We start from the raw sequence: 144,179 nt of genomic DNA, 5'->3' as shown, positions 1-144,179 counted from the left end.
CAACAATAAATGTATTCTTGTAACATCTCATAATTTACCAGACATTCCAATGCAACTTCATCAGAAATGTAATTTAGATCAATGTCCTCGTCAGCAGGTTCTGATTTAATTTGTACTAAATTGTCAACATAATTTAAAACTTCCAGAAAATCTCCATCACAGCTTTCGTCTTCAAAATCACAATTCATGTCTGCAGCACTAATTTCTCCTTCTTCACTCTCATTGCCTGTGACAGATACAATTAGTTCTTCAATTATACTCAAAGTAATATCCAAAATCTCCTGAGTATGAGGCTGTTCACTTTCCATAATTTTTCCTTTATGTTCTTGCTCCTTGTATAAAAATATAAACAGTTCATTTTAACACTTTTCGTAGTATATAATACAAAACTACCGTTTTCACCTATTTTGGCGTACCAAAAAAACTGTATAAATACTATTATCTATACCATTCTATTTGTATAGTTTTAGCCCTTTGCAAAATTATTCAACTATAATTACGTAGCATTGATTAACCTAGGCCTCTAAGTTTATTGTCTAATTTTTATGTTATTAATTTGCTTGTGTTCTTCTACTAACTTTTCGTTATGCAGTTCCTCGTTATCTATTGTCTCAATCCTTCAATATGTTATGTTTTTCATTAATGTTCCTTCTTAATAAAAGTCTTCCTACTATTTCTAACTCAATGTGTTCTTTTCCCTTAAGACCTTCCTTACACACATTTTATCGTTTCTTGTTTTAAGTTAGAGAAAATACATCGACTGAGTACATTCAATATTGTCTATAATGTCAGGTAAGTTTACTTACTCACTAACTTGTCAAACAACGTTCTTTAACTCTCAAATAAATATTTCCAATTTCTCTTCAGGAATGTCTAAGGACCGATTGAAAACGGGTCTGAACTCTGGAACGTCTTAGGTGAAATGTGCACTGGTTAGTGAGCGCGCGCCTCACCAATCATTCCCCACAACTCTGTGGTAAATGACTAGATCGCAACCGTGTCTTTCAGCCATGGCCCATGCAGGGACTTGCGATGGGGCAGGCAGGACGGGCGTGAGAGGGGCAGGGTGAGGGGTGATAAACAACGGAATCTGCATAATTGCAGGTAACTAAACAATTACATTATTTAAACAAATTTTGAGCCATATTGTCAACAAAACGCGAAATCAACAAAAGGTAACACATTATCACCGCTTTTATCAGCAGGAAAGTGCCGATAAAGCGGAGATAATCCATCTCGTTTTGTTGATAATATGACCCGAAATGCATGCTAATGGCTTCGTGGTGACGATCTTGCGTGCTTAGGGGGTCGTACATGCATGTTTAGGCTCTACTTTCTTTAAGAAAAATCGCAGCGTACGGTACAGAAATATGTACAAATACGAGTTGGAGCTGCATGGTGATTGGCTGTCAATACTCCAAACCAGGAAGTGTTGCAAGTCATCTTATTTGTCATGAAAGCCGAGTCACAAGGAAACAGTAAAACAAAGTTGACAAATAAGGAAAGGGGGCACAATAGAAACATTCTGAACCTATAGTGTTGTTCAGGGGGTGGTAGATTTATTGTATGCGTACCAACCACGTATGGACGACGTACAGCTGTAATGTTGAAAGTCGTCACGTAAGCGTACGAAAGCAAGAAAACTAAAAATTATTTTAGATATTTATGAAGTGTATTCGTTTATGTGTTGTGTGGCTCTAAAAAGAGCTGTTGTGTTTATTGCAAGGTTTTAGTACCTACAAGTAAGTACCGATGAGGAGTCTTAAGTTTATGTGGAACACTCTGTTCCCCTCATCTGTAAAATGTACACCATCTCTCCTATAGATGCCATGCATATTGAAATGCAAATTATTGTTGTAAATGGACCCCATTTGGTAGTCTCGGAGAAAGGCAGAAGCCGATTTATTCACGTTTCCTAGCTTTTTCAAACTGTGGAAAATAGTGGTTGGACCGCTTCCATCTCTGCCTTTGGCATATATTAGAATATACAAAGACAGTTTTCAGGAACAGTGTCATCAATTGTGCAAAGGTGTCCTCCATGAGCATTTCCAGAGCTACCCCAGTCAAAGTGCCTAGGTCATTACCACCACAGTGCACAATTATGAGGTCAGGGTGTTGGAGATGCATAAAGGATTCCACCAATGGCATCAATTTGTACAACTTTAATCCTCTCTGTCCAATCCATTTAATGTCTACATTTGGTAAACCTAGGTCCTTGTGAATTCTTTTCTGTTGTGCGTACCTTTGACTCCAGAAAATATAGCTGTGTCTCACAATCCACACTGTAAGCATTTTGAAGAGAGGTCTGGATGCACTCTGATGGCGCCTGTAAATAAAATGCTTGTTTCATATGGCTGAGATACCCGCCACCCCCTCTCGACACAAACCCCAAGGATGGGAAACCGGAAACGGTTCTGAACTTTTGGAAGGCGGGAGGGAGTGACCCTCCCGGCCGTATTTATTAAAATATGAAACAAAATTAAAACATTAAAATAACAGTTTCATATTATGTACAATTTCATTTCCACATTACGATGTTTGGCTAACCTTAACAGATCTCTAATACAAAGGTTCTCCTAGCCGAACTAACATCCTACAAAACATTTGACTTGAAATTGTACATCCTAACGTTAAGGGCCAACGGCAAGGTCGTAACCGGTGTCAGATCCCTAAACCAGAAATACCCCCCTCACTTGTGAGGGGAGCGACCGCACAGAGGCGTACCTCAAGTGCATCTACCAATTTCCCTTTGACTTGACGGGGGCCCCAATGAACTCGACGCCATTTAACGGTCGTCCGAGGACTCGTGTGAGGTGTCTAAAAGGTAGCGTAAACCCCCTCCCAAACCCCACACAACTTACCCCATCTGCCGTCGCAGATGTCCTGGCCCCGGGAAATTCCCCAGGAGGGCCCGTAGCCCCTCCTATCCAGGAAGGGGCCTTGACCGCCTTTCCTTTCCTTCCGGCGGCCCATCCTTAGAAGGGACCGCCTCCCCGTTGAGGGGCCAATGGCCACCTCCCCCGAGCACTCCCATCCGTAATGGGTGACGCCCCCCCATAGGGATCTTCCAATTACTGCTCACCGATCATGACCTTACCGCCCGACCAAAATAAATACGACAAATGGCTAAAATTACTAATGAAAAACAAGAAGGCGATCATAACTAGTTACGTATGATTACTGATCAACACTAGTGCAACATTACTTTATTTAAAACAAACATACTGTAAATGAGCATTCTCCTTTATTGCATACTCGAAATAAATAACACAACACTCATCCCAACCTGTAAGAAATACGGTTAACACGTTCAAACTTTATTTAGAAACAACTTGCTGTCTTCAGGGGCTGGTGGGTGGGTCAAAATTGGCTCTTCGTTCCGTCTCGAGCTCACGTGCAGCGGGGAGGTGCAGCTTCAGAGCACAGGAACAAGAGGATGCTTTCTTGACTTGCTGCTCCTTTTATCCGTCTTCGGGCGGGCGTAAACCCGCCTCCGCCTGCCTCCGAGGGCGTGGCCGTGCGCGTCAGTGCCTAGGACAACCCACTCCAGGGCGGGAAAAAGGCGCGCCCCGGCTAAGCCGCTTCGGGCATACCAGCCGAGACTCGTCTCCCGCCCAAGATGGCCTCCCGGAGGGATCGGGGTCCTCCACCATACGTTCGGGGGGACCGAATGGTCGCCCCTTTCCATATGGCTGAGATACCCGCCACCCCCTCTCGACACAAACCCCAAGGATGGGAAACCGGAAACGGTTCTGAACTTTTGGAAGGCGGGAGGGAGTGACCCTCCCGGCCGTATTTATTAAAATATGAAACAAAATTAAAACATTAAAATAACAGTTTCATATTATGTACAATTTCATTTCCACATTACGATGTTTGGCTAACCTTAACAGATCTCTAATACAAAGGTTCTCCTAGCCGAACTAACATCCTACAAAACATTTGACTTGAAATTGTACATCCTAACGTTAAGGGCCAACGGCAAGGTCGTAACCGGTGTCAGATCCCTAAACCAGAAATACCCCCCTCACTTGTGAGGGGAGCGACCGCACAGAGGCGTACCTCAAGTGCATCTACCAATTTCCCTTTGACTTGACGGGGGCCCCAATGAACTCGACGCCATTTAACGGTCGTCCGAGGACTCGTGTGAGGTGTCTAAAAGGTAGCGTAAACCCCCTCCCAAACCCCACACAACTTACCCCATCTGCCGTCGCAGATGTCCTGGCCCCGGGAAATTCCCCAGGAGGGCCCGTAGCCCCTCCTATCCAGGAAGGGGCCTTGACCGCCTTTCCTTTCCTTCCGGCGGCCCATCCTTAGAAGGGACCGCCTCCCCGTTGAGGGGCCAATGGCCACCTCCCCCGAGCGCTCCCATCCGTAATGGGTGACGCCCCCCCATAGGGATCTTCCAATTACTGCTCACCGATCATGACCTTACCGCCACAGGCCGGATAGTTGACCGGCTATCCGGACCCCCCACAACAAATCCTGCCTAAAGGTCATGGTTTAAACTCTTTAGCCAAGCTATGAGGTCACCTATGAGTAACTCATTGCCCACCCGGGACAAATGAACCCCATCCCCCAAATACATACTGTCCCCTTGATACAACCATGCGGAACAGAATGCAGTGTACTTGAACGAAACAATCCACCCAATTTATTATTTACTTTCTTTACTGAGTGATTCAGAGCAGCAACCGAAATAGCCCCCCGCCACACTTTCCGTGGAATCATATGGGACCATGCAATTGTGCACCCTGGAACTCTTCTTGCCAACCAACTTACTGTGGAGAGCACTGCCTCGAGAAGAAGTCGTCTACCAGTGGCCACCAAATCGTTGCCCCCAAGATGGACTATGATTATAGACGGCGGTGACCTTGTCCGCCCTAACAAACCCTCGAAAAAGGATTGAAACTGGTCAATACAGAGCCCGCCCCTTCCGTAGAAGGTCACCCTGTACCCGTATTCCCCAGCCATGTGAATCATGTCACCTGCTTTGAATACGTCCGCGGCCCGCCTCACGTATGAGTGGCCCACGACCCACACCTCCTTTTTCGCAGCCGGTGATGTCTGACCGCTGGTCCCCAGGTGTCGGGTCGACTGCACAGTCCGCCCCGCCTCGTAAGCTTGCGCAACTGAAAACCAAACAAAAACAGGAAGCGTGAGTACATCATTACAGCTTCACAACATGTGCAACCGCACATACCTTTTGTAACAGTTCGAGGACCAACGCCCCAAACGTTTTACTTTCTCAACACTCAGACCCCTGGCTGTAGCCTCAGTAGCAGCCCCTATCCGAAAGGAATGGGTCCCGAACTCGCTGGGGTTCAAGCCCGCGGCCCCAATTGACATCGCAAGCACCCGCTGGAACTGAAACCTCGTTAGTGGGGTGGCTTCAGCGTGTCTCAACAAGGTCCCCCCCATGATGCCACCCTCTGCGCTAAATATTCCTCTACGCAAACAACAGGGCACATGGAAGACCCGGGAATCCTCTGAATGATTATGCAGTCCCCAACCGCGCCCTGATCGGTTTTGGACCTGACAAACGAGACAGTCATCGTCTCCACCTTGATCTGGACGTGCTCCCGGCACAGTCCCCCCATCGTATCCTGCTTGTTCTTCGCCACTAGTTCGCTTACCCACATAGCCCCATGGAATGCCAGTGCAAATGCGGCTCGGAATAACACTGTTTCATACTGGGATGAACACGTTGCAGGGAGTACGGACAATAACAGGGCCAGCCTATCCAAACCTATCGGGTGCCTCTCGTCTACTCTGCGACCCTCAAGGCGTTGCCACCCACGTAGCGCTTTCTGCACCACGAAAGACGCTGTCGGGTCCTGGATCCCATGAGCCTTTGCCATAAAGGAAATGGCGGCCCGATGTCTCTGGGCCGTAGCTACTGATTTGCCTGCCTGATGTAAAGACAGCAAAAAATTTACGACAGGCTCTTCCTGTCCCCAAAGCTCCCCCCAGCAGAACCCAAAAAGGACCAATAGGAACGGAACGCCCCTTCATATGCCTTCCTTGTCCTGGGTGCTAAACTCTCTCCCACGAGGTTTTGTAGTTCGGGGCACCGAGAGACCAGAGAGCTTCGGGAAAGGGTGCCGCCACCGGGTCCGCTGTGGGCAGAAAACCCCAGAAGGCCTGCATACGGAAACGAGAAAGCGCATCAGCCGCCTGGTTCAGTACCCCCGGGACATGTCTTGCCCTAAAGAGCACATTCAACTGCATACACAATAACACAATTTCTTTGAGCAGTCTCAGAATCCATTTGCAACGTGCTGCCTGACTATTGATACACTCAACCACAGTCATGTTATCAGACCAGAACACCACAGAGTGATCCCGAAACCCCTCCGGCCATGTTTTCAAGGCCACCAAAATAGGGAAGAGTTCAAGAAAAGCAATGTTACTCGTCAGCCCGCACTCGTGCCACCATGACGGCCACTTTTGAGCCGACCATTGTGTACCAAATATGGCACCAAAACCTATACTCCCCGCCGAATCTGTCCAAAGCCCCAGCTCCTCGGAGGACACCGCCGGTTTGTTCCAGACAATTCGACCATTGAAATCCGCCAGAAATGCCAACCAAATGCGCATGTCCTGGCGAACCTCTGCCGAGAGCCTCGTGCGGTGATGTCCTTCCTTCAGGCCGACCATGGCTTGTGCAATCGAGCGGGAAAAGGGACGGGCCATTGGCATTACTCTCAGGGCAAAATTCAACTGGCCCACCACTTGTTGCAATTGATGTAAATTTACTTTCGTCGCACGAATACATGTTTCAAGGGATGTCCTGAATTTTAACACTTTTTCTCTGGGTAATCTAAAACAACCTTCTTCCGAGTCGAGCTCGATCCCGAGAAACTCGAGCAAAGTTGAGGGACCCACAGTCTTACCTGGCGCCAATGGCACACCAAAATGGTTCATTAAGACACAGAATTCATGTAAGGCCTGTCCACATTCAGGATCCCCGGCTGCCCCCAAGAACAGAAAGTCATCGAGATAATGCATAACATGCTGAAAACCCGTCTTCCTTGTGAATACCCATTGCAGAAAACAACTGAATTTTTCAAAATAGGCACAGGATATAGAGCACCCCATCGGCATACATCTATCCATGTAATAGCGACCCCGAAACATAAAACCAAGGAGACGCTGATCGTCTGGGTGCACCGGGAGCAACCGGAACGCTGACTCGATGTCTGATTTTGCCATCAGCGCCCCGGGCCCCAGGCGATTCAGCATGGCGACGGCCTCATCGAAAGATGCGTACCGCACCGAACACACTTCCGGGTCTATCGCATCATTCACGGAAAGACCACGTGGGGCTGACAAGTTATGTATTAGCCTAAACTCACCCGGGTCCTTCTTGGGGACCACCCCTAGAGGGGAACAAACAAAGTTAGCAACCGGTGGCAAATCAAATGGACCGGCGACACGACCCCGAGTCACCTCTTTCCCAATCTTTACCTGTACCACCGCCGTATGCTGCAAGACCGACAGTTGGTTGTTACAGTGTGCTACACCCTGAAAATCCCCCACTGGGATGCGGAAACCATATGAAAACCCGTCCCGCAACACCCCAGCGGAAGCATGATCCGGGTATTCGTTGAGCCAAGGAATCATTGCCATGGTATCAATCGGGGTAGGTAGAGGCGCCCCTCGGACTATTTCAGACCTGTTTGGCGCTTCCCCTACCACCGTTATCACCCGTCTTGGCTCTGCACATGGACTCAGGATGGGAAGACTGCCCACACCCTCCACATTCATGTCTGAACTTGCATGACCCCTGGGGCCTCGTACATTTTCCCCTGTCAAAATTCCAACAAATCCCCCTTTTACCTGCGTTGCCACTCGACTTCGAGTGGTGCTCGTTACCTGCTTCAGTCCGAAAGGGTGTCCCAGAGGATTGGCGGGACGATTCACCCCCGTTACTCCCTGACAAAGGCACTTTTAACATTCCTGAACTCTCCATTTTCTGCCACGAGATGGAGTCGAAACAATCCCATGTTAGAGCTGGGTCATGCTCTTTAGCTTTTCTAAAAATATTGTCATAACAGAACCACTGATTGCCCTCGTACGCCAGAGAATACTCCATGATACGTGACTGGTAAATAGGCAACTCGGTCAACAATTCGGGCCTGCGCTCACCCATGATGGAGGTAAAAATGCCCCATGCTCTGCCCCAAGTACCTATGCTTTCGTCAACCTTAAAGGCGGCCATTTTTGCGCGCCAAACACTCGGATGCATGAGCTCCTTTTGGCTCTTCACATGCTCCATCTCGTAATGGTCAGTAAGCAAAGAAAATATGTTCACATACTTATTCGCCCAAATCTTTTCCTTAATTTCCAGTGGAACATGCTGGGCCACTTTCTCCCTTCGTGAAGGTACAGACCCCTCCCCCGCAATCGGCAATGGCCGCTTACCTGAACTAGATGCTGCATTTGCTGCCGAGCTTGGGCCTGCTGCATCCTCAGCCGCCGGAACCTGCGGGGGAACAGAAGATGGTGCCTTCACAGCCTCTCTAGATTCCCGCAGTTGTCTCAATACTGCCCGGGCGTCGTCAGCCGTGGTGCCCTCACTATCTTTTCCCAACCACGCTGCTAATTGCGCCGCCAACTCGGGAGGCATATCTTCCCCGTTCACGGGGGTGACCACCACGGGGATCGGATGCCCCTCCTTCGGAACCGAGGTTGTCTCCTCAAGTGGAGTATCGGGAACCGGGGTTTCCCCCCCAAGTGCCCCCCTTTTGGACCTCTTGCCTCTCCCGCCAGGGACTACTCCTGGCAAAGCTGGTCCGATGACTCGCTTCGGTCCTCCCTCCCCATTCTTAGCCGCCATCTGCTTCTTCAAATCGGCTACCTCCTTTATGAGCATGCGGAGCATCTGATCGGTCCCGACCCGCTTTCCGACCTTCTTGCCCGGCATTCTCAAGCGAAGATATCTGTAAAACAAAGAGAAAGATTACAACGCTCAAAATTGGCTCTTCGTTCCGTCTCGAGCTCACGTGCAGCGGGGAGGTGCAGCTTCAGAGCACAGGAACAAGAGGATGCTTTCTTGACTTGCTGCTCCTTTTATCCGTCTTCGGGCGGGCGTAAACCCGACTCCGCCTGCCTCCGAGGGCGTGGCCGTGCGCGTCAGTGCCTAGGACAACCTACTCCAGGGCGGGAAAAAGGCGCGCCCCGGCTACGCCGCTTCGGGCATACCAGCCGAGACTCGTCTCCCGCCCAAGATGGCCTCCCGGAGGGATCGGGGTCCTCCACCATACGTTCGGGGGGACCGAATGGTCGCCCCTTTCCAAAAGTTAGATTTTTCTAAAATGGTGGACAACATGCAGTTTTCAAAAAAAGAAAAGCAATCATTGGTCGTTTGACAACATTTTACCAAAAACTAGGTTCCAAGTTTCTGTTTTTTAAAAGCCTTATTTTTATTAGTTAAGAAAAAGTGATAAAAAAGAACGTTACATAAGATAAGCTGGTATATTCTCCATTCAAGCACACTTGCTGTTTTAATTTGCAACAATGTATGATGTGCTGAGTTAGGTGTTCCCTGAAGTGTTTCTATGGTAACTGGCAGATTCTGGAATGGGGAAAGGGTTGAAAGTTTTATTAGTTCGAAAGCTTTGGAATGTTAAACCAATAGAAATGTGTGTCTTCTTTTGAATTAATGTGAACAAGATTTTAATCAGTTATTTATATGTTTGCATGCTTAAAATGAGAGGGAAAATGTTCAATTTGACAGTTGTGCTGCAAACACTGTACTCTAGATATTTTGTAGAAGAATATCCACTGTGTGAGTGGTATTCTTGGTAATCTAGAATTCAATTTGAAAGGTGAGTTGAAAAGTTGTATGGGAGTGCGTCTGTGCGGTATATCTTTGTACATTAACAAATTATGGGGTATATTATCAAGACTCGGCGATACAATTATCGCCACTTTATCGGCAGGAAACTGCCGATAAAGTGTTGATATTGTTATCGCCTCTATTGATAATATGCTCCTATATTAATCCGTTGTTAAACGTTTTATAGTAGTAAATGTGTTTTGCTATAATGCATGCTGTTATTTTATTTTCTTTCATAACATTTTGTGCCTCTGTACATTAAGGGATTATGGGCCATATTATCAATAAAGGACAATACATTATTGACGCTTTTATCGACAGGAAACTGCCGGTAAACCAGTGATAATTCTCTCGATAATATATCCTTATGAATTCCCATAGAAACCCAGGTTATGGTGTTAACCTGGGCCTCTATGGAAATTCACAAGGATATATTATCGAGACCATTATCGCCGCTTTAGTGGCAGTTTCCTGCCGGTAAAAGCGGCGATAATGTATCGCCCTTTACTGATAATATGGCACTGACCGGCATAATATTAAGGACCAGTGTTAAAATTATTGACATTTTATGGACAGGAAACTGCAGATAAAACGCGAAAATGGACTTAATAATAGCTTCTTGTAAATTGCTAGAGAAGCCCAAGTTCTAGTGTTAACCTGAGCTGGTATGGGAATTCTCAAGAGCATATTATCAAGCTCATTATTGTCGCATTATAGGCATTTTCCTGCCAATAAAAACGACAATATTCTATCGACTTTTGTTGATAATATGTCCCGAAATTCATTTTATTAATTTAATTGTTTACTTACTTGCAATGATCCAAGGGGCATATTACCAAGGGGGGGCGATAGCCAATTATCACCGATTTAGCATCCGTTTTCCGGCCGCTAAGCGGCGATAATTCTAACGCCCTATTAGCGACCTGTCGCTAACTGATGTTAGCGACAGCTTTTCGACGATAGCGAGCAATTTGGGACCCGCTTTGCATGTCAGCGATGTTTATCGCTAATAACGTGCAAAGTGGGCGTTCCCAACCAGTTAGCGACTGAAAGCAGTCGCTAACGTCACTATCGCCTATTAGCAAGGCAGGCTTAGAATTGGAAATATTCGCGCTAAGCGCGAATATCTCCAAATACTAACACCTGCCCAGACCAGTTCTTAGCCATTTTATCCAATGGGAGGTGGATAAGATGGCTAAGACCATTTCATCTCTAATGCGTGAATATTGCTGTATTCTCAACGATATTCACGCATTTCTCCACTATCGCTGGATATTTTAGTACAATGGAGAAAAACGTTGCTAATAGCATGTTTTCTCCGCTAACATATCCAGCGATAGGCAGAAATAAACAAATCGTCGCTAACCCTATTTAGCAATAAATATCACTACTTGTTGGTAATATGCCCCCAGATTCCGTTCTTTATCACTCCTCACCCTGCCCCTCCTCCACCCCACCTGCCTGCTCCCTCACAACTCCCTCCACAGGCAGTGGCTGTTTCTATATTCTGTTATATTGTACTGTCTATTTATACTCTCCTTTTTTATTAAATTTTCCTTGCTTCATACTCCTTGTTCTTTTGCTGGAAGTCTTGTTATTTTTATACTCCGAGGTTTGTCCTCATACTCCTCCCTCTGTTCTTGTAAGTAATATAATATAATATTTGATATATATTTTTTTGAAATGTTATATATATTTTTTTATTATAGGTAGTGTTTATCGATACAAAAAATACTGCATCATGCCAACAAAGGACCAAAAGAGAAAGCAACAAAAGAAAAGTGTGTATTTGAACAGAACTCACCAAGAAGATTTACATGAAGAGAGATGTCTTAACAAACAGAAAGAAAGTCCTGGTAAGAGCAGGAGCACTTTCTTGAGGAAAATACTAAAGACTAAGAGTAGTGTTCAGAAACAGAAAAATGTCTTTAGTGTATCAGCAACGAAAAAAAAAACTACTAATAAAGAAAAGAATAATGGAAAATCAAGTGCAGACAAAACTGTATAGTACAAGGAGAAAAAAGCAATTCATGGAAATTAGGAAAAAAATGTTTTATAATAGATTGGTAGCAAATTTAATGAAAGAAATTAAGGTATATAAGAAAAAAACAGTATTTTATAAGAACAAGAAAGCTATACAAAATGAAGTTGAGAATGCTTTGGAATTAAAAGGAAAACTTTATTTTAGTAATCAATAGAGTTAGATCACTAGGTAAGCGAATCCATTTGATGAAGTCCAAAAGTAAGTTGAGAAGACTAAATAACAGAAGTAATTTTTGAGAGGTTTTTTGGGGTGAATGGAAACATAGTTCAAGTTCGGAGCCTTTTTTTAATGAAGAAAGTTATATTCAGAGGAATGATTTGTCGCATGCAGTTGACACCAGTGGTTATGCTTATGAGGTTAGAAATGGTTGTCCTATTGAGAAAGAGAAAATTGTTCATAGAAATGCAGAAGAGGTGTTAGCTGATGCAGTTTTAGGGAGACACCCTAAAGCTCCAGTGTACATTTGGAATTGAAGTAGTATTTGCAGTGTGCTGCAAGAATCTATTGATTTTTACGCAATTCCTCTCCCCATGCTGTGTCTCTCACCTTCCCCTCCTCTTTCCCACCTTCATTATCTGTCTACTTCCCCATCTCCAACCCCCCTCCCCTGAATCTCTCACCTTGCCTTCTTTTCCCCTTACGTATTTGTGCTTATTGTTTATCTCGACCTTAAAAGTAACTATGTTGCCATGCTCTAAGAATTGTGTAACCTTTGTAACGATGTAACCTGTAACTATGATCTGATGCTCATATAAAGCGCTCTGATACCTCTGGGTCTAGCCAGCGCTATTTAAAACTTTTAAAATAAATGAATAAATTATACCAAGAAAAGTGTTAAACAAAAGATTAAGATGTTGCAAGGACTAGACCCTTGCAGAGTGAGAGAAAATACTGGTTTGCAAGGTCATTCTCTGCCTTGTGTTTCTAAATAAGTATGTCAAAGTGTTTTCCACCATTTCAGGATGTTAACAGTTCATCATACTCAGATGAGGAAATTAGTCAGAACATTGTATTACGCAAAAAGTCCAGCACTAATGTTAAAAAAGTTAAACAGTTGTCTTTTGCGTGGATCTGTATCAGATGTAACAAATGTTTGTGATGAAATTGAGATTTGTTACATTGGTCCTCAGGAAGACAGTGCAGAAAGTGAGAGATTAATAGAAGAAAATGTGAAATAGACTGTAGGACAGTGCAGTGTAAAAAATTTTGAGCAAGAAAGTATACAGTTTAAGGTGATTTCAGGGGAAAGGCCAGATTATTCTTGTATCTGTTGTCGACGAATCATTATAAAAATCACACCAGGACTGTTGATCTGTATTTAAAAAGTGAAAAGGAAAATAATAATGAGTGAAATGATTTTGCAACTTATTTGTTGGTAGAGAATTGTTTTGATTTGGGTTCTGAACAGCGTATTTGTAAATATTGCTATAACAAATAAGAAGAGAACAAAATGCCTGCTAGAGCTCTGCATAATAATCTTGAGTTGGTAAATATTCCTTCTGAACTGATGGATTTACATACCTATGAATCTATTCTTATTCAATGTGTGCATCCATTTCAAGCTATTGTTCGTATGGAGCCTAAGACAGGAAAATTGCCTCCTTCTGATTTACAAAGAGGATTAAAGGGAAGAGTTGTATATTTGCCTCTAGATTTAAGGAAAAATATTGAAACTATTGGTGTACAAAAATGTAGAGGATGAACATGTAGTTATTGCTGTTAGGTTATGGTGTTAACCTGGGCTGGAAATTCACAAGGATATATTATCGAGACCATTATCGCCGCTTTAGTGGCAATTTCCTGCCGGTAAAAGCGGCGATAATGTATCGCCTTTTACTCATAATATGGCACTGACCGGCATAATATTAAGGACCAGTGTTAAAATTATTGACGTTTTATGGACAGGAAACTGCCGACAAAATGGCGAAAATGGGCTTAATAATAGCTTCTTGTAAATTGCTAGAGAAGCCCAAGTTCTAGTGTTAACCTGAGCTGGTATGGGAATTCTCAAGAGCAAGAAAATCTGGCAAGAATTAGTGAATGTTAGGAAAGTGAAAAAGGCAACATTGTATCTGGTAAAAAATAATCAATATTACAAAAAAATGTATGTGGGAGAAGAAGAAATAACTGTGCAAGAAGATACTGACTTGCCATCTTGACAAATTGAAAAAGTGGATGTGTCCAGAAAGGAAGAAATCTACGAACATTACAGTGTTCATCCATTGCATTCCAAAGAAATGATGGGGAATGCTATAGAGTTATTTCAAATGAAAGAAGCAAAAGGAAGTCCTATTAGTGTATGGGAAAGAAGCTTGGAAGCTCAGTGTTTCCCTCAGTTGTTTCCTACAGGAAAAGGAGGATGATATGATGAACGACCTGTGCAGATTCCTGCATCTGAATACCGGACATCAAGATTATATGCAGAAGATGCAAGATTTCCACAATGTATTCCATATTTGTTTCATCTTTTGTTTGAGAGTGATTTGTCTGGACTTTCTTAAGCAGTAAAACAAATATTAAAAACAGGTGTACATCTGCAAAATGTTTCGGCCAAGGAATTTATGGATAAAGTACAGCAGAAATATAATGTTTTGGAAACTCAGCTGATTAATCTGATGGCATGTACTAATGAGTACTGGTACTGTAGTCATGGAGAACTTAAATGTATGCTAAGGAACTTAGGAACTCCTACATGGTTCCTTACTCTAAGCTGTACTGAATATGCTTGGGATGATTTACTTCAATTTCTTCAGAGGCAAATTCAAACATACCAAATATTGAATACAAGACACCTGGAGAATTGTGCTCTTTGGATCCTGTTAATGTATGCAGGTATTTCAATCATAGATTCGAAGCTATGATGTCTTTTATCACCAATAAAAAAATCCTCCTCTTGGAGAGGTTCTGGATTTCTTTTAGAGAAAGGAGTATCAAGCGAGAGGTGCTCCTCACATACATATGCTATTATGGATCAAAGATGCTCGCAAATTTGGAACAGACTCAGATGATACTGTGTTGTCTTTTATTGAAGAATATGCTACATGTGAGGTACCCAAAAGTACACAAGAAAAGGCTTAAGACAACAAGTCTTATGATTCCAAAGTCATCGTTGTGGCAAATACTGTCGTCGAAAGTACACATCTAAGGACAAATTCTACAGCAAATGCCGTTTTGCATTCCCTCGACCTGTAATATCGAAAGGAAGAGTGAACAGTTTTATGTCATCTTTGCGACATAATATCAAAAGAAAATCTCCAAAAAATACCTCCAATTTAAGAAGAAATGAAGAGTCAAAATACATAAATGATTACAACCCAGTCATTTTGTCCATGTGGAATGCTAATATTGATATTCAATATGTTGCAGACAATTCCATTGCTGTTGCTCATTGTGTGACATAGTACATAACAAAGTCAGAAAAGACGGAATTCAAGGAAATGTGGGAAGAGATTTCCCATGAGAAGAGTCTAAGTAAGAAATGATACATTTACAGTTTGAAGATGTTATCTCATTGAGAAATGGAGTGTATGAATGCTCGAATCGCTTATCATCTGCAAGTCTATACTCCAAATCTAGAAGAATCATTTGGGTGAGTCTAAGCCTCGCTGAAACTCGAAACCGAGTTCTTAAATCTGTACAGGAAATTGAATATTTAGCTGAAAAAGAGCCAGAAAGTACTGATATTGTGGAAACAAATATGTTGGATACATATTATTCAAATAGAAGTCATCATCTTGAGAACATTTATCTCTATGAAGTGCTGCAAAACTAATTTTTTTAAACAGAATATTACCGAAAACATTAATAATGGTATGTATGCCATTATTGGTTCTGAAGGATGTCTGATGAAACAAAGAAAAAGACATTTGATTAATCACCGTAAACTGAGTTGCGAAACACCTGACAAAAGGGAATTTTACTATTTAGCTCTTTTGTAACTTTTCAAGCCATGGCGTTCAGAATTGGAATTACTTGGAGATTTTGACAGCTATGAAGATTCCTTCAATGCAACTTAAGGTACTATAGAATGTCCTGTTTTTGCTAATTATGTCTAAATGTTGAATGACAAAATTGAGCAGGAAGCTACAATTGCAGCTGAGATTGCTAGAAACAGTTCTCAAGACAGTCAAACTTCTGCTACGTTGAGTCAGGACCCACTGGGAGAACCAATTGTTCTTAATGAAGCAGAAACTGCTATGGAAGAGGTGAAAACAGTAATGCATCAGGGTCAAGAACATCTAACAAACTTAGGAAACTTGGAACAACAACTTTGGGGGTCATTAGGATCGAGGACGGACTTGCGTCCGTCCGTGACCCTAGAGCAGGAGGGAACCTCCGCATGGCATGCGGAGCTCCCTCCTGTGCAATTAGGATGTGACCACAAGGGTTGTGGTCACATCCTCTATTTTTAACATTGCGGCGGGTGGAGCTTCAAGCTGCCCCCGCCGCAATGTCAAAAATGCACGTATTGCATTTGCATGCAGTAAGAGGCAGGCACCGCGCGGTGCCTGCCGCTTTCTACATGCAAATGCAGGGGGGTACCATAGGTACCCCCCATGTGCACCCCCCCACCCCCCCTTCACCTAGGGGGCCCGCAATGGGCCCCCGCAGTGAAGTTCCGTATTCTTTTCCACGGCTGAAAACCCGCCGCGGAAAAGCATAATTTACAGGCCATCCTAATATGGTGGACGGTGTCTGGAAGACACCGTCACTATATTAGAGCTTTTCCGCCACGGTTGTAAGCCGACCGCGGCGGAAAAGCTGCGGACGGAAACCAGGACCCACTAGCCATCCTAATGTGGCGGTGGGTCTTTGGTCAGTCCGCTGCGGTTTTTCCGCATCCTCTGCGCCGGCGGTGCCTTCCGCCGGCCCCGAGGATGGGGAAAAACTGCAATCATAATGACCCCCTAAATCTTGAGCAGAAAGAAATATATGAGCAAGTGAGAGAACAGATTAACCGTGGATTTCTTCATGCGAAGAAAGAGTGCTCTTGCTCATCATTTGAACCTATCCGTATGTATGTGAGTGGACAAGCTGGAACAGGAAAAAGTTTTTCAATTAAAGTAATCACAAGTTTTCTACAGAAAAGAACTGACTCGCATTTGTCTATTGTTGTCACTGCTCCAACTGGGTTGGCGGCATACAATATTAAAGGAATTACTTTATATCGTTTATTAATACTACCAGTAGAGCATGACAACAAATTACAATACCACAAGCTATCTGGAGAAGCTTCTTATGAAGTTTCAAGAGTGTTGAAGAAAATTAAGCTTCTCATTATTGATGAGGTAAGCATGGTCTCAAACTTAATGCTTACTTTTGTGCATTTAAGAATGCAGCAAATTCTTAAAACAGAATATGATGTATTATTCAGAGGAAAACACGCCATAGTTTTTGGAGATCTTCTACAACTTACTCCTGTAAAAGGACAGCCAGTCTTTAAAACACTGGTACATAAAGATACTAGAAAGTCTTTGGGGAGTATTGGCAATGTAAACATTTGGTCATATTTCCAGTATAAGGAACTTACTACAAATATGCGACAAGCAAATGATGTTGATTATGGAACTATTCTTCAAGATATAAGAATTGGAAAATTGACCGAACATGGCAAACAAGCTTTACAGACATGATTACTTTCCAATTTGTTTCCAAATGCAATTATTGTCCCAGAGAAAATATACATGAGAATTGCAGAAAACAAATCTGTATCTCTTAATGCCAACACTGCGTGAATGTTCTATATTTAATGAAGAAATGTTAAAGTTGGAAAATGAAGAAATTATAACATTGGAAGCAATTGATAAAATAGAACATGAAGGAATCAGTATTATTTTAAGTGAAAACTTGAAGAGGAAATTGGATTCTTTAGAGAAATCGATAAGTAAAACTGCTGGTTTAGAAAATAATTTGTATGCATGTGTAAATTGTAGGGTAATTTTGCGACGTAATTTGAATGTGCAAAAAGGTTTAGTAAATGGAGCAATGGGTAAAATTGTTGATTTTGTTAATTATGTAAACAGAAACGGCATTGAATTTTTGAAAATCAAATTTGATGGAATTGCTGAAGTACAACAAGTTAGTCATTGTGCAGCTCGTTTCTTGCTTGTAAAAGATTTGTATGTCTGCAGAAAACAGTTTCCTGTTTGTTTGGCATATGCGGTGACCATTCATAAATCTCAAGGTTTAAGTGTAGATTGTGCTTTAGTAAATATTTGAAGTACCGTGTTTATAGAAGGTATGGCATATGTTGCTTTGTCTCGAGTCAAAACGTTATCTGGATTGTACATGATTGATTTTGATGAGAAAAAAGTTTCTGCAGATACAAACTGTATGAAAGAGTATATTAGGTTAAGAAGAGAATATGCACCCAATTTAGGTCAATATCCAGTGATTGAAAAGCGTGTGGTAGGTAGAAAAAGAAGACGTGAGAATATCTGTTCTGAAACTGTAGAGAAAGAAAAAAAAGAAGATGAAGTTGTGCCTTCAAGCAAAAAGACAAAGGACAGTGTTGAAGAGAATGTTGGTTATCGGTTTGAAAATAGTTCTGGTGTCAACTGCTATGTTAATGTAGTTGTTAATGTTGTTTTTTTTCTTCAAAGTTTCTAACAGCAAATTGTAGAAAATCGGGACAAAAGATTCTGTTCATTGTTGGATTCTGTTTATGAGAAATGTACTAGTGATAAAAGTAAATGTTTTGGACATATGTTCTGGTTGTACTCAATTTATTCAGCAAGATTGCCAGGAATTGTTAATGTTTATGCTTGGTGTACTGGAAGATGAAGGTATAGATGTTGAAAACCTTTTTGGCCTTTCTTATAAATGGCATCATGACTCTCGAAATTATTTGTTTACATGTAGCACTGACATAGACACATAGAGATTCATATATTTGACTTTACCTGACTGTGAATCAGTGTCTTTTAACAATCTAATTAGAGGAGCAAGTCACAACATGGAGTGTAGCCAATGTAAATCAGAAATGTCATCAACATTATTTATACAAAGATATGGACAGTATGTTATTTTAATGCTGCAACGTTGTAGAACTGATGGAACAAAATTGAAAACTTTAAATAAAAAATGTTGTAGCTGGTCAATGTTCAATATCAGGAAGAACTTTTAAAGCTGTTGCTATTATTTTTCATGATGGACCTTCTACCACATCCGGACATTACATTGTTTATTTAAAATGTCTGAAAGGTTAGATACAGTGTAATGATACTCAATTCGTTTTTAAGCAATATTTTCCCAAAGAGTTACCAAATTCTTACCTAATATTTTTAAAGACAAAATTTTAAGATCAAAATTTGCCCTTTAAGATTACTGCTGTTAAGGTACATTATTTTGGTCCTGTAGAGTATTTTGTAATTGAGGGTGAGGAGCTTGAAGATGATTGTTTTGTTGATATTGAGGCAGTGTAGGTGTATCAGATGGTGGGTGATGTGGGTGCAGCCAGGGACATTGATGATCAGTCAGATAATGGTATTTTTGATTTGTTGTAGATGTTGTAGGTGTTTGGCTGGAATTCATGTGTAGAGTGTTTTACCACAATTTAGTCTGCTGCTAATGAGGGCCTGTGTCACTGTTCTTTTTCTTTTGGTTACGATCCACTTGTAAATGTGGCGTAGCATGCGGAGGGTGTTATAGCAGTACGAGGACATGGTGTAGATTTGCTTACACATAGAGAAAGAGCAGTTGAGGTTGAATCCTATGTTGTGCACATGGTTGGTAGGTGTTGGTACTCTTCACACTGTAGTCAGGTAGCAGTTGTCTGAGGCTGATGGAGTGGGTCTGAGGATGAGTACCTTCATCTTCTGCCAGTTTGTGTTTACAGTGCTGCTCTTTATGTAGTTACTGACGTCTTTCATTGTGTCGAGGAGGTTGCTTTTGGTGGTATGTGGCTTCTTGGTGAGGAAGAGAATGAGCTGGTTGTTCTTTGTGTAGGAGATGTTGAAGTTGTGATGGTGGTTACTTGTGTTATGGTGACCATGTAGATGTTGAACAGCGTCGGACTGATGGATAAGTCCTGGGGGGCCCGTAGATGATGTCGGAAGTTTTGGATCAGAAGGCTGGGAGGCGGACGTTCAGGATTACTATGGAATAACTTCCAAACAAAGGACTTGATGCATACTATTTGGCCGTAAGGAAAAATATGCAAAACCATTAAGGACTTTTTGCTGTGTATTTTGTCAGCATCTATTTGTAAGTAACTTTATTTACAGTGTAAGAAAATTAATCAGAATGTATTGTTATTTTACTATTGTTTGAGAAATGTTATATTTATGTAAGAAATTGCTCTTAGAAAAAAACATTTAAGATATGTTTTATTTCTATTTTTTATATTGTTATTGAGAATGTTGACTGGGTTTTTTTAAGATATCCTTATGGATTGTCTTTTTTTTTTGCCCGCTGTCATGTGATGAGTACTATTGAACTCACTGTTTGTAGTGAAACTCAATTTATTCTGAGAACAGCAAAAAAGGCAAATGAAATGTTTTACATATTATTTTGTGTTGTAAAATATATCTAGTAACTGTGATTTTTTTGTATCTTCCACAGGAGACAATTTTGTAATATATAATATTTTTTATTGTAACTGACTCAGCCGCGGCCCTTGGAGGGAGTTGTGGTGAGGTAGGCAAGTGGGTCTGGAGAGGGGCAGGATGGGGGGTTATAAACAGCGGAATGTGGATGATTGCAGGTAAGTAAACAATTCAATTTATAAAATTAGTTTTGTATCCTGCCCCCTGCAGGGCACAAAACTAAGTGGCATATTATCAACAAAAGGTGATATACTATCGCCGCTTTTATCGGCAGGAAAGATTCCGATGAAACGGCGATAATGGGCTTGATAATAGGGCCTTGGAAATTCGCATAGCAGCCCAGGTTCTGGTGTTAACTTGGGCTGTTATGAGAATTCACAAGAGCCTATTATCAAGCCCTTTATCACCACTTTATCAGCAGTTTTCCTCCTGATAAAAGCAGAGATAATCTTAATAATGTCTTTGTGTTGACGAACACGCATTGTAATGGCTGTGACTTACGTCCTTCAAATTAGATTTTAGGTATACGTGTGACCAAGTTTGATATCATCAGAGTTTAAGGGCAAACAACTGCGGTGTCTCTGCCTCAAAATCTCGTCGATCACAAAGAAAATAGGAGGACGATAAAATGAATGTAACAGATATAATAAAAACAACAGTGAAAAACGACTAAAATGGTGGTGGACGGAGTACCTCATCAACTTTTGGCGCCTCAACACTACGTTCCAAATAAATGTAGATAAAATACGATTATTATTATATTACAAAAGTACAACAGCGGATGACACACACGACCCGGGATAAATAGGCGCCAAATTTAATACCTGAAATAAAGAAATCTTTGTTTGTTGAACTTGAAGAAAAAGAAAAAAAGTCTGCTTTGAAACGAGGCTGCGCATGCGTAGAGAGTACAAGTGTACACACAAAAAAGGAAAGTTTTACATACTATCGTAGAAATGAATGGGCATATTATCAACAAAAGGCGATCCATTACCATCACTTTTATCACCAGTAACTGCCGATAAAGTGGTGATAAAGGGCTTCATAATAGGCATTTGTAAATTCCCAAAGCAGCCCAAGTTCTACTATTAACAAGGGCTGCTATGGCAATTCACAACGGCATGTTATAAAGACCATTATCGCCGCTTTAGTGGCAGTCTCCTCCCGATAAAAGCAGCAATAATGTATCGCCTTATGTTGTTCATAATATAGCCAGAAATTAGTTTTATTAATTCAATTGTTTACTTGCCTACAATCATCCAGATTCCATTCTTTATCACCCCCCCCACCCTGCCCCTCCCCCGCCCGTCCCACTGCAAATCCCTCCAGGGGCCGCGTCTGGGCTTGACAATACGCCCTTGTTAATTCCCATAGAAGCCCATGTTAACACCAGAACTATTAACAAGGACGTATTATCACGACCATTTTCGCTGTTTTATCGGCACATTCCTGCCCATAAAACAACGAAAATTTTAACACCGGTCCTTGATAATATGCCCATCAGTGCCATGTCATCAGTAAAGGGCGATACATTATCGCCGCTTTAATTGGCAGATAACTGCTGCAAAGCGCCGATAATGGGCTTGATAATAGGCCCTTGTAAATTCCCATAGCAACCCAAGTTTTAGTGTCAACATGAGCATCTATGGCAATTCACAAGGATATATTATCAAGCCCATTATCGCCGCTTTATTGACAGTTTACTGCCGATAAAAACCGCTAGAATGTATCACCTTTGGTTGATAATATGGCCCATTGCTCTCTTTTTTTGACCAGTAAACTTAAGTGCCTATTATTAAGGACCGGTGTTAAAATTATCACCGTTTTATTCACAGAAAACTGCAGATAAAACGGCGATAATGAGCTTGATAATACAGCCTTGGTATTTCTCATAAAAGCCCATGTTAACACCAGAACATAGGCTTCAAGGCAATTTACAAGGACGTATTATCAAGCCCACCCTTCCGACAGTAATAAAAAACTCCAGAAAATGCAGATACCCGGAGCTGGAAGGTCATTTTACATATCACTTCCCCAAAAATGTAGCGTTCCCTGCGACTTGTACGGGGAAAGAGAGAGAGCTCAAAACATTTTTTTTTTCAAAAAAAGACCCGAGGGGTTGTTGAGAATGCACCCTTATCTTCTGGCTTCCTGTGGGCCCTTGTTACAGTCTTAATAAATAAATCTTTCATCTATTCTGGTGTCATCGATTACTTCCCACAACAGGGGTGCCGCTCACCGAGAATGCGGGGAGTAGGACCGTAACCCTGCCGCATACTTCAAAATAAAACCAGAGAACTACCATTCCCCAGTGCTCTGGGCACCTTACAAGCCCCCATTATGCAGAAAATTTGCCCCCGTAATTTGCCCACCCGGGACCTAACGAATAAAATGAACTTCTACTTTTTTTTACCTTTCCCACCATTTCACAAAAAGCACAATCTGCGAACAAAACTCTACCTCTCTACCAAATTTGCTGTAATTCCGTTCAGCCTTTCGGGCTGTATCCCTGGCTAAAGGTCCCTATGGAAAATTGCATGGGGAAAACACGTTTTGGACCCCCCTTTTTTCTCAGCCCCCGCTTGACGAATCACCCCCAAACGTTCAGGGAAGGAGTGGTACCGAGCAGGTCATTTTCTTGGAGAAATTCACGAAGATTCGTCCACCAGTGCCAAAGTTATTCCAGATGGAATGTTGTGGATTTCCTATGGAAACTAGGTCCTAAATATAACTACCTACTGGCGACCAGTAGGTAATATATATGTGTATGTATATATATATATATATATATATATATATATATACACACACATATATATTACCTACTGGCGGTCGCCAGTAGGTAGTTATAGTTAGGACCTAGTTTCCATAGGAAATCCGCAACATTCTATTTGGAATAACTTTGGCGCTAGTTGATGAATCTTCGTGAAATTCTCCAAGAAGATGGCCCGCTCTGCTCCGCTCCTATCCTTAAAGTTTTGGGGTGATTCATCAAGCAGGCATAGAGAAAAAAGGGGATCCCAAATGTGTTTTCCCAAGGCAATTTTCCATAGGGTTCTTTAGTCGCGGCTACAGCCCGAATTGCTGAACGGAATTACACCAAATTTGGCAAAAAAGGTGGAGTTTGGTTCACATTTCACGCTTTTTGTTAAATGGTGTAAATCTGTACAGTAGTTCCGGAGAAGATCAAAAGTAAAATCATAGATATATCCGAGGGGCCCCCCAGCCCCGGGGACCGCCACCCTCCGGGGCTTTAATGTTACATATGCTGGGGGGCTCATGCCCCCCCCCCCACAGCCCTGGGGACTGCCACCTCTTAGGCTTCTTTTTTATTATAATAATGGACCAGTTCCATTTCTGCCTTTGGCATATGTTAGAATAGACAAAGGAAGTTTGGAGGAAAAGTGACATCTGTTCTCCAAAGGTGTCCTTCATAAGCATTTCCAGACCTACCCCAGTCAAAGTGCCTAGGTCACTGCCACCACAGTGCACAATTATGAGGTCATGGTGTTGGAGATGTAAAAAGGATTTAACCAATGGCATCAATTGGTGCCACTTTAACCTGCTCTGTCCAAGCCATTTATTGTCTACATTTGGTATACCTAGGTCTTTGTGAATTCCTTTCTGTTCTGCGTACCTTTGGCTCCAGAAAATATAGCTGTGTCCCACAATCCACACTCTAGGCATCTTGAAGAAAGATCTAGATACACTCAGATGGTCTCTGTAAATGAAATGGCAGTGTGAAAACTAAGATTTTTCTAAAACGGTGGATAAGATGCAGTTTTGAAAAAAGAAAATAAATGATTGGTTGTTTGACAACATTCTACACTGAAAACTAGGGTGTATGTTTCTGTTTTTTAAAAGCATGATTCTTATTGATTAAGAAAAACTGATAGAAAGGAACATTATATAAGACAAGCTGATATGTTGAAAAGTCAAGCACACTTGCTGTTTTGATTAGAAACATTGTGTGATGAACTTTTGACCTGTGTGCTCAGTTAAGTGTTCGATTAACTGTTTCTATGGTAACAGGCAGAAGGTAGATTGGGTGTAGGGTTCAAGTTATGTCAGTTGGAAAGGTTTCAAATGTTCGAGTAATTGAAATGTGTGTTTGCTTTTGAATTATTATTGGAAGAAATGTGATTTGTTATTTACATGTATATGTATGTAGATTGAGTGTGTAGTTTGAGAGGGAAAAATTGCTCGTTTTTGTTGTAATTAACTCCTGGGGGGCCAAGTCCCGGGGGCAAAGTATTTATTGTAGTGGGGGGCCAGAGGGGCCCCCAGCCCTGGGGACCGCCACCCCCGGGGTTTCTTTTTTTGATCAAATAAAAAACCTGTGGGGGGTTTTGAGCCTCCCCTCCACACGCCCCGGGGACCGCCACTTCCCCGTGGCACTACATTTTTAAATTAGAGGGTCTGTGAAGGCCCCCCCAGACCCGGTGATCACCACCTACCCGGGGATTTTTTTTTGCGGTAAAGTTAGGGTGCGCGTACCGAGTGCGGCGCTCAGTGCGACCTCTGGTGTTCACGCGTTGGGTACGCATATTGTACGACGTATGCTGCCCGATTTCTAAGGCGTCCGGTACTTGTATCCAAGCAAGTAAAACATTGAAAATAATATCTTTTTCAGATATCTTTCAAGCTTATGTGTTTAGATGTTGGTTGGTTGTAAAAATAGGATTTGTGTTTATTTGGTACCTATAAGTAAGTACCTATGTGGAGTCTAAAGTAGTTGAGGAAGAGTGTTTACAGTGTGCTGAACTTTTGACTTCTGCGGTCAGTTGAGTTTTGCATGATCTGTTACTATGGTAACAGCAGAAAGCAAATTGGGGTAGGGTTCAAAGTTATGTCAGTTGGAAAGGGTTCAAATGTTAAAACAATAGAAATGTGTGTTTGCTTTTGAATTAATATGGGAAGCAATTGTATTTGTTATTTACATGTATATATGTGTAGATTGATAGGGAAAGTTTGCCATTTATTGGTTTTGCTAAGAACAGTGAAGTACAGACATTCTGTATAAGAAAATCTGGTGTGTGACTGACATCCTTCTTAATGTGACTGACAATCTTCTTAATCTGCAAATCAATTTGAAAAGTGAGCTGTTAACTTGTAAAAGGATGTATATGGTGCATTGTGTTTTTAATAAGATGTAATGTGTTTTTGCTGCTAAAGTGCAAGGAGTAGTTTAGTTGTGTAGAATCACATTCTGAGTTTGTCTGCATTTGGAGAACCATTGTGATAAAAGCATTTGGTAAGTTAATGTGTTTGGTGAGTCAGCTTTCTACAGTAAAGTGCAGTACTAAAAAATGTAGAATGCGTGCAGTCCCTTTTCCAGTTCTAGTGTAGTTAATAATGTTGCTTGTTTAGAATCAGACTTGTGTTTCAAATCTACAATTTCCCAGTCAGTATACATACACTGTTGCATACACTCTGGGCAGATTTACAAGCTCCTTGCAACTCTTTGTTGTTCTATTGCGTCACTTTTTTGATATAATATTGGCACCAATAATGCAGCAAATTGCTTATGTATTTGCAAAACGAGTCAGGATTGTATAGTAAATTGCAGCAGTCATATACATAGAATGTGTTTAGTCACCCTACCGTTTCCAGACTAGTAAATGTGTTTTTGTAAAATGTAGGGTTTAATATTTTTTGTCTAGAATCACATTGTGAGTCTGTGTGCATTTAGGAATCATTGTAAGAGAAGGATTTTTGCAATATGCAAGTAGTAGTGTAACCACACTTGTGTTTGAGGCCTAATACTGTTATTTGTCTAGAATCAAACAGTGAGTCAGTGTCCATTTGAGAAAATTGAGAGAGAATGATTTGGTTGGCTGATATGTTTGCAAGCATATAAGTACATGTACCGTTGCACTGAGCCAGTCCTTAGGGCATGCAGTGCTTGAAACTCCTATGCAGTAGACGATTAGTAGTAGTGTAACCAAATTCACACTTGTGTTTCAGGCCTACATTTCCCCAGTCAGTATCTATACACTCCATTTATAAGACATACTATTATTTTACTAGAATCAAACTGTGACTCAGTTTCCATTTGAGAAAATTGAGAGAGAATGATTTGGTTGTTTTTCACATCTACGTCCTAAAGATCCAGTGTATACTTGGAATTGCAGTAGTATTTGTAGTGTACGACAGGAATCTATTGATTTTTTACCCAATTTCTTACGTGTCTATACTAAGAAAAGTGTTAAACAAAAGATTAAGATTTTACAAGGACTAGACCCTTGCAGAGTGAGAGAAAATACTGGTTTGCAAGGTCATTCTCTGGCTTGTCTTTCTAGAAAAGTATGCCAAAGTGTTTTTCACCATTTCAGGATGTTAGCAGTACATCATACTCAGATGACGAAATTAGTCAGAACATTGTATTATGCAAAAAGTCCAGCAGTAATGTTAAAAAAGTTGAGCAGTACTCTTTGCGTGGATCAGTATCAGATGTAATGAACGTTTGTGAAGAAATTGAGTTTAGTTACTTTGGTCCTGAGGAAGACAGTGCAGAAACTAATACATTAATAGAAGGAAATGTGGAAGAGAATGTACAACATTCTAGTACAAAACATTTTGAGCAGGAAATTACGAAGTTTAAGGTGATTTCAGGTGAAAGGTCAAAATATTCTTGTATCCGTTGTTGATGAACTCATTATAAAAATCAGACTAGGACTGTTGATCTCTATTTAAAAAATGAAGGAGAAAATAATAATGAGTGGAAGGAATTTGCAACTTATTTCTTGGTAGAGAATTGTTTTGATTTGGGTTCTGATCAACGTATTTGTAAATATTGTTATAACAAATTAGACGAGAACAAAATGCCTGCTAGAGCTGTGCATAATAATCTTGAGTTGGTAAATATTCCTTCTGAACTGATAGATTTAAATACCTATGAGCCTATTCTTATTCAATGTGTGCATCCATTCCAGGCTATTGTTCGTATGGAGCCTAAGACAGGGAAATTGCCTCCTTCAGATTTACATAGAGGATTAAAGGGAAGAGTTGATATTTACCTCTAGATTTAAAGAAAAATATTGAAACAATTGGTGTAGAAAATATAGAAGATGAACTTCTAGTTATTCTAGTTAATGGCGCTCCTACTAAGAGTAAGAAAATCTAGCAAGAATTAGTGGATGTTAGGACAGTGAAAAAGGCAACGTTGTATCTGGTAAAAAATAATCAATACTATAAAAATTAGTATGTGGGAGAAAAAGAAATAACTGTAGAAGAAGATACTGGCTTGTCAACTGGACAAATTGAAAACGTGGATATGTCCAGAACTTAAGAAATCTATGAACATTATAGTGTTCATCCACTTCATTCCAAAGAAGTGATGGGGAATACTATTGAGTTATTCCAAATGAAGGACGATATGATGAACGACCTGTGCAGATTCCTGCATCTGAATACAGGACATCAAGATTGTATGCAGAAAATTCAAGATTTCAACAATGTATTCCATATTTGTTTCCTCTTTTGTTTGAGAGTGACTTGTCTGGACTTTCTTATGCAGTCAATCATATATTGAAAACAGGTGTACATCTGAAAAATGTTTCGGCAAAGGAATTGATGGATAAAGTACACCAGATGGATAATGTTTTGGAATCTCAGCTGATTAACCTCATGGCATGTCAGCGTGGTACCAATGAGTACTGGTACCATCGCCATGGAGAACTTAAATGGATGCAAAGGAACTTAGGAATTCCTACATGGTTCCTTAATCTAAGCTTTGCTGAATATGCTTTGCATGATTTACTTCAATTTGTTCGAGAGGCAAATCCAAATAAATATAAGTAAATATTGATTACAAGACACCTGCAGAATTGTGCTCTTTAGATCCAGTTAATGTATGCAGATATCAAGCAAGAGGTGCACCTCACATACATATGCTAATATGGATCAAAGATGCCCCCCAAATTCGGAACACATTCGGATGATACTGTTTTGTCTTTTATTGAAGAACTAGCAGCCCGTCCCGACCTTGTCTGGGAAGCAATGAGGCTTCAGGGCCCCCGCCCACCCCGACATTGTCTGTGGGTCCCCCGAAGTAGAAGTCAGGCCCCCGCCCGCCCGCCCGACATTGACCCTGGGTCCCCTGGAGCCTTACCTCAGCCGCCACTCCTCGCAATGAGTCTTCAGGGCCCCCGCCCGCCCCGACATTGTCACCAGGTCCCCCTTAGTAGAAGCTCGGCCCCCGCCTGCCCCGACATTGTCCCTGGGTCCCCCGTAGCCTTACCTCAGCCGCCGCTCCTCCCGCGTGCTCTTCAGTTCACTGCTCCGCCGCTCCTCACCGCTCCGCCCCGCGGTGATGTCCGCCACTCCTCTTTCACTCCTACACGCCGCTCCTACCCGCGCTTCTGATGTCACCACGCAGGTTGCGGCCGGCGCTACTTGCAAGGGACTACTTTTTTATCGGCAATTTTTGAAATAACGTACATTTTTTAATTTATATAGCCTATGTCCATCTGCACGCCCTGACAATTACAATGATGTATCGGGTGTGTGGATTGGCGCTGTGGTTCCTGAGTTTACCCGCCTCAAAGGTCCAAAGTTCTTGCTTTATTATAGTAGTATAGATATGCTACATGTGCTATACCCAAAAGCACAGAAGAAAAGAACTTAAGACAACAAGTCTTACGATTCCAAAGCCATTGTTGTGGGAAATACTGTTGTCGAAAGTACAAGTCAAAGGAAATTTTTTTAACCAAATGTCGTTTTGGTTTTCCACATCCTGTAATAGAAGAGAAAACAGTTTTATGTCAGCTATGCGACATACCTTGACAAGAAAGTCTACACAGAATACCTATAATTTGAGAAGAAGTGAAGAGTCAAAATATATAAATGATTATAATCCAGTTATTCTGTCCATGTGGAATGCTAAGATGGATATTCAATATGTTGCAGACAATTCCATTGCTGTTGCTCGATATGTAACATCCTACATAACAAAATCAGAAAAGACGGAATTGAAGGAAATGTGGGAAGAGATTTCCCACAAGAAGAGTCTAAGTAAGAAATTATACAGTTACAGTTTGAAGATGTTATCGCATCGAGAAATCGGAGCGTATGAATGCTCAGTTCGCTTATCATCTGCAAGTCTAAACTCTACATCTAGAAGAATCCTTTGGGTGAGTCTAGGTCTTGCTGCAACACTAAATGGAGTACCTAAATCTGTACAATAAATTGAATATTTAGCTGTAAAAGAAGCCAGAAAGTACAGATATTGTGAAAACAAATATGTTGGATACATATTATCCAAATAGAAGTCATCATCTTGAGAAAATTTGTCTCTATGAAGTGCTGCAAAACTATACTTTTAAACGGAATATTACAGAAAACATCTATACTGGAATATATGCTGTGATTGGTTCTGGCGGATGTTTGGTAAAACAAAGGAAAGGACATTTGATTAATCACCGAAAACTGAGTTACGATACTCCTGACAAAAGGGAATTTTACTATTTAGCTCTTTTGCAACTCTACAGGCCGTGGCGTTCAGAATTGGAATTACTTGGAGATTTTCAGAGCTACGAAGATCGTTTAACGCAACTAAAGATAATCTAGAATGTCCTCTTTTTTCTAATTATGTGAAAATGTTGAATGACGAAATTGAGCAAGAAGCTACAACTGCAGCTGAGATTGCTAGAGAAAGTTCTCAAGATAGTCAAACTTCTGCTCCGTTGTGTCAGGTTCCACTAGGAGAACCAATTGTTCAAAATGAAGCAGCAATTGCCATGGATGAGGTTGAAACAGCAATGTATCAAGCTCGAGAAGATATTATGGACTTAGCAAACTTGGAGGAGCAACTAAATCTTTAACAGAAAGAAATATATCAACAAGTGAAAGAACAGATTGACCATGGGTTACTTCATGAAAAGAAAGAGTGCACATGTACAACATTTACAACCAATCCGAATGTATGTGAATGAACAAGCTGGAATTAAAGTAATCACCAGTTACCTACAGAAAACAACTGCGTCTCATTTGTCTTGTGTTGTAACTGCTCCAACTTGGTTGGCAGCACACAACATTAAAGGAATTACATTGCATTGTTTACTTAGTCTGCCTGTGGAGCATGAAAACAAATTGGAGTATCACAAGCTATCTGGAGAAGCGTGTTCTGAAGTTTCACGAGTGCTTAAGAAAATGAAACTTCTGATTATTGATGAGGTAAGCATGGTCTCAAACGTAATGCTTGCTTTTGTGCATTTACGAATGCAGCAAATTCTTAAAACTAGGATGTGTTGTTTGGAGGAAAACTTTTCATAGTTTTTGAAAATCTACTACAACTTACTCTGTAAAAGGCCAACCAGTATTTAAAACACTTGCGCATGAAGATACCAGACAGTCTTTGGGTAGCATTGAAAATGTTAACATTTGCTCATATTTTGAATATAAGGAACTTATTACAAATATGCGACAGGCAAATGATACTGATTATGGAACTATTCTTCAACATATAAGAAGTGGAAAAGTGACTGAACATGGCAAACAAGCTTTACAGAGACTATTACTTTCCAATTTGTTTCGAAATGAAAATATCATTCCTGAGAAAATATATATGAGAATTGCAGATAACAAATCTCTAATCTGCTTAATGCCAATACTGTGGGAATGTTCTATATTCAATGAAGACATTTTAAAGTTGGAAAATGAAGAAATTATAAAATTGGAAGCTATTGATAAAATAGAGCATGAAGGAATCACTATTATTTTGACAGAAAAGTTGAAGAGAAAATTGGATTCTTTAGAGAAATCGCTATCTAAAACTGCTAGTTTAGGTTTAGAAAAGAATCTATATGCATGTGTAATTTTACGACCTAATTTGAATGTGGAAAAAGGTTTAGTAAATGGAGCAATGGGTAAAGTTGTTGATTTCATTAATTATCTAAATAGAGATGAAATTGAATTTTTTAAAATCAAATTTGATCAAATTGGAGAAGTACAACAATTTAGTCATTGTTCAGCTCGGTTTTTGCTTGTAAAAGATTTATATGTTCACAGAAAACAGTTTCCTGTTTCTTTGGCGTATGCGGTGACCATTCATAAATCTCAAGGTTTAAGTGTAGATAGTGCTTTGGTGAATATTGGAAGTACCATGTTTAAAGAGGGTATTGCATATGTTGCTTTGTCTCGGGTCAGAACTTTATCTGTATTGTTTTTTTTATTAAATATATTTTATTAAGTACGTGGTACCAATCATTAAATACAATATACAATAACCACTATACATATATCAAATAGTTAAAGAAACGGATAAAGATGAGACAAATATACATAATTTCATATCTCAAGAATTACAGATAAATTAGCAATAGGACAATTCATTCCAGTCAGAGGTAAAAAAACATAAAACCAATTAAGACCTCCTGAAATCTCATTTCATGTTATAGGCAAGATTCTCTTCAGGTTTTCATAGAGGCCCATAGGTAAAGTCCTATTTCTATCATTCTCCTACCTCTTCCCCTATAGAGGGCTGTCTCAATATTATGAATCCCTAACAGGCAGGCAAGCCACAACTGGAAGGAGGGGGCCACAATATCCTTCCAGCCTGCTGCCAGAATAATCCGGAGGATCACCACAGAAATCTAAACAAACACTTTTTCATCCTTATTCAGATTTACTTTACTGTTTTGCCCAAGAATCATTAGGGTAGGGTATAGGACGATCTCAATACCTAGCAGCCCCTCCCAAAATTTCTGGATATTAATACGGATCTCTGATAGCTTTTGACAGAAATAAAACATATTCGCAAGATCAGCTGGCCCCTCAGAGCATCTAGGAAATGTATAGTCTTCCCGCTTACTCCACCCAAATAGCTTAGCAGGGGTAAAATATAAGTTGAATACCGTCTTATAATGCTGGGCTCCCAAATTCGTAGAGCGGAACCATGGTACAGCCAATTCGAGAACCTTTACTAGATCAACATCTGGATCCCCTAGTTTCACCATCTAGGCTGTTTCCATTTTATCGATATCGTCCTGGAGGGTTGAGATTAGGACTGTATAGATCAGGTTGATTTTAACACCCCCACCCAATATATATTCCACCGCATTGTTTTTACCCCCTGGAATGATGGGTGGTCTAATCCTAGATAGTGTTTGGTGTATGCAGTTTAATTGAACTACAAAATCAATCTATAACAGACAGTGAGGCTGATCCAGAGGACATCAGTACGGCAGAGGTCACCTGTGAATTTGAAAATGAAACCAATGATGCTGATTTTTTGTAAGCACTGGGTGACGTAGAGTTACTGGAAGTTATGAACTCTGAAATGGCAAACCAGCAGTATGATCTGGAAGAAGTACCAGATGAACACCTTTTAGAAGCTGTGGTAAAATATGAGATGTCTGAAGAATTATTTAACTGTTTAATAATCAGAAATTCTGAACTATATAAAGAGATGCTGTGTATCTTTTTGATGTGGAATTAAAATGTAGCTTAAGATCATTAGACTTTAAATTGTAATTAATTAATTACTTTTAATTTAAATCTAAATTTAAAACCATGCTGTGGCAACAATATATCAGTTTTTGTAACAGAGTTATAGCACAAGACTGTGTTTTATATTTGCAATGACAGGAGAAGATAATCTGTACACGTTTTCTTCTCTATGTAAATAGATCATCATACACACCGCTATGCATTAAAGGAGCGTTCTATATAAGTTGTTGTGTGTGTTTGCACATAACACTTATACGACAGGACACATCAGAAATATTAAATCTGAAGATGTGTGTGAATGCTGCACCATTCTATAGTTGGTGTAGCAAGGAAGTACAGTGAGCTAGGGTTTAGTACATGCACTGCTTCAAACGCATATGCAGGCTTTCAAAGTCCCTTTCAAAAGATATTCTCTTGGCCTGAGTATTCACTGTTTTCCTCCAGGCTGTTAGTGGAATGTCAGGGTTATGCAGATTTTGAATGATTTTGTTTTATTTTATATTTTTTTCAATATATTAAAATTAATTTCTGCAGCCCTACCCAAAGCAAGCTTTGCCAGTCCTGGCTGGGGGGAGAATCATCTATATGAGACTTCTCGCTTTGCCCATCACTGATTTTAACCCAACTTGGGCCCGGCAGGATAATTCAGTGGTTTGCCGACTCTGCATTTACCACCGTGAATCTTGGCTCCATCTGTATGTGCTGTTGCCCAAAGCTAGTCAGTAAGCGGCAGCGCTTAGTTCTCCCCATTTGTAGATTGCTTGGCCTACAAAGTTGCAGGGAAGTTTCCGACCTGTGCTTCTCTATTAAAACATCTCAAATTGCTGCCCGACTAGGGAAAATTCGCACACGCAATCCGAGCCAAACTGAAACTGAAAACTGAATTATAACAGTACTTAGTCGGCCATCGAGCAAGAGAGACTACAATAAAAACTTTTCCTTAAATCCAACGAACAACACCTCACTGCTAAATAAGAAAATGATCTCAATAAAAGTCATTTTAATTATTTTACATCTTTTTAAACGACTACTTGCCTTCTTAACTATTTGTGTGACATCTTAAGTTTTTGTTTTATTGATAGAATATTGTAACAATTTAAATTAACAGAACAATAAAGATTCATTTCATTTAATTTTTTAATTATCTTTTTTATTATTTTACATAAATATGTAATGCAATTTAAACACTAAAATAGCTAAAATAATTATTATAGAAAATATAGTAAATCAGTAACAAAAAATATATAGCAATTAATACATTTAAAAATTGGCGTTCACAAAACCTATGAAATTCACTGAAAAAAACATAGGTTTTAGGCACATTACAGTCAGTTAGGAATTAGCATTTAAAAAAGTATGTGTTTCTATAAGTGATTGTTTAAGAGAGTAAGTATGTGTACGTTTCTGTAGAAGTAAGTGTAGTGGTGTGTATATAGCTGTATATGCAAGTAAATGGATGTTTGATAGTTTATTTGCATGCGTGAGTATGTGTGTGATTAACTCTATGTATGAGTGTAGGTGTGTAAAAGGATGTATAGGTGTATGAGTACATATGATGAGTGAGTACATGTATGAGTGACTATATAGAACTGTTGGTGAATGAGTGGATGTGTATGTAGATTTTGGAATTACTGAATAGGTTGTTCTACTGTTATTGGTATCTCCATTGTTTTCAAAATTTTACTTTGTATTTTTCAATATGTGTACCAAAGGTTATATTAGGGCGAAAGGAGGTCTGCTACTCTTTCACAAGGATGATGTCATCAGTGATGACATTTGAGATGTCATCAGTGATGTCATGAGTGATGTCACTGACCATGTCATGAGTGATGTAATATGTGAAGTCATCAGCAGTGGATTGCGGGCGTGCAAGGTATAGTTAGCTGATCGAACTATAAATGGGGAATTTCAATGGTTTTGTATGAGTGAAATGTCTAGCTAATTATACCATTATACCATGTGTGAAACCTATGTTTTTTTCAGTGAATTTCTATGTATTTTTAAATGCTAATTCCTAACTATAACGTGGCTGAAACCTATGGTTTTTTCAGTGAGAAAAAAAAAAAAAAAAAAAAATATATATATATATATATATATATATATATATATATATATATATATATATATATATATATATATATATATATATATTTTTTTTTTCTCACTGAAAAAACCATAGGTTTCAGCCACGTTATATATATATATATATATATATATATATATATATATATATATATATATATATATATATATATATATATATATTCACTGAAAAAACCATAGGTTATAGACCATATATAGTTAGGGATTAGCATTTACAAAACCTTATTTTACTCGCATAAAACCATTGAAATTCGCATATATAGTTAGTTGCGCTAACTATATATCGCGCACCCGCAATCCACTGCTGATGATGTCACATATTACATCATTCATGACATGGTCAGTGACATCACTGATGACATCACTGATGACATCTCAAATGACATCACTGATGACATCACTGATGACAACTCAAATGACATCACAGACAACATCACTGATGACATCAATCATGTGATAATACGATTAACCTCTTCAGACTCTAATATAACCTTAGATACACTCAGAGTAAACAGACACTCACAGACTGTCACTCATCCATGGAGTTACTCACACACCTAGTCAGTCATGCAAAGAATCAATCACACCTCCATTTCTTCAACTATACAGTTATACACACCTTACTTATTCGAACATATACTAACACATATTTACTCTTTTATACAATCCCTGATACAAGTTCACAATGATCCATACAGCCACTCACACATTCACTGGCTCTTATGCACAGTAATTTACATATGTCAACTCTCACATGTACTGTGTTTTCCATATGTACTTACTTTGACATTTAGCACTGAGATATCCATTCACTCACCAATACACTCATGCACACAGTCAACCGCCCATACAGCTGTTTCCACATGCACTTTCGAACCCAATCTAGTGAATCAACTGCTCACACATGTATGCACAGAGTCACACACCTCCCAGCCACCCACACACACACACACACTCAGTCTCCCATACAAATACTTGGGCAACCAATCAATAACCCATATAGTTACTCATATAGCTACTGATCAACACATGCAGCAGTTTACAGAACAACAGACATAATGATGCACACATTAAGACAGTTTAGTCACTAACTCATGCACTCAGTGAGACGCATTTAATCACTCTCTCATACAGTCAGTCATGCACCTACTAAATCCTTCATCCAGACACTTATACATCCACTCATTCTTCAATATGTAAGATATATTTTAACTTTACAGAAACAGACAGCCACTGGATGATGTCATCAGTGATGTCACCAGTGATGTCACTGACCATGTCATGAATGATGTAATATGTGACATCATCAGCAGTGGATTGCGGGTGCGCGATATATAGTTAGCGCAACTAACTATATATGCGAATTTCAATGGTTTTATGCGAGTAAAATAAGGTTTTGTAAATGCTAATCCCTAACTATATATGGTCTATAACCTATGGTTTTTTCAGTGAATTTTCAAGGTTTTGTAAATGCTAATTCCTAACTATATATGGTCTATAACCTATGGTTTTATCAGTGAATTTCAATGGTTTTTTAATAGCAAATATCTATAGCTGTAACATATGTTCTTATTCTAATTCACAAATATATTTTATATATATTTGTATTATATTTTTTAAATTCAATTTATATTATAGTTTAAATTATTTTTTCTTGTTTCGCTGCCGATCCGCGAAACGGTAAACGTTCCGTTAGTGCAAATACCGCGTTAGTAAGGCACATCGCGATGCGTCCCGTAAACGCAACATATCGCGTTACTACGTAATGTCCCTTAAGACTTTCTGCATTAGCGCACCCGGAAGCGTTCTGGAACGCGAACCAAGGCGCGAAACGTAAAGGCCCGGAATCGATCCGAGGCGCAGCGCAGAACGCGGAACGTAAGCAAAACAGGTCATGTGACTATTTTATAAAACTTTTCATTGGTTCATTTTACTTTTAGTTTCCTAATGATGGAACGCTTGATCATATGACGTAAAATAAACACTTTTCATTGGTTTAGAACATTTTCTTTTCTCAAATGATGAAAGTCCCACCTTTTTTCCTCACTCCGACTTTCATTTTTATGAGAGAAAGACCTGTTTTTGTTTGCTATGACATGGCATTTGTATTAGCTGCAGCTGGTGGATCTCCACCACCTCCATCACCACCAAAGAAGAGAGGATCGACTAGCCAGGTCATCTTCAACCAGGAAGAAGAAGAAGAGGAAGACGAGGAACAGGAGCAAGGGACAAGTGGCTTTCTGAAAGAAATGGCAAGAACGTCCCATATCAAAGTGAATTTTATCTGGCAATTTTTTTCTCATCCTTCTCATGAAAAGAAAGTTAATGCCAGATACGTTACCTGCCTCATCTGCAAAAAAGAACTCTCGAGAGGGACCGAAAAAAAATATAGCTATGGTAATCATACCATGCATCGGCACAGGGAGAGTTGGCACCCTCTTAATTATTCTAAAGCACAACTTCGAGATCTGATGGATAACCCCCGACCGGCTAAAATATCCACCAATGACTTAGCAATAAGTGAGTCAGAGGCAAGAGAAACGGTCCCAAATCTCCAAAAGAACTTTGGGCAGATGAGATTTACATGTCTAGCATGTGGAAAATTAATTTCATGCGGAGAGATGAGTATTACTTTAATAAATACATCATTTGAAAATCATCAATGTCCAAAACGTCCAAGAAAGTAATTTTTTTTCTTTGTTGCTCCTGTTGAGCCCTTTGAAGTGAATCATTTTTGTTTCCCCTTCCTCAAAAAAACACAAAAAAAATATAAAACATCAAAAAGAATAAAAAAAAGTTCTTTTCAGAACTACCTTCCCTATTTTAAAAAAATTGCTAGAATGTTTAGCACTCTAGCATCCTCTATTTCTTTTGATTCGCTTCCCGGTTAGCGTTCGGGTACGCGAACCGGGAGCAAACTAAAAAAAATATTTTTTAAAAAAAGACGAATAAATAAACAGAGAGTAATGTGAAAAGAAAGACAAATAGAGGGAGTAACACACAGTTACTGTTGAAAGAGGGACTGATAGAAGAAGTGAAAAGAGTAGTATAAGTAAGTAAAAGAAAAAGAAATGAAGGAAGTAGCAAAGACAGGAAACTAAGGGTTAAAGAAAAGAAGCAGTGGAACTAATAAAAGTTAAATCTGATAGACATGTAACGTAAAGAGTACTAAACACTTACCTTTTAATTGTCATTACCGTACTAAATTATCTTTTTTATACTTTTAATCTGTGTAAGAAAGAACAAAAAAATTTAAATTAATAGAAGGTGGTAAAAAAAGTGTGAGCATGAGACAAAATGAATGTTAAATGTTAAATGTGGTATACTTGTAAAGCGCACAGCTGCCCCAGCGCTGTATACCCCTGGGGAACCCATCCTGGCTTTCCCTGTGAGATGATCCCTCCTGGGCATCCCCAAGGTGAAGCTAGGCATCCCCGGCGCTGATGGGGCCGTTAGTAGAGATTAAGCAAGCTATTGCCCAGAGTTGCTGAGTGGGACCCATGGTTGGAGTAGGCACCGAGGCGAGAATTATCGAGACCGCTGACCATGGCCCAAGACCCTGCCACGTCAGGAATCGAACCCTGGTCCCGGGCTGACCTCTGCTTCCGGGTCTGCCACCTCTAACCAGTGAGCCACACCAATCCATATACATATTATAAATCACAATTCAAAGTACAAAATTAATTAAACATATTTAATGGTTTATTTTTGCTGTTATCAGAAAATATCAAATTTCACTGAAAACAGTGAGTTGAAGGTATTCATCATATAACAGCGGGGAAAAAAACCACAATCAAAATGATTGTGTTTAAAAAAACCAAATAATATAAATAAGCAGAAATAGGAACTTCTCCAAAGTAACTTACTTTCTATGACGTCAAAGGATATCCTATGAACAGCTTATACTCTGTTGTGCTGTTACTATTTTCTGCCCGCCACTTTCTGAAAGATAAACTCAATTGTTTTAAGAAAACTGAGACATACAAAGCAATTTGAAACAGCACACTAAATTACAGCAACACCTAGAATCATTATAGTCCAATTACCTAGCCTAAATTCTGACTTCAAAAAACAAGTCAAAAGGCAACATTGCTTCATAGTCAATTAGTAATGTTTGCTGAAAGACTAGCCATTTTATAAATTTTAAATAAGCTGTGTAATGTCCAGATGTTGTCAAAGGACCAGTATATTATATAATAGCTGCAGTTGCAAATGTACTTCCTGAAATCGATGACTATGTAGCCAAAACATTTTTAATTAGACTGGACAACTTATTTTCTTCCAGTTTATGTAGTTGAAATTGTAAAATGACATTTCATCCATAAGTTTCCATAAATAATGTGGACAGCATTGCAGACTTACATTTCCTCTACTCCTTATTTTGATCTGCTACTTGACTTTGCTTATAAAAACAAACAGTTTTCGCTCTGTACTACAATTATCCACAAGGCCATATAGAGTAGGAGCCATTAGAACATCTTGAAATTCCTCTGAACAAATCCCAAGCTTTTTTTTCCTAAAATTTTGGTTGTAAGAACACCAGGTAAGAATTCTGAAGGTGGAAAGGCAATCTTTTTTGGAAAGTTAAAACAGAATCATTGCAGAATGACCAACCGTTTCCAGATTTCAAATAAGCTGTATAATGTCCTGAATTAGTTGAAGGACCATTATGATATATAATTGCAGTAGTTTTAAAAGTCCTTCCTGATATTGACAACTGCGAAGCCACAAAATTATTAATTAAAGTTGTCAATTTAGTTCCATCAGGCCTACATCGTTGGAACATTAAAATGACATACTGGCCATAACTTCGTAAAATTAACGTGGACAGCATTCCAGACTTACATTGGCTGCACTCCATATTTTGATCGGCTGCCTTTACTAGCTTATTGAAGGATACTGATTTACTGTCAGGCAAAGTTATATATATAAATCTTTCTGAGTCTACACTATTAGTACTTGATAGCCTACAGTTCTCGCAGTCATGCTGCCATTGATAAGAAAGGCCAAATAGATAATCTACATCTACACCTTCATCTTGCAATACATCAAGCATATACATTAAAAACTCCTGACAATCCTGCTGAATATTTTCAGAGAATTCTGTTTGACCTGAACATTCGTCTAACAGAAAACGAATTTCAGACACACTTTCTACTCTCGTTTTATCAGCACTACATTTCTCTAACACAGAATTCAACAAACAGCATAAACTTTGTTCCGAATTGATCACAATCTGTTCTTTGAAAGTCTCTAGTGAAAAGAGAACATTAACAACTACATTAGCATAGCAGTTGACACCAGAACTATTTTCAAATTTAAAACCAACAACATTTTCAACAGAATTCATTTTATTCCTGCTTCCACTTTTGGGTTCATCGACTTTTGGTCTTTTTGCATCAACCTCCCTACTATTACTGATATTTCTTCGTTTCCGGCCTACCACACGTTTCTCAAACAAAGGATATTGAGGCAAATGTGGCGCATACTCTCTTCTTAACCTATTGTATTCCTTAACACAATCTAGACCCGCACAAATGTTTATGACATCACAGTCAATCAAGTACAATCCCGATAAAGTTGTGACTCGTGACAATGCTACATAAGCCATACCCTCTTTGAATACAGAACTGCCAATATTCACTAAAGCAGAATCTACACTTAAACCTTGCGATTTATGGATTGTCACCGCATATGCCAAGCAAACAGGAAACTGCTTACGGCGAACATATAAGTCTTTAACAAGCAAAAACCTAGCAGAGCAACGACCAATTAGCTGTACTTCCTCAATGCCATCAAATTTAATTTTTAAAAATTCAATTCCATCTCTACTTCTGTATTTCTCAAAATCAACAACATTACCCATTGATCCATTTACCAGACCTCTTTCAACATGTAAATTCCTTCTCAAAATGATTCGGCAATTTAAGCATACATTCAAAGTCTTTTCAAAACCCGCAGTTTTAGATATAGTCTTCTCTAATGAATCCAATTTAGATTTCAAATTCTCTGACAAAATAATTGTTGCTCCCATATGCTCTATTTTGTCAATAGCTTCAAGTTTCACAATCTCTTGTTTTTCTAAATTCAACATTTTGTTGTTGAAGATGGAACATTCTGCAAGAGTTGGCATCAAACATATTCCAGATTTCTTCTCAGTAATTTTCTGAAAAATATCCTCTGGCAAAACGTCTTTTTCTGGATATAAATTTGACAGTAAGCGTGCATGTAAAGCTTCTTTACCACGCTCAGTCACTTTCCCGATTCTAACATCTTGCAGAATATTCTTGTAATCTTCGTCCTTCGCCTGATGCATATTTTCACGCAGCTCAGCATAACTGAAGTTTAACCATATGTTAACGTTGCAAATGCTCTCTAGGCACTTCTTGGTATCTTCATGTGTAAGCAGTTTAAACACTGGTTGTCCTTTCACTGGTGTCAGCTGCAGAGGATCACCAAAAACAATGATGTGTTTGCCCTAGAATAACACATCATACTCTGTTTTAAGAACTTCCTGCATTCTCAAATGCTCAAAAGCAAGCATGACATTGGAAACCATGCTTACTTCGTCAATGATAAGAAGTTTCATCTTCTTCAGGACTCTAGATACTTCACAACAAGCATCTCCAGATATCTTGTGGTATTGTAATGTGTTATCATGCTCCACTGGCAGCATCAGTAACCGATGCAAAGTAATCCCTTTAATGTTATGAGCTGCCAGTCCAGTTGGAGCGGTCACAACACAAGACAGCGATGATTCAGTCCTTTTCTGCAGATAACATGAAATTGCTTTAATGAGGAAACTTTTTCCAGTTCCTGCTTCTCCACTCACGTACAGTCGGACAGGCTTCAACGACGTACATGAGCACTCTTCCTTCTCATGACTTAATCCATGCTCAATTTGGTTGGTAACTTCGTCATATATTTTCCTCTGCTCAACGTTGAGTTGTCTTTCCAATTCTTCTAAGTTAATTGCATCCTTCTGAGCATGTGCCATGGCTCTTTCCACTTCAATCATGGCAGTGGCAGCTTCACTTTCGATAACTGGTTCTCCTAGTGGATCCTGACTCAATGAAACAGAACTCTGACTGTCCTGAGAACTGTCTCTAGCAATCTCGGCTGCAATTGTTGCTTCCTGCTCAATTTCTGCATTCAACATTTGTAGATATTTGGGAAAAACAGGACATTCTATGGACTCCTTGGCTGCATTGAAGGAGTCTTCGGAACAGAGAAAATCCCCAAGCAGTTCCTCTTCTGCACGCCAAGGCTTGAAAAGTTGCAAAAGAGCTAAATAGAAAAACTATTTTCTTTCGGAAGATTCACAATCCAATTTTCGATGATTTATCAATTGACATTTTTTTTGCTTGACCAGACATCCTTCACTTCCAATTACAGCATACACTCCTTTATCGATATCTTCTTTGATGTTCCTGTTGAAAACGTAATTTTGAAGAACATCATACAGACAAGCATTCTCCAGGTGACTGCTTCTATTTGGATAATATGTATCCAACATGTTGCTCTTCAAAATATCTGTACTGTTTGGCTCCTTCTCCGCCAAATACTCAATTTCCCGTACAGGTTTCAGAACTCGATTACGCGTTGCAGCAAGACCAAGACTCGCCCAAATGATACTCCTAGATTTGGCACACACACACTCAGTCTCCCATACAAATACTTGGGCAACCAATCAATAACCCATATAGTTACTCATATAGCTACTGATCAACACATGCAGCAGTTTACAGAACAACAGACATAATGATGCACACATTAAGACAGTTTAGTCACTAACTCATGCACTCAGTGAGACGCATTTAATCACTCTCTCATACAGTCAGTCATGCACCTACTAAATCCTTCATCCAGACACTTATACATCCACTCATTCTTCAATATGTAAGATATATTTTAACTTTACAGAAACAGACAGCCACTGGATGATGTCATCAGTGATGTCACCAGTGATGTCACTGACCATGTCATGAATGATGTAATATGTGACATCATCAGCAGTGGATTGCGGGTGCGCGATATATAGTTAGCGCAACTAACTATATATGCGAATTTCAATGGTTTTATGCGAGTAAAATAAGGTTTTGTAAATGCTAATCCCTAACTATATATGGTCTATAACCTATGGTTTTTTCAGTGAATTTTCAAGGTTTTGTAAATGCTAATTCCTAACTATATATGGTCTATAACCTATGGTTTTATCAGTGAATTTCAATGGTTTTTTAATAGCAAATATCTATAGCTGTAACATATGTTCTTATTCTAATTCACAAATATATTTTATATATATTTGTATTATATTTTTTAAATTCAATTTATATTATAGTTTAAATGATTTTTTCTTGTTTCGCTGCCGATCCGCGAAACGGTAAACGTTCCGTTAGTGCAAATACCGCGTTAGTAAGGCACATCGCGATGCGTCCCGTAAACGCAACATATCGCGTTACTACGTAATGTCCCTTAAGACTTTCTGCATTAGCGCACCCGGAAGCGTTCTGGAACGCGAACCAAGGCGCGAAACGTAAAGGCCCGGAATCGATCCGAGGCGCAGCGCAGAACGCGGAACATAAGCAAAACAGGTCATGTGACTATTTTATAAAACTTTTCATTGGTTCATTTTACTTTTAGTTTCCTAATGATGGAACGCTTGATCATATGACGTAAAATAAACACTTTTCATTGGTTTAGAACATTTTCTTTTCTCAAATGATGAAAGTCCCACCTTTTTTCCTCACTCCGACTTTCATTTTTATGAGAGAAAGACCTGTTTTTGTTTGCTATGACATGGCATTTGTATTAGCTGCAGCTGGTGGATCTCCACCACCTCCATCACCACCAAAGAAGAGAGGATCGACTAGCCAGGTCATCTTCAACCAGGAAGAAGAAGAAGAGGAAGACGAGGAACAGGAGCAAGGGACAAGTGGCTTTCTGAAAGAAATGGCAAGAACGTCCCATATCAAAGTGAATTTTATCTGGCAATTTTTTTCTCATCCTTCTCATGAAAAGAAAGTTAATGCCAGATACGTTACCTGCCTCATCTGCAAAAAAGAACTCTCGAGAGGGACTGAAAAAAAATATAGCTATGGTAATCATACCATGCATCGGCACAGGGAGAGTTGGCACCCTCTTAATTATTCTAAAGCACAACTTCGAGATCTGATGGATAACCCCCGACCGGCTAAAATATCCACCAATGACTTAGCAATAAGTGAGTCAGAGGCAAGAGAAACGGTCCCAAATCTCCAAAAGAACTTTGGGCAGATGAGATTTACATGTCTAGCATGTGGAAAATTAATTTCATGCGGAGAGATGAGTATTACTTTAATAAATACATCATTTGAAAATCATCAATGTCCAAAACGTCCAAGAAAGTAATTTTTTTTTTGTTGCTCCTGTTGAGCCCTTTGAAGTGAATCATTTTTGTTTCCCCTTCCTCAAAAAAAACACAAAAAAAATATAAAACATCAAAAAGAATAAAAAAAAGTTCTTTTCAGAACTACCTTCCCTTTTTAAAAAAATTGCTAGAATGTTTAGCACTCTAGCATCCTCTATTTCTTTTGATTCGCTTCCCGGATCCTGGCTTTCCCTGTGAGATGATCCCTCCTGGGCATCCCCAAGGTGAAGCTAGGCATCCCCGGCGCTGATGGGGCCGTTAGTAGAGATTAAGCAAGCTATTGCCCAGAGTTGCTGAGTGGGACCCATGGTTGGAGTAGGCACCGAGGCGAGAATTATCGAGACCGCTGACCATGGCCCAAGACCCTGCCACGTCAGGAATCGAACCCTGGTCCCGGGCTGACCTCTGCTTCCGGGTCTGCCACCTCTAACCAGTGAGCCACACCAATCCATATACATATTATAAATCACAATTCAAAGTACAAAATTATTTAAACATATTTAATGGTTTATTTTTGCTGTTATCAGAAAATATCAAATTTCACTGAAAACAGTGAGTTGAAGGTATTCATCATATAACAGCGGGGAAAAAAAACCACAATCAAAATGATTGTGTTTAAAAAACCCAAATAATATAAATAAGCAGAAATAGGAACTTCTCCAAAGTAACTTACTTTCTATGACGTCAAAGGATATCCTATGAACAGCTCATACTCTGTTGTGCTGTTACTATTTTCTGCCCGCCACTTTCTGAAAGATAAACTCAATTGTTTTAAGAAAACTGAGACATACAAAGCAATTTGAAACAGCACACTAAATTACAGCAACACCTAGAATCATTATAGTCCAATTACCTAGCCTAAATTCTGACTTCAAAAAACAAGTCAAAAGGCAACATTGCTTCATAGTCAATTAGTAATGTTTGCTGAAAGACTAGCCATTTTATAAATTTTAAATAAGCTGTGTAATGTCCAGATGTTGTCAAAGGACCAGTATATTATATAATAGCTGCAGTTGCAAATGTTCTTCCTGAAATCGATGACTATGTAGCCAAAACATTTTTAATTAGACTGGACAACTTATTTTCTTCCAGTTTATGTAGTTGAAATTGTAAAATGACATTTCATCCATAAGTTTCCATAAATAATGTGGACAGCATTGCAGATTTACATTTCCTCTACTCCTTATTTTGATCTGCTACTTGACTTTGCTTATAAAAACAAACAGTTTTCGCTCTGTACTACAATTATCCACAAGGCCATATAGAGTAGGAGCCATTAGAACATCTTGAAATTCCTCTGAACAAATCCCAAGCTTTTTTTCCTAAAATTTTGGATGTAAGAACACCAGGTAAGAATTTTGAAGGTGGAAAGGCAATCATTTTTGGAAAGTTAAAACAGAATCATTGCAGAATGACCAACCGTTTCCAGATTTCAAATAAGCTGTATAATGTCCTGAATTAGTTGAAGGACCATTATGATATATAATTGCAGTAGTTTTAAAAGTCCTTCCTGATATTGACAACTGCGAATCCACAAAATTATTAATTAAAGTTGTCAATTTAGTTCCATCAGGCCTACATCGTTGGAACATTAAAATGACATACTGGCCATAACTTCGTAAAATTAACGTGGACAGCATTCCAGACTTACATTGGCTGCACTCCATATTTTGATCGGCTGCCTTTACTAGCTTATTGAAGGATACTGATTTACTGTCAGGCAAAGTTATATATATAAATCTTTCTGAGTCTACACTATTAGTACTTGATAGCCTACAGTTCTCGCAGTCATGCTGCCATTGATAAGAAAGGCCAAATAGATAATCTACATCTACACCTTCATCTTGCATTACATCAAGCATATACATTAAAAACTCCTGACAATCCTGCTGAATATTTTCAGAGAATTCTGTTTGACCTGAACATTCGTCTAACAGAAAACGAATTTCAGACACACTTTCTACTCTCGTTTTATCAGCACTACATTTCTCTAACACAGAATTCAACAAACAGCATAAACTTTGTTCCGAATTGATCACAATCTGTTCTTTGAAAGTCTCTAGTGAAAAGAGAACATTAACAACTACATTAGCATAGCAGTTGACACCAGAACTATTTTCAAATTTAAAACCAACAACATTTTCAACAGAATTCATTTTATTCCTGCTTCCACTTTTGGGTTCATCGACTTTTGGTCTTTTTGCATCAACCTCCCTACTATTACTGATATTTCTTCGTTTCCGGCCTACCACACGTTTCTCAAACAAAGGATATTGAGGCAAATGAGGCGCATACTCTCTTCTTAACCTATTGTATTCCTTAACACAATCTAGATCCGCACAAATGTTTGTGACATCACAGTCAATCAAGTACAATTCCGATAAAGTTGTGACTCGTGACAATGCTACATAAGCCATACCCTCTTTGAATACAGAACTGCCAATATTCACTAAAGCAGAATCTACACTTAAACCTTGCGATTTATGGATTGTCACCGCATATGCCAAGCAAACAGGAAACTGCTTACGGCGAACATATAAGTCTTTAACAAGCAAAAACCTAGCAGAGCAACGACCAATTAACTGTACTTCCTCAATGCCATCAAATTTAATTTTTAAAAATTCAATTCCATCTCTACTTCTGTATTTCTCAAAATCAACAACATTACCCATTGATCCATATACCAGACCTCTTTCAACATGTAAATTCCTTCTCAAAATGATTCGGCAATTTAAGCATACATTCAAAGTCTTTTCAAAACCCGCAGTTTTAGATATAGTCTTCTCTAATGAATCCAATTTAGATTTCAAATTCTCTGACAAAATAATTGTTGCTCCCATATGCTCTATTTTGTCAATAGCTTCAAGTTTCACAATCTCTTGTTTTTCTAAATTCAACATTTTGTTGTTGAAGATGGAACATTCTGCAAGAGTTGGCATCAAACATATTCCAGATTTCTTCTCAGTAATTTTCTGAAAAATATCCTCTGGCAAAACGTCTTTTTCTGGATATAAATTTGACAGTAAGCGTGCATGTAAAGCTTCTTTACCACGCTCAGTCACTTTCCCGATTCTAACATCTTGCAGAATATTCTTGTAATATTCGTCCTTCGCCTGATGCATATTTTCACGCAGCTCAGCATAACTGAAGTTTAACCATATGTTAACGTTGCAAATGCTCCCTAGGCACTTCTTGGTATCTTCATGTGTAAGCAGTTTAAACACTGGTTGTCCTTTCACTGGTGTCAGCTGCAGAGGATCACCAAAAACAATGATGTGTTTGCCCTAGAATAACACATCATACTCTGTTTTAAGAACTTCCTGCATTCTCAAATGCTCAAAAGCAAGCATGACATTGGAAACCATGCTTACTTCGTCAATGATAAGAAGTTTCATCTTCTTCAGGACTCTAGATACTTCACAACAAGCATCTCCAGATATCTTGTGGTATTGTAATGTGTTATCATGCTCCACTGGCAGCATCAGTAACCGATGCAAAGTAATCCCTTTAATGTTATGAGCTGCCAGTCCAGTTGGAGCGGTCACAACACAAGACAGCGATGATTCAGTCCTTTTCTGCAGATAACATGAAATTGCTTTAATGAGGAAACTTTTTCCAGTTCCTGCTTCTCCACTCACGTACAGTCGGACAGGCTTCAACGACGTACATGAGCACTCTTCCTTCTCATGACTTAATCCATGCTCAATTTGGTTGGTAACTTCGTCATATATTTTCCTCTGCTCAACGTTGAGTTGTCTTTCCAATTCTTCTAAGTTAATTGCATCCTTCTGAGCATGTGCCATGGCTCTTTCCACTTCAATCATGGCAGTGGCAGCTTCACTTTCGATAACTGGTTCTCCTAGTGGATCCTGACTCAATGAAACAGAACTCTGACTGTCCTGAGAACTGTCTCTAGCAATCTCGGCTGCAATTGTTGCTTCCTGCTCAATTTCTGCATTCAACATTTGTAGATATTTGGGAAAAACAGGACATTCTATGGACTCCTTGGCTGCATTGAAGGAGTCTTCGGAACAGAGAAAATCCCCAAGCAGTTCCTCTTCTGCACGCCAAGGCTTGAAAAGTTGCAAAAGAGCTAAATAGAAAAACTATTTTCTTTCGGAAGATTCACAATCCAATTTTCGATGATTTATCAATTGACATTTTTTTTGCTTGACCAGACATCCTTCACTTCCAATTACAGCATACACTCCTTTATCGATATCTTCTTTGATGTTCCTGTTGGAAACGTAATTTTGAAGAACATCATACAGACAAGCATTCTCCAGGTGACTGCTTCTATTTGGATAATATGTATCCAACATGTTGCTCTTCAAAATATCTGTACTGTTTGGCTCCTTCTCCGCCAAATACTCAATTTCCCGTACAGGTTTCAGAACTCGATTACGCGTTGCAGCAAGACCAAGACTCGCCCAAATGATACTCCTAGATTTGGCATAGAGACTTGCTGAAGATAACCGGTCAGAACATTCGTAAGCTCCGATTTCTCGATGCGACAACATCTTCAGACTGAAACTGTACAACTTCTTACTGAGGCTCTTTTCATGGGAAATGTCATCCCACATATCCTTCAGTTCTGTCTTTTCTTTTTTAGTGATGTAAGACGTCACATACCGAGCCACAGCCATACAGTTGTCAGCCACGAACTGTATATCCATGTTAGCATTCCACATGGACAAGATCACTGGGTTGTAGTCATTGATGTACTTCGTTTCTTTTCAAATTGTATGTGTTTTTGGGTGATTTCCTCGTAACATTATGTCGCAGCGAAGACATCAAATTGTTCACTCTTCCTTTGGATATCACCGACCGTGGAAATGAAAAACGACATTTGGTGTAGTACTTGTCCTTGTTTCTGAATTTATGACGACAGTACTTTCCACAACGATGGCTTTGAAAACGTAAAACTTGTTCTCTTAGACTTTTGTCTTAGTTTATCTTTGGAACAGAACATGTAGCATACTGTTCTATGAAACTCATCACTAAGTCATCCGGATCTGTTCCAAATTTGGGTGCATCTTTGATCCATAGCAGCATATGTATATGAGGAGCACCTCTTGCTTGATACTCCTTCCTCCAGAAGAAATCCAACACCTCTCCAAGAGGTGGATTTTTCTTGTTCGTGATGAAAGACATTATAGCTTCAAATCTATGATTGAAGTACCTGCATACATTCACTGGATCCAATATGGCTGAGATACCCGCCACCCCCTCTCGACGCAATCCCCAAGGATGGGAAAACGGAAACGGTTCTGAACTTTTGGAAGGCGGGAGGGAGTGACCCTCCCGGCCGTATTTATTAAAATATGAAACAAAATCAAAACATTAAAATAACAGTTTCATATTATGTACAATTTCATTTCCACATTACGATGTTTGGCTAACCTTAACATATTTCTAATACAAAGGTTCTCCTAGCCAAAACTAACATCCTGCAAAACATTTAACTTGAAATTGTACATCCTAACGTTAAGGGCCAACGGCAAGGTCGTAACCGGTGTCAGATCCCTAAACCAGAATTACCCCCCCCACTTGGGAGGGGCGACCGCACAGAGGCTGTACCTCAAATGCATCTACCAATTTCCCTTGACTTGACGGGGGCCCCAATGAACTCGACGCCATTTAAAGGTCGTCCGAGGACTCGTGTGAGGTGTCTAGAAGGTAGCGTAAACCCCCTCCCCACCCCACACAACTTACCACATCTGCCGTCGCAGGTGTCCTGGCCCCGGGAAATTCCCCAGGAGGGGACCGTAGCCCCTCCTATCAAGGAAGGGGCCTTGACCGCCTTTCCTTTTCTTTCGGCGGCCCATCCTTAGAAGGGACCGCCTCCCCGTTGAGGGGCCAATGGCCACCTCCCCCGGGCGCTCCCATCCGTAATGGGTGACGCCCCCTCATAGGGATCTTCCAATTACTGCTCACCGATCATGACCTTACCGCCACAGGCCGGATAGTTGACCGGCTATCCGGACCCCCCACAACAACTCCTGCCTAAAGGTCATGTTCTAAACTCTTTAGCCAAGCTATGAGGTCTCCTATGAGTAACTCATTCCCCACCCGGGACAAATGGACCCCATCTCCCAAATACATACTGTCCCCCTTGATACAACCATGCAGAATAGAATGCAGTGTACTTGAACGAAACAATCTACCCAACTTGTTATTTACTTTCTTCACTGAGTGATTCAGAGCAGAAACCGAAATCGCCCCCCGCCACACTTTTCGTGGAATCATATGGGACCATGCAATTGTGCACCCTGGAACTCTTCTCGCCAACCAACTTACAGTGGAAAGCATTGCCTCGAGAAGGAGTCGTCTACCAGTGGTCACCAAATCATTACCCCCAAGATGGACTATGATTATAGACGGCGGTGACCTTGTCCGCCCTAACAAACCCTCGAAAAAGGATTGAAACTGGTCAATACAGAGCCCGCCCCTTCCGTAGAAGGACACCCTGTACCCGTATTCCCCAGCCTTGTGAATCATGTCACCTGCTTTGAATACGTCCGCGGCACGCCTCACGTATGAGTGGCCCACGACCCACACCACTTTTTCCGCAGCCGGTGATGTTTGACCGCTGGTTCCCAGGTGTCGGGTCGACTGCACAGTCCGCCCTGCCTCGTAAGCTTGCGAAACTGTAAACCAAACAAAAACAAGAAGCGTGAGTACATGATAGCAGCTTCACAACATGTGCAACCGCACATACCTTTTGTAACAATTCGAGGACCAACGCCCCAAACGTTTCACTTTTTCTACACTCAGACCCCTGGCTGTAGCCTCAGTAGCAGCCCCTATCCGAAAGTAATGGGTCCCAAACTCGCCGGGGTTCAAGCCCGCGGCCGAAAGCGCCATTGCAAGCACCCGCTGGAACTGAAACCTCGTCAGTGGGGTGGCATCAGCGTGCCTCAACAAGGTCCCCCCCCATGATGACGCCCTCTGCGCTAAATATTCCTCTAAGCAAACAACAGGGCACATGGGAGATCCGGGAATCCGATGTATGACTACACAATCCCCTATCGCACCCTGATCGGCCTTGGACCTGACAAACGAGACAGTCATTGTCTCCCCCTTTACCTGAATGTGCTCTCGGCACAGTCCCCCCACCGTATCCCGCTTGTTCTTCGCCACCAGTTCGCTAACCCACATTGCCCCATGGAATGCTAACGCAAAGGCGGCCCGGAATAACACGGTTTCATACTGGGATGAACATGTCGCAGGGAGTACGGATAATAACAAGGCCAACCTATCCAGACCTATCGGGTGCCTCTCATCTACACTGCGACCCTCAAGGCGTTGCCACCCACGTAGCGCTTTCTGCACCACAAAAGACGCTGTCGGGTCCTGGATCCCATGAGCCCTTGCCATAAAGGAAATGGCGGCCCGATGCCTCTGGGCCGTAGCTACTGATTTGCCTGCCTGATGTAAAGACAGCAAGAATTTTACGACAAGCTCTTCCTGACCCCAAAGCTCCCCCCTAGCAGAACCCAAAAAGGACCAATAGGAACGGAACGCCCCTTCATATGCCTTCCTTGTCCTGGGTGCTAAACTCTCTCCCACGAGGTTTTGTAGTTCGGGGCACTGAGAGACCAGAGAGCTTCGGGAAAGGGTGCCGCCACCGGGTCCGCTGTGGGCAGAAAACCCCAGAAGGCCTGCATACGGAAACGAGAAAGCGCATCAGCCGCTTGGTTCAGCACCCCTGGGACATGTCGCGCCCTAAAGATCACATTCAACTGCATACACAACAATACAATTTCTTTAAGCAGTCTCAGAATCCATTTGCAACGTGCTGCCTGACTATTGATACACTCAACCACGGTCATGTTATCAGACCAGAACACCACAGAGTGATCTCGGAACCCCTCAGGCCATGTTTTCAGGGCCACCAAAATAGGGAAGAGTTCGAGGAAGGCAATGTTACTTGTCAGCCCGCACTCGTGCCACCATGTTGGCCATTTTTGAGCCGACCATTGTGTACCGAATATGGCGCCAAAACCTATACTCCCCGCCGAATCTGTCCACAGCCCTAGCTCCCCGGAGGACACCACCGGCTTGTTCCAGACAATTCGACCATTGAAATCCGCCAGGAATGCCAACCAAATGCGCATGTCCTGGCGAATCTCTGCCGAGAGCCTTGTGCAGTGATGTCCCTCCTTAAGGCCGACCATGGCTTGGGCAATCCAGCGGGAAAAGGGGTGGGCCATTGGGATTACTCTAAGGGCAAAATTCAACTGGCCCACCGTTTGTTGCAGGTTCACCTTAGTTTCTCTAATACATGTTTCAAGGGATGCCCTGAATTTCAACACCTTCTCTTTGGGCAACCGAAAACAACCTTCCTCTGAGTCGAGCTCTATCCCCAGAAACTCGAGTGAAGTTGAGGGACCCACAGTCTTACCTGGTGCCAATGGCACGCCAAAGTGATTCATTAAGACACAAAACTCTGTTAAAGCCTGTCCACATTCTGGATCCCCAGCTGCCCCCAGGAACAGAAAGTCATCGAGATAATGCATCACATGCTGAAAACCCGTCTTTCTTGTGAATACCCATTGCAGAAAACAACTGAACTTCTCAAAATAAGCACAAGATATGGAGCAACCCATTGGCATACATTTATTCATGTAATAGCGACCCTGGAACGTGAAACCAAGGAGACGCTGATCGTCTGGGTGTACCGGGAGCAGCCGGAACGCTGACTCGATGTCTGATTTTGCCATCAGCGCTCCGGGCCCCAGGCGATTCAACATGGCGACGGCCTCATCGAAAGATGCGTACCGCACCGAACACACTTCCGGGTCTATCGCATCATTCACGGAAAGACCTCGTGGAGCTGACAAATTATGTATTAGCATAAACTCACCCGGGTCCTTCTTGGGGACCACCCCTAAGGGGGAACAAACGAAATTAGCAACCGGCGGTAAATCGAATGGACCGGCAACCCGCCCTCGAGTCACCTCCTTCCCAATCTTTACCTGTACTACCGCCGTATGCTGCAGGACCGACAGTTGGTTCTTACAACTTGTTTTACCCTGAAAATCCCCCACTGGAATGCGGAAACCATAAGAAAACCCGTCTCGCAACACCCCTGCGGAGACATGATCCGGGTATTCATTGAGCCAAGGAATCATTGCCATGGTATCAACCGGGGTAGGTAAAGGCGCCCCTCGGACTAATTCAGACCTGTTTGGCGCTTCCCCTACCACCGTTATCACCCGTTTTGGCTCTGCACATGGTCTCGGGATGAGAGGACTGTCCACAACCCCCGCATTCGTGTCTAAACTTGCATGACCACCGAGGCCTTGTACATTTTCCCCTGTTAAAATTCCAACAAATCCCCTTTTTCCCTGAGTTGCCACTCGACCTCGAGTGATGCTCGTTACCTGCACCCGTCCGAAAGGGTGTCCCAGAGGTTTGGCGGGAAGACTCACCCCCGCTACCCTCCGACAATGGTACCTTTAACATGCCTGAGTTCTCCATTTTTTGCCAAGAAATGGAGTCATAACAATCCCAAGTTAGAGCTGGGTCGTGCTCCTTAGCCTTCCTAAAAATATTGTCGTAACAAAACCACTGATTGCCCTCGTATGCTAGAGAATACTCCATAATACGTGTCTGATAAATAGGCAATTCCGTCAACAACTCAGGCCTTCGCTCACCCATAATGGAGGTGAAAATGCCAAATGCTCTGCCCCAAGTACCTATGTTCTCGTCGACCTTAAAGGCGGCCATTTTTGCGCGCCAAACACTCGGATGTATAAGCTCTTTTTGGGCCTTCACATGCTCGATCTCGTAATGGTCAGTAAGCAAAGAAAACATGTCCACATACTTATTAGCCCAAATCTTTTCCTTAATTTCGAGCGGGACATGCTGGGCCACTCTCTCCCTTCGCGAGGGTACGGACCCCTCCCCCGCAATCGGCAGTAGCCGCTTACCTGAACTAGGTGCTGTACTTGCCGACGGACTTGCGCCTGCTGCGATCTCAGCCACCGGAACCTGCGGGGGAACAAAAGATGGTGCCTTCGCAGCCTGTCTAGATTCCTGCAATTGCTTCATTACTGCCCTGGCGTCATCCGCCGTGGCGCCCTCGCTATCCTTTCCCAACCACGCTGCCAGTTGTGCAGCCAACTCGGGGGGCATATCTTCTCCGGTCACAGGGGTGACTACCACGGGGATCGGATGCCCCTCCTTCGGAAACAGGATTGGCTCCTCTATCCGTGCATCAGGGACCGGGGCCTCCCCCCCAGGTGACCCCCTCTTGGACCTCTTGCCTCTCCCGCTGGGGACTACTCCCGGCAATGCTGGTCCGACGATTCGCTTCGGGCCTCCCTCCCCATTCTTTGCCGCCATCTGCTTCTTCAAATCGGCTACCTCCTTGATGAGCATGCGGAGCATCTGATCAGTACCGACCCGCTTTCCGACCTTCTTGCCCGGCATTCTCCAACGAAGATATCTGAAAAAACAAGAACAAATTACAACGCTCAAAATTGGCTCTTCGTTCCGTCTCGAGCTCACGTGCAGCGGGGAGGTGCAGCTTCAGAGCACAGGAACAAGAGGATGCTTTCTTGGCTTGTTGCTCCTTTTATCCGTCTTCGGGCGGGCGTAAACCCGCCTCTGCCTGCCCCCCGGGGGCGTGGTCGGCGGCGTCAGCGTCTAGGACAACCCACTCCAGGGCGGGAAAAGGCGCGCCCCGGCTACGCCGCTTCGGGCATACCAGCCGAGACTCGCCTCCCGCCCAAGATGGCCTCCCGGGGGGATCGGGGTACTCCACCATACGTTCGGGGGGACCGAGTGGTCGCCCCTTTCCAAGAGCACAGTTCTCCGGGTGTCTTGAATTCAATATTTTCAATGTTTCCATTTACCTCTCGTAGAAATTCAAGTAAGTCTTCCCAGCCATACTCAGCACAGCTGAGAGTGAGGAACCATGTGGGAGTTCCTAAGTTCCTCAGCATACATTTTAAGTCACCATGACGGCGGTACCAATACTCATTAGTACCACGTTGACAAGCCATGAGATTAATCAGGTGAGAATCCAAAATACTGTCTTGCACATTGACTTTATCCATAAAGTCCCTTGCCGAGATATTTCGCAGTTGTACACCACTTTTCAAGATGTGGTTCACTGCATAAGACAATCCAGAGAGATCACTTTCAAACAGTAAATGAAATAAATAAGGAATGCATTGTCGAAACCTAGGATCTTCTGTATACAATTGTAAAGTCCAGTATTCTGAAGCAGGAACTTGAACAGGTCGCTCATCATATCGTCCTCCTCGACCTGTAGGAAATAACTGTGGAAAACATCGAGCTTCCAAACTTTCCTCCCAAACACTAATGGGACTCCCTTTGGCTTGTTTCATTTGAAACAACTCAATAGCATTCCCCATGACTTCCTTGGAATGCAAAGGATGAACACTATAATGTTCATATATTTCTTCCTTTTTAGAGGCTTCTACTTTCTCAATTTGTCCAGGACACAAATCCCTGTCCTCTTCATCACTTACTTCCTCTTCTGCAACACATACATTCTTGTAGTACTTATTGTTTTTTATCAAATACAATGTTGCTTTTTTGACTTTCCTAACATCCACTAAATCTTGCCAGATTTTCTTACTCTTTGTCGGAACACCATTGACTATGATAACCAGAGGTTCCTCTTCCACTTACTCTACTCCTATTGTATTAATGTTTTTCTTCAAATCCAAAGGCAAATAAACAACCCTTCCCATTAATCCTCTCTGTAAATCTGATGGAGGCAACTTCCCTGTCTTTTGCTCCATTCGTACAATAGCCTGGAAGGGATGGATACTTTGAATCAAAATAGATTCATAAGTATTTAAATCCTTCAATTCAGAAGGAATGTCATCTAATTCCAGATTATTATGAACCGCTCTAGCAGGCATCTGGTTTTGGTTTAATTTGTTAAAACAATAAGTACACATACGTTGGTCCGCTCCCAAATCAAAACAATTTTCTACCATCAAGTATGTGGCAAAATCCTTCCATTCACTATTGTTTTCCATATCACTTTTTGCATATATATCCACTAACTTAGTCTGATTCTTATAATAAGTCCGTCGACAACACACACAAGTGAAATTAGGCCTCTCACTTGATTTCACCATAAACGTGGAAATTTCCTTATGAAACTTATCTGTACTGAAAATCTGTACACTGTCTTTCACATTACCTTCTTCTAGTGATTCAATATCAACATTGTTCTCTTTACCAGCAAAGTAACAGAACTCAATTTCTTGACAAATATTCTTCACATCTACTTCAGAACCATGCAAAAGAGCACTGCTTAATTGTTTAAGCATAATTGCTGGACTCTTAGCATAATACAACATTCTCACTAATTTCCTCACTTTATTATGATGCACTGCTAGCATCCTGAAATGATGAAATACACTCTGGCATACTCTCCTGGAAAGACAAGCCAGTGAATGACCACGCAAACCTGTCACTTGTCACACTCTGCAAGGATCTAATTCTTGCAACATCTTTATTTTTTGCTTTACACTTTTCTTATGAAATGTCCGTATAAAATCACAAAGCAAATTGATGGAATCCTGTCGCACACTGCAAATAGAACTACACTTCCAGGTGTACACTGGTCCCTTAGGACGTCTCCCTAAAACCTCATCACTTAACGCCTGTTCTGCATCTGCAGACACAAGTATTTCTTTTTCAACCGGTTGACCGTCTTTCACCTCATAAGCTCGACCACTGGTGTCAACTGCATGCACCAAATCATTGTCCTGAAAATAACTCTCCTCATTAAAAAATGCCTCACTATTTGAACTATGCATCCATTCTCCTGAGAAAACATCACAAAAATTACTATGATTTACTTCTCTCTTCCATCTACTATTTGATTTTAAAACATAGATTACCTTGTTTAGGTTCCTAATTCTATTAATTACCAAAATAAATAACTTTCGCTTAATTTCGAAAGCCTGATCAATAATTTTCTCTACATTTTTCTTTTTCTTATAAAATGCCACTTTCTGTTGGTCTTTCTTGAATTGTTTTAGCAAATTGACAATTACCCTGTTGCGGAACATTCGCCTACGAATGTCCCTGAATACATTTTCCCTTCTACTGCCATGCACAGAGTTATCTCCAGCTGTAGCAGAAACTTTTTTGACGGGCCTTTCCTTTCCATTTAAATTGGCTCTCTTTTTCGGCACTAAAACTTGTTCTGTAGTTATACTTTTGTTTCTACAAATGTTTCTAAGAAATGATTTTGTTCGCTTACCCGAAGCTTTCTTCGTGCGTTGAGGTGATTTAAATGTAGAGGACTGCTGCAAAAATGTAGTAATCTGCTGTCTTTGACGTTTCGTAGACTTTCGGATTCTATCTTTAGATGGCATTGTCTAATTTCTCAATAATCTGCAGTTGAATCTGTGGTAAAATGTAATAAAAAATGCTATTAACCACTAATACCAAACAGTAAATCAACAGTAAGAATTTGATTCAGCAATGTTATAAAGATGATTCATTAAATTTTTTTAATTTTACTGTGATAGTGATAGTATTACAGGGCTTTCATGCAAATGACTACCCACCCTGCAACAAAAAGCCCACATGAAACTTTACGCACATTAAATTGTGTACTTACCTGCAATAATCCATATGCCAGTGTTTACGTCCCTCCACCCTGCCCCTCCCCCTCCCCGCATGCCTGCCCCACCGTAACTCCCTCCACGACCCGCGGCTGCTGTTTTGCAACATGGTGCTTCTTGTAAATCTCTCCTGCATTACAAAAGTGACGCACCAACAGCACAAAAGAGGCGCACAACCATCATAAATCTGTCTCTAAGACTTTAAGGGCCAGATGTAGGTCGGTCGGTAACGACCGAAAAACGGTATTTTCGGCCGTTACCGACCAGATTACAAAATTTGTCATGTAAGGGGCAATATATTACCGAACCGGTAAAATTACCGAATCGGTAATTTTACCGATTCGGTAAAATAAAACATCGATAAATATACCGATTTGAAGCCACCCATATGTAGGTAGGACTCTTCTGGTCATAATTTGAAAACACAGCACAGCTCCTATGTACATACACACCTTATCAGTACTAATACTTTACATTAACCATTATCTACAATTACAATTGGTAAAAGAATGCAAAATCGCCTTTGAAAGCATAATGCAAACACTTGACGCAAAACATCATTTTAAATACACAGCTGACTTTCTTATTTACTCAAAAAAGCATACTAGTCTTTATCTAAAATATAGAAACGATAACTCACCTTTACAAATTCTTTTTTAATTTCAAAACAGTCTCAGAAACACACCAATTATTCTTTAGCAGAATTAAAGGTATGCACTCCAGGGCTGGAACCAACAAAGGCACTGAAACACTGATATTCATCACACATATCTCTCATGTCAGCCAATCAAAACTCTTCCCTCACTATTTTCAAATCAACACCCTTCCCCCCTCTGCCCTTTCTGTCCTTTTTCCATAGCAACTACCTCCTGCCAGACCTCTCATGTTTACAAGTTCACACAACAATGTTTCAAATGAACTCTGAACTCTCAGTACACCTGCTAATCCACTGAAATCTTTCATAACATCATTTTTTATTAACCATTCAAATTACATCTTTCAAAGAACACATCCATGCACCCTAACTTTCTGTTTTCAGCAATGGAAATACACCAATCACTGCTAATGAATCATTTGCACTTAAACTCCACAGTTTTTTTTCATTACAAACTTCACTATTTCAACTGCCATTTCATTCCCACACTTCATCTGACTGCAGCAAAAACTCCTCTAGCCATGTTTTCAGTCTGGATTCTTGGACATAGCTACATCCACTGGGCTCACAGGTATGCTGATAACAGAAATTTACACAACCTCAATTTACAAAATGTGGAAATTAAATGGATTGGCCGAAGAGGATTGAAATGTCACCAATTGATACCATTGGTGAAAACCTTTTTACATTTGCCAAACCCTGACCTCATAATAGTGCACTGTGGCGGAAACGATTTAGGCACTTTGACTGGGGTAGGTCTGGAAATGCTCCTAAAAGACACCTTTGAGCATTTGATGACACTTTTTCCTCAAACTGCCTTGGTATATTCCAATATATGCCAAAGACAAAAATGGAGGTGGTCCAATCAATTTTGTCCACAAATAGAAAAATCGAGGAAGCATGTAAACAAGTCTGTTTCAGCTTACATGAGGGACCATGGAATGGGCTGCATCTACAACAATAACTTGCGTTACTACATGCAAGATATCTACAGAGGAGATGGCGTGCATTTCTCAGATGAGGGGATCAAAGTTTTCATACTAAATTTAAGAATGTGTATTGGTTCCTACTTATAAGTTTCTAGAACATACACAAAATCCAAAAGCTCTTTTCAGAGCTACCTTAACTTAGTGTACTCTTTTGAAATTTCGAATGTACCTTTTTTCACTTTATTTCACCTATATTCGCTTCCCGGTACGCTAACTAGTTCGCGTACCGGCAGCTAACCACGCGATAAAAAACAATTTTTTTAAAGACATATATGAGCCTCCTGAGCCACCCTCAGAAAACTTAGGAAGACAGGATACGTCTAAACTACCCCAATCTACCCATTCTGAACATTATTTACCCTCCATCTTGTATCTCAATTCTGCCGAAACACAAAATGGAGGACTCCCGTAACGCTGCAAGTTCGCGTACCGGGAAACACACTGACAAGCACTCGCTCAAAAAAGGTGGGAAAGTAATTTACAGAAAAACAACTGGAGATACTTTCACCAATTAAACAGTAGCTCATACTACATACCAATCCCTACCATTTTCACAAATATTGTTGGAATACCATTTAGCATGTAGAACTCTCTAAAATCCCTGAGGTAAATTACTTCACAAAACATATCGGAAGTGTTGGAAATGACAGCCAATTAAAAGATTACTTTCAATTTCTACTATTATATCATGACATTTCATTGGTTATGTACCTGAATATATATATATACAAAGAGAGAGAAACACACCCATTTTGACTACTACTTCATGAAGTGCATAACAACAAAAAATCAACTGATAACTTCAAGTTATATTTAAAAGGTAAGATATTTTTAATAAAACTGAAGTATGTTCTGTACTGAAAGCTAATTAGAAAAACATTTTCTGACAGTTATATTCTATCACTCTGTAATACTTATAGAAAAAAATAGACTTCTCTGTTTTAGTTATGGCAGGGCCAGTCCTAGGATTTGCGAGGCCCTGGGCTAAAAAGGAACGTGCGCGAGGCCCCCTCCAATATACATAAGTGGCCCCTTGCAAGGAGAACATTCACAGACACTGAGGGGGCCCCATTGCCCAGCATTTTGACGCCCCCACAGTTTTAACTTTTACTCCACACGCATTTCTCACACCTTCATAGGTGTGAGAATTGATTGTGGTCTAAAAGTTAAAACTGTGGGTGCGCAAAAATGCTGGACAATGGGGCCCCCTCAGTGTCTGTGAATGTTCTCCTTGCAATTGAGGGAGCGTCTCCTTCTCCCTCCCCTATACCTCCTGACACCATCCATGGGAGGCCCAAGGAGGGGGCCCCCTCCAATGGACCTTAATTGCAGGCGACACCTTTCTTTATGATAGATCTCCAGGAAAACAAAAGGACACATCACCAGTGTGTGGCCCCATGCTGGTGGGCTGAGTGCGAGACCATGAGCGGCAGCCCACGCTGCCCATGCCTAGCGCCAGGCCTGAATTAAGGATAGAGTTAGACTTCTATAGTATAATTCAGAATTGACTAAGAGTTTATTTGATAATTTTCTTCATATTTCTACTTCCAATTTGATACCATACACTGCCCAAAGAAAAAAAAACTTTTTAATTAACCAAACTGCCTATCTGTACTGAAACCCAACAGTGCCCTATCTGTACTGATATATTTTTTAAAAATTCATTTTTCAGAATTCAAAATGGAAAGACAAGAAAACAACTTGAAAACTGAAACAGAAAAACAAATGGAGACAGAAGTTGACAAGGATTTCTACGACGATACAATAAACAATGAACTTGTGCAATGTGTAGATGCAGTAGATTTTCTACTGAAAAATGAAGAAAAAAATGATCACGATTTTTTAGATTTTCTTTTAAATTTTGAAAAACAATCTGAAAAATAAAGTTTTATTTCTTAATTCAAAAATTGTTTGACACATTATTTATTTTTATATGTATATTGAAAACTAGTAGAAAATTTATTATAACGTGAAGTCAGACTTAAAATATACTGTGCAACTTTTTGGTGTTACATACTAGCTTTGTTCATAGTTACTTCCTTTCTCCCACTATATAATCCCCAATGTGTATTTAACATCTCTTTATCATCTCCTGCCACCATGTTGTTTCGGCTTTCCAGACAGACTATGGTATGAATTCCATATACCACAATAACTTCTTTAACAACAGGCAAGATATCTACAAAGGAGACGGCGTTTATTAAATTATAGACTCTGCATTGGTACCTACATGTAGCTACGTAAATAAAAAAAACAAAAAAAAACAAAACGAACAATCAATAAACATACAATAAGTTAAAAGTCACTCATTCTTGTTTCCTTATAGTACGCTCCCCAGACCGCTTTCCGGTACGCCAACCGGGCGCACCCCACGAAAAAAACATATATATATATATATATATATATATATATATATATATATATATATTCACTGAAAAAACCATAGGTATCACACCAGTTATAGTTAGGAATTAGCATTTAAAAAAACATAGAAATTCACTGAAAAAACCATAGGTTTCGCTCCAGTTATAGTTACCTGGAAATTTTACTGACATAAAACCATTGAAATTCCCACGTTATAGTTAGTTGGACTCACTATAACTTGCGAGTGTAATGCACTGCTGATGACATCACATATTACATCACTCATGACATGGTCAGTGACATCACTCATGCCGCCGGCAGAAGCGTCGGACCACAGCGCGAGCTTCCCCGGAGTTTGGGCGGAGGCTGGGAAGGCATTAGCGGCGGAGACAGAGGCAGCTGTAGAGGTGAGCGGGGGTCAGTTTCAATTTGCTTTGGGACGGGTGAAGAAGCTCTTCAAGAGGCCCTGGTTTACAAAGGAAGTCAGAGCAAGGGAGAGATGTGCTTCTGCGAGCTGCAAGACAGTGACTCAGTAAAGTTGAACTCAGACACGGATTGGCAAAAAAAAATGGAAATTACTTTAACTGGGCAGCACATGAACGAAATAGTGCCAGGGGGAAACACTGGAACAAGCAGGGAAGATAAAGACAAGGACGCAGACATTCACATTCACCAGAAAAGCGAAGTATTAAAAAATTCAGCCAGTCAGAGAGACACAGAAAAAAAAGAGGCGCGGTGACTGTGGTCTCTAACTATAGCCTCCGAAATAGAAATTTCCTCAAACAAGAACAATACCCCAAAAATATTACGCCCAGAGAAGTCACTAGAAGGAAGGCAAAAAAAACATCTTTTGAGCCTATAAAAAAATATAAGGATAAGGTAAAATTTCTCGGAGACAAACTTGACGCAACCCCGAAAACAAAGATTACACCCTCACTGAGAACCTTCTTTAATGTCCAAAAGCAGCAGACAAACCACGTAAGGGACGATATAAATCAACCGGTAATATTAGCAGAAAACGCTGAGCCAACCCTATCACAGAAAAAAGATCAACCCTCGCAAGAAAAACCTCTCTGCATACTACAGAATAAAATTCCAAATACCCCCTCAAAAATAATAATTAAAGTCGGTCTAGAAGTCGGTCTGGAAAACAAAGTAGTTGATAAACCTAGATCTTACCACTCTCCTCAAGATATGGCTGAAGCAGCTACAACAACAACAGACACAACAGTCACAACAGAAGAAACAGAAATCACAGAAAGGGTCCAGAACAGTAACAATGAAGAGATGGAATTAAGCAAAGAGAAGGATACTGTTGAGACACAGAAAAAACAAGAAACCGGGAAGGATGGAAAATTAGGTTCTAAAAGCTCTAGAAATCAGACAGACGAGTTTCTTGAAAAAATATGGACCGAAATGAGAGACAAATTTGCCATATCTGAAGCAAAACAAGACAAGATTCAAGAAGTGTGCGAAAAGTTAGATTGTAAACTAAATGCTCTAGGAGAGAGGGTCACAGCTATAGAAGTGAGCGGATTGAACAAAAGGGTGGAAAGTAACAGGAAAGAATTATACACGCTGAGACAGGAGGGAAAATCTATGAGTGAGAAATTGGAATCTCTTGAAAACCAAGCAAGGAAAAATAATATAAGAATTTTAAATGTTCCAGAAAACCAAGAAGGTACTGACATTAAGAAATTTATTGTAGGACTTTTAGTGGAACACTTTCCATGGAGTAACGCTAAGACGCTGGAAGAAGACATACAAAGAGTCCACAGAGACCCGTTCAGAAAGGCCAAAGATAGAAAAACACCCAGGAAAATCCTTATAAACTTCAAGACTTATACATTAAAAGAGAAGATCCTGGGCGAGGCCTTGAAAAAGGGAAAATTTAGTAAAGACTCTTGGTCCTTCAGAATTAGATCTGATATGTCCAAAGCATCTCAGGACAGACAATGGGAGTTGGGGAAGTTCATGCCAGAACTACAATCTCTAGGAGGCACAGTACAAATGAAGTTCCCACCCTCTTTACGAATTATGTGGCGCAACAAAATGAGGAACATTAGAGACCCCCCGAAGAAGTGAAAAATCGGATCAGTCTAATGAAAGACACAGTCCAGATGGAAAACTCTACAATCTGAAATAGATTTAAAACCCGGAAAAAAAAAGACAAAATATTCGTAAACATTCATGAAAAGATGATGGCGCAAAGTAAATAAAACAGATAGTCCAGGTCCAAGTTCGAGGAGCCAAAAGGGGTTAAGATAGAAACCCCAAGAAAAAAAGAAGGAGGCTTCCCCGGGAAGGGTAAGAACAAAACACAAAATCAGAAAAGTAAAAAAATCAACAAAACAAAAAATGGGTGTGAAACAAAATGGGGGGAAAAAACCAAAAAAATTAAATCCTCAATATTGAAAGAAAATTGGAAAAAAATGGAACACCAACAATTCAATATCAAAGCTATTGTAACAGGTAAAAATAAACAAAAATAATGGGAGAAACCAGTAGAAATATAAAAATACTATGCTGGAATGTTAATGGCATGAGAACGAAAAGTAGAAGAAACAAAATTCTAGAATACCTTAAAGCATCTGAAAGTGAAATTATTATTCTGCAGGAGACACACCTATTGAAAGAGAAATGGGATCAAATTATGGAAAAGTTAGGATGGGCGGATATGCATATTTGTACAAATCAAGGGTGCAATATCAAAGGTGTAACCATTGTTCTAAAAAAATCCCTAAATGCAATTATGGAATCTTCGGAAGTGGATAGTAAAGGAAGATGGGCACTAGCAAGAATAAAATTGGGGAACACCGCTTTCACAATAGCAGGGTACTATGGCCCCAACCTTGATGCCCCTGAGCCCTTACTGAAACTGTACACACATTTGTTACTAGCTAACACTCCAATAATTCTAGGAGGAGACTTTAATCTCATCCTAAACCCTAAAACTGATAGATCCCCCCCAGGAAGAAATTCTAATCTACCTAATCTACCAAAAATGAGGCAGTGGATTGGTATCTATAAGAAAGACTTAGAGCTAATAGACATATGGAATGAAAAAGTAGACAAGAGCCAACCTTTCACAATACATAATAAAAGATTAGGACATAAATCTAGAATCGATTTCTTCTTGGTAGATAGAAGACTACTGGAAAATGTAACAAACCTAACCTTAACCTCAGAACACATAAATCAAAGAAAGTGAAACAGGAAATAACAAATTTAGAAAAATATATAAATACTCTAGATACCCAAATACTAATAGAAAGAGATCCAGACAAAAAAGAAAGCTTTTAAAAAGATAGACAAAGACAAAAGGACTCCCTAAGTGATATTCTTGAAGAAAGAGTAAAAACTAAGTGGGAAGCAAGCAAGCTGGCAAATCATGAATATGGGGAGGGATGCGGAAATGGCTCGCATGGAAATTAAAGACTGACACAGTAAGAAATAGAGTAAAAACCTTAATAAGACAAGACCAAACAAGCTTGACCTCAGCGGAAGAGGAAATTAGAAATGAATTTGTGACCTTCTTCTCGGAACTATACACTGAAGATGTCAACCCATCTGAGGAACAGATAGAGGAATATCTAGTGGACATGCCAGTCTTAAAGCTGTCTGAGGAGGAGAAAAACGAGCTAAATATGGAAATTTCATCAACTGAGGTAAAAACATAATAAAATCTCTGAAAAAAGGAAAAGCCGCAGGCCCAGACGGATTGCCGAATGAGCTGTATCTGACTTTAATGGATACATTAGTCCCACATATAACAGAGCTAGTAAATTTGTCCTTTAAACAAAAGGAAAGGCTGCCGGACACAGGGAATGATGCAGTAATAACAATCATTTTAAAGCCAGGAAAGGACCCCAAAAAATGTGAATCATACCGGCCGATATCTCTGCTCAATGCAGATTATAAAATCTTTACTAAAATAATGGCAACAAGATTGGGAAAGCTCACACCTCAACTTATACACCCAGACCAAAAGGGCTTCACAAAAGGAAGGCAACTACATGAACTGACACATGAACTCATAAGTGCTATAGACATAGCTACGTCAAAAAATATCCCTCTTACAATACTAACGGTTGATGCGGCTAAGGCATTCGATAGAGTAAACTGGGCATTCCTGAACAGTATAATGACTAAAAATAACCTAGGGGACTCCTTTCTACACGCAGTAGGAGAAATTTATAAAAATCCTAGATCAAGAATCCTGGTTAATGGTAGCCTTACGAGTAACATCAAAATTGGCAGAGGCACTAGACAGGGGTGCCCTCTCTCACCCCTGCTGTTTAACCTATATATAGAACCCTTAGCAAATAAACTTAGAAGCTGTAAGGAAATAATTCCCTTTAAATATCAAGGATGGGAGAAAAAGCTGGCACTCTACGCAGACGATCTGATGTTATTCACAGATAAATATGTAAAATCTAAACCAGCTATAGAAAAAATCATCTGTAAATTTGGTGAAGTTTCAGGATACTCAGTCAACCACACAAAAACAGAAATAATGACATGGAACACACACTTTAACAGCCCCAACATAAAGCAAGAGATAAAATACTTGGGCATCTTGGTAAATCAAAATTTAGATAAATTACTAAAAAACAATCTAAATAGAGTAGCTCGAGAGGTGCGAAAACTGCTTAAAGTGTGGTCCAGCCTACCTTTAAGCTTTATAGGGAGGTCCAATATTATAAAAATGACTCTACTCCCAAAATATACCTTTCTATTCAACACTATTCCTTTGGAATTTAAAAAAGCTGAATTAAAAAAGCTGCAAGGAGAGATTGCAAGTTTTATATGGGCCTCCAAGGGAAACCAGAATTTCATGGAAAAAACTCAGGAGGAAAAAAGAGAAAGGAGGGATAGCAAGTCCAAACTTAACAGAATACTACAGGGCTTTTCAATTTAAAAATATACGGGCTCTCCTAAGAATACGCCAATATTACCCGGAATACCTGCAAGTAATGACAGAAGCTGAGGATCACTTTCTTTTTAAATTTGGTCACCAAAAATACTTTAAGAAAATCAAGCTAAAGGTTCTGAAGGATGCTGTTAAACTTTGGATACAAATTAGAACGATCTTAAAAATCCCTTATTACAGTGCAATGGCACCTATATGGAACTCTCCCAGAACTCCGGACTGTTTAAAAGATGCCATGGCCACCCCTTTAAAACAATACAATATTAAATATTGGGGTCAACTTCTAAATGGGTCAACATTAATTTCATGGGAAGAAATGCATAAGATCTCCAATGGAACAATATCAAAATTCAAGTTTTATCAACTAAATAGCTGGGCAAAGACAATACCAACACATGATAAAGATAGCAAGACCTTAGAAAAAGAAATGATAAAAATTCTACCCATAAACAAGGAGGTAGCAAAATGGTATTGGACCCTTATAACAGAAGAAGACGAAAGTTCCCAGATAGTAGAACAAATCTGGGGGAAAGATCTGGCCACAGAAGACCTAGTAAATATATGGGAAGATTCAATAGAGAAATGTTGGTCAACATTAAAATCAGCGGCATTAAAAAGAAATCATCTGTATACCTTGCATAGAGCCTATTGGACACCGAAAAAACTCTCAAAATTCAAAAACGCAGGAATCAAAAAATGCCCTAAATGTGGGGAAGAAAGGGCAGACGATGTCCATATGTTCTGGAGCTGCCCATCCCTGAGAATATTTTGGGAAGAAGTTGGTAAGACGCTGAATTCAATATTTCAAAAACATCTAAAAGTAAGTACAACTCTTATTCTCTTTGGGATTGGTAACTTAACAGGGTTAGCTAAATTAACAGTTATGGACGCAAAGTTACTTTTTGTATTAATGGTGATAGCTAGAAGGGAGATCTGCATTAAGTGGATTGGTCCATCACCCCCGATGCATGGAGAGTGGATGAACTCAGCTATCAAGACAAATAAACTAGATAGAAGGGGAAAAACTAGCAAGAGGTTTAAATATTGGGAAATCATGGAAAAACATCTGACCTCTGAGGAAAGGGCAGAATACACTGTCCTATGATTAAAGCGAAAGCATAATCTGGTTAATGAGTATGATACTCATGGAGTAGCCAAGGTGGCTAGCTACCCTCCTCTCAACTACAGATATGTTTATATGTAAATGGAAAAGGTACTCCTCTGACCGAGCAAGACAAGGGAAAAACTCCCAAGACAAGGGAGACCATTGGGCAGTGACGGTACAAAAAAGTTTCAGAGGCAGAAACCACATTTTCCATATACATAACATTTTCGCAATATGAGGATTACAAAAAAAAAAAAAAAAAAAGACATGGGGAGTGATAGAGAGAAAGAACAGAGAGAGTAAAGGAAGGAGTGTCAGAAAGGGACTAATTGAATCAGAAAAAAAAGATAAGTGAAGGAGTTCAAATGAGCAGGGACACTAAAAGAAGTTGAATGTGGTAGGAAAGTAAGGAAAAGAAAAGTAAACATGGAGGATAAGAATAAGTGAGGGAAGCACAGTAAGGAATTAGGAGTGAAATAGGGTGAGAGAAAAGTAGTTAAGTTAAAGCAAAGGGTGATGATAAACTACTTTTTTTAATCACACTTACCATATAATTATTGAAACCTTTACTTCATGTTAAAACTACACTTTGTATCTGTGAAAGACAAAAAAAATAAAAGTTATAATTAGTAAAAAATATATTTTAAAATAGAAGAAACAGGTCATGAGGAAAAAAACAAAAAATGTATACTAAGAAATAAAGCTAGAGTGAAGGATTCAGAAACAGAAATTAAGTAATGTAGAAAGACAAAAAAGAGGGAAAAAGAAATAGAAGGAGAACAAATTACTGAAGATAAGTAAAATAGTAAAAGAATGTGAGATATCAAAACGAAATCAAAAAAGAGAAGTAAGTAAAAGGAAAATGAGGGAAAGGAGTCTAAATGATGATCCATTAATAAGAAACAGGAATGGAAGGTGACTGAGAGTGAGTGAAGGGGAGTCACAGAGTGAAGGGATGAAAGGATTGAGGTTAATATAGAACAATAGAGGAAAAAGGAGTGAGGAAGTAAGTACACAGAAAGACAAAGAGAAGGACTGAGTGAAATGCAGTACAATGAGTGAAGATTGCAAAAAGAGTAAAGGAGCAAAAGAAGGAAATAGAGGGGAAGAGAACTAAAGCAGTGGTACTGAGAGAATGTGAGAAAGATGAAAAGTGGTGGAAGGGAGAGAGGAAATGCAGACAGTTGAAATTGGATTGAGGAGTTGTGAATGAAGTGGAGTAAAGGAACAGTGATGAAACAAAGTGAAAGAAAGGCAGTGTAAGTGAGTAAAGAGAGCTAAATAAGGGTGGAAAAAGGAAAATGAGTGTGAGACAATGGGAATACAATATAAATTACACAATGCAAACTATAGAATAACTTATACAACATATTACATAGTTTTTTTTGCTGTTCTCAGAATATATTGAATTTCACTTAAATTAGTGAGTTCAAACTCTTAATCATATAACAGCATGGAAAAAAACACAATCTAAAAGATTGTGTTTTAAAAAAACCATACAAACTTATAACTCATATAAGTACACTAATCTTTAATTCACTTACTTTTCCGTGAGGCCAAATAAAAGATAGTGAAGGTCCTTTTGGTGGAAAAAACATCTGCTGTTCTCCATAACTTCCATTTCATCGACTTCCTATGAAAAAAAATCTAAGAACATCATACCTTACACTTTCCTTACGGCCAAATCGTGTCTGATATATGAATATTTTTTACTTTGAGATCCACTTACAGTACTTATATGAGATAAATAATTTAAAACATTAGATTAACTAACTAACTAACTAACTTTTATTATCTATTCCCGTCTTCAAAGGCCAATTCCCTTTACTAAAACTTTGGTTTTAAAAACACTAGGTAAGAATTTATAGAGTCATAAGGCAAACGTTGTTTATAAGTCAAATGAGAATCATTGCAGTAACTCCATCCTTTTTCACATTTTAAGTAGCATGTATAATGTCCTGAAGTTGTCGAAGGACCGTCATGATAAATATTAGCTTCAGTTGTAAAGGATCTTCCTGAAATTGATAACTGAGAAGCCACAACATTTTTGATAGAAGTTGTCAATTTAGTACCATCAGGTCGACATCGTTGAAAAACTAAAATGATATACTGGCTATACCTTTGTATAAATAATGTGGATAGCATTGGATAGTTACATTGGGTACACACCATATTATGATCTGCTGCTTTAACTAGATTTTTAAATGACACTGATTTACAGTCTGGTAAGGTCAAATATATAAATCTTTCAGTGTCTATTTTAGTATTACTTGATGAACTACAATTGTGGCAGTCATGCTGCCATTGATAAGAAAGGCTGAAAATATTATCTACATCTACACCTTCATCTTCCAAAACACCAAACATATACATTAAAAATTCCTGACAATCCTGGTGAATGTACTGTGAAAATTTATCTTGACCAGAACACATATCTAAAATATTTCTGTTACTCTTTCTATTTTTGCTCTATCACTGCTACATTTCTAAAACACAGAATTCAATAAACCACACAATCTTTGATCCCGATTTTCAACAATCTGTTCTAGTAAAGTTGGAAGAAAAAAAACAACATTAACCACTACATTAGCATAGCAGTTGACACCAGAACTATTTTCAAACTGAAATCCAACAACATTTTCATCACAATCCTTTTTCTTTCTGTTTTAAATTACAGTTTCATCTACTTTTTGTCTTTTTGCTACTACCTCACTGCAATTATCCTCATTTCTTCTTTTTCGGCCTACCACACGTTTTTCAAACAGAGGATATTGAGGCAAATGTGGAGCATACTCTCTATGGCTGAGATACCCGTCACCCCCTCTCAACACAATCCCCAAGGATGGGAAACCGGAAACGGTTCTGAACTTTTGGAAGGCGGGAGGGAGTGACCCTCCCGGCCGTATTTATTAAAATATGAAACAAAATCAAAAACATTAAAATAACAGTTTCATATTATGTACAATTTCATTTCCACATTACGATGTTTGGCTAACCTTAACAGATCTCTAATACAAAGGTTCTCCTAGCCGAACTAACATCCTACAAAACATTTGACTTGAAATTGTACATCCTAACGTTAAGGGCCAACGGCAAGGTCGTAACCGGTGTCAGATCCCTAAACCAGAAATCACCCTCACTTGTGAGGGGACCAACCGCACAGAGGCGTACCTCAAATGCATCTACCAATTTCCCTTGGACTTGATGGGGGCCCCAATGAACTCGACGCCATTTAACGGTCGTCCGAGGACTCGTGTGAGGTGTCTAAAAGGTAGCGTAAACCCCCTCCCGAACCCCACACAACTTACACATCTGCCGTCGCAGATGACCTGGCCCCGGGAAATTCCCCAGGAGGGCCCGTAGCCCCTCCTATCCAGGAAGGGGCCTTGACCACCTTTCCTTTCCTTCCGGCGGCCTATCCTTAGACGGGACCGCCTCCCCGTTGAGGGGCCAATGGCCACCTCCCCCGAGCGCTCCCATCCATAATGGGTGACGCCCCCCCATAGGGATCTTCCAATTACTGCTCACCGATCATGACCTTACCGCCCGACAATAAATACAACAAATCTACCTAAAATACTAAATTACAAAACAATTATAACATATTACAAGCATACTTACTGATCACTAGTGCAAAATACTTTATTGGAAAACATACTGAAAGTAACCATCTTTATTGCATATTCAAAGAATCATGACAATCATCTCAACCTGCAAGAAATAGAGTTACCACATCAAAACTTTATTAAAAAACAACTAGCTGTCCTCAGGAGCTGGTGGGTGGGTCAAAATTGGCTCTTCGTTCCGTCTCGAGCTCACGTGCAGCGGGGAGGTGCAGCTTCAGAGCACAGGAACAAGAGGAAGCTTTCTTGGCTTGTTGCTCCTTTTATCCGTCTTCAGGGCGGGCGTAAACCCGCCCCCGCCTGCCTCCGAGGGCATGGCCGGTCGCGTCAGTGTCTAGGACAACCCACTCCCGGGCGGGAAAAGGCGCGCCCCGGCTACGCCGCTTCGGGCATACCAGCCGAGACTCGCCTCCCGCCCAAGATGGCTTCCCGGGGGTATCGTGGTACTCCACCATACGTTCGGGGGGACCGAATGGTCGCCCCTTTCCATATGGCTGAGATACCTGTCACCCCCTCTCAACACAATCCCCAAGGATGGGAAACCGGAAACGGTTCTGAACTTTTGGAAGGCGGGAGGGAGTGACCCTCCCGGCCGTATTTATTAAAATATGAAACAAAATCAAAAACATTAAAATAACAGTTTCATATTATGTACAATTTCATTTCCACATTACGATGTTTGGCTAACCTTAACAGATCTCTAATACAAAGGTTCTCCTAGCCGAACTAACATCCTACAAAACATTTGACTTGAAATTGTACATCCTAACGTTAAGGGCCAACGGCAAGGTCGTAACCGGTGTCAGATCCCTAAACCAGAAATCACCCTCACTTGTGAGGGGACCAACCGCACAGAGGCGTACCTCAAGTGCATCTACCAATTTCCCTTGGACTTGACGGGGGCCCCAATGAACTCGACGCCATTTAACGGTCGTCCGAGGACTCGTGTGAGGTGTCTAAAAGGTAGCGTAAACCCCCTCCCGAACCCCACACAACTTACACATCTGCCGTCGCAGATGACCTGGCCCCGGGAAATTCCCCAGGAGGGCCCGTAGCCCCTCCTATCCAGGAAGGGGCCTTGACCACCTTTCCTTTCCTTCCGGCGGCCTATCCTTAGACGGGACCGCCTCCCCGTTGAGGGGCCAATGGCCACCTCCCCCGAGCGCTCCCATCCGTAATGGGTGACGCCCCCCCATAGGGATCTTCCAATTACTGCTCACCGATCATGACCTTACCGCCACAGGCCGGATAGTTGACCGGCTATCCGGACCCCCCACAACACTCCTGCCTAAAGGTCATGTTATAAACTCTTCAACCAAGCTATGAGGTCTCCTATGAGTAACTCGTTCCCCACCCGGGACAAATGAACACCATCCCCCAAATACATACTGTCCCCTTTAATACAACCATGCGAAACAGAATGCAGTGTACTTGAACGAAACAATCTACTCATTTTGTTATTAATTTTTCTTACTGAATGATTCAAAGCAGAAACCGAAATAGCCCCCCGCCACACTTTTCGTGGGATCATATAGGACCATGCAATTGTGCACCCTGGAACTCTTCTCGCCAACCAACTTACAGTGGAAAGCATCGCCTCAAGAAGAAGTCGTCTACCAGTGGCCACCAAATCGTTGCCCCCAAGATGGACTATGATTATAGACGGCGGTGACCTTGTCCGCCCTAACAAACCCTCGAAAAATGATTGAAACTGGTCAATACAGAGCCCGCCCTTTCCGTAGAAGGACACACTGTACCCGTATTCCCCAGCCACGTGAATCATGTCACCTGCTTTGAATACGTCCGCGGCACGCCTCACTTATGAGTGGCCCACGACCCACACCTCCTTTTTCACAGCCGGTGATGCCTGACCGCTGGTCCCCAGGTGTCGGGTCGACTGCACAGTCCGCCCCGCCTCAGAGGCTTGCGCAACTGAAAACCAAACAAAAACAAGAAGCGTGAGTACATCATTACAGCTTCACAACATGTGCAACCGCACATACCTTTTATAACAGTTCGAGGACCAACGCCCCACACGTTTAACTTCTTCTACACTCAGACCCCTGGCTGTAGCTTCCGTAGCAGCCCCTATCCGAAAGGAATGGGTCCCAAACTCGCCGGGGTTCAAGCCCGCGGCCGAAATCGACATCGCAAGCACCCGCTGGAACTGAAACCTCGTCAGTGGGGTGGCGTCAGCGTGTCTCAACAAGATCCCCCCCCATGATGCCACCCTTTGCGCTAAATATTCCTCTACGCAAACCACAGGGCACATGGAAGACCCGGGAATCCTTTGTATGATTCTGCAGTCCCCGATCGCACCCTGATCGGTTTTGGACCTGACAAACGAGACAGTCATCGTCTCCCCCTTGACCTGAACGTGCTCTCGGCACAGTCCCCCCATCGTATCCTGCTTGTTCTTCGCCACTAGTTCGCTTACCCGCATAGCCCCATGGAATGCTAGCGCAAAAGCGGCTCGGAATAACACTGTTTCATACTGGGATGAACACGTTGCAGGGAGTACGGATAATAACAGGGCCAACCTATCCAGACCTATCGGGTACCTCTCATCTACTCTGCAACCCTCAAGGCGTTGCCACCCACGTAGCGCTTTTTGCACAACGAAAGACGCTGTCGGGTCCTGGATCCCATGAGCCTTTGCCACAAAGGAAATGGCGGCCCGATGCCTCTGGGCCGTAGCTACTGATTTGCCTGCCTGATGTAAAGACAGCAGAAATTGTACTACAGACTCTTCCTGGCCCCAAAGCTCCCCCCTAGCAGTCCCCAAAAAGGCCCAATAGGAACGGAACGCCCTTTCATATGCCTTCCTCGTCCTGGGTGCTAAACTCTCTCCCACGAGGTTTTGTAGTTTGGGGCACCGAGAGACCAGAGAGCTTCGGGAAAGGGTGCCGCCACCGGGTCCGCTGTGGGCAGAAAACCCCAGAAGGCCTGCATACGGAAACGAGAAAGCGCATCAGCCTCTTGGTTCATTACCCCCGGCACATGTCTTGCCTTAAATAGCACATTCAATTGCATACACAATAACACAATTTCTTTGAGCAGTCTCAGAATCCATTTGCATCGTGCTGCCTGACTATTGATACACTCAACCACGGTCATGTTATCAGACCAGAACACCACAGAGTGATCTCTGAACCCCTCGGGCCAAGTTTTCAGGGCCACCAGAATAGGGAAAAGTTCAAGAAAAGCAATGTTACTTGTCAGCCCGCACTCGTGCCACCATGACGGCCATTTTTGAGCCGACCACTGCGTGCCGAATATGGCACCAAAACCAATACTCCCTGCCGAATCTGTCCACAGCCCCAGCTCCTCGGAGGACACCGCCGGTTTGTTCCAGACGATTCGACCATTGAAATCCGCCAGAAATGCCAACCAAATGCGCCTGTCCTGGCGAACCTCTGCCGAGAGCCTCGTGCGATGATGACCCTCCTTCAGGCCAACCATGGCTTGAGCGATCGAGCGGGAAAAGGGGCGGGCCATCGGCATTACTCTCAGGGCAAAATTCAACTGGCCCACCATTTGCTGCAATTGATGCAGTTTTACCTTAGTCTCACTAATACACGTCTCCAGGGATGCCCTGAATTTTAACACTTTTTCTCTTGGTAAACGAAAACAACCTTCCACCGAGTCGAGCTCGATCCCCAAAAACTCGAGGCAAGTCGAGGGACCCACAGTCTTACCTGGCGCCAATGGCACAACAAAATGATTCATTAAGACACAAAATTCATTCAAAGCCTGTCCACATTCTGGATCCCCGGCTGCCCCCAGAAACAGGAAGTCATCGAGATAATGCATAACATGTTGAAAACCCGTCTTCTTTGTGAAGACCCATTGCAAAAAACAACTGAACGTTTCAAAATAGGCACAAGATATAGAGCATCCCATTGGCATACATCTATCCATGTAATAGCGACCCTGAAACATGAAACCAAGGAGACGCTGATCGTCTGGGTGTACCGGGAGCAACCGGAACGCTGACTCAATATCTGATTTTGCCATCAGCGCACCGGGCCCCAGGCGATTCAACATGGCGACGGCCTCATCGAAAGATGCGTACCGCACCGAACACTCTTCCGGGTCTATCGCATCATTCACGGAAAGACCACGTGGGATTGACAAGTTATGTATCAGCCGAAACTCACCCGGGTCCTTCTTGGGGACCACCCCTAAAGGGGAACAAACAAAGTTAGCAACCGGTGGCACATCAAATGGACCGGCGACTCGACCTCGAGTAACCTCCTTCCCAATCTTTACCTGTACCACGGTCGTATGCTGCAAGACCGACAGTTGGTTCTTACATTTTGCTACACCCTGAAAATCCCCAACTGGGATGCGGAAACCATATGAAAACCCGTTTCGCAACACCCCAGCAGAAGCATGATCCGGGTATTCGTTGAGCCAAGGAATCATTGCCATGGTATCAATCGGAGTAGGTAAAGGCGCCCCTCGGACTATTTCAGACCTGTTTGGCGCTTCCCCTACCACCGTTATCACCCGTTTTGGCTCTGCACATGGACTCAGGATGGGATGGCTGCCCACACCCCCACATTCATGTTTGAACTTGCATGACCCCTGGGGCCTCGTACATTTTCCTCTGTTAAAATTCCAACAAATTCCCCTTTTACCTGAGTTGCCACTCGGTTTTGAGTAATATTCGTTACCTGCACCCGCCCTAAAGGGTGTCCCAGAGTATTGGCGGGAGGATTCACCCCCGCCACTTCCTACCAATGGTACTTTCAACATTCCTGTACTCTCCATTTTTTGCCATGAAACGGAGTCGTAACAATCCCAAGTCAGGATTGGATTGTGTTCTTTCGCTTTTCTAAAAATATTATCATAGCAGAACCACTGATTACCCCCATACGCTACGGAATACTCCATGATTCGTGACTGATAAATAGGCAACTCGGTCAGCAACTCGGGCCTACGCTCGCCCATGATGGAGGTAAAAATGCCCCACGCTCTACCCCAAGTACCAATGTTTTCGTCAACCTTAAAGGCGGCCATTTTGGCGCGCCAAACACTCGGATGCATGAGCTCCTTTTGGCTCTTAACATGCTCCATCTCATAATGATCGGTAAGCAAAGAAAAAATGTTTACATACTTATCCGCCCAAATCTTTTCCTTAATTTCCAGTGGAACATGTTGAGCCACCTTCTCCCTTCGTGAAGGTACAGACCCCTCCCCCGCGATCGGCAATGGCCGCTTACCTGAACCAGAAGCTGCATTTGCCGCCGAACCTGGGCCTGTTGCATTTTCCGCCGCCGGAGTCGGCGGGGTAACTGATGATGGTGCCTTCGCAGCCTCCCTAGTTTCCCGCAGTTGTCTCATTAACACCCGGGCGTCGTCAGCCGTGGCGCCCTCGCTATCCTTTCCCAACCACGCTGCCAATTGTGCTGCTAACTCGGGAGGCATATCTTCCCCGGACACGGGAGTGACCACCGCGGGAATCGGATTCCCCTCCTTCGGCACCGGGGTTGGTTCTTCAAGTGGGGTATCGGGAACCGGGGTTTCCCCCCCAAGTGCCCCCCTTCTGGACCTCTTGCCTCTTCCTCCGGGGACTACTCCCGGCAAAGGCCGTTTCGGTCCTCCCTCCCCGTCCTTAGCCGCCATCTGTTTCTTCAAATCGGCTACCTCCTTCATGAGCATGCGGAGCATCTGATCGGTACTGACCCGCTTTCCAACTTTCTTGGGCATTCTTCAGACGGAATATCTGTAAGACAAAAAGAAAGATTACAATGCTCAAAATTGGCTCTTCGTTCCGTCTCGAGCTCACGTGCAGCGGGGAGGTGCAGCTTCAGAGCACAGGAACAAGAGGAAGCTTTCTTGGCTTGTTGCTCCTTTTATCCGTCTTCAGGGCGGGCGTAAACCCGCCCCCGCCTGCCTCCGAGGGCGTGGCCGGTCGCGTCAGTGTCTAGGACAACCCACTCCCGGGCGGGAAAAGGCACGCCCCGGCTACGCCGCTTCGGGCATACCAGCCGAGACTCGCCTCCCGCCCAAGATGGCTTCCCGGGGGGATCATGGTACTCCACCATACGTTCGGGGGGACCGAATGGTCGCCCCTTTCCATTCTTAACCTATTGTATTCTTTAACACAATCTAGATCTGCACAAATTTTTGTCTCATCACACTCAATCAAGTACAATCCTAAAAAAAGTTCTGACTCGGGATAATGCCACATATGCCATACCCTCTTTAAACACAGATCTTCCAATGTTCACTAAAGCATTATCTACACTTAAACCTTGAGGTTTACGAATTGTTACTGCATATGCCAAACAAACAGGAAACTATTTTCGGCGAACATATTAGTCTTTTACAAGTAACAATCTAGCAGAACAACGACTGATTTGTTGTACTTGCTGAATACCATCAAATTTTATTTTTAAAAATTCAATTCCATCTCTATTTCTATAATTCACAAAATCAACAACATAACCCATTGCTCCATTTACCAGACCTCTATCAACATTTAAATTCCTTCTCAAAATGATACGACAATTTAAACACACATTCAGAGTCTTTTCAAAACCAGCTGTTTTAGAAATACTTTTCTCTAATGAATACAATTTGGTATTCAATTTTTCGGACAAAACAATTGTTGCACCCATATGCTCTATTTTATCTATTGCTTCCAGTTTCACAATCTCTTCATTTTCTAACTCTAACATTTTGTTGTTGAAGATGGAACATTCTTGTAGAGTTGGCATCAAACATATCCCCAGATTTCTTCTCAGTCATTTTTTTTAAAATATTCTCTGGAAGAATATTTTCTTTTGGATACAAATTTGAAATTAATCGAGAATGTAAAGCTTCTTTCCCAAGCTCACTTACTTTTCCAATTCTTACATCTTGTAGAATATTTTTATAATCTTCATCCTTTGCCTGTCGCATATTTTGAAGCAGTTCAGCATATTTAAAATTTAACCATATATTTACGTTTCCAATGCTTCCAAGGGACTTCATGGTATCTTCATGCGTGAGCATTTTAAACACTGGTTGTCCTTTTACTGGAGTCAACTGCAATAGATCTCCCAAAGCAATAATGTGTTTTCCTCCAAATAACACATCATACTCTGTTCTAAGAATTTCTTGCATTCTCAAATGCACAAAAGCAAGCATTATATTTGAGACCATGCTTACTTCATCAATGATAAGAAGTTTCATTTTCTTCAAGACTCTTGAAACTTCAGAACACGCATCTCCAGATAATTTGTTGTAATGCAATTTGATATCATGCTCAACTGGCAGCATCAATAAACGATGTAGAGTAATCCCTTTAATGTTATGTGCTGCCAGACCAGTTGGAGCAGTTACAACACAAGACAGCGGTGAATCAGTTCTTTTCTGCAGATAACTTGAAATGGCTTTAATCCGAAAACTTTTTCCTGTCCCCGCTTCTCCACTTACGTACAGTCGGACAGGCTCAAATGATGTACATGAGCACTCTTTTTTCTCATGTCTGAAACCATGTTCAATCTGTTCTGTGACTTCATTGTATATCTTTTTCTGCTCAACGTTTAGTTGCTTTATCAATTCTTCTAAGTTAACTCCATCCTCTTAAGCTTGTTCCATAGCTCTTTCCACCTCATCCATGGCAGTTGCAGCTTCATTTTGGATAATTGGTCCTCCTAGTGGATCCTGGCTCAATGAAGTAGAACTCTGACTGTCTTGAGAACTGTCTCTAGCAATCTCTTCAGCAATTGTGGTTTCTTGCTCTATTTCTTCGTTCAACATTTGCAGATAATTTGGAAAAACAGGACATTCTATGGTATCCTTAGTTGCATTAAAAGAGTCTTCATAACACAGAAAATCTCCAAGTAGTTCCTCTTCTGTACGCCATGGCTTAAAGAGTTGCAAAAGAGCTAAATAGTAAAAATCTCTTTTGTCTGGAGCTTTGCAACTCAATTTTCGATGATTAATCAAATGGCCTTTTCTCTGCTTCACTAGACATCCTTCATACCCAATGACAGCATATTTTCCATTATTGATATCTTCTGTAATGTTCCTCTTATAACAGTAGTTTTGCAGAACTTCATATAAACAAGTGTTCGCAAGGTGAGTACTTCTATTTGGATAGTATGTATCCAACATATTTTTCTTCAAAATATCTGTACTGTTTGGTTCTTTTTCCGCCAAATATTCAATTTCTTGTACAGATTTCAAAACTCGGTTTCGTGTTGCAGCAAGACCTAGACTCACCCAAATGATTGTTCTTGATTTGGCATAGAGACTTGCTGATGATAACCGATCAGAACATTCATATGCTCCAATTTCTAGATGCAACAACATCTTCAGACTGAAACTGTATAATTTCTTCCTTAGACTCTTTTCATGTGAAATGTCCTCCCACATTTCCTTCAGTTGTCTTTTCTTTTTTTGAGATGTAAGATGTCACATATCGAGCCACAGCAATAGAGTTGTCAGCAACGAACTGAATATCCATGTTAGCATTCCATATGGACAAAATCACTGGGTTGTAGTCATTGATGTACCTGGACTCTTCATTTCTTTTTAAATTATATGTATTTTTGGGAGATTTCCTCGTCACAGTATGTCGTAGAGATGACATCAAATTATTTACTCTTCCCTTAGAAATCACTGGTCGTGGAAACGCAAAACGACATTTCGTGTAGTACTTTTCCTTGTTTTTAAATTTTCGACGACAGTACTTTCCACAACTAGGAGATTGAAAACGTAAAACTTGTTGCCTTAAACTGTTTTCTTCAGTAGTTTTTGGAACAGCACATTTTGAATACTGTTCAATGAAACTCATCACTGTTTCATCCGAATCTAATCCAAATTTGGGTGCATATTTATTCCATAACAGCATATGTATATGAGGAGCACCTCTCGCTTGATATTCCTTCCTCCAAAAGAAATCCAAAACCTCTCCAAGGGGAGGATTTTTTTTGTTGGTAATAAAAGACATCATAGCTTCAAATCTATGATTAAAATATCTGCAAACATTCACTGGATCCAAAGAACACAGTTCTCCAGGTGTTTTCAATTCAATAGTTTGTATCTTTCCATTTGCCTCTCGTAGAAATTGAAGTAAGTCGTCCCATGCATACTCAGCACAGCTAAGAGTAAGGAACCATGTAGGAGTTCCTAATTTTCTTAGCATACATTTCAATTCCCCATGACAACGGAACCAATACTCATTTGTTCCACGCTGACATGCCATGAGATTGATTAGCTGACATTCCAAAATACTGTCTTGCACATTGACTTTCTCCATAAAGTCCCTTGCTGAAACATTTTGCAGATGAGCTCCACTTTTCAATATATGATTAACTGCATAGGAAAGCCCAGACAAATCACTTTCAAACAGTAGATGAAACAAATACGGAATGCATTGCCGAAACCTTGGATCTTCAGCATATAATCTTAAAGTCCAGGATTCAGCTGCAGGAATTTGAAGTGGTCGATCGTCATATCGTCCACCACGACATGTTGGAAATAACTGTGGAAAACAACGAGCTTCCAAACTTTCTTCCCATACACTAATGGGACTTCCTTTTGCTGCTTTCATTTGAAACTAGTCAATTGCATTCCCCATTACTTCTTTGGAATGCAAAGGATGAACAGTATAATGTTCATATATTTCTTCACTTCTAGACACATCAACTTTTTCAATTTGGCCAACTGAACAATCACTGTCTTCTTCTGTAGCTGTTTCCTCTGCTCCAACACTTACATCTTTATAGTACTCATTGTTTTTGACCAAATACAACGTTGCCTTTTTGACTTTCCTAACATCCACTAAATCTTGCCAGATTTTCTTACTCTTTGTCGGAACCCCATTAAGTAGAATAACCAGAGGATCCTCTTCTACTCTTTCTACACCAATTGTATCAATATTTTTCTTGATATCTAGAGGCAAATAAACAACTCTTCCCTTTAATCCTATTTGTAAATCTGTAGGAGGTAATTTCCCTATCTTAGGCTCTATGCGAACAATAGCTTGAAAAGGATGGACACATTGAATCAAAATTGATTCATAAGTATTTAAATCCATCAATTCAGAAGGAATATCTATCAACTGAAGATTATTATTAGCAGCTCTAGCAGGCATTCTATTTTCATTTAATTTTTTCAAACAATAATTACAAATACACTGATCAAAACTCAAATCAAAAGAATTCTCCAACAACAAATAGCTTACAAAATCCTGCCATTCACTATTATTTTCCAATTCACATTTTGCATATAAATCAACTAACCTAGTCTGAATCTTATAATGAGTCCGTCGACAACACACACAAGTTAAATTAGGCCTTTCACTTGATTTCACCTTAAACTTGGTAATTTCCTCGTCAAACTTTTCTGTACTTGAAATCTGTACATTGTCTTCCACATTACCATCCAATACTATATCAATTTCTACACTGTCCTCTTTGTTCCCAAAATAACAAAACTCAATTTTTTCACAAATAGTCTTCACATCCACTTCAGATCCATGCAAAAGAGCACTGTTTAACTGTTTAAGCTTAAGTGCTGGACTTTTTGCATGATACAACCTTCTCACTAATTTCCTCACCTTATTATGATGCACTGCTAACATCCTAAAATGATGAAAAACACTCTGACATATTTTTCTAGAAAGACAAGCCAGTGAATGCCCATGCAAACCTGTGCTTTCTCTCACTCTGCAAGGATCTAACTCTTGCAAGATCTTCATTTTTTGTTTTAGACTTTTCTTACTATATGTACGTAAGAAATTTCGAAGCAAATCGATTGAATCCTGTCGCACACTACAAATACTACTGCATTTCCATGTGTACACTGGACGCTTAGTACTTCTCCCTAAAACTTCAACACCTCTTCTCCATCTCTAGACATAAGTTTATCTTTTTCCATCGGACAACCATCTTTCACCTCATATGCTCGACCACTGGTGTCAACTGCATGCACCAAATCATTTTCCTGAAAGTAACTCTCCTCATTAAAAAATGGCTCAGAACTCTAACTATGCATCCATTCTCCAGAAAATACTTCACAAAAATTTGTACGATTAATATTTCTTTTCCATCTACTGTTCGATTTGAAAACATCAATTGCCTTATTAAGTATTCTAATTCTATTGATTACTAAAATAAATATTTTTTTCTTAGCTTCAAAAGCCTGATCAACAATCTTCTCTACACTTTTCCTTTTCTTGTAAAAAGCAGCTCTCTGTTTACCTTTCTTTTCGTTTTTTAGCAAATTTAAAACTACCCTATTGCGAAACATTTGTCTACGAATGTCCCTAAATTGATTAAACCTTCTATTTCTATCCATAGTCTTATCTCCTGATCCAATAGAGACATTTTTTGAGGGCCTCTCCTTCTTTTTAAATTTGTTGTCTGCTTCTGGATCTTCTTATGACCATTAACATTACTTTTTGATCTACATGAATTGTGAAGAAAAGACTTAATTGTCTTACCAGGAGCTTTTCTGGTGTTTTTTGAAGTACTTGTTATAGAAGATTCTTGTATTTCCTTTGATGATTTTGATTTTTTACGTATGGTATATTTTCTATTCCTTTGCCTTGATGGCATTTTTGCTTGCTTTTAAACTGTTGATTTCAATCAGTGGTTCTGAAAAAAATAACACATAAAAGACCACTATTAGCAAACAACAAAGTAATGACAAAAAGAAAACAATATAAACACTAATTTGCAACATATTAAAGTTTATACCACAGCAACTCAGGGCCTTATTTATGAAGGCCTTGCGCCACCAGTGCGTCCCATGTTAAAAGAGACAAACTGCTGCCACAAGGCAATCATAAATAAGGGCCAAATGTAAATACCATTGATTTGCCCCCAAAAACGTTTTTTGAATAACATTTTAGAAAAACTGCGCAGAACCTATGTACAACCACTCAATATCACTTTGGGAACCTCACTGTTTCTCAAAATACAAATCCTCTTCTTGCAAATGTTGATAGCAAGTATTATCAAAAAGCAAAAAACAAACCAACAGGAAACAAACTCAGGGCCTTATTTATGAAGGCCTTGCGCCACAAGAGCGTCACTTATTTCCTATGTTTAAAGTGATGCACCGGCTGCACAAGGCAATCATAAATAAAGGCCAAATGAAAATACCATTGATTTGTTCCCAAAATCATTTTTGGAATAACATCTTAGAAACACAGCAAAGATCCTATGTACAAGCACTCATTTTCACTACTGAACCCTCACTATTTCACAAAATACAAATCCTCTATCTTGCAAATGTTGATATCAAGCATTATCAAAAAGCAAGACACAAACCAACAACAACAAAAACTCAGGACCTTATTTATGAAGGCCTTGCGCCACAAGAGCGTCACTTATTTCCCATGTTTAAAGTGATGCACCAGCTGCACAAGGCAATCATAAATAAGGGCCAAATGAAAATACCATTCATTTGCACTCAAAATAGTTTTTTGAATAACATTTTAGAAAAACTGCGCAGAACCTATGTACAACCACTGATTATCATTTTTGAAACCTCACTGTTTCCCAAAATACAAATCCTCTATTTTGCAAATGTTCATAGCAAGTATTATCAAAAAGCAAGACACAAACCAACAACAAAAAAAATCAGGGCCTTATTTATTAAGGCCTTGTGCCACAAGAGCTTCACTTATTTCCCATGTTTAAAGTGATGCACTGGCTGCACAATGCAATCATAAATTAGGGCCAAATGAAAATACCATTGATTTGCACCCAGAATCGTTTTTTGAATAACATTTTTAAAAAACTGTGCAGAACCTATGTACAACCACTCAATATCACTTTTGAAACCTCGCTGTTTCCCAAAATACAAATCCTCTATCTTGCAAATGTTCATAGCAAGCATTATCAAAAAGCAAAAAACAAACCATCAGCAAACAAACTCAAGGCCTTATTTATGAAGGCCTTGCGCCACAAGAGCGTCACGTATTTCCCATGTTTAAAGTGATGCACTGGCTGCACAAGGCAATCATAAATAAGGACCAAATGAAAATACCATTGATTTGCACCCAAAATCGTTTTTTGAATAACATTTTTAAAAAACTGCGCAGAACTTATGTACAACCACTCAATATCACTTTTGAAACCTCACTGTTTCCCACAATACAAATCCTCTATCTTGCAAATGTTCATAGCAAGCATTATCAAAAAGCAAAAAACAAACCAACAGCAAACAAACTCAAGGCCTTATTTATGAAGGCTTTGCGCCACAAGAGCGTCCCTTATTTCCCATGTTTAAAGTGATGCACTGGCTGCACAAGGCAATCATAAATAATGGCCAAATGAAAATACCATTCATTTGCACCCAAAATCGTTTTTTTAATAACATTTTAGAAAAACTGCGCAGAACCTATGTACAACCACTGATTATCACTTTTGAAACCTCACTGTTAAAAAACAAATCAACAGCCAACAAACTCAGGGCCTTATTTATGAAGGCCTTGCGCCACAAGAGCGTCACTTATTTCCCATGTTTAAAGTGATGCACTGGCTGTACAAGGCAATCATAAGTAAGGGCCAATGAAAATACCATTGATTTGCCCCCAAAATCGTTTTTTGACTAACATTTTAGAAACACTGCGCAGAACCTATGTACAACCACTCAATATCACTTTTGAAACCTCACTGTTTCCCAAAATACAAATCCTCTATCTTGCAAATGTTAATAATAAGTATTATCAAAAAGCAAAAAACAAATCAACAGCCAACAAACTCAGGGCCTTATTTATGAAGGCCTTGCGCCACAAGAGCGTCACTTATTTCCCATGTTTAAAGTGATGCACTGGCTGCACAAGGCAATCATAAGTTAGGGCCAAATGAAAATACCATTCATTTGCACCCAAAATCGTTTTTTGAATAACATTTTAGAAACACTGCACAGAACAGATATACAACCACTCAATATCACTTTTTAAACCTCACTGTTTCCCAAAATACCAATCCACTATCTTGCAAATGTTCATAATAAGTATTATCCAAAAGCAAGACACAAACCAACAACAAAAAAAATCAGGGCCTTATTTATGAAGGCCTTGCGCCACAAGAGCGTCACTTATTTCCCATGTTTAAAGTGATGCACCGGCTGCACAAGGCGATCATAAATAAGGGCCAAATGAAAACACCATTGATTTGCCCCCAAAATCGTTTTTTGAATAACATTTTAGAAACACTGCGCAGAACCTATGTACAACCACTGATTATCACTTTTGAAACCTCACTGTTTCCCAAAATACAAATCCTCTATTTTGCAAATGTTCATATCAAGTATTATCCAAAAGCAAGACACAAACCAACAACAAAAAAAATCAGGGCCTGTTTTATGAAGGCCTTGCGCCACAAGAGCGTCACTTATTTCCCATGTTTAAAGTGATGCACCGGCTGCACAAGGCAATCATAAATAAGGGCCAAATGAAAATACCATTCATTTGCACCCAAAATTGTTTTTTGAATAACATTTTAGAAAAACTGCACAGTACCTATGTACAACCACTCAATATCACTTTTGAAACCTCACTGTTTCCCAAAATACAAATCCTCTATCTTGCAAATGTTCATAGCAAGCATTATCAAAAAGCAAAAAACAAACCAACAGCAAACAACTCAGGGCCTTATTTATGAAGGCCTTGCGCCACAAGAGCGTCACTTATTTCCCATGTTTAAAGTGATGCACCGGCTGCACAAGGCAATCATAAATAAGGGCCAAATGAAAATACCATTGATTTGCACCCAAAATCGTTTTTTGAATAACATTTTAGAAAAAAAACACAGGACCTATGTACAAGCATACAATTTCACTACTGAAACATAACTATCTGCTTCCAAATATTCTCCATAGAGCAAACAAGTCTCTATCTAAATGAAATAAATCATTACTTACCTTTACAAATGCTTTGGGAGATTAAGAACAGTGTCAGACACACACACCAATTTTTCTTTAGCAGAGCAAAAGGTGTGCACTCAATACACTGAAACCAAGACTGGCATAGAAAATCTCTAACTTTACACACATATGCCTTATTTCAACCAATCAAAAGTCTTCCCTAACTATTTTCAAACCAACACCCTTCTCCCTCTCAGAACTTTCTATCTGTTACCATAGCAACTCCCTCCTAACTGAACTCTCAGGTTCAAAAGTTTATTCTACAATGTTGCACATTAAGTCAGCAAGGATGTTTGACCTCTCAATACACCAGCATATCCAGGGCATTATTGCTTTTAGTAACTTTTTCTTAACCATTCAAATTGCTTCATACACACAACACAACCATGCACCCTAACTTTCTGTTTTTAAATAACTGAATCCACCAATCATTGCTTGTGATTCAACAGCAGGGAAACTCCACAATTATTTTTTTGTAAACTCCTAGAGTTCCAACTGCCATTTCATTCCCACACTTCATCTGACTGCACCAGAACTTTCTCACATCATGTATTCTGTATGGATTATTGGACATAGCTACATCCACTGGGCTCAAAGGTATGCAGCAAGCAGAAATTATCACAACCTTGATTTATCAAATGTGGAAATTAAGTGGATTGGCCAGAGAGGATTGAGATGTCATCAATTGATACCATTGGTGAAAACCTTTTTGCATCTGCCAAACCCTGACCTCTTAATAGTGCACTGTGGTGGAAATCATTTGGGCACTATGACTGGGGTTGGTCTGGAAATGCTTTTAAAGGACACCTTTGATCAATTGATGACACTTTTTCCACAAACTACCTTGGTATATTCCAATATATGCCAAAGACAGAAATGGAACTGGTCCAACCAATTTTGTCCACAATTTGAGAAAGCACGGAAACATGTGAATAAATCTGTTTCTGCTTACATGAGAGACTGTGGAATGGGTTCAATATACAATAATAACTTGCGTTACAACATGCAAGACATCTACAGAGGAAATGGTGTGCACTTCTCAGATGAGGGGAATAGAATATTCCTCCTGAATTTAAGACTGTGCATTGGAACCTACTTGTAGGTTCCTAAATCAGCCACAGAACCCAAAAGCTCTTTTCAGAGCTACCCTTCCTCTGATCATTCAAAACGTTTATCTTTTTCTAACTTTTTTCACTATTTTTGACCAAAGTACGCTCCCCGGTACGCTTACCGGTGCGCGTACTGAGCGCTTACCCCGCAAACTTTTTCAATTTATTTTTTTATTTTTTGCCTATATGAGCGTCCTAAGCCCCCCTCAGAAAACCTAGAGGGTCCAGAAGTTTCTACCGTGCCCCCTTCTACCCATTCCAATGTTGTTTGTCCTCCATCTTCTGTCTCGATTGTACCGAAACACAAAATGGAGGACTCCCGTAACGCTGCCGGTGCGCGTACCGGAGCGTGCACCGGTAAGTGCTCCATAAAAAAAGGTGGGAAAGTAATTTACAGAAAAACCACTGGAGACACTTTAATCAAATATAGAAAAGGCCCTACTACATAGCAGTCCCTACCATTTGCCCAAATTTGGTGAAATTCCATTGAGACATTTAGGCTGCAGACCTGTCTAAATATCCTGAGGTAAATTACATGACCAAAACACATATGAAGTGTTAGAATTGACAACCAATTAAAAAGTTTCTTACATTTTCTATGATTATTTCCTGACATTTGATTGGTTATGTACATGAATTTATATAAAAAAAGAGAAGGAAACACAGCCATTTTGACTACTACTTCCTGAAGTACATTTGAAAAGAAATTACACTGACAACTTCAACTGCTTTCTTAAAGGTAAGTTGTTATTTGGAAAAGTGAAGTATGTTGCGAACTTTCAGTTAATTTGAGAAAAAATATTCTGTTACTTAAATACTATCCCACTGTAATAGAAATAGATTGAGATAGACTTCTCTGTTATAGTTATGGATTGAGTTAGGCTTCCCTTATATCATTTTAAATTTACTTAGGCTTTATCACATACACTTTTATATATTTCTAATTCCAGCCTAATACCATACACTACCCAAAGATAGCTTCACTATTAGAAAATTCAAACTGCCTGTCTGAACTTAAACACAACAGTGCCCTAACTCTACTGATATATTTTTTTTATGCAATTTACAGCAACAAAATGGAAGGAGAACAGGATTTTTCTTTTGAAATTGTTTGGACAACAACACAGAAGAAATAATTGCTCAAAATGATGATTTTTACTTTATGGATGAGTCTCTGGACCATGAATTAGTTCATTGTGTGGAATCAATGGAATCACAGAATACAAATGAGGACATTCCAGACAATATATTATTAGAAGTTTTATTAAATTATGAAAAAGAATCAGAAGAATAAATTTATATTTAATAATCAAAAATAGTTTGAGCCATTATTCATTTTTATATGTAATTCATCAAGTAGATCAAAAATGTTTAAAATATAAAGTGAGAATTATAGTATACTGTGCAACTTTTTTGTTTACATAGTAAGTTTGCTCATAGTTACTTCCTTTCTCCCACTATATTATCTCCAATGTGTATTTAACATCTCTTTATCATCTCCTGCCTCCACATTGTTTCTGCTTTCCTGACAGACTATGCTATGAATTCCATATACCACAATAACTTCTGTAACAACATGCAAGATATCTACAAAGGAAACGGTGTATATTAAATTATAGACTCTGCATTGGTACCAACATGTTGGTACTTAAATAAAAAAAAACAACAAAAAGAACAATTAATAAACATACAATTTTTGAAAGTCTATCATTCTTTTTTCCCCATAGTACGCTTCCCGGACCGCTCCCCGGTGCGCGTACCGGGCGCTTCCCCCGCAAAAATTGAAAAAAATATTATTTATTTTTTGGCCCCACGGGGCCCTTTTAAAGCCCCCACATCAAACCTAGGGGGTCAGGGAGGGTCTACTCTGCCCCCTTATGATAATTTCCCCCTTTTTTTTGGCCACCTCTCATGTCTCGATCCTACCGAGACACAAGATGGCGGCCCCTCCAGACTGTTTAGAATGTTTACAGACACCCAAAAGCCAATCAGCTTTCCATGCGAAAGTCGCGTGGCGCGCCCGGTGCGCTCCCCGGTGCGCATACCGGGGCGCGCTTATAGATATATATATTTTTTTTAACCTAAATTACTCAAAATCCAGTGGAGCACATATCTTGAGACATAGCAAAGGCACATAGGGCAGCCAGTCCCTACAATTTTGCCAAGTTTGGTGGAAATCCATTCAGCCGTTCGGGCTAAAAGTGAGGTCGACCGCCCTATGGAAATTAACATGGGAAAAACGCGTTTTGGGACCCCCCTTTTATCTCGGCCCCCACTTGACGAATCCCTCCCAAACTTTCAGCGAAGGACCGGAGCTCAAAGAGGCCATTTTGAGGAAATGTTCAGGCAGATTCGTCAACCGGCGCCAAAGTTATTCCAAATAGAATTTTGAGATTTAACATTGAAAAAAATCCTAACTATAACTACCTACTGGCGACCGCCAGTAGGTAATATATATATATATATATATATATAAAACTAGCAGCCCACCCCAGCGTTGCCTGGGGCAGAAGGGGGCTGAAGGCAGCATTTCAGGCTTGCGTGCACTCCCGCCCCGGCCCCAGCCCGCCACGACATTGTCTGTGTCCCGGACAATGTTGTGGCGGGCAGGGGCTGGGGCGGGAGTGCACGCAATCCTGAAATGCTGCCCCCAGACCCTGAGCCTTACCGCAGTTGTTCCGGCCCAACCTCCCGCACTGGCTCCCTCCCGTCCCATGTCCCAGAGCCTTACCTGAGCCACCGCTCCTCCCCGAGCTCCTCACTTCACCGCCGCTCCTCCTCGCAAGCCTGAAATGATGCCCCCAGACCCTGAGCCTTACCGCAGTTATTCCAGGCCAACCTCCCGCACCGGCTCCCTCCTGTCTCGTGTCCCAGAGCCTTACCCGAGCCACCGCTCCTCCCCGAGCTCCTCACTTCACCGCCGCTCCTCCTCGTCATCACGTACGTTGCGGTCAGCGCTACGTCGAGGCCGTCAGCGTCACGGCCGGCACTGCTTTCAGGGCACTACATTTTTTTTAAATTATATTTTTAAATTTATGTTTTTTTTAATTTTCTATAGCCTATGTCCATCTGCACACCCTGAGGATTACAACAATGTATTGGGTGTGTGGATTGGCGCTGTGGTTCCTGAGTTTACCTTGACAAAAGGTTTGTGTTCTCTCTTTATAGTAGTAGCATAGATAGATATATATACCCTTGCTCCCAACCTTGCTCCGTTTCGACTGCTTGTTGGCCCATGGAAGGTGGCGTGCACTCCGGTGAGCACGCTGGTATTCAAATATTCCAAGTTCCAAAGTTAGCAACACACTCAGAAACAAATCGCCACACCAGGTATCAAAATCCAAGGGTGTTTATTTACACCTTGGTAGGTGTAAATAAACAGCAACTATCACAATGATTCGCACAATGCAGGTGGTGACACATAGTTGGGACGTAGGGCACTCAGCCCGTTATTGTCAAATGACATTAAGTTTCAAGTTACATACTTGATCAGTTATCAGGTACACTGATTTGTGATCAAAAACGCTCGTGGAACACACAAATGTAAGAAAGCGCCCATGTCCTAATACTTTGGAACGCTTTCAGTGTTGTAACATATTAAAACCCCGCTGACATACACGACCCCCAATGTGCAATGCATGAAATTTGCATTTTGGCTGTAAAACCTTGAGAGCTACATGGCCCAGCATGCTCCAGGGACCACATGGGCGTGCATTGGTATAAACACAGAAATCAAAAAGGGACAATTGACAAACACTGCTGTGAACAGGAACTACGGTTCAAAACGTGTAGTAGTTTTGTGTCACGTTTGGATTAAAATACCTGCTTGAAAACCAAGAAGTGTGCCGCAACTTTATTTTTTGTATGGAATTAACTTGAGACACTGCCCTGGTCTCAAAGCTGGCACCCACTGGATTGCGCTCCCGCTGCGACAGGACAATTTTTTCATTGATATATATATATATATATATATATATATATATATATATATATATATATATATATATATATATATATATATATATATATATATATATATATATATATATATATATATATATATATATATATATATATATATATATATATATATATATATATATTTATATATATATATATATTTATATATATATATAATATATATATATATATATATATATATATATATATATATATATATATATATATATATATATATATATATATATATATATATATATATATATATTTATATATATATATATATTTATATATATATATATATATATATATATATATATATATATATATATATATATATATATATATGCGGTATGTGTCGTCCTCAGCTTGACTCAGCTCAGCATGTGCTGCCAAAGGATGATGCGAGACCCAATTATTGGTGTTTAAATATTTATTGTGAACTCAAACACCAGTTTGCCACGACGCATTTCGCCCAAAGCCTTGATCACATGACGCAGTCATGGGGGCTGGCCACCCATTTAAAGTGAAAGGTGCATGACATGCAAATAGACATAATAGAAATACTTTTCCAACATATTACTGCATAAATGCCTGTATATTGTAAGCTTGCACTACAACTTAAAACAATAGGGGCAATTGCCATCTCATAATCTCCGTATAAATACAATGGCTTCGCAACAATCATAAAATCCATAGGTTATGTGATAAAACCATACCGTACATGAGAGGTTAAAAACGTGCATAGCATATTACGAGTAAAACCACAGCTCATAAATAGCTAAAATACTTATAAAACCTAGTGATGTTGTCAACTGAATCTAAAACCTAGTAAAATCAGTTCATGCTTAAAATATCTACTGTATATTTAAAAGCAACAATAAGATATGTAAACATAGTACACATTTAAACCTCTCAGAGAGGGACCTAAATTGTCAATTGGTAATGCCCAAGTGGGCTTAGGTCCTATTGATTGTGCAAATTAAGCTAGTGCAATAAATCCAAATTGGTTAGATGTGCAAATTGCACGATACAGTGTAGTATAAAGTGCTACCAGTGTATAAATATAAAGTGGATCTAATAAAATAATATGTAAAAGAAATATTCAATATATGTTGAATCATCGTGTGGAGGTCAAAGGGAACATTCTATGGAGCTGTTAAGATATTAAATAACCATATGTGCATAATGCATGTTAAAATTGCATCAATATTGTTAAGATCCTCAATATGCATTCTACAAAAGTGCCAATTCAAAGATGTGTGTGGCAATCCTCACTGTTATTTAAACCATTTGGTGTTTTGGTATCCAACATGATAATGTACCTTGTTTCTAGTCTCCGTAACATCATCTCTCTGTCTCCCCCTCTCCTCTGCGGGGGAACACAGTCAATGACGTAGTATATTAAGCCTATAGGATTTTTATCGTGTTTGATTTCAAAGTGTCTGGCGACAGGATAAGTTGGATCAGCGTTATTAATTGCTCTCAAGTGCTGCAAGATTCTCTTATGTACTTGAGGACGTGTGCTGCCAACATATTTGAGCCCACACGGGCATTCTAAAACATAAACAGCAAATTCCGATTTGCAGTTTAGTTTTTCCCTGATCTTGATTGGGACTGGGGATAGTGGTGTCTTAAATTCTGTTTTGCTTATCCCATTTTTACAAGCCTTACACGTTGCACATTTTAAAAATGCTTTGCTACCCCCAAAGCACGAGCCTGTGGCTAGCTCAGGGCTGCTGGAGACTAGGCTGTTTTGCATACTTTTTGCTCTTTTGAAGGTGATATTGGGTGACAGTGACATTAGATTGCCTACAATAGGATCGCTTTTGATCAGGAACCAATTGTTCTTCACAATTTTGCGTATGGACTTGTGTTGGTTATTATAGGTGACTATGAGACGGGTGTCACTTTCTATGCTGACTTTTTGGGCCCTATTTTTCACATCCAAGTTACACAGTAGTGTTTGCCTATCATGTTTGTTGGCTCTTTCTATGGCACTGTTGATTACTGATTCCTGGTAGCCCCTTGCCAGGAATCTGATCTTGCAATCTTTCTGGGCCTGAAGGCAAACTGACTCGTTGCTGCATATTCTTTTGATTCGGAGCATCTCCCCATAGGGGATGCTCTTTATCAAATGCCCTGGATGATGGCTGTCTGCGTGCAACACCGTGTTGCCCGCAGTGGGTTTGGATTAAGCATGAGCGAATTTTGCGGATCTCGCGTTCGCGAATTTTGCGGATTTGCGGATTCGCAATCCGCAAAATCCGCGAATTCCCGCGAATTTGCGGATTTTTTTTTTTTTTGTGTTCGCCCGTGTTTCTGCCAGTTCGCGAGGGTTTTGTACACTTTCGCAAATTGCGAACTTACCTGTCGGGTCGCAAGTTTCGCGAACTTGTTGTTTCTACGTGTCCAGCCTGTTTGGGACACTCTTCTTCATCACTGCCACTCTCTGTCACCACTGCCACTCTCTGACTACTCATGCCACCCTCTGGCCCACCCATGCCACCCTCTGTTTCATCACCACACCCTCTGGTTGTCCAGTGTACATTATTTTCGGCAAAGCAAAGCACACCTTCCCTGCCTCAAGTGACCTGAATTAATTTGGGGCTGATTCATGTGTCACAGAATATTTTTTTAGCTGGCACCTGCTTCCTTAGTGCGCCCTGATTAGTGATCTTTTGCACTTGCTAAGTGCTTTCATTGTTGCAAAATTAGTTACAACACCTGCCCTGCCCCAACTGACAATAATGAATTAGGGGCTGATTAATGGATTTTAACTTCCAGCCTGGCTCCTGCTTGTCTCCCTTAGCTGTAATTCAGGACCTTTGTGGCATATGTGTAACTATTCTGAGGTTCAGAGCAGGGTCACATACTAGTTTCAACTGGCAACTGAACTCTGGAGGGGCCCCTCAGGAAGCACTCCAGGAAATGGCTACTAATGATGAGCCTGAACTTTTGAACCTGGTAAGTAGTTACTTTCAGTTTTGCTAAAATCGTATTTCTGCAATTTTGCACTTATTCGCGGGGCGCGAACTCACGCGAACAGTGCGAGCAGTGCGAGCAAAATCCGCTGCTCGCGGATTTGCGGATTTTGCGGGAAATTCGCAAATCTCGCGGATTGCGGATTTCCCGAAAATCCGCAAAATCCGCGAGCGGAACGGATTTTCCGCCCACGCCTAGTTTGGATGGAGTCTAGTGTGTAACTTGTTGTTGATAATGTAGATCTCAACATCTAAAAACACGATAGAGCTTTCACTGACAGAGCTGGTGAATTCAAGGTTAAGACTATTGTCATTCAGTTAGTTAATGAACAGGTTCACTTCCTCAACAGTACTGTCCCAAATGAGGAAGAGATCGTCAATGAATCTTCACCAACATTTGACTTTCGTATCCATGACCTCTGCATGAAGGCCCATGAGGACCTGCCCCTCCCAGTAGCCCATATGCAGACAGGCATAACTGGGAGAGAAGCAGGCCCCCATTGCCACCCCTCTTGTCTGCAAGAATAATTGGTTAGCAAACAAAAATACATTATGATCTAGGCAGATTTTGATCATGTCGGTAATTATGTTGGAATGTTCCGTGAATTCAACTGGTCTTTTTCTCAGGTAGTGTTCAATGGCCTTGATTCCATCCCTGTGGTGGATACTTATATACAGGGAGGTAACGTCTAAAGAAACCAGGAGAAAGCTTGGTTGCCACTCAAAATCCACAAGTTTTTTAAGTAGATCTCCTGTATCAAGAATGAACAAAGGTAAACTCTTCACATGCTCTTGTAAAAAAAAGTCAATGTACTTGTTGACATTTTCAAGAAGACTGTTCCTAGCCGATATTATCGGTCTTCCAGGTGGGTCCAGGTAGTTTTTGTGTGTCTTCGGGATAAAATAGATCACTGGTGTTGCAGGATAATCATTTTTAAGAAATTTAAATTCATCCATAGTCAATAGACCCTTGCTCCTCCAGGCCATTAGACTCAAATCAATTTCATTTCTAGCTGCTGACATTTCCTGGACATTGGTTTTTCTGTAGCAGTCTCTGTTATTGAGTTGTTTGAGTGCCTCGCTCATGTACATTTTCCTTGGCCAGAGCACGAAATTGCCGCCTTTGTCTGACTGTCTTATTATTATCTGCTTTTTGTCTTTCAGTTTCTTTATTAATTTGTAGTATTGTAAGTCTCGATAATTTCTTTTTTTGGTTGCATTTGCATTTTTTATTTGTAATTCTTTCCGTTCACTCGATACTCTGTTGTGAAACAGGTCCAGATTATCTTTAAGGAGAAGTGGGCAAAACTTCGACTTGCGTTTAAAAGGTGTTTTGCTTAGAGTCTGCGAACGTTCCCCACCCGGTGTATTTTCAACGACGGTGGGCTCTTCTTCACCCTCTGTTAGTAACTCCTCCAACTCTTGTGTTAGTGCCAAACCTCTTTGTGGTTGTTCAGGTTCAATGAGTTCCACAGGTACTGATGGGGGGATCCCCACATTCGTGCGGGTGCTGCTGTTGGCTTTACGTGTGCTGTGATATTTTTTCAGTTTTAGCTTGCGCACGTATTTGAATAGATCGATTCGCGTGTTGGCATAATCAAAGTCTCGTCTAGGACAGTACGAGAGACCAAGCGATAAGATGTTTGTTTCACTCTCAGTTAACTCCACGTCCGTGAGGTTAACTACATTCTTTGAATATATATATATTACCTACTGGGATTGCTGTCACGGACGCCGAGCCTTTTCCGAGCACCTTTGAAACAGCTTGCTGCAGCCGCTGCGTCTCGCCGGACCCGCTCCGCGGGTCCCGCTTCGCAGTTTGCAGCAGCTGTTAGGACAAACCAAGGGGCATTACTTCACCTGACTGGACCGGCAGGGCTGCGAGCAACGAGCGGTGGACTCCACAGACCAGGAGTCCCCGCGCGCCCGTTTCCAGCTGGGCTGCTCTCCCTGCCGGCACCGCCCCCACCTCCCCGGCGTTTAAGCGGCGCATCTGCAGAACTAAGGCGGATTGCTGTCACGGACGCCGAGCCTTTTCCGAAGCACCTTTGAAACAGCTTGCTGCAGCCGCTGCGTCTCGCCGGACCCGCTCCGCGGGTCACGCTTTGCAGTTTGCAGCAGCTGTATCTGTGTTTAGTATAAAGAAATGTATTGGAAAGAGACATGCTTTGACAAATTTAATTGTAAAATAGATTAATACTAAAAGCACTATATTCTATTTTTAGATTTTTACCCTGTTCCTCCCAGTCAACAACTCCCAGCCCTGACGAAGGTGTGGCCCACCTGGCCTATCACCGAAACGCGCGTCGGCTCGTGGCTCCAGAAGTACGGCATACTATGTAGTATCAACTAGGTGCCGCAACAAGATCATTAGTCTGGAATAATATTCGGCTCTATGCCACATATCTACCATCCTTATGTGGAATACAACAGAACGATTTGTATGAACTGAAGAATGTGAGTGGAATGTCTGAATTTTAGATAGTATTAGTTTTTGAAACACTGTAAGAATGAAAGTATGAATGAAGTATGAAATGTTACTGGGTAGGTTCCTAAGAAGGATGTTATTTTGTCACTTTTACTTGTTTTCTAAATTGACTATGTATACTGTGCAATATTTATAAGATAATTATATGCGATGGATGTATATAAATGCTTTCTACACTAAAATAAAAGTACCTATATATTTGCTAAAAACTGTTTCTTGCAAGTAATTGAATGGTGTTGATTTTGTAATGTGCAGTACCTACCTCTAGGTTTATCACCCCTCACATACTAGGATCCCGGATCTGGGACCACATTATCTATTGGCGGGGTACGTTCTTTGTTCTTTATTCAGTGCAGCAGCTGTTAGGACAAACCAAGGGGCATTACTTCACCTGACTGGACCGGCAGGGCTGCGAGCAACGAGCGGTGGACTCCACGGACCAGGAGTCCCCGCGCGCCCGTTTCCAGCTGGGCTACTCTCCCTGCCGGCACTGCCCCCACCTCCACGGCGTTTAAGCGGCGCATCTGCAGAACTAAGGCGGATTGCTGTCACGGACGCCGAGCCTTTTCCGAGCACCTTTGAAACAGCTTGCTGCAGCCGCTGCGTCTCGCCGGACCCGCTCCGCGGATCCCGCTTCGCGGTTTGCAGCAGCTGTTAGGACAAACCAAGGGGCATTACTTCACCTGACTGGACCGGCAGGGCTGCGAGCAACGAGCGGTGGACTCCACGGACCAGGAGTCCCCGCGCGCCTTTTTCCAGCTGGGCTGCTCTCCCTGCCGGCACCGCCCCCACCTCCACGGCGTTTAAGCGGCGCATCTGCAGAACTAAGGCGGATTGCTGTCACGGACGCCGAGCCTTTTCCGAGCACCTTTGAAACAGCTTGCTGCAGCCGCTGCGTCTCGCCGGACCCGCTCCGCGGGTCCCGCTTCGCGGTTTGCAGCAGCTGTTAGGACAGACCAAGGGGCATTACTTCACCTGACTGGACCGGCAGGGCTGCGAGCAATGAGCGGTGGACTCCACGGACCAGGAGTCCCCGCGCGCCCGTTTCCAGCTGGGCTGCTCTCCCTGCCGGCAACGCCCACTCGGTGACCTCTGTACAGCTACTAAGAGGAAGTTTCATCCCCGCAGCGCGGGAGCGCGCGGGAGGGCGCCGGGAGAAGCCCGGCACAAGGGCGGGACCGTCTGTGGCCGTCCGGGGCCGCAGGAGGCCGGGCTGGGCCCATTCTCTTAGTCCTTCCTGGTAATCCACTTTTTCCACCAAGTGTTATTTATGTCATTTTGTTTATTTGCCCTTATATTTGTCTTTCACTGCCCATGGTGATGTCTTCTTCTGAGGCAACGCAGGCATTGGCTGTACAAGGGTCTTCTCTGCTAGGCCCTTTGGACAAATTCTTTGCCAAAATCAAGACTGACATAGACCGGGAGCTCTTCCTGGCTGAAAAAAGGGCGGGTCGACGTCTTTCCATTGATAGGTTGAAATTAAGACCTTTAACTTTCTTGGACCCAGCAACAACAGCCAGTTCAACTTCAATGGATTTAATCTCACCACTAGATCATGTTAATATTTCACCTCCCATAGATGACATTCCCCTCATTTTTCAGACTAAACCCATTGCACAGAATGATATTATCATTATTTCTGATTCCATTAATTCTCAGGTACTTGATACCCAGCCAATAGATTTAAGTACCCCCGTCGCAGAACCAGCCCCTCTTTATGATCCAGACATTCCATCTCCTGTGTTCACACCAAGTACATCTGAAGACCATACTAAGTGCACTACCGTGGGCCAGCCTCCATTGCCATCACTCAGGGGCACCACTAAAAGCTCTAAAACCCCCTCTAGCATATTCTCCTTTGGCTCCCCACCTAGGAAGCGAAGAAAGAAGCTGACAATTAAAAAGAGAGCCGTGCCCCCTAATCAAGCGTCACCTTCCATATTCACTATTTCAAATAAGGCTGGGCCTGTAGACCCCGCGAAAGAGATGACTTCCAGTTCCATCTCGGTACCTAGTTATGCGGGCCTACTGGATGACATCGATTGTCTTATTAAGGCATTGATCCTTCCCCTTACCGAAAGGATCAAAAGATTAGAGGAGAATGTGGAAAAAATTCTACAAGGCCAATCGGAGTTATCTTCCTCGGCTTTGAATGCCCCTATAGTCCCAACACAGCCTTCTAAAGAATCTAATACACCTAAGACAGTGTCTGGTACACCCAAGGCAATCGCACTTCCAACACCCGGGCCACGGAAATCGGCCCAGAATTCTATATCACATGCTAAAAATAGTAATAAAAGTATCAGTAAAACAAATGCACTGGAAAAACCTACGACGACTGTGGATAAACCCCATACTTCTATAACGCCTCATAGTACGTGTCCCATCAATAGCACTAACTCAAAACCCTCACCCACCATGCCACATCATTCAATTAGGAAAACACAGAACATCGTAGATTTACCCCCCGAATGCTTAAATTATGTTATAGCCCTTACAGGAGTGCTGCCCCCGCCAGAAGGTAAGCGCGAACATCAGGCCAACCTAAAAAATAAGGTCATCTACTGGCTGAGGAGAAATAGACCACTCCCGCCTAACCTCAATGGTGATATTGTCTCGGCCAGGCGATGCCATTGGGTAGGTACCAGACCCAAGGATATTGAAGGTGACGTGATCCTAGTAAATTTCAAGGATCACAGATTGGTAACTTATATTAGTGATTGGTACCCTGGAATAGGGGAGGGGGGAATTTCAACTCATAACCTAAGCTATTTCTACCCTGAGGCTATGCTGAGGAAACCACCTCCCCAGCCAAGACCTTACCATCCTCATAGCTACGGTCGTTCAAAAAACCCCGGTGGCTGTAACACTCCTACATTTAATAATCATCATAAGGGCCATAACACTTCTTTTCCCTACCATTCGAATACTTTCGCCCCATTGCCATATAGACCTTCCGTTCCAGATAGCCTAGCCTATGTAAAGATACTAAGGGATCAGAATCTATTTGAAAACACTAATGATTTCTGGCCGCAACCCAGCCAGGCACCATTACCACCAAGAAAACCTCATAACTCCAACTTCCATTGGGGCGATCCTCGTCTTCACAACCCAAAAGACTTTTGGAATATACCTTTGTCCAATTTTTATCATCCGTTGTCAGGATTAGATGACAACGAATGACTCCATAAATCACTTACCGCAGAGAAATCTTCGGAGGACCCGTGTATCAGCCATGGCATTCCCACCCACTTCTCGTCATTCAGCCCGTCTAAAAACCATCCTAAGAGTAATATTGGCAGAATAGAAGTGGGCACGGATGCACTGAATGATCCACGGTTACCTGATCATCCACAGTCCCAACAGTCCGTGAATAACGGTCCCATTTCCAATCCTTTGAGCCCTCCACATACCCCTACTATCAGAACACAACAACTTGATTTATCCTGTGTGAACCTAGGCAGCTTCTGTCGGGACACCAGTAATGTCAATGCCTCTAATTCACTCATCTCATGGAATGTGGCGGGTCTAGCCAGCAAGGTTTCCAACAAAGCTTGGCTGAATGTTATTCATACGTATGACATCTTATGTTTTCAAGAGACCTGGTGCCGTGAGGAAGTACATCTACTGGGGTACCAAACCTTTCACTCTCCTGCCATACCATCAGCCCAGGGTCACAATAAGGGGGGGCTTTGTGTCTATGTCTCTACAACTGCTAAGGTTAAGATCCTTAAATTCTTCTCTAATACCCACTTCCAAATTTTACTCTTTAGGTGGGGCACATTAGAGAACATAGTACTGTTGAACTTTTATAATAATATGGCCGACATTGAACTGGAGTCCACTATGTCGAATATATCCTGTTTGTTGTCACACACTGTTGATCACCTCAAGGGGGCAATAATAATGTGGGTAGGGGATTTCAACTGCACCATCTGTCCACAGTCAGAATCTCCTTTGTGTGGTATTGCGGATCTTGCCGAGGAAAACTTAACTCATTTTGTGCACACAAAGAGGGGGATGTTGTTAAATACTTTCCTCCTTAAATTTAATCTTTGTTTTGCCAACCTGCTATGTTCCTCACCCGTGCAGTTTGAGCCAACTTTTTTTGGTAGAGATTGCAATTCAACTATTGACTTTATATTAATTTCTACTGCCAATTCTGGAATCCTGACCTCGTGTGTGGTCGGCAAGGATGTATTTAGTGACCATTACCCTCTTTCTATTTGTGTAAAAACAAAGGAACGTAACGCCAAAAACCCTACCCTTTCTAGGTATCCCTATAGCGTAGATCTATCCAAAACTAATGGTTACGTTGTGAAATGGGAGAGGATTGTTCCTGGTGTATTTCTGAAAAAGCTACTCTCCGATTCCGCAAAGGATGTTAACCTCTGTCTAGAGGAACAGGCGGACTTTTCTTCTGTTATGGCCGCCTTTGCCAACATCCAACAGGGGATAAAAAACTTGTTGACCCGGGCAGCGAATAACAACTATTTACTTAGAGAAGGGTGGTTTGATGGGAAGTGCACAAAAGCATTAAAATCTCTTAAGAAAGCTTTGGCCCTCAAACCTAGGGACCCCGACACAATTCGTAGTGCAAGGAAAGCATATAAATGTGCATTAAAAGAAGGAACCCAGGCCTTAAAAAAGCAAGCGTGGGCTACACTAAGAGAAGCTTCTGCCCAGAAAAACACCACCAAGTTCTGGAGGCTTGTTAAGTCCCTGTACCAACCAAATAACAACGGCAATAAAATAGATCTGGCAATAACAGGGGATAGATGGTAGACACACTTTAGGCAGTTGTATATGGACACAAAGCCAATTGACACCATCACTCCAATAGGGCAGGTCCCAAATGTCCCACAAACTATAGACAGGAGGAGAGAGACCGATTCCCATGTCTCTGCATTTCCCATTGACATAATATTTACTGTGGGGGAGATGCATGAAGCAATTAGGGATAGTGCATCAGGCAAAGCTCCAGGGCCAGATTGTACCCCGGTGGACGTGTACAAGGCTGAACCAGATTTTTGGGCCCCCTTGCTCACAAATGTGTTGAACAAGGGCAACCAGCAGGGGTTTATAGAAAGCTGGTCGGACGCAATAGTGGTCCCCATTTTTAAAAAAGGCAGGCGTGATGATCCAACCTGCTATAGGCCAATATCTTTATTAGATGGCCTTATAAAATTAGCAGAGAGGATTATCTTAAAGAGACTTCAAGAGTGGGAGGAGGAACACAATGTAGTTTCGCACCTCCAATATGGATTCAGGAAGGGTATAGGGACTGCGGAGCAGTGTTTAAACCTGGCCCTCCTCTGTGCTAAATACACGCAGGCTAGAGGCGGGTCACTTTTTATTACTTTTGTTGATTTGAGTTCTGCGTTTGATTGTGTGGACCATTTTCTGTTATGGTCAACATTGGCCGAAATGGGTATTGAGGAACGCTTAATTATTTTCATTAGAGAATTGTATCATAACTGCGGGGCAAGAGTAAGATTTGGCAAGCAGGGCGAATGTACTGACAAATTCGCCCTGTCAAGAGGGGTCAGGCAAGGGTGTATCCTAGCCCCCAGGCTATTTACTTACTATATCAACTCAGTGGGCCATTATCTTTCTCTTTTTCAAAATGACTACCCTACTGTGAAAGGTCTACCGGTGCCAATCCTTCTGTACGCCGACGATGCGGCTATAATGTCCCAGACCCAAGTGGGACTGCAGAAGGCAGTGTCTAAATTTGCAGGTTTTATGCAGGATAGAGGGCTGAAAGTAAATATTTCGAAGACCTTTACGATGCCATGCACTAACAAGTGCAGTAAGGTGCCTTGTAAAGTGTTCCTGAACAAACAGAACATAGCCACCGTAGAGAAGTTTTGCTACCTTGGTATAATGTTTGACAGGAAATGTCGTTGGAAACAGGCAATTGACGCAAGGAAGCTGGCCTTTATCCACACTATAGGCGCCTTACGCGCATTTTCAAATAGAGTGGGTGGTAAACCAGCCAAAGAACTGGTCCAAATATATCAGGCGAAGTGCGTGTCCACAGCCACCTACGGGGCAGGACTTTGGGGCATCGAAAAGGACCAAACCTTGCAGAGCTGTGAGAACCAGTTCATCAGCTACCTTCTGGGTGTCCCAAAGACTACATCCTCATTTATGACACACATAGAGGCGGGAGTCAAGCACTTGGGCGACACAATTAAGATGGCCCCAATTCTCTTATGGCACAAGGTATGGACAACTAGAGAGGCCAGTTTCAATAGGGACCTCCTGGAGGACTGCTTGGCCCTAGATGGGGTCGCAAACTTCCGGTGGTTGTCGTACGTGAGATCTGTACTTAGTGACATAGGCCTCCCTGATTATTATGTAAAACCCAGGAGCATGGAGGGCGTATCTAGATCACTTCTTAAGAAAACACTGACCGCCCATCTGGAAATTCTGAGATGGAACACTGAAAAGAACAAACTAACCATCCTAAGTTTCCAAGAAATCACCGCCAACGAAGGCATGCAAAAGTATTTAAAAGTGGACCCCAGCCCTTATTATAGAATGCTTTTGACTCGTTTACGTTTTGGTATTTTCTTTCGTATGGTTTCTGTACCGGAGATGAACAACTGGTCTTCATTGACTTTGACATGTTCGTGTGATAACATCGCACCTCAATCTAATCTGCATTTAATGTTCTTTTGCCCCTTTTATTCCACCCCCAGAAAACTTTATATAAAACCTTTGTTAAAACGCTGGGGAGTAAGAAACTGTAGGCCTGCCTTCTCAAGACTGTTAAAATTGGAAGATGAGCATGTGATCTTTGCAGTATCTCGTTTTTTAGGATCTGTTATGCTGATGCGGAAAACCATGCTGTAAAATATTTTTGACTGGGTCTTTCCATGTCTTTGTGTGTTGGTTAGTACTAATTGTATTCCAAACTGTATGGCATTGAATGAAATTTTTAAAGATTTGACTATGAAAATAGCTGCTCTTTTTAACTGTTAAATCTTATATGTAAGCTCCTATTAAGTGTGATGCTTTTACATGTATCTGCTGTGCTTTTATGATTTTACGAAAATCGAATAAAGCTTATTTTTACTTTTACTTTTTTTTACCTACTGGCAGTCGCCAGTAGGTAGTTATAGTTAGGACCTATTTTCCATGGGAAACGTGCACCATTCTATTCCCAATAACTTTGGCGCCGATTGACGAATCTTCGTGATATTTTCAAACCTTATGGCCTGCTTCAGTCCACTCCCATCCCATAAGTTTCAAGGTGATGTGTCAAGAGGGGGCCAAGAAAAAAGGGGGGTCCCAAAACGTGTTTTACCCATGTTATTTCCCATAGAATCTTTTAGCCGCAGCTACAGTCCGAACTGCTGAACTGAATTACACCAAATTTGGCAAAAAGGTAGCCCTTCGTTCAGAGTCATGCCTTTTTGTTAAATGGTGTAAATCCATCAGTAGTTGCTGAGAAAATCAAAAGTTAAATCACATATATATCTATGACCTTGCAGGTTCCGCACATCCTCCCGATGACAAGCACTCCAAACACTCCAAACCAGGAAGTATTGGCAGCCATCTTGTTACTCGGTAGAACCGAGGCACAAGACAACAGAAGAAAAAATGTGCAAAATGCAAAAAGGGGGCAGGGTAGAAACACCCTGAACCCCCTAGGCCTGCTCCTGTGGTCCCAAAAGGACCCCCAAGGCCCAAAAAACAAAAAAACATTTTTACCCCTACGCTATCCAACGCTTTTTCTACTTTTGCACTCCTAGGAGTGGGAATAGTAATTTTTACCCTCCCGCCATCCAACGTTTTCCCTACTGTTGCACTCTTTGGAGTGGGAATAGTAATTTTTACCCCTACGCTATCCAACGCTTTCCCTACTGTTGCACTCCTAGGAGTGGGAATAGTAATTTTTACCCTCCCGCCATCCAACGTTTTCCCTACTGTTGCACTCTTTGGAGTGGGAATAGTAATTTTTACCCCTACGCTATCCGACGTTTTCCCTACTGTTGCACTTACTGGAGTGGGAATAGTAATTGTTACCCCTACGCTATCCAACGCTTTCCCTACTGTTGCACTCACTGGAGTGGGAATAGTAATTTTTACAATCTCACTATCCAGCAAAATTTCTACTTTTTTTACATTACATTAATTATTTTTACATTTTAAGGCTTTTTACATTATTTTAAGTATGTTTTATTTAATTGTTTTAAATATTTAATTACTTTTATATTATTTTTAATACATTAAGAAAATTTTATATTTTAGTTAACTGTATTTTAGCATTCTATATTTTGGATTCAATATTTTAGTACTTACCTGTTTGTAGTTAGGGATTCTATATTCTGTACTTCGATATTTTGTAGTCAATATTTTGGGCATTCCATATTATGTCCCTCGATATTTAGTCATTGAACCGAATATTACCACGCATAATCCTTTCCCTGCTCACTTGACATGGAACCCCGAGTAGTAGGCTGTCCAAAAGGGTGGAATAGAAGGTAAGCGGCAGTTGGCTACAAGCAGGGGCTAGAGACGGATAAGGAGGATGACTATAGAAGCTCAAAGCTGTGTATCTGGCATATTTGATCATTAATGTATACAATTGCAGCCTTATTCTTTGTAAATGTGCACACTCTTAGTTGTTTCCATGGAATTGAGAGTGTAGATAGACCCCCTGGATGAAAAATAACAGAGCATGAGATCTTGATTTCCTAGGGGTCTGTCCTTTTGCATGTTTTTATGTTTTAAATAATGCTGGCTACATTCTTCAGTTAGGACACTTTTTTAGGTCTTGCTGAGCCAGCGCATGCTTTGCTCTGCAAGACATTTAGTAAGCAGCTTTTGAAAGTGCCACCACACAGGCTTTTGGTGGCCTCAAGCTTACGTGCGATCACGATCACTTTCACTTTCGTGGATGTGTCAACGCGCGGCCAATGCTTGTTGTAACTTTCTCCTAGTCTTGTCTCTCCAGCTCTCTCCTTTCTCTGTCTTCATTCATTAACTTCTTTCTGTTTTTCCTTGCTCTGTTATTGTCTCTACCTGGCTTTCTTATTCTTTCCCACTCCTACCTCTACCATGTTTCTTTCATTCTCTCTGATGCATTCGCTTATTCTCTCTACTTTGTCCACCCCTTGCCTTTTCTATGTTCTCTCCCTATCTCTATGCTTCTGTCTTTCACTGTCTCCTCGTATCTGTGCCTTCCTGTTTTTATCTGTCCCATTGACGCTGTCTCCCACTTTCTTCCCCTTTCTTCTATCCTCCTCAGACTTCCGCTGCCTGCTCTCTCTTTCCCTCGCGCCCCCTTCTCCCACCCACAGCCCCTATTCTCCCACTCAGCGCACAGCCTGCTTGCAGCCTCCCGCGCAGGCCTCACTAGGCCGCGGATGCATGAATCACGCATTGTTTTCAGTATATTAAGATACTTTAAACAGTCGGTTATTTTCTTGCTCGCCGCCAACACTTCGCTGACCCAACAGTTTCATCCTTCATCTGGGTAGCAATCAATGTTCTCTCTGCACTCTGACACCTCTCTGGCGTTCTCTCTCGCGCGTTCGTAGCTCTCGGCACATTTCCCACTCGCATCTTCTAACCTGCTCACCCCATCACTTGGGCCAAGTTCTTCTCCTCCATCCAAGAGTCCTCATGTTTTTATCTGCCTTCATTCCTCCTGTCTCCTCCGCTTTCTGCCCCACATTTCTTCCTTTCCTACATTTTCAACCCCACATATGTGCTTTCATTTTCTTTCAACCTACTTTCTTCGAGTCCTCGGCTCCTCCGGTAACTCGATAAATGAATAGCTTTTCTCGCATGCTTCCCATTTCCTCCTTTCTTTCTGCTGTTTCCCATTTTCCCTGTTTCTTATTTTAATTTTCTGACATTCTGTCTGCCCTTTAACCTTGTTTTCTGTTTCCGATTATTCACCCTTTTGTCTCTGACTTCTATTCTCATTCTCTCTCAGTCTCCTGTTTTTGTTTTCTCTCTGTGTTCTATTTTCACTTTCTCAATCAATCGATCAATGCATTTGTGAAGCACGCTACATACCCGTGAGGGTCTCAAGGTGCTGGGGGGGGGGGGGGCGAGTGGGGGGACTCTGCCACTGATCAAAGAGCCAGGTCTTGAGAAGTCTTCTGAAGACCAGCAGGTCCTGGGTCTGTCATAGGCTGGTAGGGAGAGTGATCCAGGTCTTGGTGGCGAGAAGGATCTACCGCCGGCGGTGGTTTTCCAGATGCGAGGAACTGTGGCGAGGTGAGGGTGGCAGAGCGGAGGTTGCGGGTGTGGAAGCTGAGTCGGTTGTTGAGGTATGTTGGTTCGGTGTTGTGTAGCGTTTTGTGTGCGTGGGTGAGGAGTTTAAAGGTGATTCTCTTGTTGACAGGGAGCCAGTGTAGGCCTCTCTGGTGGGGTGTGATGTAGCGACGTTGTGGGACGTCAAGGATCAGTCGTGCCGAGGTGTTCTGGTTTTGTTGTAGTTGTCAAAGAATGTTGAGGGTAGAACACACTATCCTCGAGGCTGAGCATTCATTTTACAAAGAAAACAAGTTTCTACTCAAAGTTCATTGATTTTATTTGCATTATCCAAATTTTTCAGTTCATACGTTTCATATGTTTGAACGAAAGATTCTGACCAACATAATTCAATTCTTATGTAGTCGTGTCATGATACGATTCTCAAATGTTTCAATACACGCAATGCATTTCGGGTCCATACCAACATGATCCCCTCATCAGGGGTCTGAAAATAAAGCGCATACAGGACCAAATTAGTCACTCTCCAATTATTAAAATGACACAATACATTGCACTTTGTAACAAAAAGATAAAGGAGAGAATTCCAAGTAACACCTCAGTTAAAGGTTAACTCTCACTAACTCACATGCTTTACCAAAGTTAACTCCGAACTAAGTTGAGCTATTACCAACAAGTCTCACATGCATATTTTTAAACGTAAAACGAAAACATCATATTCTCACTTACGAATCACAGGATGCGACTGCGTCTTCGCGGGTTTGATTCAGTTTCCGTGTTCGTAAACGGATGTTCTCATAGCCAGAATTTTGATCACGTGATCGGGACTGCAGCCAATGACGGCGCGGATCAACCGGTCATGTGACAAGAGTATCTCGGCTTCACGAACAATCGGCATGGAGTGCTCACAATGTTGAATCTCTAACTTTATGCGTGGCAACGTACAAATGGCAATACGTTATGCTGATCTGATACTTACTCAGAACATGGTATAACAGAAAAACAAATTAAAACAATAAGTACTTTGTGAATATACGGGGATCAGACATTATCGAAAGTCAATGCTCAAGCTTAATGAGTTCATAAAAAACATGCATGTTCAATCCGATCATTTAGCCCAACGGGCTGGGTTGAGTTCAATTTTTTTATCCAGTAGAATTCTGCCCTTAGTCTCTGTTTCACAGGATCCATGTCTGGGCGTTGTTGGATAGTCTCGACCACCATAAATTTCAGTTGGGAAATTTGATGCCCCATGTCTTTCCAATGGCTTGCCAAAGTACATTTCATGTTGCTTAATCTGATATTGCTCTTGTGCTCCATGATACGGACCTTAATCTTGCGCTCGGTTTGGCCAATATATATTTTACCACATGGCATTTGATTAAATAAATGCAGTTGGCGTTGTCACATGTACTAGAATGATGCAGATCAATTGAGAAACCTATCGTGGGGTGCGTGATTGTTTTACCTGTTATCACATTATTGCAATGAATGCAATTGAGGCATTTAGACATTCCTTTCCATGCTATTTTAGGCTTGATCGGAGTGTTCAGCAATTCTTTAAGATTTTGGGACCTTTGAAAGGCGAACGTGATTTTGTTGTCAAACAAGTTGTTAAGATCAAGTTCGGTCTGAATCAAATGCCAGTGTTTGTTTATGATGTTTTTTATTTTGTGGGAATCCGAAGAATATTTTAAAACGCAAATGGTTTTTTGCTGATGTTGTTTGGTCTTAGGAGCCAGTAGATCATTTCTCTTCATTTTGTCAACTTTGGTTAAAGCTTTTTCCAAGATGTCTGTGGGGTAACCTCTCAGTTTATACTTTTCTGTTTGTTTTTGTATAGAAATCTTTGCTTCGTGTTCACTGGAAGTGATTCTTTTCAGTCTGATATATTGCGAGGTTGGCAAATGTTTCTTTAAAGCTTCAGGATGGAAGCTTTGAAATAAAAGACTAGCATTTCTATCCGTGGGTTTGTGATAGACTTTGGTGCTGATAACGTTATTGCTTAAAGTGATTTGAACATCCAAAAATGCTATGGTTTCATTTGAAATATTGTGAGTAAACTTGATCCTTTCATTGTGGGTGTTAAGTTTGATGATATTGGTCTCAAGTAGTTCTTTTGGTCCACGCCAAATCAAAAAGATATCGTCGATGAAACGCTTGAACAAGATCAAGCCATCTGTCCAAATTTGGTTGCTCAGGATGAAATCTTTCTCAAACTTTTGCATAAAGATGTTTGCATAGGAAGGAGCTCCCCCAAAACCCATAGAGGTGCTGTTCGATTGGTTGAAAAACTGGCCGTTCCACTCAAAATAACTGTGGTATAATGCGAATTGCATTAGTTGCAAGATCAAGATTTGTTGATACTCTTCTAAATTGCTGTTGAGCAAGCTCCATTCGAGCGCTTCAATGCCTTCTTTGTGTGGGATGGCGGTGTATAATGCAACAACGTCTATGGTGCATAACAGATATGATTCATCATGGTTCAGTTTAACGCAATTGAGCATGCTTAAGAAAGCTGTTGTGTCCTTGATGTATGTCTCACTGTTTTGAACTAGTGGTTGCAAAAATTTGTCTACGAATTTCCCTAGTGGTTCCGAGATTGATCCACAGGCCGAGACAATGGGTCTGAAAGGTGGTTTCACAGGGTCCTTGTGGATCTTAGGCAACATATATAGTTGCGGCCTTCTGGGATGTTTCAGTCGAAAAAATGCATAGGTTTTTTGACTAATCCATTTCATGGTGAGTGCATGTTCCAAGATTTGCTGTAGGACTTTCTGATATTCTTGTGTTGGATCTCCTGTGAGTGGTAAGTAGATTTCTTGATTATGAACGTGATTGTCAACACTCATTTTGTAAAATTCCATATCCATCACTATCAGGGCTCCGCCCTTATCAGCTTTTTGAAAGATAAGACTTTTGTCTTGAGTCAAATTCTTCAATGTGTTCCATTCTTTGGTGGTCAAATTGTTTTTCTTGGGTTTGGCAAAAGCAAGTTTCTGAGTTTCGGACATTACAGCCCTTTCAAATGCTTCTATGGTTTTGTGAGTTGTAGGAGCACAACATGCACTGGGCGGTTTAAACTCATTATCCCATGGTTCAGATGTCTGAGTTTGATGAGTGTCCTTAAAAAAGTACCTCAGTTTCAAATTGCGAAAGAATTTAAAAGGTGCTATTTCTGTTTCACCTGCATTTGATCTGTATGTGGGTACAAACGTGGTTCCTTTGTTCAACAATGATACTTGCATTTTGGTTAACTGTTTCGATGAAATGTTAATCACTAAGTCATTTTCTGTACTTGACTCCGTGTCCTCCTGGCCACTTCCTCTTCTGTCTCTTTTTCTTTTTCTTTTTGACCTTCTGGTACATGGCTTGGCGTTGGAGGAGCGTTTGCTGCCGGACTTGTGTCTAAAAAAGACGGTTGTTGAACATTGGTTGAACTGGTAGAGGGTTTAGCTGTTTGTTTAGCTGCTGTGCTGATTGGTGGTCGATTCTGTGAAATATCTGAATCTGAAACAACGCTTTCTTGTGACGATGCAGTACCGGGTTTTTTTGGGGGTTGAGATTGCCATTTCTTTTGGTTGTATATTTCCGCCCACGTGTACACTTCTTCGAGCTTGTAATCCAAGGTGTCTCGTCGATATTTGCGGATTTTTCTTTTGTTTACTTCTTTTGCGTAGCGATCTAATTTCTGATTTACATCTTCCAAGGTATTTTCCTTATCTGGAATTTTGTTTAGCTCTTCTTTTACTGTTTTGATTTCTTCCTCAAGTTCCACCAATGCTTTTGAAAGTTCTTCCACAATCAATAAAATGAGATCCAGAGAACATTTATTTAATATCTGGTACCATTTCTCAAGAAATTTGTTGCTGTTTTTGCATAGCATAGGCTTAAGAGCTATTCTGAGTCCCCGGGGAATCCTTCGATTTTTGTGATAATGTATGAGTGTGGTCGCGTGCAACCGTTGGTTTATTTCTTTTTTGCTGATATATTCAAATTGCCTGAGTATTTGAGCAGTAGTGTTTTTTTGAGGAATGATGCGTCTGGTCTCCTGTATGAGCCCATAGATTTCTTGAGCAGCTTCATCAGTGTAGACTAAGGTCTCTGCTCTGTTGGCGGTTGAAAGTGCGATATCATCCATTGGCATTTTCATGTGTTTGGTGCTCCAGGGATTGGGTAGACTGGACTGATTGAATACAACAAAGTGTTATCCCGGTGCACTCAATGTTTCGTAAATTTTCAACAAAGTTAGTTCAATTCATAAGAAGCTGCTCTAGTCGTCACACGTAGTCTGAACGTGCCTTGAAATATCAAAGAATGTTGAGGGTAGAACACACTATCCTCGAGGCTGAGCACTCATTTTACAAAGAAAACAAGTTTCTACTCAAAGTTCATTGATTTTATTTGCATTATCCAAAATATTCAGGTCATACGTTTCATATGTTTGAACGAAAGATTCTGACCAACATAATTCAATTCTTATGTAGTCGTGTCATGATACGATTCTCAAATGTTTCAATGCACCCAATGCATTTCGGGTCCATACCAACATGACCCTTCGTCAGGGGTCTAAAAATAAAGCGCAACTTTGTTGTAGTTGTCTCAGGAGCTTGGTTGTTGTTCCTGAGTAGAGGGCGTTCCCGTAGTCGAGTCTGCTGGTGATGAGGGCATGGGTGATGGTTTTTCTTGTGTCTTGAGGGATCCATTTAAAGATCCTGCAGAGCATTCGGAGGGTGTTGAAGCAGGATGCCGAGACGGCATTGACTTGCTTTGTCATGGAGAGGGTGGATTTAAATTGATACTTGTGGATGAACCCCAGGTTGCGTGCGTTGTCTGTGGGTTCTGGGGCTGTTTCTAGCGATGTGGGCTACCAGGAGTCGTCCCAGGCTGATGGGGTAGGTCCGAAGATGTCTTCAGTCTGTCGTTCTTCATCCAGTAGATGACGGCCTTCATTCCTCTCTGGAGGTTGGCTTTGGCGGTGTGGTGGTCTTCGGTGAGGGATATGATCAGCTGGGTGTCATCGGCGTAGGAGATGATGTTGAGGTTGTGCTGTCGTGCGACATGGGCAAGAGGTGCCATGTAGATGTTGAACAGTGTCGGGCTGAGGGAGAATCCCTGTGGGACGCCGCAGATGATCTCAGTGGTTTTTGAGTGGAAGGGTGGGAGTAGAACGCTCTGGGTTCTGCCGGAGAGGTAGGGTGTGCTTCAGGCCAGGGCCTTCTCTTGAATTCTGGCATCATGGAGGCGCGCTGATAGGGTTCGGTGGCAGACCGTGTCGAAGGCAGCTGACAGGTCCAAGAGGATGAGGGCGGCTGTTTCTCCTTTGTCCATCAGGATCCTGATGTCGTCGGTGGCGGCGATGAGGGCAGTCTTGGTGCTGTGGTTGCTGCGGAAGCCGGATTGGGAAGGGTCCAGGATGTTATTGTCTTCAAAGTATATGGTTAGCTGTTTGTTGACAATCTTCTCTGTAACTTTTGCCGGGAACGGGAGCAGGGAGATGGGCCCGAAATTCTTGAGGTCCTTGGGGTCCACCTTGGGATTCTTTGAAAGAACGTTGATCTCGGCGTGCTTCCAGCATTCCGGGAAGGATGCTGTCTGGAAGGAGATGTTGATTGTTTTCTGGAGGTGGGGTACGATGGTTGTGCACGCCCCTTTTACACCTCTCTGCAATGCAGCCCCCATCGGGCTTTTTCAAAGGGGGAAGTAATTCCCTCGTATACTGGGGGTCCCTGGGGGCCAACTAGCCCACCGGCAGCCTCCAGTATGGGCCAGGGGGCTCCCTTGCAGAGAGGTGTAAAAAAGGGGCGTGGCCTCATTACACCTCTTTGCAATGGAGCCCCCTGGCGCATACTGGAGGTTCCTGGTGGGCTAGTTGGCCCCCAGGGACCTCCAGTATGCAAGGGGAACTAGTTCTCCCTCTGCAAACGCGCCAAGGGGCTGCGTTGCAGAGAGGTGTAATGAGGCCACGCCCCTTTTTACACCTCGCTGCAACGCAGCCCCCTGGCGCATACTGGAGGTTCCTGGTGTGCTAGTTGGCCCCCAGAGACCCCCAGTATGCAAGTGGACTTAATCCCCAACTTAGAACGCTTTATGGGGCATGTTTGCACAGTGGTGAAGGTAGGGGGTGGGCTTGAGGTGACATGTGTGCAAACATGCCCTGTGGCGCATTTTAGTTTGGGGAATATAAGTGGAGTCTCCATAATGGATCAGGGAAGTTGTTTTAAAGATTTTGAAAATGTGTATTATCTTGAGGATCCTTAAATAATTACACATTCTACTCTAATTTTGGGGAACAGTGAACACAGGGTTAAACAGAAAACTACTGGTTGCAAGGTCTAAAAAAAACTGATGCATCGGGCAAAGGACATTTAACAATAAACAAAGACAAATGCACTGAAATAGTAACAACCTGTAGCAGTATGCAGTTGTTAGTTCAGAGCAGTACTAGTTGATTTGTAGCAGTAAATTAGCAAATGTTAAATTCTGATCTGGATTTTTTTAAATTATTTCATACAGCATTGACTTACTAACATGACATAACATTTAAATATGCAGTATATTGCAAAATAAAACATCACTGCAACATCAATAAATCCATAAAATGGAAAATTCTAAAAGAGACAAAAAGAGAAAAAGGTTAACAGAAAAAAATATTACTTTGTGCGAAAAACCTTAATCCTCTCCTAGTGCCTACAACCAGAGGAGAAGGGATTCTCTGTGTAATACGCAGAGCTTAGTGAGCCGGATGGTCTGCCACTATCGGTTCGGCAGACAAACATAGCAGTACTTTGTGTGGAAAAAGGAATGACCTGACAATTATCGGCCATTTGTGGCCATACATAAGCTTCTCCTTATTTCACCAAAATCTGACTTTTCGCCAATGTTCCGAATTACGTCTTATGTCACACCCGGGGGTTGTGTGTAACGACTGCCTGACGCCCAGCGTTCCAAACACAAAGATTAGCCTTTTCACTTCTTTTAGATACTCCCATTGCTAATAAACTCCTGTAATCTCTTAGAAAACCAACTTAACAAAAAATTAGATTGAGGTGGTGAGCTTAGATAACACACCAAGGACGAAGGGACTCTAGACAGACCTCCACCAGGCGGATTTGGCAGAGGCTCTAATCAATTATGGCGCCTGCAAACTGATTTTGCTCCGACAGGGGTCCTTGTCCTTGCAGTAGTTAGGCTCGATAAACCAATCTCTCCTGGCTGGCTCACCAAAATGTTGATCAAATATTAATTTACCTTAAAGAAATGAAAAGGCAAGAGGCATTTGGCAAAACAGGAAAAAGCAAGAAAAAGCATCTCAGTCATAAATTAACAAGTTTTGGCATCTGATAATGACATGGATGGCACTCAACCTTAGGGAGATCTAGTATGGGCCAGTGTGTTCGCTCCGGTTGTCCGGCATGAGGGGAGTGTGATCACTATGTCTGTTGTGCATGTCGAGTCCTGATTGGCTAAGCTTTTCTATCTACATGTGATACCTAACTTTGTGATATTTTTGCGAAATGTAGCCTTTGGCCAAACGTGTTTTATTAGGGCCAATTTCCTTGGACCTGTTTGTGGTGCAACTATCAATTTGTGGCGTCAATCAGGATTTTCCTTGGTTGCGCATTTGTCTTTGGGTTAACTGAGACCTGCATTCTGTCCATCAACTGTTGTTTTTGCATTTGTCAACCCGAGTGGGACGGGTATGCCCAGACGTGGGTTCCGTCCTCTCCATGCCACTGGAATCAAGCTATCCTGGTTGATAAGGGGTGAAACCCCGAAGCCGGTCCTAGGATGCTTGTTTCCAGTCCAGGGAGGGCCTGGCTTGGCAGTTCGGGCTGGACTGTTCCCATGAGGCACACGGTCAAGACTGATTTGCATATGGCTGGCTTCAAACTGGAATGGCATGGTGAGCAATAAAAACAATGGATTTAGGCCCAGATTTCGGTACTGGGGTGAATGTATGACATTGTTCTGCATTCTGTCCATGCATTTAACTGAGGCCTCACCTGTGACTTGTCATTCGATAAGAGTCAGTCGCAGGACCTGCCTGAGCATGAATCTCTGACTCACGGTTCATGTGGATTTCACCTTGGGTGAATCAGACAGCAATGATATGAGTACATTGGAACTCCTGATAATAATATGGCAGTCATTGGTATAATTTTTATCGGCATTTTTAACATTGTGCGTACAGTTGTCGCAGCATACATCACTATTGACATAGTTGTGCTTGCTCAGATCATTACCATTGTTTCTACTGGTAACAACATTGTAACTTGTGCATGGATTATGGAATGCATTGACATTGTTACTGCCGGTATTGACACTGTTGTGCAGGAACACGTTATGGCATACATTGCCATTGCATTTATAGGTATTGACATTGTTACACAGGCACAGGTTATGGCATACGTTGACATTGCATTTATTGGTATCACTTGCACATATCATGGTATTCATTGACTTTGTATTCACTCATTCCAACAGTGTTATATTATATGGTAAGTATTTCAGCTGGGCCTGGACACTGTCACCATCATTTAGGTTGCAATTCTCCCTATGATGTATGTTGGGTATATGTTTGATGGGTTCAAGTACGATATTTGCTTATACCCACAGGGAGGGTGTTAAATGTCATATCTTTGTTGAATTTTGCATGGACATGTGTACATGTTCCTGTGTGTATGGTACACCGAGTTCATCTAGATGTGTGATAAATGTTGCTATTGTGGTGTCTGCTTTCATGACTTGCACTTACACATTACCTACTAATCTATGGCACTTAGTTATGCTATTGGCTGTCCCTGATATACTTCAGTTGGAGTTTTCAGCCATGTGCAAAATGTTCTGTGAACCAGGGACCCAGACTTCCAGGGGTCGCATTGGTAGAGGAATACCTATTCTGCAGAGTGTTTACATTGTACCAATAGAATGCTTCTCAGTCTGATCCTTTATAATCCCACTTACTGACATTGCCTTTTCATGTGGGTGAGAGTCCAATACAGAATTGTAACAGAGAAGGTGTGTTTGAGTTTCATGACATGTTCATACAGATGTATCTGTGATATAAAAACAAAACCTGGGATGTGTGCAATGTGAGGGTGTCACAGAAATGAATATTTGTGATATTGATGAAGAGGTGCTGTTGTGTGACTCAATGTAATGCACAGATCACTATCACTAATTATGAGTTGTGAACACATGTCCATTTGATTACAATGTGCAGTTGCAGTGTCCCTGACTTGGCCAAAGAGGGCATCATACAGATGTATTTGGTTTCTACATTTGAAAGAATGCCAAACTGTGTCCCACAAAATATTTTTGATCAAAGGGCCCCAACACCATTGACATGTCCATGGCTGGGCTTTGGTTTGCTGAGGAGTTTATGGAAACCGGTAGTAATATAACTTACGGTTGGCGCATCCATGTCAGTTTTGGACGTGATCTAGCAGGTACACCAGCAGCAGGATATGTACGATTAGCTCCTTGGGGGCACAGGATGATGTGTAGAGGTGAGTTGAGGCGAGTTGAGGCCTTATCTCTCCCTTTCTGCCAGGTCTGATGTGGTGGTTGCTCTGCCACGCTTGTGCCGGCTGTAAGGTAACTCGTAATCTGACCGGCAGTTACCCTAGTGGCCGAGCCTCTGAAAGTCTTTTTGGCCTATTAAGCTGTGTCGGATATGCCTGGCAGAGGAAGTGGGATTGGGGTGGCCTTTTATCTATGTAACCGCATATCTTGTACTAAAGCGGTAGGACCGCCAGTGGTGCACCAGTTGATCCAAGGTCACAGTCAAGTTCAGTGTTCAGTTACAGTTAAAGTTCAGTCACAGTAGTCTTGGGACTGCCAAACTCATATTCAGGCTCTAAGTGTAACTTACATGTACTTCTGTGAATGGAATGTTTGTTGCAGGAGTTCTGTTTTACTTTGTAGATTTTTCTCTAGAAATGTGCCTTATGGGTATTTGGGTTTAAATATATGTATATGTTTTAAAGAACTCTTTTTTGGTTTATAAAATAACAGTATTTTTTACTTTGAATTCCTTTTCTGAGGGTTAACAGGAGCATTTCTGTTTTGTAATTACTTTTTAAATATGTTATGGTTCCTAGATACTTTGGATTGCTTTGATGGATCTCTATTGGATAGGTTTTATTTTTGCATTTTTGGAAAATAGTTTTCCAGTTTCTGGTGCATTATACGATTTAACATTGGAGTTGTATTTGATGTTTTAAATGATGAATTAAAACATCATGTATTTTATTTATATAAAAAATGATTTATGATATTGGTTAAGATTATGTTATACTTTTTCATGAGTTTTGTAGATTACCATTTATTTTATAATATGTTATTATTTCTAAGTAATCTACTCCATTGTTTTTTATGAAGAGTTTTACTTTAAATTGTACCATGTTTTGGTACAATTAGTGTTACAGATTGCTCCATTCAAGTTGTTGGTAGCTTTGCTCCTTTTGCAATACTTTTATAAATTTATAGAGTGTAGGTTGGACCCTGCCTAGTGTGGATTGGAAAGACAATGTGGCATCCTTCCACTTCACTGTTTGTTTCTAGTTCCTGTACAACGGTGCTGCGATAGACATTCCAACATGGGATTTAGAATTTGATTTGTCATCTGTGTCTAGAGCAGAGGGCTGGGTTGCGACCCCCAGGTGGGCCGTGGAATTCCTGGAAGGGGGTCACAGATTACCTAGCTTCACTTGTCCCTGCAAAAAGACAGCTATCCTGGGACCTCTAATTGAGATTGTTATCAGCTGTTTGCCTGAATGAAAGGAGAATGTGCCTTATCAGTTAATCAGTCAAAGGATGCTTGGGAGCAGTTCTGACTCTTTGTTTTTTTGAGTGGAAGTGCAAAGAATTAACAACTGGGCTGGGGAGTTCTTGCTTATAAAAAAATAATGCATGACATACACTCTAGTATTAATAAAATCTACATTTTGAAAGCACAATTTTATTATAAAACTATTTGCATGTGTTGCAGCTTTCTATCTGTGTGTAATTCAAGTATACAAATTTACTTACATATTCACAGTGCTTTCTGTCACAGGCTGTGACTACATTCCACTAAAAATACACCTCACTATTCTCCGCTGCACCAATCAAGACTTAATTCTGTGGTTCCCTAGTTACACACAGACCTCTGCAGTGCATTAACTAACAGAGGTTTCACAACGTACCACAGTGCATTTCCTATAGATCAAAACTTTTTTTAAATTTATTTTTCATTTACTCTGCCCATTATTTTATATGTATATACCTGACGGTGAAAGACCTAAAAACACATACGGAATATTTTGGGCTTATTTATGAGAGGCTTGCATTACCTGAGAGTTATTTGTTGTGCTCTGGTGGTGCAAGCGTCTCAACCATACCTATGAGGCAGTGCAAAGTTACCCTGCTTGGCTTTGTTTGGCATCAGAGATATGGATTAATACATAGCAGCTCAAGTCATTGCCTTACTCTGCATCAAAGAGGTGTTCCATGGGCTTTGCGTGGGGTTGCCACACAACACCCGTTGATTTTGATACTGTCCCATATTTACAAAGTCACTTAAACCTGGGGCAACTCCAAAAAACGGACACCTCCCCAGTGGAGGCGTAACGAGGAGAAATGTTTTAATTTCTCCTAGTTTTTTCCTCTTTCCTTGTGTGATGATTTCTGCAGGTCCCATAGAAAGAGGAAAACCTCTCTTGCCTCGCTTGGTAGTTTTTATGAAGGAAGGTGCCCCTTCCTGTATAAAAACAATCCTACCTATGTTGGTGCTAGGCAGCAATTTGTGCACCAACGCAACAGAAAAGTACTGGAAGCACTGTATTTCATAAATACGGTGCATTTCTGCCCTTTCACATTGGCATTGGGCAGCACAGCAAGAAGAGTTGCGGCGCTGCCGTACGCCAATTCCTACATTCACTGACCTTTGGGTTGCTAAACAATGTTTAATATCATTTTCCCACAGGAAACATTGTGTGCTGTGGTAATTGGGGGCTGATAGAAATGGGGGTATCTAGTTGGCAATGGTTTGCACCTTTGTCCTTCTAGTCAGGGTAAGAGGGATACACTACTGAAATAACCCCTGCTCACCCCCTTGGTAGCTTGGCATGAGCAGTCAGGCTTATTTCAGAGGCAGTGTGTAAAGCATTTGCACATAGCCAACAGTAATACAGTGAAAACTATACAAAAGAACACCACACCAGTTTAGAAAAATATCCAATACTTTATATATTCAAAACAAGACCGAAATGATAAAAATCCAACATACAGTACTTCAAAATATGCACTTTGCAAGAATAACCTTAAAAGTGTAGTTCCTTGAAGTCTGTAGCTCTGTCCGGTGCTACAGCTGTGCTCAGAACAACAGAATCCAACAGCTCTGTGTGACAGTGGCGGTCGGGGTGTCGGCAGACTCGTAAACGGTACCTTTTCATTGCGGTCGATGACGTTGGTGCGGGCTGGTCGTCGCCACCATCGCTGTTTCATTGTAAAGCAGAGTGGTGCGGCGTCCGGTGCCCTCAAGTCGCGGTGTAGGCAGTGGCTTGGTGACAGTCATCCAGCGGTATCGCTGAAACCAGGGTGTGGTGCAGTGGGGAGTGAAGGTGGTTCTCGCTGCGGTGCTGACAGATCACGGTGCAGGTGACAGTGCCAGTTGCAGGGAGCTGGCGTCGGTCGGTCCAGACTGCGGTGTTGGATGGGGCGGTGCGTTGTAGGACTTACGGGCAGTGCCTCCAAGCCATGGGGTGAGCAGGGGTGTCGAAGTCAGCGGGCAGCAAAGGCGTCGGTGAGACCAGGGCGGCAAAGTGAAGCGAGGCGGAGTGCGGTGCCCACAGGTCACGGTTCAAGCAGCAGCTCAGCAGTGGCAGTCATCGTCCGTGAGACCAGGGTTGCAGTGCAAGATGCGGCGGTGCCCTCTGCAGTGCCTTCAGGACATGGAGCCAGTGACTGAATCAGTTGCTTCCCCCCTCTGTGGCAACTGAAGCCACAGTTCCAGAGGTCAGTGAAATCTTTGCAGTCCCTGAGTCTTCAGAATAGGAGGCAAGCTCTACTCCAAGCCCTTGTAGATACTCGGCAACAGGTAAAAAAAGTTCAGTCGAGTCCTTTCACTGCCCAAGGCAAAAGCAGCAACTGCAGGCCAACCCAACAAAGCCACAACACATCAAAGGGGAAGTACTCCTCCTGGCAGCTCTTCTTTTTTGCAGGTTCCTTGACTCCAGTGAGTTCTAGAATTCTGGGGTCTGGGCCCCAATATTTATACTCAGTTTCTCTTTCTGCTTTTAGGCATAGAGCAGGGGTCTTCAAAGTGTGGGGCGCGACCCCCAGGGGGGCCGCGGAGTGATTTAATGGGGGTCGCGCATTCCCGGTCACACTTCTGCCCATTGACAACAAGGGATTCAGCCCCCCTCCTCCCCCGTAGTTTGTCTCAGCTCGAGCTGCTGTGGGCTCCGCTGGGCTGTGTCTGCAGTCTTATCTCCAGCACAGCCTGGCACGCCAGAGTTTTTCACAGGTCGTTAAAGACCATTTATATATTTACATATGTGCTGTAAAAGTATAGGCAGTGCCCGCTGAGCTATCTTTTGACTAGTGGGCATTCTGAAATGCGGCTTTAGAGCCCCACATTCCCAAAGTTCCTTAATGGAAAATCTGAACTGCATATCGGCAAAAAAAAAAAACACAACAAAGTTGAAGATCTTTTTTCCTCTCGAAGATGCATGATTAGAATGCAAGACATTACACCACTTAATATATAATATTTACATTATAATTACCAGGCAGAGACTAAGGGTTTATGCCACAATGGATGAGTTTTCGCCGTATGTCCGTCTTACCTCCTCTCTCTCCCCTTCAGCCTCGCCCCTGCGCTGCCACTCCAAGGCTCTCTCTAATCTCCGTACACTCCCCCTTCCTCCTGCCCCAGCTCTTTCTCTGCTCTCTGAAAAATACTTCTCTCTTGCTCCTTTCCCTGCTCTCCCTTCTCCTCTCTCGAACTCCCTCCGTCGTTCTCTCATCTCCTTGTCCCTCCTTTTTCTCTTCCATCTCTCTCCATCTGCGTGCCACCTCTCGCCTTTTCCTTGCACCCCCTTCCACCCTCCTGCCTCAAAGAGAGGGGGCGAGGATTGGGAGCTGGGGTGGGGGGATTACCAGCAATGAATAATCGGCCCCTCTCCTCGGCTAATTACCCCCTGCTGCCGGTCTTCTTCTCCCAGGGGCTGCCTCCCTCCAGCTCCCCACCCTCACTTCCCACTCCCAGAGAAGCCCATTCAGGCAGCATTAACATGATAATAAAGTAGGGGGTCCTTCAATTCCCCATCAACTGCCTCTGATGACCTCCCTAACCCCCTCAGCCCCACTGTAAGCCACAGGTTGGCTCAGAGGGAGTGAAACCTGTAAGATTACTTTGGGTCAACGTGTGACCCGATTACATAAAGAATGTTGCACGCTCTTCTACAGTACAGTGTGAATGCTGCAACAGGCTCGTAAGTCTGCAGCTCTGTCACTAGTGGGTGTTTCACTCCGCGTAAAAACACTCCTTTTGTGGGCCTCGGAAGGATGATAAGCCGAGCTGGAGATGAGCAGGTCTCTGCTTAGGCTGCATGCGTGACCACCACGGCACTGGGAATAGGTAGCGCTTTTAGTGCATTGAATAGCAGGTGTTTTGTTATGCATTACCCCCCCATCCCCGCCCACCTCCGTTCAGAGCTCTTTAACACAGAGAGATAGGGAAATTCCACACTTGCGGAATACCACTTCACAGATTATCCTTAGGGAGGTGTTCCACAAGGGAGAGATGCATTTTAGCGCCTAGAGCTGTGGGCTGTGGTACTAAGGAACCAATTTCGAGTCTTGCCTTGGGCTGGCCAACATCCAGTGATTAGGGGCAAATCCCTTATCCTGTATAGGTTAAAACAAGCATTGGCATAGTCAATAGGTCTCACTTTTGGGACCTTATAAGTATTCAGTTATGCAGCACAATATCCTTGGTGCAATAACATCAACTGTTGCATGGCTAAAAACTTATAAGGTCCCAAAGGCGAGACCTATTGGCTATGCCAATGCTCGTTTTTCTAGTTCCAGTACCCCCTGGGCCCCAACTCTGCCTATTCCTTACATTTGAATTTTACATTTACTGCAGTAGCGTGAGAATGCATTACATGGAAAGAAATATAAAGTAGGGATGCCAGAAGAAAAATGCCAGCCATTTGATGGTTAAAGAGCCTGCAAAGGCCTCCTCTTGACACTAAATAGCATTGTAAATAAAATCATATGCATTCATTCGTAATGTGACTTTTCTGTCTTTGTTCCCTTTAATTATCAGTCATGGATCATTGAACACAATTAAAAGTGCTTTCTATTTATATTTGTTGTTCCAAGTACGCACAGATGAGTGCTGAAATATACAGCTTTAGGTAACTGCCTATTTTTGTACCGTCTGGGACATCAAAATAATGAGCAGGCAACCCTAACCATAGGACTGGAAATCTGTTGCAGGATCAGCATAATATTTATTTCCTCCACCCTCAATCCCTGATTAATGTCATAATAGCAATAGTTTAACTTGTATCTTAAACCCTACGCCACCGTCAATAATATGCTGAGTTACTTCAAGTGTCTGGGAATGCACCCTGCATTCAGAGAACTCACTTCTCATTCTCGCACTTCACTTTCACGCTCACCCTGCACTCACAGCGATCACAATGCACTCACACTGATCACCATGCACTCATATCATTCACCCTCTCACCCTGCACTCACAGTGATCACTCTGCACTCACAATGCACTTGCGTTTTTCACCCTGTACCTCAGCCTTACTGATCTGCACTCACCCTGCACTCATGTGACACAATTCGTGCACCAACGCAACAGAAAAGTACTGGAAGCACTGTATTTTTGTACTGTCTGGGACATCAAAATAATGAGCAGGCAACCCTAACCATAGGACTGGAAATCTGTTGCAGGATTAGCATAATATTTATTTCCTCCACCCTCAATCCCTGATTAATGTCATAATAGCAATAGTTTAACTTGTATCTTAAACCCTACGCCGCCGTCAATAATATGCTGAGTTACTTCAAGTGTCTGGGAATGCACCCTGCATTCAGAGAACTCACTTCTCATTCTCGCACTTCACTTTCCCGCTCACCCTGCACTCACAGCGATCACAATGCACTCACACTGATCACACTGATCACCATGCACTCATATCATTCACCCTCTCACCCTGCACTCAGTGATCACTCTGCACTCACAATGCACTTGCGTTTTTCACCCTGTACCTCAGCCTTACTGATCTGCACTCACCCTGCACTCATGTGACACCTCATTCACCTGCCCTCTCACTGCTCAATTTGCAACTCGCTCAAACAAGCCCATCACTAACCATGCATTCATTCGTCCCACTCTGCACTTATATCCGCACCCAAATTCATATGTTCCCCTCACTCACCATGCAGTCACTCCTCTTTCCCTACTCTCACACTGTTGCATCGCTCACCGCGCACTCACATGGTCACTCTTGTTATCCACAGAGCGCAGAGCGTTAATGTGCCTGCTACAAAGAACATATACTATGCAGATCACAGAACTGAGTGTGAGTAAACTATGAGTAGCACTATAAAAAAAAGTTTGTCAGAAAGGTGCTACAGAGAGATGAGGTGCATTGTTGGTGAGTGGTAGTGAGGGAATTTATGGAGAAGGAGGAAACGGGGGAGGGGGCACCAAAAAAGACTTGCGCTGTGTGTGATCAGTGCTAGGGCCAGCCCTGCCTGGGAGTGTAGGCCCCCGCGAAGTTTGGGTCTAGTGGCTTCCCTGCTTCTGCCTATTACTATTATTATTTACATTTGTAGTGTGCTACTGTTACCAAAAGGTGTCCTGGGGCTGATAGCCATCTGCTGCCTGAAGGCAAATGAGAAACATACAGAAGGGGAAGGAGAACCAGCCAAATGTGGTGACCTACAGAGCATACAGCCGGACTTTTATATCTTCCTAAAGGATAACGAATTCTTGGTGGAGCGAAGCAAAGGAGGGTGCACGTTCCATATCTGTGTAGCCTGCACCAAAACAGCAAGACAGACAATTTGTGCCTTCCTGAATTAGGGAACAATAAGCAGAGTGGCACAGGCCAAGAGGAGCATACAGGTCTAACCCGTGTGCTCAGTGAGGAGAGATGATAGGATGAGAAAGGACAGCAAGGGAGTGAGAGAATTTGATTGAAGAGGTCAGGGATGAGGAGAAATGTGAAGTGCCGAAGGGAAGTGCAGACACGCAAGAAGTGAGTGTGATGGAAAGTTGAGGGCACAGAGGAGGGCTACTGTCAGACTTTGAGAGAAGATAGCTGAGAGCTGATCTAAAAAGTATTATGATGCAACATGGGTCAGGGACAGCAGCGATAGGGGAAGAGAGGGAGTACTGGGGTGGGTGCTGAGCAGTGATTAATTTGTAATAAAACATGTGCCAGGGACCTCACCAGTAGGCCACTGCAACTTTAACCCCCACCCATTGCCTTGCCTGTGCGGCCAATGACAATACCTATGCAACTTCCAGCCATAACACTGTGCAAGTGTGACTATTTCAAGCCCCCACAGCTATAAGAATGGCATGGATGTCAGGAGTTTATCATTTTTAATGTATATTGAATTAATAAACAGCTGTTCTGCTCATCTCTAAATTACACAGACAGAGCCACAATGTGGCAGACGGTCATAGTGCCAGTGTGCACAAGTAGGTGCCAGTGCAGAGCACCGGAAACCACCTGCTCAAATTAAGCACTGGTGCTGAGGTAACAAGGGAGAGGGACATTGGCTCAAGAAGGTGTGAAAGAACAAAGGAGAGATGTGAAAGACAAATGGGGGGACTGGAGAGGTGTAAGATACAAATAGACAACAATTTGAATGGAGAGACTTGAGGTGAATGAGAAGTGCAGATGGGCACTGGAAGTGACGGGGCCAGAGGGACCATGAGATAAATGCGAGAAACTGTTAGAGATGAGGGCAGTGAAAAGACAGAATGGCAAGAGGTGATTAAGGGTGAAATGAGAAGTTGAAAATGGGGAGATTTCAGAAGTTGTAAAAAGGGGTGAAAGTAAATGGCCTGCAAAGTGAGAGAAGGATCCGGGATTGGGAGAGGAGAGGAGAGAGGGATGGAAGGGAGGCATGAGAGTAAAGCGGCATGAGTAAATTGCTTAACTCTGCACAAGACAGCCAGGGTTTTAAGGGACCCCTTCTGCGCTCGACCAGGGCCAGGTGAGCTTCTTATGTGGCAGCACGTATTCCTGCAGATTGGAAGGCCAATCACAAAGGTTGACTAGACATCTTTCTGATGTTCATTGCTGTATTTTGGTTATAAACTGGTACTGATGGGGTGAAATCTTTCCTCAGTTTTACAGAGTGCAGAAAATGTCAAAATAACGAAGTAATTCTATCATAAAATAACGCGGCATCACATAACATTATTAAAATTTTCTTCCCACACAATTTAGTCAAGCCTGTCATATAATTTGGTCCTCACCTGCCTCAGAATTCCAGGAGCCCTGCCTACAGGTTTAGAAATGTTTGTCAGGAGGGGGGTCCTTACAACTGAAAATGTTGACAGGGGGGTCTCGGCACCCAAAAGTTTGAAGACCTCTGGCATAGAGTGTATGTGCCCATCCCAAACCAGTTCCATCCTCTCTGGCTTAGCTTCATGGCAGGAGGTGGCAACAGCATTGTCCAAGGCAGACCAGGCCCATTTAGGTGCAATGAAATCTTCTCCTACTACTCTAAATACAGCCAAAATCTATTCATCCCAGCCCTGACTCATTCAGTCTAAGCAGGACACACCTTGCCCCGCCCCACCAGTGGCTGTCTGATGAGAATGCACATCCTCAGCCCCTGTCACTCCAATGCCAGACAGTCAATCCACCAACCAAGGAAAGCACACAGAAAGGCTAAGCAAGAAAATACCTACTAGTATTGGTCAAAGTCTAGGCATAGTTTTTGTGTGCAGCAGTACCTTGTTTTATATTTAAAGCGGGGTAAGAGTTCGTATTAAGAGCTACTTTGTTTATTTGGGCATAGATAAAAAGGATACCTTTTGTTTTGAAATTCAGCATAGTTGGTGTATACCTAAGAGAATGCTTTGGGATGCATTTTGAAGGTCCCATCCCTCATCCATGTTCAGTTCTAGCAAGTTATCTGCTTTAGAAAATCTTAGGATTGTCTATCATTGTGTAGGTTGTCATTTAAATGGAAGGATTCCTTATCATGTGGGGTTCAGGTATTTCAATATTACAGTATTTTCTAAAGGCAGGAGCTGTATTGCTGGTGGCTTTTTTAGTTTGTGTAATTAAACATTTTAAAGTGGGTATCAGTGGTTGTCGGCCAGTGATGTTTCTGGGACTTTAGGGAGTATATCGTTTAGGGGTTTTGTTGTACGCTTCTGGAAGATAGTGCTTGCCTCCTGCAATAACTCCCTTACTTCTATTTCTGTTTGTTGGGTGGTTGTGTTCCCTTAAACAGATTACAACATCCTGTCTTGTAGTGGCCCTCCCTCAGCATGCATTATAATTGGTATTTTCCCATTCACAATTTCCGTTGATGTACTTGCTTGGTTGTAGGTGTAGCCCATGAGACTTAGGGGCTGATTATGATGGTGGTATTAGGCACATCCGCAGTGCTGGCAGTGGTGGAAAATGGCTATTTAGTGACTCCTTAAAAAAAATAAGTCCCAATAGAATGGACAGTAAAGGATATGTCCGATTTCAATATTTACTCCTAGGGGTATATTGTTTAAGACAGCATGCCATCAATTGGTCGGGAAAGGCAAAGGTACAATATGGTGTGTTCAAATTATAACAGTATCACAATAGGGGCAATTATAGATTTTCATAAATTACTGACAAAATTCTTGACTATAATGATAATCATCACAATACATGTTTGGTAAAACTCTGTTCAGATTTATTCATACAGTAAATTAATTCATTATTCAAAATCACAACATTAAAAACATCATATTATACATTTTAATAAAAATTACAGAATAAAAACACAAAGAATCAAAAAGAGTCGACGCGGCGTTTCGGTTTTCTGTTAGTACACCTTCTTCAGGACTGATTCTAAATGATTTAAAAACACAGAGTGACCATCCATTTTTGATACAGTTTTATAAGGACATATCTCTATATCTGACATAGTACCACAAGTGTGATTACCCTTTCATGTTGTCATATAATTCAGATCAAGATTTCAAAACATATGTCCCTATCCCTATTTTTTCACTGTTGCTGAACACCACAATATCATATTTCTTTTTTTCTTTAATCTCATGTACATGTCATCCCCTCCGGCATTATATTGTTCATTATCTACACATATTTATACAGCTAGATTTGTTTGCCTCTCCCTTGGACCTTTTGTCCAATGCTGTTGACCCCTATATTTGAACTTAAAAACACTAGAATAATGTTTTCAGCACGCCTACCTTGTTCCAGATGGAGGTCATAACTCTACTGGAGAGTGCTGATTGAAAAGAGTTTCTATAGGCTTTTAGATGATTGACCAGTCACAGGATGCTGTACTCAATTAGCAAAGTGTGATGTCTCTAAATAGAAAAACAATTCCTATTTTTTATTTTTTATTTTTTAGATCCTTTAATGATACTTTCATATGTCTCTGCTAAACTTAGGCGGACGATACCGTCATTACATACCGCCCTGGTTGAGGAGTTATGTCAACGTTCCTCTTTGTTGTCATCTGTCTTGCTAATTGAGTACAGCATCCTGTGACGGGTCAATCATCTAAAAGCCTATAGAAACTCTTTTCAATCAGCACTCTCCAGTAGAGATATGACCTCCATCTGGAACAAGGTAGGCGTGCTGAAAACATTATTCTAGTGTTTTTAAGTTCAAATATAGGGGTCAACAGCATTGGACAAAAGGTCCAAGGGAGAGGCAAACAAATCTAGCTGTATAAATATGTGTAGATAATGAACAATATAATGCCGGAGGGGATGACATGTACATGAGATTAAAGAAAAAAAGAAATATGATATTGTGGTGTTCAGCAACAGTGAAAAAATAGGGATAGGGACATATGTTTTGAAATCTTGATCTGAATTATATGACAACATGAAAGGGTAATCACACTTGTGGTACTGTGTCAGATATAGACATATGTTCTTATAAAACTTTATCAAAAAATGGATGGTAACTCTGTGTTTTTAATTCATTTAGAATCAGTCCTGAAGAAGGTGTACTAACAGAAAACCGAAACGCCGCGTCGACTCTTTTTGATTCTTTGTGTTTTTATTCTGTAATTTTTATTAAAATGTATAATATGATGTTTTTAATGTTGTGATTTTGAATAATGAATTAATTTACTGTATGAATAAATCCGAACAGAGTTTTACCAAACATGTATTGTGATGATTATCATTATAGTCAAGAATTTTGTCAGTAATTTATGAAAATCTATAATTGCCCCTATTGTGATACTGTTATAATTTGAACACACCATATTGTACCTTTGCCTTTCCCGCCCAATTGATGGCATGCTGTCTTAAACAATATACCCCTAGGAGTAAATATTGAAATCGGACATATCCTTTACTGTCCGTTCTATTGGGACTTCTTTCTTTTAAACATTCTTCCCCCCAGTCCCCTACAAATCTGTGTTGGGTCCTCCTTTTCTTTGAAAGAAAACTATTTAGTGACTCCTGCGGCAGTCCGAGTGACCGCCACATTACAATGGGCAAAGATAGCTCTTTTTCCGTCTGTCGCGGAGTTTCCGGATCCACCACAATTTTCGTTCCACAACGGTGCCAGAGGGAGCCAATAGAAACACCGGACAAATCACGATGCATCAAACAGCTCATCAGAATGCAGCGGAGAAACCAGCCATTCGGAGATGGCGGAAGCACAGCTGCAAGGATAGAAACTCGAGCAAAAACACCTCCACACATTCCAGGCCGCCATGCATCCTGCTCTACATCCCTTCCGCTACTGTTCCTGATCCACTACCAGCACATAAGACGCCGTCACAGTCACCACTGCAGGTATGTCTAAAACATATCCCAGCGTAGAACCCTTGTACAACAACAACACACAATTGTCGCAGTGAAAAGCTTGTTCTGTCTGCATCAGACACCCTTGTGGAGCCTGGAACATATATCATAGTCTAAGTAATATGCCTTGCACGTAAGTAAATTGTCACCTCAGCATCGGGGGCACCCATTTCCGCTGTAATGATTACATCTAGCCCGGTCGAGCCGGACACTTTACCGCAGCGTTGAATCCCGGTTAATCTTACCCACAATGTTGTAGGAGTCCAGCACATTGTCCCAGGCAAGCAAGATCATCATCATAACAGTCACACCACATTTATCATAAAAGAAGCACCTTTCTGCACAACATATCAGCAGCAAGAAGTTATGTGCAGGGACATTGTCTATAGTGACATCTCATTAGGATCTTCAGCAACTGTATAGCAACATGAGTGAGGGATGAGGCAAGAGTTCCTTCAAAATAACCATCATCATCATTGCAGCCAAATAAGGGTAAGTCCACATAATATATGGAACAGAGGAGGGCAGAGCAACCACGGTGTGTATGTGTATTTCACAGTAGTCCAACAAGGTGTTGGATGCGTCAGTGGCCAAAGTAGATGACACATTATTTGAGACACCACTGCCACATAATCACAGATCAGCACACACCCCAAGAAGACATTGGTAGGTTTAACGCATACAATGGCAGACCATACCATGCAAAAAAGTACACCATTCCTTTCACAGACCGCAAACTCAAAGTAAGCACACGTGTGTATTTGAGTCACTTGTGAACTGCTGCACTAAATGACACCATGTTAGTATGTTCTGTACATCAACAACACTGACTACACTTCCAGCTCACAGAACACGTACACACCATTACTCTACCTCAACAAAGGTAGCACCAACTAAAAAGTATTGAATGAATGTCAAAGCGTGAGGAAGAGTCCATCTTGACAGCAGTAAACTCTGACCTAAGACTCATGACAACCCTCCTCTTCCTCAGACCTGCCTTCCACTCACATGAAGTAAATTGAGCAATTAAAGAAATGAAGAGTCACTGTGCACATTAACAAAATTGGAAATGTTCAGTCTGCATGTTAAGTCCTTAATACAGCTCACACACTTTAACTCAGCCTCATACACAAACCATAAGTCAGCAGCACTGTATGATAACAAGTAAACTATTCTAAAGTGGAGTGCACAGTGCAGGAAAAGCATGGAGAAATGACTGGTACCATATGTACATGGCATTCAAGAGGTACCATAAATGACACTACACTTAGGACATCAAATAATACATGGGTGGCACAGAGATTAGAAATTGTATGAAAGTAACATCTGTGCAGTATCGCTGTGATACAGCAATACAAGTAATGCATTGGACCTGAAACAGATGAACTGTTATAAGTCATACAGTGAAAAGCCCCTCATCGTTATCAACTATCATGACATGTGTATGCCACCAGCACAACACTCATGGCTCACAGTGACATTGCCTGACTGTCAAACTCAACTTTGACCTTTGCACATACACCTCTTTTTTTCCAGGCGAGTTTTATATAGCGCATACTTGACCCTGAGGTATCAGAGCACTTTACATGAGCACCAGTTGCGTTACAGATGGACACATTCATGTTTTGTAAGGAAGGAGGAGATTAAGTTATTTGCCCATACTCACAGAATGTTGAGCGTCCCTACCGAGACTCGAACCCGGTTCCCCAGCTCCGAGGTCGACCACCCTAGCCATTAGACCACATTCTCTTCCCGAACTTCTTCCACCTTTACTGCTCTACTCCTAGGAGACACTCTGATGAAGGTGAAAATAAGGTCATATGAGTTCCCTGATATCCAATGCTTCATCCTGGTGTGTATCTACAAATGTCTAAGTTCCAGCCAGGGATGTCTGATCCATTGCTGAACTCAAACCAATTGGAAAATACATGTATCATAAATCACACTAAAAGAAGTCCAAATAGCATGACCATGTGCAGCAAAAAAGCGGATAGGCAATGTGATCCTAGACAACCCTGGAATAGATAATATTTCTCCTTTGGCCAACTGCACAGGCAGCATCATTCAAACTAATCAAAAAATACATGAACAAATGTCAAATATAATCACAAACTGTGTGCAACCAGACAGATCAGACATAGACACTCAAGCGGTTACAAAGTGAGCATGGTGTCAATGTGTAGCACTAGCATTTACAATCACAATCCTGACAAAACAAACAAACAAGGCTCCACATTGCTGCATGTGACATACACACAATAAATGCACAGTACAAATTCAACACACATCTGAATGCATTGGCTTTCACTCACAGGTACATACCAGTGTACAGTAACATCATGTGAGCATTCTGAGCACTCTCAAACTTTTACTCATACACCTACCAGTACCTCTGGTGCACCACATAGTCGCCCGTACTGGCAGAGGACCTCATCCACCAGGACCTCCAGCTTCTCTGTGGTGAAGGGACAGGCCCTGATGTTCTCTGTATGAGCCATGACTGGTCCAGAGTAGAGGTACAGTACCAGTTGGTGGTGATGAATTGCAGGCAGCAGTGTCTGAATGCAAGTGATAGGTGTGGCTATCTTACAGACATTTATAGACCCCTAGCGTTGTTTCAGTGGTACTCTGCTGATTCAATTAGTGTGCCTGTTTTTCATATTTCAATTGTGACCAATGCCTGTGACTGCTGTGGCGGAGCATGCCTACCACAAATTTTAAAACTGTAATGTACTACTACGATGGCAGTTCCCATTTTCTGCAATGACATTCGCATAGGCGGTGTCACACAGCGGAGGCCTGGTGGTCTCTACCTCAATCCTGAATCATTCAACTGTGGACAATGCTTGTGACCGCTGTGGCGGAGCATGCCTACCGTGAGTTTCAAAACTGAAACGCACTACCGCAATGGCGGTTCTCATTGGGTTCAATGACATTCGCATAGGTGGTGTCATACAGCGGGGGCCAGGTGGTTTCTACTGCAATCCTACATTATTCAATTGTGGACAATGCCGAGTTTCAAAACTGAAATGCACTACCGCAATGGCGGTTCCCATTGACTGCAATGGCATTCTAATGTTGTTGGAGCCATTGACTGCAAACACTTAGGTCTAGTTCCACCACAGGCATGTGAGCGCATCTACCGTAACAGGAAGCATTACCATACAATTAACGTGCAAGTGCCATGCCAAGTGGATATGATTATCTCCCATGTATCTGCCAAATTTTCTGGTTCTGCACATAACTCCTAAATACTGTGTAACAGCATCATCCTACAATTGATGGAAAATCTGCATCCGGAGCGTGCATGGCATGTTAGTGAGTGAGCTGTGTCAAGTAGTATGCTGTATGTGTGACATGTTGTAATCCTCAACTATTTCTTTTACAAACTTAGTCTCTGTTTCTCACAACTAGGTGACTCTGCGTATACCAACTGGACTTGCTTGCTGAACCCACTGAGGAATCCATGGATGCCGGGAGAAGTCCACTTCAATGATGCCCATGGGAGGGCACGTCGTGTAGTGGAGCGTGCTTTTGGACTTCTGAAGGCTAGATGTTAGTGTCTGGACAAGAGTGGTGGTGCACTACTCTACTCTCGACAAATGGTGTGTCAGATCATAGTTGCATCTTGTATGCTTTACAACCTGGCCTTGCGCAAAGAGATCCACCTGATTCTGGAAGATGATAAGAAGCAGATTCCCCCCACTGCAAATCCACACATGCCCAGTAACGATGATAGTGGAGAAGAGGAAGGTGTTGACCTGTGTCAACCGCTCATCACCAACTACTTCCCTTGAGTGCAATTTACCATTGAGCAACTATGACGATGTCTGTTGGCTTTGCTGTTAGTGTTGAAGCATAGATGATGTGTTTAGATGCTGGCTGTTGTTGGCTCACTGCTAAGGGCTGATGTGTGTGCCACAGTGTTTTTGTTTCCACTTACCTCATGTCTATGTTGATGGTGTTGGTCATTGCTATGTGTGATGAATCTTGTACAGTGTTGACCAGTGGTATGTTGTTGCTGTAATGCCAAGATATTACAAGTCAATATCATCCTTGTGTGCCTTTCTAGGTTCCTCAGCCCCATCAATATCTTGTCACAATCCGAGCTTGTGGTACATTGGAATCAGTGTTGACATTGTACATACTGTGATAAACATTGAACTGACACAAAGCCATAGGTGTGTAAATAGTGTTTATTTTCTATTAGATTGTGTTAAATTTAAAGTGAAGGAAAGGTCATTTGAGCATAGTGAGGGTATGAGTTGTCAGTGATGTTAAAAGAGACAAATAGAGTAGTCACCTCAATAATGGAATTACAGTGTAACAAACTCCTGCCATCAAAATGGCAATGTGGGACTGGATGATCAACAAATTCAATGTTCAGTGCAACACAGGTGCCATCATGGTTGGCTTACAGACTTGGCTTTGGTTGGTGCTTTGCCACGTGATCCTCCAGTGGTATTTCGCGGCCGTCCCCTCTTGCGTTTGGCAGGGAGGCCTCTACTGCAGTCTCATAGGTGTCTGAGGAGTCATTGTCTTTCAGCTCACCCATCTCTGTAGCCGCAGCTGAGGTGGTGGGAGTATCAACAGGCTGGCCACTGGAAGGGGGGGGGGGGTGAGCCATCATTTGAGCAGCATGTAGGTCCCTCAGAACACCCACAAGCTGGCCCATGAGATCCACAAGTTGTCCCATTCGTGTGCCCATGGACCTCTGAAACATGCGAAGCTCACGCAGTTCTTCTACAACCAGGCCCATCTGGCCCTGGTTCTGTTGGTGTACACCAAGGACTGTTGCGACAGTGGCCAGGGCTTCTGTCTCAGTGTCCTCATGTGATTGTGCCCCAATTGCCCTCCCACCTGCCCTGCTGACACAGACCTGCGTTGTTGGCTGTCGACACACCCGCACACTGTCCACTATCCTCGGCTTGTGTGGTGTTGTTGGTAACCACTAAGCCAGGGACAGTGTTGCAGGCAGTGTTAGTGATGGTGGTGGTGGCTGCATGACACAGGTCATTGTAGCAGGGTTCAGAGTAGTAGTTGTCACTGGTGTGTTGATAGTTGTTGTGGTGGTGGGGACAATGAGGCACTGAGACGGAGTGCACCCTGGAAGTTCTGAGAGGACAGGTTTTTTCTCCTCATCTGAGAAACATAAAGAATCAGCATCAGAGAGTTCACATTCCGGGGGGAGACTGGCTCTGCTGGTTGGTGGTGTTTTCACCAGTTATTGCTTTTGAATCTCCTGTTGAACAGAGGATAGTTTGTCAGTAAAGTAAGCTCCACAACCTTAGTGACACCGTTTTGGATGTTTCAGTTGCTAGCCCACACATTTTCCTTTCCAATCACTTGGTATTGATAGAAGATTATCAGCATCATGACATGATGTAGAGGTACATAAATTACTTGTTATTATTGTGACATGCAAATAACAACCATTTGACATGTACAGATAGTGTGTTTACAAGGACATGTCAACATCTCCCAACTTTGTGCACATCCACTTTGTTTTATGCTTGGATATTGTAGACTTTTCTGAGAATGTGTTTTATCTATGCCAAATATTCACAATTTCATTAGTTAATATTGATTCTAAATAATGTGGTTTTCATATGAGCCTTCATGCTTTCAAACAATCGGACTTACATATTGCATTTTATGCTTTCCATGATTGGGCCCTGATTTTATTTTTCATCTGATTTTGTGAATCAAAGCATAATTGCTTTGTCATTTACATGTGCTTAGCTGTGTGTGCACTGGATGTGACATTTTGATCTGCACAGAATTGGCTAACAAGTGAGGGGTGTGGTGCTCATATGTCTCCATGCATTTTGAGAAGGATGACAGGGTGCAGGCACTGACTACCTATCTGTTAGGTGGCCAGTGGAGGGAGATGACTGGCAAATGGTTGTGGGTGCGGGGACTGTAGGCATGGGCGGAAAATCCGTTCCGCTCGCGGATTTTGCGGATTTTCGGGAAATCCGCAATCCGCGAGATTTGCGAATTTCCTGAAAAATCCGCAAATCCGCGAGCAGCGGATTTTGCTCGCACTGCTCGCACTGTTCGCGTGAGTTCGCGCCCCGCGAATAAGTGCGAAATTGCAGAAATACGATTTTAGCAAAACTGAAAGTAACTACTTACCAGGTTCAAAAGTTCAGGCTCATCATTAGTAGCCATTTCCTGTAGTGCTTCCTGAGGGGCCCCTCCAGAGTTCAGTTGCCAGTTGCAACTATTATGTGACCCTGCTCTGAACCTCAGAATAGTTACACATATGCCACAAAGGTCCTGAATTACAGCTAAGGGAGACAAGCAGGAGCCAGGCTGGAAGTTAAAATCCATTAATCAGCCCCTAATTCATTATTGTCAGTTGGGGCAGGGCAGGTGTTGTAACTAATTTTGCAACAATGAAAGCACTTAGCAAGTGCAAAAGATCACTAATCAGGGCGCACTAAGGAAGCAGGTGCCAGCTAAAAAAATATTCTGTGACACATTAATCAGCCCCAAATTAATTCAGGTCACTTGAGGCAGGGAAGGTGTGCTTTGCTTTGCCAAAAATAATGTACACTGGACAACCAGAGGGTGTGGTGATGAAACAGAGGGTGGCATGGGTGGGCCAGAGGGTGGCATGAGTAGTCAGAGAGTGGCAGTGGTGACAGAGAGTGGCAGTGATGAAGAAGAGTGTCCCAAACAGGTTGGACACGTAGAAACAACAAGTTCGCAAAACTTGCGACCCGACAGGTAAGTTCGCAAATTGCGAAATTGTAAAAACCCTCGCGAACTGGCAGAAACACGGGCGAACACAAAAAAAAAAAAAAATCCGCAAATTCGCGGGAATTCGCGGATTTTGCGGATTGCGAGTTTGCAAATCCGCAAATTCGCGGATTGCCAATCCGCAAAATCCGCTCATGCTTAGCGGGGAGTGTTCTATCCTGCTCAGCTGCCTGGTGGGAGTTGTAGTGCTGGCTGCCTGTCCACACTCCCCCCCCCCCCCGGTTGAAAGACTACCTCCCTGTGAGGTTGAGCAGATAAAGGGAATAGGTTACACATGGCTCTTGGGTGGGGTGAGTGTTCCATCCTGCTCAGCTGTGAGTCAAGGGTGTCCGGTGGGAGTTGTAGTGCTGGCTGCCTGTCCACACACCCCACTCCCTATTTAGAATACTACCTCCCACTGAAGTTGAGCAGAGGAAGGGAAAATGTTACACATGACTCTTGGGAGGGGGTGAGTGTTCCATCCTGCTCAGCTGTGAGTCAATGGTACCTGGTGGGAGTTGTAGTGCTGGCTGCCTGTCCACATACCTCCCTCTCCGTTGAGAAGGCTACCTCCCTGTGAAGTTGAGCAGAGGAAGGGAATAGGTTACACATGGCTCCTGGGTGGGGTGAGTGTTCCATCCTGCTCAGCTGTTAGTCAAGGGTGGCTGGCTGGAGTTGTAATGCTGGCTGCCTGTACACACATCCCCCTCCCTGTTGAGAAGGCTACTTCCCTGTGAAGTGAAGCATAGGAAGGGAATAGGTTACACATGGCTCTTGGGTGTGGTGAGTGTTCCATCCTGCTCAGCTGTGAGTCAAGGGGGCCTGGCGGGAGTTGCAGTGCTGGCTGCATGTCCCCACCTCCCTCCCTGTTGAGAAGGCTACCTCCCTGTGAAGTTGAGCAGAGGAAGGGAATTGGTTGCACATGGCTCTTGGGTGGGGTGAGTGTTCCAGGCTGCTCAGCTGTGAGTCAAGGGTGTGGTGGGTGTTGTAGTGCTGGCTACCTGTACACAAACCCCCCTGGAAATATTGGAACTACATTTGAAGTGAATCTGAAGAAGGGAATAGTAGATATGTGAGGCATGTTTTGGAAAGAGTGTGTTGTACGTAAGTGCATTTAGGTCTAGAAAGTGTAGCTGTATAGTTGTGCAAGACAGTACATGAAGGTGTGATGGGCTACATTTGTTGGTACTTACCAGTCTCCACTCCTCCAGCTGTTCCCGATAGAATCTCTGGATGCAGTATGGCAAGTACTTTCTCCTTATTTATTTTTATTTAATTATCAAGGAGAGCAAGAGGATTAGGTAGCCAGTTCCTACCCCCAGGTCTATTATATATTTTATTTTAAAAATCTTTTTATTAGCAGAGCAGATAAGAACGTTACATTGTATTCGACATAATCATACACCTTGTATTTCGGTACGTTCACATATCCATAGTAAGTATCACAAGAACAGTTTGACATTTTCTGTTTTGTTGCCATACATCCCAATTATGTACAGTCTGAACTCCCCCCACCCCTACCCTCCCTCTCCCCACACTCAGATAATCACATTCGATATGTATGTTATATGGCTTCAACTAGCACGATTGAATCACAGTTCTCGACTCACCGCGTACCTTTCGGGGTCAAAGTACATCATGATAATTCTATTAATTTCTATCTGTGCACCTAGATCCGTTTTCCCAATGGGGCGTATAAAGATGCCATCCACAGGGGGGGGGGTCGTACTAGTTCTGGCATATCACTCTATATCTTAATCAGTGGACGATTCTGAGTCCGACACAGGGTACTCACCTGCCTCGAAAGCCCCAAGCGTAGTATTCCAATCAAGGGATGTTAGGTTCTTCCTGAGTCCCTTACGCTCCTCACGCTGCAGTGTCTCCCCCTCTGCTTTCCCCCAGCGCAGTACCTCTGCCCTCCACATCTCTGGATTTGGTGGTCTGGCCGACTTCCAGCACATTGTTATTGTGCATTTCGCATGTAGTAGGGCTAGGTCTGTAATCTGGTGGACACACTTTTTTTACGCTCCGTAGGCCCAAGCCCTAGTACAGAATAACCAAAGTGGCATATGGCTCGGAAGGGGCCAGTTTAATTAAGGTCTTGTGTACCGTATTCCAGTAATAACCTAGTTTCGGGCGTCCCATAACATATGTATCAGTCGCGCATTTGCCGCGCTGCAGCGGGGGCAACTATCCGGTGTATTGGGAATCATTGTGTGCAAGCGGTGTGGTGTTAGGTACGCCCTAATGTAAGACCATTAGTTGGATGGATTTGAATTTCGGATTCCTTGGCACTTTTTTGGGGAATTTGAGGATACGCTCCCATTCCTTATCCCTGAATGACCTTCCCACATCTTCCTCCCATTTGGTTCTCAGCGGCTGCAGCGAAACCGCCCTCCCGGCTCTTATACCACTTGTGATCCATTTCGTCAAATGGCTGCCCGTTCCCATGAGGTATTGCATCGTTAGTAGCGGGTTCGTGGGAGGCTCCTCCCCAGTCGGCACCCAAGTCCTAGCTATGTATCGACGCACCCGGGCATGTAAGAGGAATGTTCCTCCTGGTGTATGATGAGTTTCCCTAAAGTCCTCAAATGACATAACTTGGCCATCTGCAAATAGATCCCCCATCTGCGTAACCCCCCCTTCATGCCACGTACTGAGTGTTTGGTTCGATAGCAATCCCGTTCCCATTGGGATTCCCAGAAGTGGTATCGTGGGGGCATATGAGGACGCAGGGGACGTATATTTCACCACCTTCCTCCAATAGGTAATCACGAGACGAAGTAGGGGAGGCGTGTGCCCGGGAACCTCTGACCCAGGTACCAACAGGGTGTGGATGATCCCCCTTGACTAGTCCGTCTCTGACACGCCAATTTCATATAAGTTGCGGCCTGCCAGCCAGTAGGCCAGCCATTGCAGTTGGCAGGCATAGTTGTATGCCCGAAAGTCCGGGACGCCCATTCCGCCTGGTGCTGTGGTAAGTTGCAATTTGGACAGGCTAATGCATCTCTGTCCCGACCCCCATACTAGTTCCGTCAGTATTGTGTTCAATTTCTGGAACATAGCAGATGGGATCACGAACGGCAGTCCCATAAAGTAGTAAATTAGACTAGGTAGAACTACCATCTTGGAGATGGCTATTCTGCCCGCCACCGACAATGGTAGGGCATTCCAGAATTTAACCTGCAACACTGAAAGTGTTGCAGTCGCCCTACCCAGGTTGCCTTCAATCATATCCCCGGCTCCTCTATATACTTGTATCCTTAGGTATCGGAAGGTTGTCTCCGCTACCTGGAAAGCGTGTGGTGTGAATGACAGTGGGGTATTTGCTCCCGTGGCGCCGAAGCAGAACCCATAGGATTTAGGTTCACTAATAGTGAGGCCGGACAATGTGCAGAATTCCTTGAAAATACTAGGGATAGGGTCCAGGTCACCTCTCAGATCCCGTAAATATAGAATAATATCATCTGCATTTGCCGATACCACATGTACTGTTCCGGCTCTCTGTATGCCCTGGTGTTGTGCCAATTTGCGAAGTTTACAGAGCAATGGCTCAAGTGCCAGGATAAATAGGAGCGGGGGCAGTGGGCATCCCTGTCTGGTTCCTTTCGCTATGTCCAGTTGTTCCGAGATGCACCTGTTTGTGCGTACCCGGGCCGCCGGATGGGTGTACAACAATTTGACCCAATCAACATACCCTGGTGGTATTCCAAATTTCGCAAACGTTGCGGACATGAAGTCCCACCTGAGGGAGTCAAATGCCTGTTTTAAATCTAGGGAAATACACCTCTTCGTCCTCTCATGTGGTCGGTCTCAGAGCATGAGTTGGCTGAGCCGTCGCAGATTCATAGCCCTACTTCTGCCCGGTACAAAACAGCACTGGTCAGTGTATGAGTTGTGGGATGTATTGAGCTAGCCTCGCCGCCAAGATCTTACTTAATATTTTAAAGTCCGTATTCAGTAAGGACAGGGGTCTGTAGTTGGCCAAGTGCATTCCATCCCTGCCCGGTTTCAGCAGCGAAACTATCAGAGCTTTTACGACATCTGTGGCAGTGTGTGGGTACGTAGTGCTTCTTGGTACGTGGGGCAAGTAGGTCAATATAGGTCCCGTAGAACTCGGCTGGGAGGCCGTCCGTTCCGGGTTTTTTTTCCGCGGGATTGCGCGAATGGCCTGTCGTATCTCAGCTAGTAATAGGACGTGCTAGCTCCTCCCCCTGCCTGTCCTCTAGGCGCGGGAAATCAAGTCCTGCCATAAACTCCTCAAATGCTGTTTCTGAGAGATGTTGGTGCAGGCTGTACAGTGTTTCATAATAGTCCCTGAAGGCGGTGTTAATGTCTGTTTGTGTCGTGGCTTGAGACCCCCTGTGGTCAGTAACCTCTAGTATAGGCATGTGTGTTGGGACATCTCGCACTATACGGGCTAGTAGGGGCCCTGATCTGTCTGCTTATGTGTGCTGCTTGCATGTGTATTCTCTGTAATCCAGCACACGTGGTTCCTCTAGGAGTTCAGTGTGCCGTATGTTCGCCTCCTGTAGTGGCATGAATGGCAAGTTCGTGCCTGCGGCTTCATTTTCCAACATGGCCAGGCGGCCCTCCACCTCCCAGAGTCTCTCTACTACATTCCGTCTCATACCTACCCGTGTTCCCATTGCCTCTCCCCTCATTGACACCTTAAAGGCGTCCCATTCTACGTGCCGGGAGCTAACAGTATTTGCATTTGCTGTGAAATAATTTGTAATTGCCTCTGCAATTGATGTTTTAAATACAGTGTCTTCAAGTAATTCCGTGGTGAGGCGCCGTGTCGGTATAGGCGTCGGGACTCTACCCCACTGTAATGGGACTTCCACTGGGTTGTGATCTGAAAGGGCTTTCCCCATATGTTCCGCTGTGTCAACCGCTTCCAGCAATGACTTGGCACAGAAAACCCGGTCTATCCTGGTGTGTAGTTTATGGGGCGGGGAGTAAAAGGTGTATTCCCTGTCTAGTAAATGTTTACAGCGCTATGCATCAGCTAAATCCCAACCCTCTGCCCATTGCACTAGTGCGTCCGCCTGTCTCCTGCTTTCAGTGGCTTGTAGAGGTGGGTGTAGAGGTGGGTGTAACCTATCTAGTGTTAAATCCAATACTGCATTAAAATCCCCGCCTATAATCCATTGATACTCCACCCAGTCTGCCAGCACACCATTAATGTTAGTTAAGAAATCTGATTGGCCTGAGTTCGGCGAATATACACTTCCTATGACAATGGGGGAGCCATCTAGCAAGCCACGAACAAATACATATCTACCCTCCGTATTAATTCTTTTCTCCACCAACTTAAAGGGCACCGAGTTCCTGAGCCATATAGCCGCCCCCCTAGTGAACACAGAATAAGAGGTGGCAAACAGCTGTCCTCTCCATTTCTTTTGTAGTTTTACACTCTCCGCACTGTTCAAATGTGTTTCTTGGAGGCAGGCTACCATCACCCTTCTCCGGTTAAGTTGTGCCAAAAGTCTATGTCTCTTGTTTATAGACCCCATGCCCGTACATTCAAGGTGCACATTTTGTAGTTATTAGGAGTCCCCATCACTGTCCGTGGAGGTCGTGTCCATCAGGCACCGTGCCAGTAGGGCTATGTGTAGGATATGGATAGATCTGAGTGCCAACTGAACTTGTAACCCCTTAACTTCAAGGTCCACGAGTAAAAACCCCCGAGGTCCAAACATTTTTGCCCAACGTGGGCAAGAGTTAAACCGAAACATATCTATTCGTTGGGGGGGTGGGGTTCCACGTACACTTGCCCAAGACCTGTTGATGAGACTACAGCGTGCCCTAAGCTAGTGTTTCCCCAAACCCCGCCAACCCACTCCTGTCCTTGCACGAGTCTCATACATTACCGACCGAAGTCTTCTAGGGATGCGCCATGATTTTGGGAAATAGTTGCAAGCTTTCTGCAGAACCGGATACCTCCGTCTGCATGCCCGAATTGCTGCCCAGGTCTGATTTGTCCCTTGCATTGTGAGCAGCTATTGCAGCCGTCGTCAGTTGGAAGACTCCCGCCGTGTTCCCAGAACGGTCCGACTTTGTCTTCCCGCTTGCCGCCCGCTCGTTCGAGTGTTCTCCTCCTGTGCCGTTCTGCCATTTCTCCTCTTCTCCTAGGTCCTCTTCGAACGGGTCTTGCGTGTTCGGGGGTGTTAGAGTCACCTCCATCCATTCTGCTGCCTCCTCAGGGGTGTCAAAGAAGTATGATTTGTTTTTGTACAATATTTTAAGACGGGCGGGGAATAGCAGTGCATACTTTAAGTTTCTGTCTCGCAATTTGCGTTTCACTCCCAGAAACGTCGATCTGGCTCTCTGTACTGCTGGGGTGAAGTCAGGATACACTGAGATGGTTTTATCTTCATACCTTAGAGGTGCCTTTTCTCTCGCCACTCCTAGGACTGAGTCTCTGTCTTTATAATTTAAAAGGCGTGCTATCAGTGGTCTCGACGGTGCTCCTGGTCTGGGTAGTCTGGCTGGCATTCTGTTCGCCCTTTCCACGCTGTATGGCAGGGTCAGTTCCTGTGGACCAACAATTTTCTTCAGCCAGTCTTCAACAAATTGCGTGAGGGTTCTCCCTTCGCTTCGTTCCGGAATCCCTAAAATGTTCACGTTATTGCGACAAGCCCACCCTTCCGCGTCTCCATCTTGTCCCATAGTAATTTAATCTGCTTCTCCATGTTCTCTAATTTAGTAGAGTGGTCCGTCTGTTGGGGTATTAGGTCATCAAGTGCGAGTTTGTGTTCCAATACCTTTTCCGCTAACTTGTTATGGTCCGCCCTGAGGAGCGACAAGCCTGTCGCCATGTTGTCCTTGCGAAGTTCCAGCGCCTCCCTTGAGGCCTTTATTTCAGCTAAGAAGAGGTCTAGCTTTGTGTCTTGCGTGCACTTGCCCGTCGGTGGAATAATTTCCATGTTGGAGGAGGCCAGCGGGTCTTCTGATCCAGTGGACTGAACGTCAGCATTTGTGCCCTGATCTTGCACTTTGGCTCTGTGTTTCCCCATGGCTCTCGTCTGCAGGGTGGCGGTGGCAGGGTCTTATCAGTTCAGTGGTCTCCAGTTATCGACGTTCCTTTCCTTCTGTCTCGCAGACCAGCGCCCCTGTCAGTATAAGGGGAATGCCTTGCAGGGTCGGGGGTACATCTAGTTTGACGCCCTGGTCCCGTTAGAGTCTCAGCCTGGCACTTAATGCGTGTATCTCTGGCCTCTTTGTTAGTGCCTGGGATGGTACTGTTGTTTAAGAGTAGGGCGAACGCCACTCACAGCACTCCGGGGTGTCGGATCGTGGGCAGTCGGAGGCGCTGCTTCACTTTCCCTCACTTTTATTGCTTCCCTGGGGGGCGCTACTACTGTTTGTACGGTGTCATGCGAGTGAGCTTCACCGCCGTGTGTACCCAGTTCGCTGTTATAATTAGCGTGTCTTGTTGCGGTATAGTTCCCAATTGACCACCACTGTCTTTGCCCCAGTCTCGACTCCGGGCGCCGCAAGGCTGCTGTGGCGACGCCGACTCGGTAGTGTTCAGCAAAATGGCGCCATCTGCCGTGGCCCGGCCGTGGTGGTGAGCGCCCTCCCCAGTGCAGCTCCAGGGCTCACCTCGATTCGGTGTCCGCTCCTCGGCTGGTGTAGAAGCGCCCGGTGTAGTGCGCTACCTCTCCGCCAGTCTCCCGGCACGTTCCCGCCTCTACGAACCTTCTGATGTTGCTGGTCTGGTCACCGCGCCTGCTTGCTCCCGGCCGGGTCCTGGGTGTTCACTCGTGTTTGGGTGGTACAGTCGCTCTCGGTGACTGCGCTGTGGCGACCCAGCATGCACAGTTCGCTGGGGCAGTGATCCGCTCTGCTCGCCCCCTTACGTTGCGGCGTCCGCGGTCCTTCTCCCGCACGGCTTGTCTACTAATTTAGGCCGCAGCTTTACACGAGGACCCAGGCCCCACCAGCGTCGCTCTTCCTCTTCGGTCTCAGTCGGTCCACAGACTCGTGGCTAGTCGTCGCCGGTTGTTCACCTTCACGGCG

This window comes from Lissotriton vulgaris, chromosome 4_1, assembly GCF_964263255.1.
Source record: "Lissotriton vulgaris chromosome 4_1, aLisVul1.2, whole genome shotgun sequence".
Classification (NCBI taxonomy): Eukaryota; Metazoa; Chordata; class Amphibia; order Caudata; family Salamandridae; genus Lissotriton; species Lissotriton vulgaris.
This window is presented reverse-complemented; position numbering follows the sequence as displayed.